The 123,790-nt window shown below is 39.2% G+C and overlaps 3 protein-coding genes across 11 annotated transcripts; 2 read left to right on the forward strand and 1 right to left on the reverse strand.

Moving 5' to 3' along the window:
* The first annotated feature begins 16,753 nt into the window (after positions 1 to 16,753).
* Positions 16,754 to 39,532, forward strand: TOM1L1 (target of myb1 like 1 membrane trafficking protein). 3 transcript variants are annotated; one of them, XM_053994659.1, is made up of 15 exons: positions 16,754 to 16,830; positions 16,913 to 16,997; positions 19,184 to 19,262; positions 24,906 to 25,055; positions 25,322 to 25,441; positions 26,954 to 27,061; positions 27,650 to 27,766; positions 30,670 to 30,803; positions 33,208 to 33,268; positions 34,727 to 34,841; positions 35,576 to 35,672; positions 36,133 to 36,211; positions 37,045 to 37,132; positions 37,409 to 37,481; positions 38,401 to 39,532. In XM_053994659.1, exons 1-15 carry the CDS (start codon positions 16,773 to 16,775, stop codon positions 38,459 to 38,461), a joined length of 1,425 nt encoding a protein of 474 aa, XP_053850634.1. In that variant the 5' UTR covers positions 16,754 to 16,772; the 3' UTR covers positions 38,462 to 39,532. The 3 variants fall into 3 exon arrangements, with proteins under 3 accessions (XP_053850634.1, XP_053850636.1, XP_053850637.1); XM_053994661.1 differs by having other exon boundaries at positions 34,730 to 34,841; XM_053994662.1 differs by lacking the exon at positions 37,409 to 37,481.
* Positions 39,533 to 40,464: 932 nt separating this feature from the next.
* On the reverse strand, positions 40,465 to 44,202 carry LOC128816979 (cytochrome c oxidase assembly protein COX11, mitochondrial). Its single transcript, XM_053995032.1, has 4 exons — positions 43,911 to 44,202; positions 43,689 to 43,844; positions 42,451 to 42,576; positions 40,465 to 41,958 (listed from the first exon to the last, which is right to left on the reverse strand). Exons 1-4 carry the CDS (start codon positions 44,145 to 44,147, stop codon positions 41,776 to 41,778), a joined length of 702 nt encoding a protein of 233 aa, XP_053851007.1. The 5' UTR covers positions 44,148 to 44,202; the 3' UTR covers positions 40,465 to 41,775.
* A 145-nt stretch (positions 44,203 to 44,347) lies between these two features.
* On the forward strand, positions 44,348 to 111,629 carry STXBP4 (syntaxin binding protein 4). Of its 7 annotated transcripts, XM_053994777.1 has the most exons (24): positions 44,348 to 44,419; positions 44,763 to 44,858; positions 45,881 to 45,931; positions 53,171 to 53,244; positions 53,421 to 53,516; positions 54,511 to 54,580; positions 55,395 to 55,469; positions 57,447 to 57,532; positions 58,153 to 58,285; positions 58,843 to 58,975; positions 61,035 to 61,141; positions 61,516 to 61,699; positions 62,689 to 62,767; positions 65,278 to 65,360; positions 65,855 to 65,951; positions 67,272 to 67,384; positions 68,047 to 68,133; positions 69,215 to 69,280; positions 74,969 to 75,145; positions 77,378 to 77,494; positions 78,023 to 78,072; positions 79,201 to 79,331; positions 95,852 to 95,909; positions 108,685 to 111,629. In XM_053994777.1, the coding sequence occupies exons 3-24, from the start codon at positions 45,894 to 45,896 to the stop codon at positions 108,794 to 108,796; spliced, it is 2,166 nt and encodes a 721-aa protein (XP_053850752.1). In that variant the 5' UTR covers positions 44,348 to 44,419; positions 44,763 to 44,858; positions 45,881 to 45,893; the 3' UTR covers positions 108,797 to 111,629. The 7 variants fall into 7 exon arrangements, with proteins under 7 accessions (XP_053850752.1, XP_053850753.1, XP_053850751.1 ...); XM_053994778.1 differs by lacking the exon at positions 44,763 to 44,858 and having other exon boundaries at positions 44,358 to 44,419; XM_053994776.1 differs by lacking the exons at positions 44,348 to 44,419; positions 44,763 to 44,858; positions 45,881 to 45,931 and adding an exon at positions 49,654 to 49,721.
* The last annotated feature ends 12,161 nt before the right edge of the window (positions 111,630 to 123,790 follow it).

Genomic DNA, 123,790 nt, shown 5'->3' on the forward strand with positions numbered 1-123,790 from the left:
AGGCAACATGGGGCCAGAAACCGCGGGGGGGAACAACGCGGGGGAAACACGGGATTACAGAACTTGACTTATTTTAACATAAATTAAAAACCCTAATCTAAACCCAAACTCCGGGATGCAACACTCGAGGACGGAAGCCCCAGTTCTGCTGTGAAGCACAACTGACCACCTCCTCCTCTGCGTCGCCGAAGGGAGCAGCGACGGTGTGCGCGACCCCTTGGGCCCCCACCCAGAGCTGATCACCTAATAAAGGCCTTTTCAAAGGAGCTGGTCTCCTGGCCCTTAATTTACATCACCTTAGTGGAACCTTCCTCTTCCTGGACTGGCTGCCAGGCGAAGCCTCCCCAGGGACAGGGCTAACAGCACATGTACAGTCTTTACAGGAATTTTTCACCTCATATGTAGCATATGTTGAGGCATAAATAAAAATCAGATTGGTCCCTCTCACAAGGCAATCTGAATTAGATTTTGGAGTAAGTAAAAGGGTCAGCCTGAGCATCTGTAGCCCCATCAATAATGGAGCTTCTGTTGTAATATGAAAGTAATTCAGCACATCCTGTTTAAAGTGGATAATTTAACACAGCAGTTTTGACTTTTCTAAGACTGAAGACTGAATTCTCAATAAGTAATTTTAATTTTTTTCTGAAAATTGAGATGGAGTAAGTTTTCAGCTTACCTGACATACAACCAGGTTTTGTGCCAAAACCTTGAAATAGAATCACTTCACTCCTGCACTATTTAGAACATGTAGTAGTTTAATTTGTTTTACCAAGTGCAGCTATAAATTGTTTGCTGTAACTGATAAGCAGAGCAGCAAGAAATACACTGCATCTTTGTAGCTTCCAAGTGTGTTTACTACTATAAAAACCAGCTTGATGCAGGCTTAAACCCAAGCTGCTGATGCAGAGTGTTAGCAGGAAAGCCCTCAGAGGAAGCATGTGCACAGAGGAAAAGCAGAGTTGATTGAAACAATCAATCTGAAATTAAATATGATATTTCTGGTCTTTGTTACAAAACCAGGAGATACGTCTGATATTCTTTTCCTGCTGCCCAGCTGCTTGGATATATCCTTTCTTCTGTGCAATCATCCAGAAATTCTTCAGGAGGGCTTTGTTTGTGTTTGTGGGATGTAAGTTTGTCACTGTTGAGGCAGGGACAGGAATGAAACGACTCCATGTTCAGAAGGCAAAGAATGAACCGTTTATTCAAAGTACATCTCTCCTTTATAGAGAACATCGTTAAGACTAATTTCATTGGTCTTAAAGTAAAAACATTTCACCTGCTTGGTACACTTGGACTTAGTGTGGCAGAACATATCTATAAACAATATGAACAGAAAACAAGATAACAGATGGTTTACATTCCTCCTGGAATTTTTCCCAGGCTTAGCCTGGCAGAAATCTTTCTCCTTTTCTCTCTGACTGAACTGAGAATATCCACAAAGGTTAAATAAAAAATCCATGTGTGTTTCAAAAACACTTAGAATAAATTTAAAGTATGAAAGAGTTTAATCTTTCATCACCTTTCTGTATTAACTCTGTTGCTAAATTCTTCTTGTTGCTCTAGAAAAGCTGGATTTGCCCTGTCAGTACTTAAGCAGAACTAAAAGCAGGAGTAAGACAGAAGCAATATTAATTTTCTTATGCCAGTGGGAAAACAAGCATCCCCCTATGGTCCATCTCTAGGCTAGAGGTGGAAGAGCTCCTACTTATTTTTATGCCGTTTAAGTGTGTGACTATGAGTGGATTTTTGCCAGTCTGGTATCTTAAGTCAGTGCCTGCTTCCTCTTTCAGCTCCTGTTCTATTTTTTAGGGATCCTGATACCATTTTCCTCACTTTAGGATTTTTCAGTACTGCACTAAGTTCCACAACTAGCATCTCACAGTTTGTTTCTTCAGTCTGCATAGGGAGGTGGAAGTCAGAAACAGAAGATTATTTGCTGTGCCACAGGGAAAACGTGGTGGAGTGAATGCAGTCTCCAGCTCCTTTTCTTCCTAGGATTCTCTCTCCATCCTCCTGCCCCCACACTCTGGAACCATGTAGCAAATTAAACAAACAAACAAACAAACAAAAACAAAAAAAAAACCAAAAAAAAAAAAAACACAAAAAAAAAAAAAGAAAAAAACAACAAAAAAAAAAAAAAAAAAAACACCAAAAAACCACAAAAAAAAAAAACCCAAAAAAAAAAAAAAAACCACAAAAAAAAAAAACAAAAAAAAAACCACAGGAAACCAACACAAAGCAAACATTCCAAAGGAAATACGCAGTGATTGAAGTCTGAAAGAACCTGATCTGGACAGTAATTCCCTGTCAGGTGAGCAAATCCAGTTGCCCTTAGCAAGTAAGGGGTAATGTACTGCACATGTTGCTTTGAGCAACACTAACCACTATAAAAAACCTGGAAACCAGGTCCAGTCCCACAGATGTTTCCTGGTTTTTGGCTATTTTAGCTGTTTCTTCACCAAATTAGCTCTCTGGATTCAAGAGAATGATGCTGGGATGGGTACTTCCATGGTGCATCAGAGCACTGACCTACTCCTTGACCACACCCACAGACAGGCAGAGCTCTGTCTGAAGATGCCAATTCAAGTCCCAAAAGCTGCATCTGAGCCTGGTTTGGCAGAAGTGCCCAGCACAGACTGGAAGTGCAGCATGGAGCTCTGCAATTCCACAGCCCAGCTGGCCCTGGATTTGGACAGAGCTCCACGTGAACTCTTTTGAGACTCCTTGCTTTCCAACAGTTGGTTTTGGTTCTGAACTGAAGCCTTTTCATGTCTCTCGTGGAACAGGATCAATTTCAGAGTCACAGAATGGTTGGAATCGGAAGGGACCCCTGGAGAGCCTCTAATCCAACCCCCTGCTAAGGCATGTTCACCTAGAGCAGGAAAAAATTAACCATTGCTTTCAATTCCAGCATTTTCCTATTCATAAATACAAGATTTTCTAGATGGAAATTTGTTTTGAAATAAAAATAAATTCTCTGATTTCAAGCTGTTGCATCCCGGAGTTTGGGTTTAGATTAGGGTTTTTAATTTATGTTAAAATAAGTTCTGTAATCCCGCGTTTCCCCCGCGTTGTTCCCCCCCCCGCCCCATGGTTTCTGGCCCCCTGTTGCCGGCTCTTACCCCTGTGCCGCTCCTGTAACCACCCTGCCATCCGGCCCCGGGAAACCCCGTGCTGGCCACACGATCCCGCTCAGCCCGCGGCTCGGTGCCCGCCCCTGCGGGGTTCTCTGGTTGGTCGCGGTTGCTGGCGTCACCGCCACGGCAGCCGCCCCTATTGGGCGGCCGGCCGTGGATCCTCTCGCCCCGCCCCTCCATAAAGCCCTATCCCGCCGACAGTCAGACGCCATTTTCTCCCATGCGAGTGCCGGGAGCGGTCGCGTCTTTCCATCGAACCACGCCACGTGACCAGCCTTGATGAATAGTGAGACACAAGAGATGTAAAACTCGATGCCGTTCCATCAAAAGCCAACCTATTTCCTAGTTACAATACCTTATAAATGTTTTTCAACCTATTAACTTTTACCACACAATACTACTATTACTTCTAACACCAATCACCTATATTTTCCCCCACATGGTCCTACTAATAATACATCTTTCACAGTTCTAGCTCTCTAAAATATCCAATCTTCTTACAAAATCATATTTTAAAACTTATGAAAACTTATTTCTATTTCAATCTCTGTCTTAACAATGTCATCTCTATTCCATAACCTTCCTAAGTCAATGCACCTTGTCTCAGTGTTTACATATAAATATACAAGACTACGTAAACTTTCTATCAAGTTTTAAAAATTCTTTAGAAATCCATTTCTCACATCATTTTTTTGTATTTAGGAGGCTCTTGTTCAACATTCAAGTATGGTATTAAACTTCTGAGATTAATCTTGTTAGTTCTTTAGCATGGTAGAGAAAGAGAGAGAGATGTGGTTGGTTGTCCATGTTTTTGTATTTTACATCAGAAATGATCCTTCATTTTCCTGTCCTCATCTGAAGTCTGTCCCATCCTTTTGGCAGCCCTGGGCGTATACCTGGACAACCACAACTCTTCCAGTTCCACATGGAGCTGCTTCAAAAACTGATTATTTTCCTCAGTGTGTGATATCACAGTCATTTGAGTACTCAAATTTCATGGCCAGTGGGAACCCTTAGGAATAAAATTTCCTGGCAGTGGCCTGGCCTGGGAATGCTCCATCCTGGGTCCCTTCCAGCACCACAGCAGGTGAGGGATGGCATGAGTGAAGCTGCTGTTCCTTCCCAGCTGAAGGGTATCAGCTCTGACAGCATTTGCTGATGGCCACTGAACCATAAACCATATTCTAAAAGTACTTACACTTTACTCACTGCCAAGGCAATTCATGAGCAGTTTGTGAGGAAAAAGAAATTGAAAAGAGAGCAGGGCTAAAGAGGACATGTGAAATTTTGGAGGGGGGAAGAAAGTACTAGGCAATGCTAACTCATCAAAATAGGCTTTGAAAAAGGTAATAAAGGAGATGAAACAGTAAGAGAGGCATCACAGTGAAAATCACTACAGCACCATCCATGTCTGTCTGGTGCACACTTTTCACTCTCTGATTTGAAAGCAATTTTTGACATTTGGGCTCCATCAGAACACTTCTTGCCAAGAGATCACTGTATAGTTTCACAAGTATTATTGAGGACTCACACAGTGCCTGTGAAGTAGATCAGTGAAGTTATTTCATTTTTTCAGATGAGTAAATTGCATCATAGAAGTGAGTGTTTTTTTTTTTTCTATTTTTCCCTGAGACCACAGCAAGTCAGCTTTAAAGAAAGATCCCAAGAGTCCTGGCTTCTGCATCCTGCTTTTATAACCTGCACTGCACTATCTCTGACTTAACAGAGTCCTGATAAGTAATTCTGGGGCATTAAATAGCATTTCTGATTAGAATTTGGATGTGTCTATATTTGGAGGTAGTCCCGGTGCATTAAAATAGGAAGAGGAGGTGCTGCACAACAAGATTGTATTTGCTAATGTTTTGCCAATCGGCCAAAATACTCCTCAGCAGTCAGGGACTGCCGTTCTTACCTTGATGTCAGGAATGTAGAGAAATATTTGGAACATCATTGGTAATGCTGAAAGGTTAGAGAGTTTTCCATATTACCAAGCTCATGGATATCCCACAATTTCATGTGATGATGCCTCATCCTGAGGAAAAACTAATTCCTGAGGATAGTCCAAAGACTCCTCAATCCTCTAAGCGGGATCTTGTGACTATCTGAAATGTAACTCCTAAGTGGTGCAGCAGTGCTTCACCCAGCTATAGAAATGTGTATTGACTAGAAAAAATACATTTTACATTAGATAAAGCACACATTAAGCAAAACATTTTTATCTGGGAATGTAGAGGGTATACTGAATGAGTGACTATTTATGGAGGTTTGTTGGATGATGCTCCTAATCAAAATTAAACCCCTAATAAGTTTCTTTTTAAAAAGGAAACGGGCTAAGCACTAAGATTTTCTGGATAAAAATATAAAAACATTCTGTGGAATGTATGTTTACAACCAGTCATGAGAAATATAGAAAGAACTGAAAAAAATTACAGGGTAATAAACATTGACTCAGCTGATAGCTAAATATTAACCATCCTCACAAGGACAAGGACAATTACAAAGGCCTTGTCAAACTGAGTTGTCCGAACTTACTGACTAAATCAAGAAGTTAAACATCCTTGGGCACCGGCAAAGGTCATTACTGTTTCCTCAAAGGGTTTGTCTCTTTCACTTTGCAATTGAGCTGGGGTTTTAAATACAGTCTTAAAAAGGTCTTGGTCTCTGTTGAACAGAAAGGCTTTGAAAGGAATTTCTTCACACAGGTGTGCAGGTATTGGTTACTTGCAGCAGCTTCACATTGGTGTATGTGAGAGCTTCACCAGCCATACAATGCTTAAAGATCAGAGTTGTAATTAGCTATGCTCTACTGGGCTTGCCTTTAGGCCTCAGAAATAAAAGGATTAGAAGAAGAGCAGTGGAAAGATTCCTTTTATTTGGTCTTCCATGGAGCAGTCTCAGCACCACCAGCATGCTGTGTGCTGCATCTGTGCCATGGCACCTCTCACCATTGCACTGCTATTTCGGGTTGTTGCAGTAGAATTAGCTTCCTTTATTATATCCGTATTCATTTGCCACAGGAGTTACTTAAAAAACTAGAACTGATGTAAAACACTAAGGAACCAGCGATCACCTTGCTGGTGCAAGCAAACACATCTGTATTCAAAAGTCTGCTGACAATATTGCACATTTTCTGCAACTGATTTGACAAATGGGAACAATGAGGGTCTAACTGCAGCTCAAGTGCCCCGTTCACAAGAGGATGGTGCATTGTTAACCAAATCAAAGCTAAGACTAAGCAGCACTTGAAGCTTAATACCATTGAAGTGAGTCCAGTTAAAAGCAAGCAATTTCCAGGTATCGACCTTGATCTGTGGGTGTTGCATTATCAGCTGCAGCTGAAAGGGATTTGGTTCAGCTGAGGGGTGTGCACAGACTCACAGTAAAGAAATTATAAGTAACAAGGCACTGCATGAGATGCTCTGTCTGCCTTGCTCTCAGTCCCTGTTCCCCACAAAGTCAGAAAATTGATGGTAAATGTACAACATGTTATCGTTCATGGGTGGTTAGAGAATTCCAATTTGAAAGGGCTGAGGTTATTCTTGCCTAGCAGACTAAATGCTAACTATATTCCAGTCCATTTGTGTATAGCAATGGAAAACATGATTTATCTAGGATGTCAGGAATGACATTGCCTTTCATTAGCCATAAATAATGTTATGAGTCTCTGCTCTACCATTAGGTAGGTTCATGTACTATCAATTTCTGTGCGATTATAACATGCAGAATTAGTAAGGTGGAAATTCCTCAAAACCTTGCTAGGAGAAACCTGTTAAGAGCTTATAGGGGGTATTTATTTTATGTTTTAAAAATTCAATAGACTCCAGTTAATCTGCCCTCTGGTAATCCACAGAATAGTGATTGAGCCAGACACTTAGCTGGTGTAATGTACTGAAGCTCTTCTGAAAGCAGCAGTCAGGCTGCTCCTCTAAGATATAAGAGGCTTAAGCTCAATTCTCTAATTTACAACAGGTCTCCTGTGTAACTTTTGCCAAATTCCTTCTATCTAGATAAAAATAGGGGTTTACAGGTAGTGAACATAGTTCAAATCCCAACAATGCTCAGACTTCCTACACGATGCTTAAGAGAGAAAGGCTCAATGGATGGAGCGCAGAATTAAAAACACAGTGGCTACATACTAAGGAGGCACCCTCAGCACCCTCACATAATTTCTATGTGCTTTTGGAAGCTGATTCTATGAAAAAAGGCATAAATCTTCATATTTCCAGTGAGAATCCTCTGTCGCTGTTTACAGTAACAGGAGAGCACCAGTTTCTTACTGCTCCTGAAGGCAAGTGGAAATTAGGGGCCAAGCAATTCAGTTCAGTCACAACAAAAGGCTTTGTGGGCAGGCATGGAAGCAAAATTTTCCAGTCTCTGGTCAAGCCACAGCTGTGAGCACATCAGTTCTCTGGAACTAGGCATCAGAAGGATTTTGGAGAAATTAAGAACTCCAACATTGAATCTTCCTATCGTTGCTTCAGAACTTCAGTGTGGGATTGAAAGGTAAGTGCGTTAAGGAGTGCAAAGCATTCATTATTGTAACAGTGGGGAACATCTAAGCAGCTAAAATTGATAGGTGCTATCATTTATAATTGCTGAGAACTTGAGCACCAGAGTGCGTTACAAGTGAGTGCAGTGGGAAGGTTTGAGGTCTTCAGGGGTAATGGTCTGGTCTCTGATCCATACAGGTACAGCTGTCTGGGGGGTAATTGTGTGCCAGTCTGGAAAGGTCTGCCCTGCAGACAAGACTGCAGAACAAGCACTTCCACAGCAGTGATGCAAAGCCTGGGTATAAGTGCTCTGTAAGCAACTGGTCAAAAAAGCAATGATGTCAGTGCCTTCTGCTAGCTTTGATGTTTCAGTTCATTACAGAAGAAGTCTTTATTATGGACATAGTTCCAGGAATAAGTGAATGGAAAACACTTTAGGAGACTATTCTGCCAGAAGAAAGGTTGGAGAAGTGGGCCTGGCAAAAATTCTAGAGGCCAAAAGTAACTGAGAAACAAGGTGAAGAAATATTAAATCAAATAAGGAATGTATGGTGGGCCTTCTGTGAGATCAGAGAAATGTTTTGGGGCAAATTCAGCAGAATACAAGAGGACAAGTACATGAGGAAGGTGAGTGTGTGAACATGCATGCAGTGCATCAGGAAACAAGTTTCATGCTTCTCTCCTGCAGGATGCTGCCTTGTCAAATGACATCTCACCATGAGCTAAAAAGTTATTTGCTTCCTGTTACACTTGATAGCATTTTCTTCATTCTCATCTTCTCCCCTTCTTCCCATTTTACCCATGACAGGTATTAATATCCACTTTCACTATTCAGGAGCATTTTCTGACACAAAATCTCAATTTGAGAGAAGTGTGGCAATTTATAGTTGAGTTACTTATTGCTGGATCTCAAAAGCTCCTTAAAGCAGGGCTGCCAGAGACAGTGATTTGTCAAGTGTGTCAGTGGGAGCCCAGGGCTGTCCTTAATGATGAGAACAGCCTGCACCAAACCATGGATAGCTCCTGCCTTTGGGCTTTGTATGGAACCTAACATGCAGGGAGAGCACCAGCCATCTTTCCTTATCTACTGGATGTGTAAATCCCTACCAAAATTCAGCAGTGGTGCTTAGAAAGCATTAGTGCAAAGCCAAGGTATGTCTTACTCTTAAGCTGAGAGGCCAAAAGTACAGTTCAACTCTGCATTTCTTTTTGAGCAGAGTTATGTGTACCATTCAGGAGTCTTTCTGCTCACAAGATCAGAAGTCGGGAATGCATATAAATGAGTGTTGTTGCAAGGAAAAAATGAGTGTACTGAATTAATAGAAAAGATGGAAGAACTGCCTCTTTTCAGGAGTGACCACAGTAGAAACAGCAGCAGACTTGGTGTGATGGTCTAGTATGGGAAGAGCTCTGACATACTGATCATGGTAGAAAGAGCAAATCATCAAATAATTTTGATACTGTTCTGCATTAAATATTTCAGTAAAAAAAAAAACTCCACTGCTGACAATATTTCATCATTACCCAGAGATAGCTGTGGTGAAATATGAAGTACAGACAAGCAGAAGTTTCCAGTTTGTCTACAGGACTTGTGCTGTCTCTTAGAGTGAGTATGCACAGTGCATCCCAAACCATCCTCTGCTTTTGGAAATAGCAGTGGGATTCCTGCAGCGCATGAACTGTGCCTTTTAGACATAATGATAAGTGTTTCACACAACATTAAATTACTTGTAGCTGCATGGTCTTGCAAATTCCACAGCTTCAACTCCCTGGGTAAAATGTACTGCACTGTTTGCCAAAAGCATCAGTGCGGAGGTGCAGCCAAAGCAGGGAGTGTATTCTGAGGTTTACAGCTGTTCTGAATAGAGATTCAGGGATTTTGACCTTAAGTTTCAGAGCAGCAACCAGCACTAATTCCACCCTGATACAGAAGATGTACCTTCTGCAATTTCTCTCCTTACTGAATCTAACTTCAGTGAGCTCAGGCTCCATGACAGGCCACCATCCAAGAGTTTCTATAAAACTGCAGAGCAAAGGAACTCCCCAAGAAAGGTGTGTGTTCCTCTGCTGCACAGCCTGGAGGCTCAGGATGGCTCAGAGGTGACAGTGCCACAAACCTCCATTTAGGCCACATGTGTTAATCTGTGCATCCTGGCCATGCCCAGGTGTGGTGCAAATTAAAGAAATCTGAATCCTTTGTACTCAGAATGTTCAGTCCAACCACAAGCAGACTTTGTTTCTATGTCCAGATTAAGAGCCCAGGTGAACATTTGCCTCCCTTAGAAACAGGGAAAGATGTTTCACTGAGTTACAGCATTAAAATCTGCATTTATTTGTTTATTCTATTAACTGGCAGATATATGGCTGATTCTTTCCATTAAACAAGTTGCAAAATGTTCTCTATATACTGCACTCCAATAATAGGAAAATCACTGCCTTTCAAGTGGGGTCTTTTGGCAGGTCCCCATAACTGTCACCACTAGTGGAAAGAGGTTTTGGGTTTGGTTTTTCACTTCCTATCTGTGATGTAATTAATGTGTAATAAAACCTGCAGCTGATGGGAAATTTTTCCAACAAAACACCCCTGATGAGCAAATACTGACTTGTCAAAATCAAAACTGTCCAAAATTCTAGTTCTGAAATTATCAACATATCTGGTTCTGCATGCCCATAATGAAACCTAATGATTTTTTTGTCTTTGAATAGTTTTTGGATATACTTGGATGAGAAGCATAGTTTAAACTGTTGTTTTGTTAAAGAAAAAACAAAAACATTAAGGAAATCTCAACACTTTCTTGTTTTTATGTGGAACTTGCACATGACAAAAACCCAAAATGGATCTCTGAAGAGGATGGAGCCATAAATTGCATATGTATGTTAGTTTAAAGAACAGAACAAAACAAAAAATAAAACAAAAAGCAAACAAACCCTGTAACTTTTTCTTCTCAAGCAGAAACCCACCCCAGCAGAGAGAACCTGCATCCAAATTACCTCACTGTCTGCTGAAAGCCTCTTTTCTCAGTTCACCTGATACTCTCCATGTCACCCCGATGGATGAGACTCACTGAGACCGTAGATAAAGACTCGCATGGAATAGAATAATTGATGGAGAGCTCAGAATCATGGCACTAGTTTCTTCTTGTTTTCCTTAAAATCCTGACCTTGGCATCTTTTCAGGCCCTGCCTGTGTTTGCTGTAATGCATTTATTTTATTCAAACTTGTTTCAAAACTGCTTAGTCGGGCAATTGAAGTTATTAATAAAGTTATGACATTTGTTATCCCTTAAAAGAGATGAAAATTAGTGGTTTTCTTTATGAGAGATGCTTAGTGTAACAATAATTTCTGAGTAATCAACTAGTTCTATTGTTTACCTTGGCATCACACAATTTTTTCTTAAATTAGCAACCTAAAAAAATGGTTGTTTTTATTTATAGAGGAAAGAGGAGAAAAATGGCCCTAGCAAAAGCTAAAAACCAAACTAAGAACTCATGTTTATAAGATTTTTTAAAAAACAGATCCAAACCGGTTGCAATTTTTATTTTTATGTTGAGAAGTCCCCTTGCAGTGCAGAAAAGTAACTGGTATTCAGAACACTGCTCACTGAAAAGCAGTGAAACCTCCACCACACTTTTTAATCATTCCTGAGTTTTTCTAGCAAGCACATGCCTTTTAATTTGCTACAACCAACCTGAAGCATCTGTCAAATTTTTTTCCCCCATGAACTAATAATGCTGTAATTAAAATCCAGCAGAGAACTCAGCTGAGACTCCTGGTTAATTAGGACAGGAAGGGCCGTGTGAGCAGTGTGGCACTTCATGGCTTCGATTGGAACCAGGGCTCTGTGGGTGATGAGTTTCTGCCAGTCCATGAAGCTTTTGGATGTTTGTTCCAGCAGCCAGCACAACTATTTGTGGGCAATCAAATATTGCTGAAATTATTTAATTTGGATTGCAATGCCCCAAAATTATTTTCTGTATGTGTATTTTAAAAAAATCTGTGTTTAGTTATTGTTTCTCTCTAAGTACTAAGAAAAGGAGAAGCAGCAGTGCTGAACTAAGCTCTTCCTGAGAGATGTTTTACACTTCAGGTGGCAGTGGGAGTGTCACGAAGAGAAAAATGAACTCCTTGGTAAATGCCATACCTGCTGCTAATGGGCAGTGATTGAGGATGTGAGTTTCTTCCAGGATTGATTTCCACGCTGATAACTGCAAAGGTGCCCAACTAATCAAGATTGTTCCTGGTACTGAAAATATTAGCTTGATTCAGGTTTGATGCTTGTTGATTCCTGTAGCTCAAGTTCTTATACCACACATTTGAGATGTAAGGATTTGGAGATTGGCTGATTTGTTTTGTTTTGGAACAACAGACAAAATTATTTCTAGTTTTATTGCATTTCAGCACTTAGAGATGAAAACATCAATCTTGAAGACCTCATTTATCAAGTAGTTTTTTTAATTTTAAAAAGTGCACAAATTAAGTTTTTTCATGCTTGCTTCTTGAAGGCAGAGAATTTTATATTGCACCTCAGAGTGAGATATAAGATATTTTTATCATGAACTTAAATGATTTGAAAACAAAACTAAACTAAACTTGTAGCACATAGCAAAGTGTACTATGTGTAACCTCAGTGTCCTGCTATGCACCAGTACCATGTAACTCAAAAAGCATTCCTGATTTAATTGGGCAAGTGTGTTTTACAACTGTCCAAATTCCTGAAGGACCTCCCACAAAATAAACTTCTTCAGGTAGCATCTAATGCAAAGAGATGTTTGGTTAATTCTTGCATTCTTTATTGTTAGCTTAAATAAGAACCACTTGTTTGCCACTTTCCTTTGATGATAGAAAAGTTCCCAACTTCTTATATGTTAGTTTGCAAAAAATCTGAATTATCAAGTTCATACCTAATTTTCAATTTTGAGCTTGTTTTTATGCAGCATTATATATATAGATATATACACACACATATATATAGCAGTTGCATCCTATTAATGAGAAAACTATCTACAATTGCTGTAATTTAAGATTAAGGGAGTCTTTCTTTCTTTGTGAGTTTTCCTGTGATAGTCAAGCTGAGGATTCTACCTTCCAGTGGATAAGATATATTTAATATTTACCCTACTACACAAAAGTTAAGTCAAGAGTCACCATATTCTGCAGTATAATAATAATTTCATAATTTCTTTATAAATCTAGAATCCGTTAGAGGAAAATACACCTCTGGAAAGAAGCTCAGAGAACTGGATGATGCATCTTTGTCTCTGAGAAGGTGAACTTCAGAAAAGGCTTAGGTAAGTTTCCTGAATATACAACAGAATATTTATCTCCAGCTTTGAGCCAGGGAAAAAGAGAATTATTTCCTGAAAGGGAGGAGAGGAAAGTTTTTGGATTAACACCACATGGTGAGGGTAAAATCCCTAGAGGGAGGTAATGTATTATATCTTGAAAAAAAAAAAGAAAAAACCAAAAAAATCCAAAACCAACTGAACAACAACAAAAAACCCATAAAAAAAAACAAACAAACAAAAAAAAAAAAAAAAAAAAAAAAAAAAAAAAACACAATCCCAAATAAACGCAACCCCGCAACAACAAACAAATAAAACCAGAAAAATAAATCCCTGAATAGATGTAAAATACTTATTTTCTGCAAGATTCTAGCCTCAACCTGATGTAAAACAAGGTAGACATGATTTTAGTTTTGAATTAGCTGAGACTCCTGTAGTGTATTATTAAAAAAAAAAAAAAATCATTGGAAATTCTCTGTGGTTTAGGAGTGGGAGAAATACGGATTTGTCTAACTTCACCTGAAAGTCCCAGGGCAGTGATCAGGGCAGTGAGAGCTGCTTAGGGCATGTGATCCAGGAAATGCAGCAGAGTCATGTGTGAGAAAACCTCTCTCACCCACAAAAATGCCACCTCCCTGACCCTCTCCTACCTTTTAATTGTTTGATATTGCACTTACTGAGGGGTTTTTTTGCAATTATTTCAAATTGCAAGAGCGCATTGCAATGCTAACGAGCTGTATCTGAATCTCAGTAAAAGAGGAAAACCAATATGGCTGAGAGGGAATTTTCCGAAGCCACCCTTCACTTCAAGTAGCTACTGCATGAAAAATTAGGAGATTCCTTGACCAAGCTTGCCCTCTGCAGGCCTCTCCTTCTCTCTGGCACTGCCAGATTTGTTCCTTTTCTACACAGGCAAATTAAATCTGCTGCTGACATAACAGCATTTGGACATTCCTTTTTTTTTTTTTTTTTTAATAAAATAGTAATTACTTAAATAGATATTTGGGGGCATCTCTGTATTCTTAGTGCAACTGGGTCCCAAACATTAATTTAATTTGCCCAAATAGCTCCTGATTAGGTTTGCTGTTATCTGAAGCAGTGAGCTAATGGAGATGATGCAGAAGGGATTTGATTTAACCCTCGAGCTGTTTGTTCAAGTAAAGCTCCCAGCACAGGCCATAACCAGCATCTGGTCTAATGAGCCACAGTGAGAATCCCACCGACTGCATCTCTTATACTGCATAACAAGGAAGAGTCATACTGAAATAGGCTTCTGGTGAAGGCAGTGAGAGTAAATACAGCCCTTGGGAGATGGAGGAGAGAATACTTTGCAGCTCCTCACTTAATGTCTGATGAATAAGGACCTTTTTAAGAATCTCTCATTTTTAAACTAAACCAGAAAATCATTGCAATGGCTTTTAATTTTCATATAACAAATAAAAGCAGGTACAGGTCAATACCATAGATCAGTTTATGAGTGACAGCTGTTTAAGTATTTCACTCAATGTCCTCTGTACATGTATGTGATTCTTTGAAAATAGGACTGAAACCTAAATAAGGTAAAGATGTGATTTTTAAAATAATTAATGAGATATAACTCTGAAATGTAAATCCAGCAAAACTAAATTTATAAAGAATATCTGCATAGCTATAGCAATTTGGGATTTTTTTTTATTTGTAATTGACATAACATCATCAAAATCTCTGGTACAAATGAAATCACATTGACAATCCTGCTTATGTTGGTATAATACATGTTAGCTGAGCTGAGGCAGACAGAAGCTATGCTACTCAACGCTTTTGTTTCAAAACATTTTGCAAAGAGAAGCTATTTAACCTCTTCCTTCTTTCTTTTTATAACACTCTCTATGAGCTTGCAAGAAGCAGAAGATATGCATTAATAGTAATAACTAAATGTAATAGTATCTCTTCAATAGTAGCAAAATTATAAGAAGTGCACTGGGGCTCTCCAGGGACTCTGACTACTGACTCATGAATTCTGAGGATTCCAGCCCTGAGAAGGCTGAAGAGCCAGAGAGGTTTTGTTTCAAGCAGAATCTGAAGCCCACTAGGAGTTCACAGATCTATACCAAAAGCTGATTTCAATGAGTAACTTTATATCAGTAAATTCCAATGAAAAAAATTGCTTTACTGGAATTTTTTCCCCTGATTAGCTCAATAAAATATGCTCTTTGAAACAAGATCTGACTCGTGTTGCAGGTTTAACAAGGGCTAATTTAAACAGGCCCTCATTACAGTTCCAGTGTTAAAGAGCAAATGAATGAAACACCTAAGTTTAGAGGATATCTTCCAAAATTCTGCGAATAAAAATAAATAAACAGACTCCTGTTTTGACAGTTGGTGTCTGGCTTTTAGCCAAATAACAGGATAACAGAAGTGTGGAAAATTGAGATGTGTTCATTAGAACAGTCTCAAATGGAGCCTCACTGGGCTGCCTGATGGATTCCACCCATTTACTACAGACTGAGTAAGAAAAAAATTCCTACATTCACGGTACAAGAGCAATTTGCCTAAGAGTTCTTTGATAACTTGTTTTTCATATAAATACTTGCAAGTACACCAAAAAATGTGTTTTCTCCTGCATTCACGTTAACACCATCCAGTAGATGGGGCCACAGAGTTGCACAAACCACAAAAGAAAGTAAGATTAGTTCCTCCTAAGAAAAACTCTCGTAGTGCAAATAGAGCTTTGTTAATCCATTAAATTCTAATGTCAGGCAAATAATTTATTTGCTTGCGTCGTGTCTTGACTGTATGACTCATTAAGCTCTACTCAAAGGCTAGTTAATATGATTCCGTGTATGTTTGATACTGAAATAATTACAACTCTCAGCCAACAAAAATTACAGCTGAGATCTTAATTTTCATTCATGGTTCGTTCCCAGGTATTGTATACAGGTGTGAGATAGGCTTGTGATGGAGCGACACAATGGAAGTCATTAACAGTAATTGTAGCAAGAAAGTCCCACATGTGGGAAGGTGTGTGTTGCAGGAGGAACGTGTTAGTGGTTCCTGCAGAACACAAAGAGGATGACTTTATGAATGTAACTTGGATGCACCGTTGGGAATTTTTCCCGTTTCTCTGAGAACTTTGCTTGTATTCTTTTTAAATGTGCGGATCAGAAAAGAACGTGGGGGTTTGAAAGCACCTGTAGGGAGGTTGCAGGGGCAGCCCCGGGGGCTGCGTAGCGGTGGGTGCAGAGGTTTAAATTGTGTCTGCACATGGGGTGCAGTGTGGTACCAGCAGCAGAAAGGGCTCCGAGTGTGTTCCTGAGCTTCACCTCACGAAACGCCAAGTTCCTCGTGGAGTCAGTTGTGAAATCCCATCTGGGAGACGGCTGAGCCACCGCTGCTTATGAGCGGGGGGCTCGCAGGTTAAACACTGACCACGGGGCAGGAAAATGAGCCCGTGGCTGTGTCACCCGGGAAGGTCAGGGGGTGCTTTAGGTCCGGGCCGGGGTGAGGGGCGCGGAGTTGGCACCGGCGTCGCCCGAGGGCAGGGCGACATCGAGCAGCCGGCGTAGGGCGCTGATGTGAAGCGACCCGAAAGATAGCTTCGGTTCCCGAGGAAAAGCTTTGCCTGACGGGTGTTGGGGAGAGCCCTATGTCAGGGGATGCCCGGCTAGGAGCCCCATCCCAGGGAAGGCCCGGATGGGGCCCGACCCCCGGGGCGGGGCGGTGCCGGGATCAGGTTCGAGGGGCCGCGGCAACACCTGGAGCCGGCCCCGCCCGAGCGCAGGAAGGCAGCGCCCGGCGGGGCGGGAGGGAGCGGCCGGATCCGGCGGCGGGGCCGGGGCTGCCGCCCCGCAGAGCCCGCGGGACGCTGCCGGCAGCGGCCATGGCTTTCGGGAAGGCTCCGAGGGACCCGTTCGGCACCGCCGTGGGCAGCCTGGTCGGTGAGTAGCCTCGAGCGGTGCCCCCGCGCCGCCCCCTCTGTCTTCGCCGGGCGCTGACCCTCGGCTCCCCTTGGCCTTTCAGAGCGGGCGACGCTCGGGTCGCTGCAGACGGAGGAGTGGGGACAGTTCATGCACATCTGCGACGTGATCAACGCCACGGAGGAGGGGTGAGCGAGCGGGCCGGGGGGCTGCGGGGCTCGGAGGTGGCACCGGCGTCGCTCGAGGGCAGGGCGACATCGAGCAGCCGGCGTAGACGCTGATGTGAAGTGACCCGAAACGAAATAGCGCAGGGAGCAGATAGCTTCGGTTCCCAAGCAAAAGTTTTGCCTGTCGCGGGGCCATCGGGGCTTTTACGGATTAGGCTCGGAGTTTCTTCCCCATAGACACACGCCAGAGAAACTGGTGACAAAGATTTCTTATCTGAGTCTGACGTGTTTTGTACAACCCGTATTGCTCGTCAGGCTGAAGGGATATCCCTGTGCTCTACAAACCCACCTGGAAAAAGGTTTTGAGCACTTGGGTGCCTACAACAGTATTTAAAACTCTTGGGTTTTTGCCTTCGAGCTCCCCACCGTGCAGTGTCTCTGCCAGGCTGTGCCACAGCCGGGGTGAAGCGCGGGCTGGGATCCTGTGCAGTGGGGTCCATCCCATCCAGGTGTGCTCCCAGGACTGAGCTGGTCTCTTGCACCGGACAGCCACATCCAGGCTTGCTCAGCCACATGCTGCTCTGAACTTCCTTGTTTCCACCTGTTAGAGGGGAAAAAAGGAAACTTGTTCTCATGTAAGATCTGCTTCAGCATTGCATTGCGAGAACTCATTCTAGCTGTGGCATGTTTTAACTAGGTAAAGAGTTTTCTCCAGAACAATGAGGTATGGCTTACTTTCTGCGCAGGTGTCTTTTTTTCTGTATCAACTTTTCTTTCCTCTCCTTGTTTTGGATTCCATGCTCTCACCCGTGGTTCTTAGTGCTTGGAATGTTAGTAATAATGACTTCCTTCTGGTTATTGCCATAAGCAACAGCATGCTTTGACCCTCAGTGTTAGTTTGTATGTAAAGTTTCCATGCAACCGAGCCTTTTTTTAATAAACTGTTTCCTTTTGTGCACAACTTAGGCTTGCAGAGGAGCTCATTGTAACTTCCTCCTAGGCAGCTACTACTAGTCACAGTCTGTAACAGGATAGTAGGAGCAGCAGAACTGCTGCATCTAATTAGGAAAATGGTTATTTTAATGCAATATCCAGCCCCTGACCAGAGCATTTCCAGATGCTTCAGTGAGGGAAGCAAGCAGGAGTGGGACTGTAGTACAGCTCTCTGCAAGGGAAACTTCTCCACTCCTGTGCCTCCATCTGTCACTTGATGCTCTACTGATGTGCCTGGGTATGACATATGATTAAGAAAAATAGAGACATGTCTCCTATTTTTTTTCTTTTTTTCTCATGAAGTATAGCACCTCAAACAAAGAGATGTAGTAATGGTAAACACCCACTTAATTTCATTGACTTTGAAATGTTTTTAACAATTTTTTTTTGTTTGTTTGTTTTTTTTTTTGTTTAGTGAAACATTATATTTGGGCCTATTGCTCCATCTTAGATTCTAGAGAGATCCTAAGGAGACGTTAGGATATCTTGTTTATGTTGATCATGAGTGTTGGGCTGGCCTAATAATTGTACACTATAGGTAGTCTGTATTAATGAGGCAAAACTGCTTCCCACATGTGATAACCTCGATACCATCTTCCACCCTTTTCCTCCTACACAGATAGTTAAAAGATATGGGGTGTATATATAGAAATGAAAATGGCTGGGTTCGAAATGCCCCTATCTCTGGGCTGGAGTGGGTTGTCCATGCATCCATGGTAGTTACTCAGATGAGTTAAGTGCATCCTGCAATTATAAGATTGGAAGTTACCCATGACACCCCTACTCCTGACAGCACTCCCAGGAGAATATTTTCTAATTGCATCATACAGGAAAATTGCCAGTCAACTCCTGCTACATCTGGCAATTGATATTTCCTTTCATGGCAATAAAAGCCAGATAAGTAATTCTATTCTACAACAGTGGAAAATATCATTTTGGAGCAGACTTTGCAGAGGAGAGTAACTTCATCTCTCTGCACAAGTCTCTGGAGTAATGCACAGTCTGGAGTAACAAACCTGATTCACTGCTTTGTTGCTCTAATTCAGTGCTGAAGAGATTTTGCTGAAATCAATTGGGCAATTGCTCGGTTTTATGTGGGTGTAAACATGGGTGGATTTGGTCTTGTATCTCAGGCTGATATTTTTGGTTCTTGGATGAAGTTATGAACTAGAAAATTTCACTAGTAACTTTTCCTGTTTCATTTCTTGTCACAGACCTAAAGATGCAGTTAAAGCACTGAAGAAGAAGCTTTCAAAAAACTGTAACCACAAGGAGATCAGGCTTACCTTGTCTGTAAGTACAGCTATATTTATATTAATTAGACACTAAGAAGGCAAACAGTCTAAACGATAAGGTGGCATGCAAATTATCCCTGACACAACTCTGCAGGATGTTTTCAGCCTTTGTTGTTTGTGTGTACAGCACTGCCACAGTGCAGATCAGATGGTTTGCTGGCATTCCATGGACTCCTGGATGATGCAAATTCTGGTGGCAAGGGGGGTTGGGGGGATGGGTGGGGAGGTAACCTGTTCTTTGTAAAAGTAGGATAGTTCTTATTTGCTCCAGCGACTGTCCTGTGAGAGCCCCACCTGTTTGTAAAAGACACAGTGGTTAGGATACTACATAACAGCTACATTTGACCATTCTATTACTCACCTTGTGGTGCTGATTTTAGTCAAACTAAGCACAGTGTGCAGCACTGGTGGAATGTGTGATACATGCTTGGTAAAAGGAAATGTTATCACATATAAATTATAAACTTGAAGGAAAAGGTAACCATGGTGGTTTAAGTAAGGGAGCAAAAGGCAGAATGAGCTGTGTGAAATTCAGATGTTATGGCTAAAGATTGGAGTGTCTGGGAATATCCTCACTTGACATGTGGTCTCTAGAATCTGACAGGGTTCCTGAACTGCCCCATAGTCTGGGGAGCTGTTGTGATTTCAGTCAATTTAAGATTTACTGGAGTATGTTAATGCAGGAAGTTCTAATATTGTCTTAAGTCCTGAGTTTCTGACTTGAATTACTCTTGACTACCAGTAGTGCTACTATGACAAGAGTTACATCTTTTGTATTTTAAGTTCTTGAGGATATTAGTTTTTTGTTAATTGGCTAAAAGTATTTTCTTCACCATTTCCTTTTTTGAGGTTTTAGAGGCCTATCTGCATCACTTTGAGTACTATTACTCATGGGTTTGGTATTTGTTGTGCAAAATCATAATCTATATCAAGATGTGCTGAGAAGTGATTAAAGAAGATGGGTGATGGATAGTGCCAAATTGTATGTCGCTTAGCAATTGCCCAAGTTAGAGATCACGACAAGTCAGAGATGCAGATAATTGTTAAACAAGTCAATATAGACCTTCAGCTCACTCTGTTTCCTCACTTCTTCCCTGGCTTCCTCCTCCACAGTCTCATGAGTCACATTCTTGTGTGTTCTGTGTGTTTACATAATGGGAACACTGGCTTTCCACTGTACCTGCAATCCCTGTATCAGATGTGTCTCCTGCAGCCCTTGTGCAGCGAGGTCCTGCTGTGATTATCTGACAGTGTCTGCTGATAACCCAGGGTTTAGGTTTGGGAGCTGTTCCTTGAGTATCTACAGTGCAGATATACCCAAGGTGACACTACAGCTTAGCTCTTGAGTATGTAAAAGTGGGAGAAGGATCTTGTTCCAGGTCTATCCAAGATAGAACTTTTATCACACTGACCTGGAAGCTCATTGTATTGCAGATGAAGCATGCAGGAGGTTTAGCTGGGAGTGCAATTCCTGTCCTGTACCAGCCCCTTTCTCTGTCCTCACCCATTCCCATGCACACCTGTAACTCACCTGCCAGGCAGTCACATCCTCTTTGTCCAGCTCCTGCTTTCTGTTTGCAGAGTTCTTATCCCTGTATTCCTTAATCATTTTTCCTTTTGTTTTTAAATTTAAATAAGTTCCAGCCTTTCCTCTATTTCTAGTTTTAGTTCTTGCTTAAGATCTTTTATACTTTGCCTCTGCCTCTGGCTTTTTTCCTTTTTTTTTTTTTTTTTTTTTTTTTTTTTAACCAATGTTGCCATAATTTTAGCATGTGTAAAATCTTTCCTTTAATGACCTCATTGCTGGCCATGTGTGGCTTTTACCTTTCCCACATAACTCTTCCTATGTGCTGTATCTTCTGTTTTATCTTCTTAATTGCCTTAATGTAATTTTTCCTGTTTTCCACTTTGAAATGCTTAGATGACAACAGCAATTAATTGGAAATGGAAAAAAAGAAATCATTTTCAATCCCTGAAAGTTTGGCAATCTTCATGGAAGCAGCTCAGCTGCACATGTTAGCCCTGATTCTGTTACTGGGATGTGTTAAATCTCAACAGTGCGTTCCTCCTCCTCGCTCTTGGGTGATGCTTTATTTACTTAGAGGAAGAAGGCTGAATGCCAGCTGGATAATGTGCTGGCTATGGCTTGGCTTCAGGTGCTCTGAGCTGCTGAAGTTCCTGTGAAGTCACGTGGATGGAGGTGTTTGTGTCAGGCCATGGAATTGCCTCATGCCCAGTCTTTGATAACAACGAGAGATCAGGGCTGGCACTGGAGGTTGTGCAATCAGAGTGAAGAGGATTAGAACTTTCAGGCAGGAATCCAACAGACTGTGTGTGTTACTTGACTTTTTATTGCTGGTAGACTTTAGATACATAAATTCTGTTTACGTAATGAGTACTGAGACAGCTGTTCAGTCACCTGCAAAGAGCTCCCTTGGTTTTGTAAAGCTTTGTTTGCTGCAGCGCCCAGTTCCGATCCCTGTAAGGTCTCAGGAAAATTGGGGAAATTATTTATTGAATGTGTCCCTCTGACTCCTATATTCAAAGCAGTGGGCAGAAATTTAAGATTAAATTACTGTTAAACCTCTGTATTACATTGTTTGAAAATATTTTAAAGGAAGTCATTTTCCCAGGGAAATTGGGGGTGCCTCGTCCCTGGAAATGTTCAAGTCCAGGCTAGATGGGGCTCTTAGCAACCTGATCTAGTGAATGGCAGGGAAATTTGAACCAGTTGATCTTGAAGGTCCCTTCCAACATAAGCCATTCTATAATTGCCTAGAATTAAATTTTGACAGGTATTTTCTCCTAAGAATATTTCCACTTTTCCTTTTAGTTGTGTGTAATTTTTCTGATGCAGAAAAAATCTAGCATGGCACATGTGGCCTTCAGATTTTAGTTTGTTAAATTAACATTTCACAAAGCAAAAGATCTAAAAAACAAAAGCATGAGAGAGTCCTCCAGCTCCTCAATTAAAAATTGCTACTCTATTTTTGTTATACTTTATGGTATATGCTGACAAAGAAGAAGAGGACATCAAGTGGGAACAAAAGAAATCTAAATCTTAGTGTTTGAAATGTGAAATCTGAAAAATTCAAGACTTCTGAAAATTCAGTGGTTTTGAAATGCTGAACCTTGATCAAGTGTACCTAGCCCCTGCACTGTAATTGGTGAGTGGCAGCTGAAAGAGCTGCTCAGACCAGTCTGGTTTAAGTGCTGGCCTTGGAAAGAGCATATTGCAGTTCCAAACCTCAGCTGGGCAGGCATCAGGATGTGTTCAGTGGAGTGTAATCCTGGAGATTGATTAGTGGCTTGTTCCCCTTGAGTCAGAAATGTGAAGAAGCAAGCTATTCATCTGGGTTTTCTTGCAGCCACCTTGGCTCTGAGAAGTGTCCTTCACAAGCTGCACCCATTGCTCAGCTTTATGGACCAAACCTGCTGCTTTAGACGTGCAATGAGTCCTGAAATCTGAGTGAGGTCTCTGTTGACAAGGAACATAGCTGACTTTCGCCTGTACTCACCAACTTCTCCCATTTTTTTGTTTCTGTTTCACAGTTTAGCTTCACCTCTCTGTAGATGCCTTTTATCATTTTAGTTCTGTGTTTCAGTCCTGTAACCAGAAGCCTTGGATCGCATGGTTTGCATCTTTTGCCGAGTGCAGATCTCTGGGATCAGTTATCCTGGAACACAGCAGCTCTGTCAATTCCAACACTTCTCACATCCTGTGAGAAAGTTGACAGAAAGTTTAATGGTTTGACTGAAGTTAATTTGCCAGTTTCATTATTAAAACGTGTTTCTGTTGAGTTTTCATTGTGCTGTGTGGAGCAGTGGTTGGCTTGGCCAGCTTGGATCTTTTCCTTCCAGTGGAAGTGCTTGGGACTATGGAATTCTATTTGCACGATAAATACCCATATTGAAATTCTAATGAAAGGTGTTATTAGCATGAAAGTGGCTTGTTCATGAATAGTCCAGTTAAAAATAATTGAGTCAAATTCTTCTTTTTTTCTTATACTAGCTTAGTTTTACCCTGAGTGAGTGAGTGGGCTGGGCTGGCATAATTGAGTGGAGGATCCAGACCATTAGTTCAGTACTTTCATTCAGTGGGTAAATACTCAGTCCCCTAAGTAGGGAATTAATAATAGGGAGTAGTATAACAAGTTTCTCTTGCACTGGGTTGAAAATATTTTACACAAAGCATCTTTGAAGTACTGCACAGGCAAATGACTTGGCTTATTAGCATATGTTTCATGTACTCTCTATGAAAAGTAATGTTTTGAGCCAAGATGTTTTTGTAATTATCTTTCAGTTAGCTTTTTGCACAGCAGTCTGTCAGTGTCTCTTTGTTCTACCCTGTTTTAGTTTTGGCAATATATTTTCTTCTGGTCTTCAACCTGTTCTGTAAGTTCCTGATCACACTGGCAGAAAAATCCCTGGGTTTTGGGGCAAAAAAATTAGTTACTAAAATGATTTCACTTAGTCAAATGTAGTCTGCTCTGAATAGGAAAGTATACTTAACCTACTTTTATCAAGATCATAATATCATCCCTTTAAATACATGTATCATTTTGAGAATATGTTCTGTCTGTGACATGATTCAGGGGAAGTTTTGTCTCAAAACCCATGAAATTTTGCAGCCTTTTGTTAATGTCAGCCCTTTGCTTTCACCTTTCTATCTTCCATCTTATGTTGGGAGGGAAAAGGAAGCTACAATTGAAGAGAAAGAAACAGAAGAGTGACAATCTTTCCCTGTGTGGGTCATAATCCATCTTCAGATTTGGGCCAGGCAAGAGGAGTTCTGTTCCTGATTCTGCACCTAATCTGATTGGTCTCAGTTTCCTGTCAAGCCCCAGGCAACTGGGATATAATGGCAACTTCTGACATCTCTTCTGCCAAATGAGAATTGTAATCAGCCAGCTGTAAAAGGCAGAAGTATTATGTCCTTACCATATCCTGCTGTGTTTGATAGGGCAGGCACAGTGCTTGCAGGGATCCTGCTCTAAGCATTTGAGGCGTGGTTTTGGAAGTAGACTTCCCTCATGAAGATGAATCTGAGAATTGGAACATTTCAGCTCATCTGGTTCAAATCAATGTGACCTTTGAAACGCGTTGAGAAATTGTGCTCCAAGTTGGTGAATTTGTTCTTTCCTATTTTATCATTAGTCTCCCACTTACAGGGCAGATTAGAGAACAGGCATTTAGTAATCTGATTTTCTTCTCTTGCAGAGCTCTTCAGAATCTGTCAGACCAGGGTACCTATGTGCTAGGCAGTGAACTAATTCTATTGCTGAACCTGTACAAGTAATTTTTTTAAGATATGGGCAGATTTCCTGTTGTTCAGGTACCGTGTGTTCAGTAAGTGCTGTGGCATAGAAACAACTGTGACCGTGCTTCTCTGTTAAAAGTAGTGTCACTGTGGCTGGCACAGCTTTTTTGGACTGTGTAGGTATAACAGAGCACACAGGGAGCTGCTGTTTCCCTGAAGTGACCACATCAGGCATACTAGTAAGCAATTATCTGTTCATATCCATTCCTACTCTTCCCTCTAACTCCTTGAAACAAATTAAACAAAAAGAAAAAAAGCTGTCAAGTTGTGGGTTTTCCCCCTCCTATTCTTTGTGTAATCAAAGGTTTTGTGTGTGTGCAGCTGCTTGAGATGTGTATGGAGAACTGTGGCCCAAGATTCCAGTCTTTAGTTGTGAAGAAGGATTTCTGCAAAGACAAGCTGGTGAAACTGTTGAACCCAAGATACAACCTGCCCATTGATATGCAGGAGAAAATCCTGACCTTTATTATGGTGAGTCTGGAGTAAACTGTGAGTGTTTACAGTGTCTCTGCCATGTGGTAAGTGTTTAATTGTGCAACCTGTTTAAATCCTGGGAACCTCTTCTGAAAGCAGACCCTAACTTCGGAGCTGCTGTGGTTCCTGTTGCACTGAATGGAATTACCCAAAGTGGAAGAAGGGAATGACCTTCTTTAGGACCACATGTTCTAAAAGCATTTATCTGACCCACTGACTGTACATTTCTGTGACTGTTATTGTCCCTGATATTTCAAAACCAGGTTTGGGCACGAGGTTTTCAAGGGATGGTGGATGTGAGCGAAGTAAAAGAAGTTTACTTAGAATTGCTGAAGAAAGGAGTGGAGTTTCCATCCTCTGACACCAGCAGTAGTGGATCTAAGGTGAGGATACACAAGGACACTTCAGAAATGGGATGTGTTAATTTTATGGGACACAGAAGGCATGTTTGATCTGGGTTTTTTTTTATTTAAATGCTTCAGGGCAGAATATGACCAAATTACTAAAGCACGTGAGCAGGAATCAGTTTCAGTTATATCAGCTAAGGTAACAACAAAGAAACCTGACCTATATAGTAGTTTATTTCATTTTCTAGTACAGATTCATGGATATGTTCTAAGAAATGAAGCATCTCTGTCTTGAGACTTTCAAAGATCTGTGCATGCTGTTTACTTTAAAATAAATGAGTGCTTAGTCCTCCAAACTTGTCAGCTTCTGAAAGCCTCAACAAAAATGAGTAAGATTCTCACAAAAACACATACTATTGAGAATATGAGCATCATCTATCTTTAAGATTAAATGGAGAGATGTAGAAATCTATAAGAAAATATTATTGTCCATGTATCTCTCCAGCTTTGCACAGTAAGTGTTATTTAAGCCTATGTCATAGGTAGTATTGTGTGGCATTTAGGACATTAAATATAAGTATAGTTTGAACATTGTACAGCAGCTGGAAATACAGTACATGGTTTAATGCCATTCTTTCTAGATTTCCTTTTTTTTTTTTTTATAAACGAATTTTCACAAGAGCTTTGGGCAGTGTGAAAGCCATCCATCACTGCATGGAATCTTGCAGTTATATAGTTTGATGTCTATAATCAGTGCAGACAGGAATAATTCAGATTTATCCTGAGTTTGATCTTCTGGTTGAATAGTGGAGTGTGCAAAAGCCTATGTATTTAAAGGTTGTTTGAACAAGCTGTGTGAAGAATGCTCTCAATAGATACAATTTTTTTCCCTCACGTAGTGCATTAGAGATTATTTTGTCTACCTCATGTACTTGCCAGTGAAAATCAGTGGCAAACCTTCTGTTTGTCTTAGCAGATCTGAACACAGTTTTTACCTTAGCCTCCAGGAAGTGAAGGGTTTGTAGTGTATCATGCAGGCTGGGGTTTACATTTGAATTTTTTTAGCAGTCAGTTCAGATGCAATGCAGATGAAGCTCTCTCAGACTGTTTCTACTTTTCAGTCCAGGAGACTTCTGTATTTTACCTTCTGCAGAGACCCAGACTCAGCCCTCCAGCCTTTCTGCTGCGTCCAAGTGTGATCACATTCTAAATTGTCCTTCATTGCAAAATTGCAGTGGCACTCTGGGAAGGACTCTTTGCTCGTAGTTATTCCTTGCTAGCCTGTTCTTAAGCCATTCCCACTTCATCCTGTGATGGAACTTATTTGCAAACCCTTTCTAAAAATATTTGATTTCCAAGCCTTATTTCATTACAAAATAGTGATTAGATTTATTTTTGTAAAAGGACTTATTCAATAAATTCCTTGGGAGCACTGATTATGAGGAAGCCCCTGCCCAGCTGTGTAGTCTGAGAGATGTTCCTCTCTCAGCAGGATGCCTGCTGCAATTTTGTTCAACCCAAGTTCTGGTTTTTTTTGTGTTTTCACAGATTTCACCCCGGCCTTGTGCAAAGTCATCCCCATCCTCTGCCAGTCCTGCCAAGCGTTCCCTCCTGCCTCTTCCCACAGGCCCAACGTTGTTGTTGACTCCAGAGCAGGTGCAACACTACAGGTTTAGGGGAGGCTGGGTCCACCTGAAATGTGCTGTGAATGTGTGGCTTGAGCAGCCTGGGTGCCCCTGGAGGGACCCCCAGTGCACAGGGTGTAGCTGTGGGTTCCTGCTGGGTTTGTGGAGTTAGTACTGGAGTGTGTGGATGTCTAATCACATCTTACAATGCTCTTATGCAAATTGATAAAAGCTTGTTCAGAGATAAGCAAGAAAGCCAAACTTATTTCACTTAAGGCTTGTGTGAAGGGGTTTTTATAAAAAGCAGGAAGGCAAGGACAGTTCTCTTGCATTCCTGCTTGCCCTGTATGTAACTAAAAGGAGGAACAGTAACATCAGTGAGAGGGATTAATGTAAGGAAAACAAGTAGTGCTATCAGGCTTGGATCTTAGTTTGAGTGCACATTTAAAAGCTGAACTAATTCTATTCATTTCCATGCTGTGTTACCAGAGTAAAACAATGCTAATTAATAATAATAATGCATATTATACCTAATGGGAAAGAAAGTGTGTACTAGAGGTAAAAATTAATCTGCTTGCTCTGTTCACCTACACAATATTCTCCTGTTGAATTCCAACAGATTGGGAAACTGTACAGTGAACTGGATATGGCAAAAATGAATGTGAGAGTCATGTCATCAATATTGAAAGAAAATGTTCCTGGCTCTGAAAATCCGGATGATATGAATCTTTTACAGGTACATGATGATTCATTGATAGGGCTATTGGTTTAGTTATAGTTGCTTTTTAAAGTGTTACATCTTGTCTTTTAACATATGGAATCAGATTGACAAATGGAACCCATCAACAGGTTTCTACCTCTAGTTTTGCTCAGCTTTCTTTCATCTCCTTCACCTTCCTTTTGACATCTCGATAGTCAGGAAAGGACAATACAGCTTGCAATGCAAATTTAAGCTCTAGGGAATTCCAATGGCAAAGGAATTTCATAATGGAGTGTTCTCTGTTGAGCATGTTCTGTCAAACAGCCCCGAGAACATTCCAGTTGGAGAATAGATGATGACAGAGTGTCACTCTCATATCCATCCTGGAGTTTGCAGAGATCTGTTTATTATCACTGGTCCCTTAGGGGGAGACTGGAGGCCAATGAAGAATATGAAGCATTGGCTTTTGTGTGTGACCTCAAAGATTGGGAGCTTGTTGTGCTACAGAGGAATTCATGTGCTCTTTAAGCGTAGCCTGAAGGAATTGTATTGCAATAGTCCAGTGATGCGATAGTGAACCTGTACATGCTCCTTCTCTGATATTATGTGCTTATGCTGTATTTTCCAGTTTAGAAATTAAAAGTACAGTATTACTTCAGCATTGCAATAGTGACCTATGTTAATGGAAGCTTTTCGGTTTCATGTTGTCTCTGACAACTTAAAAAGCTTTTACTACATCCTTCTGTTTCTAACCTTACCTCCAAACTGCTACGAGGAAGCATTTTTGACAGTTTTGCAGCATTAAGTGTTTTGAAGAACTGATCTAATTTTTGCAAGCCTTGAGTGTGCTCCTCCTCCCCAGTGTAGAAATTTTCCTGTGCAACGAACCCTTACTGGGTGTTGTTGAGAATACACTGGTTAATTATTCTTGACCACCTCTGTCCAGTCCATTACATGGTTGGGAAACAGAAAAAGTTTGTCTTTTATTTCCTGTCTCCTGCCATGGCACTTCTGTATGTGGGTGCACAGATTCTGCTGCCCATGGTAAACCAGTGGATTCGTACTGACACTCCCAGTAATAAAATTGTTGGCAAAAGGTTGAGGACAGGGTGTGGAGTTCCCATATGTAGGAGAGTGAATGAAAACTCATTCTTTTCACTGTTGTTCTTTCTGTTCTTTTTCCCCTGTGCACAGAGTGGTGTAAAACATCAGGCACGGCCAGCCTGTTCCTTGAACAATGCTTAATGTTCTCTTTTTGTTTGTGGCACTACCTGGAATGCTTGGATTGGACTTCTGTTGTCACAGAACAAAATCCTTTATTAAAAGAGCTGCTTGTTTAGACTTCGAGTGAGTTGGAGACATTGATTTTAGTACTTCAGATTATCTGGAGTCCCTCAATAAAAACTGTAACAAGGTGAACTTTTGATCAGTGTTTACAGTTCTTTATCTTCATTAGAGGCCAGGCTTCTCTCTTTCCTCACCCTGTTTTGGACAAGGCTTAAGATACCATATTTCACTGGAAATAATGTGCTGGCCAATAACTGTAGTTAAAGAATAGTTTAGGATCAGCCAAAAAGAGTAATGAACTTTTGTACTGGATGGTGAATAGACATAATGAACAAATAGTGGATGGATGTGCAGGCATTTGGGTCCAGATCAGCAGCTGGTAAGAATTAGCATGAATGTATTGGAATCACTGATGACTGTTATTCCAGCTGCTACTCCATCATTGTAAAACTCCAGTTTTCAGGCAAATCCATGCCTGAAATGAGTATCTCAATTTCCTTCTCTGTTGAGTATTGATACTTGCCAGTCTGCTTGTGTAATGGAGTCTTTAGAAATACACATTTTTTTAAACGCAGATCACGTAGCAAAGTCTGGAGTTGGGGAGATTTTAAATGTAATTACAGACATCAGGGTGAACACAGTTTTGTGTGATTTATCCTGGACTGTGAAGCTACAGCACTGAAAAGTACTGCCCTCTGCAATCCTGACACAGATTTAGAAAAGGGGTACAAATTTCTTTTTAAATAAATAATTGATTTATGTGAAGTATTGTATTTTTTTGAGGAAAAATCAGATCACTTAGAATATCAAAGCAATTTCTGAATAGTAGTGTGCAAGTAGAGTCATTTCACCCCTCCTTTTTTTTTTTTTTTTTTTTTTGTTTGTTTGTTTGTTTGTTTGTTTCATTAAGCAGAGCCAGCCTGCATTTGCAAATGTAGTATGAAGGAGAAAAAATGTTGGCTGAGTTAAAGTTCCTGTTGCTAAAGAATTTGTTTCTTTGAACATGCAAAATCTGCAGAGGGGAGTAATATAAACAGACTATCTTCCACTTCAGTAGGCAATAATGCAAAATTCTGCTTAATAAACTCTCATAATTCTCCTATCTGCTGATTCTCTAAGGTTTGTGTTACTTTCTCAAAAATCCATAGATTAAGTTTATACAGACTTCCTACTTAAACGAATAGTTGGAGCTTGAGTTTGTCACAGAGCACTTCTGACCTTTAGGCTAATATTGTCTTTTCTTCAAACAGACATTGAACAGGATTATGTCCACGTATCCTGCTGAGTTTAATCAGCTTCAAGCAGGATCAAATCACATTGGCTCTACATCACCCAGAGGGGTATCTGTTATTTTGCAATTTGTAATTTATGCTTTAGAGACACATATATCTTTAGAAATGAAGGCGGGTTGAGAGGTAGGGATTGTGTAGGAGTGATATGGTGGTGGGAGTTGTGACCCTGCATTGCAGAGATCAAGGGCATGGGCATTGTTCTATTTGCAATGGTTGGTACCTCAGTGGTCTCTGTAAATTAAGGAATCTTTCCTGTGATTCTACAGTGCTTGAGCATCTTATCATTCATCTCCAGAACAGACGCACTGAGAGACCACAGTTATGATTTTGAAATTTTTTTCCTTCCCTTGCCTCGGGCAGAAATTGTACAAGACCTGTCGTATGATGCAGGAGAGGATCATGGAATTGTTGGTGACAGTGGACAATGAAGATGTAATTGTTGAATTAATACAAGTAAATGAAGATCTGAATAATGTCCTCCTGGGACATGAAAGGTAAGTGCAGGGCCTCTCTCCTCACATTTGGAATCCTGCCTGAATAAATACACTTAATGGAGAGTTGGTCCCTATGCCTATTGTTGATCCTCCCCATGGAGACAGATTTTATCCTAAAATTCAGAAAAGAAATATGATTGCAAAAAGAGAAAATTATGTATTTGCTGCCTCCTAAACACCTCAGAAATGGTTCTGGAAAGTAGTTAGAAAACATTAGAGTGGTGTAAAGTGAGTTGACAGCATGGGCAGGAAATCAGATGGAGGCACACAAAAATAATTTGGAATTTGACATCCCTTTTTGGCACAGTCCAGTGAATTTGTCAACAGCTGCTGCAAATCCTTTGGTGCTGGTGCTTATCTCTGTTAAGTGTCTGTGTTTCCAGAAAAGAATACTTGTCCTTTTTCCTAAACATTTTTGACAGCTTTACTGCAGGAATTGGCCATGGAGCAGCCTTCTGCCTCATTGCATGCTTAGGAGAGTTGCTCGCTGTTCTCAGCTGGATTGAAACACACTGTTCTGCTTGTCTTACAGCAAAAAATGTTTCTTTCTTTCACACAAGAAAGCACAGCAGTACTCCTGTTGACATCCTGAGTATTTGTCTGTTATGGCACTGGTAGCATGACTGGATGCTGGCAAAACCAAAATTAGTTTTTAACTTAAAATTCTAGTGTTGTTTCCCAAAATATTACATGAGTATGCTTATGGAGAGTGTTCTGATTTAATAGGAGATACCCTTCCATCTTAAGAAGTTGATCTCTTCCATGGCTAAAAAGTGTTCAAGGAATCATTAGGCATCAAGTGCAATTGTTCTGTATTAAATTTAGCAAATTTATAGAATTTAGTCATCTTTTCTTTTTAATCCTCTTCTGAGTGCTGCACTGAAAATATCACTAATTCTTCTAAGTGTCAGGCATAAACTTTGGGCATAATCATGACAATGTTAAGTTTTCATTTACTCTTAAATCTTGTCTACTGTAGTATTGGTGGATTTTACAGCAGCTATCTTGAAAGAACTGTGTTCTCACTTCTTCCTTTAGGATGATTTTCCTTTAAATAAGCAAAAAAGGGAATTTTATTCAGCTTTTGTGTAAATCCACTGAAGTCAGATGTGGACTTACATTTTTTTGTTACAAGTGATGAATACTGGTGAGGCTGGGAACCTCAAACTGTGAACAGGAGTTTGTGGATATAATTCAACAGATTCCTCACTGAAGACATGGTGATGGAAAGAATGATAATTTGGACAGAAAAGTACTGTATTCTAATAATGTAATGCTATGGTTTGTATGGTACAGGTCTTCCTGAGTGCAGATCCATTGCACTTCAGAGTGGATAAGTTTAAAAATGTATCTGGTTAATTTCATGTTGCATAAGATTTGTCCTTTGGATTTCCCTCTGAACAATGAGGTGTGTAAAGGGCCAACTGATTTTAATGGGCTGCATCTGTTTCACACTGTGCATGTTGTTGGAGGATGAGTCTACTGCATTTTCTGTTTCTGATTATTAATGTAGAATCCAAATTAAATCCAGAGCAATCTCAACTGTGCAGCCAAAGCTCATGTGTGTAACAGTGCCTCCCTCTAGTGTCTCTGCAGCTTCTTGGTTCTTCCTGGATTTCAGATTTCTACTCTACAGTTGGAAAGGTTTTTTTATTGCTGTTTCTTCATGCATCTGTACTCTTTTTCTGGGTCTCCCTAGTAGTGACCCTGAATAGCAAATGCAGTTGGATAAACTGTCCTTACATCTGTCCATACAACTCAAGGCTCCTGGTCCTGAAACACAGGGACCTTCCACATGCTCAGTGTCACCTGTGTGGGTCTGCTCTGGACCCACAGTAGTGGGTAGTCCACTGTTATCACTCCTAGAATATACATATTTATGCAGGTAATTTTTTTTTGCTTGTTCCCATTTAAAAAAAAAAAAATATTGCAAAGGCCTGCACTAATGAGAGGGCTATGTGCCAGAACAGGTGCATGGTTTATCCTGGGAGGGCATGAGGGAATGCCCAGAGCTCTGAGGACAGAAGGCTTCCTGGAAGAAGTGTTCTGGTCAGAAGGAGTTGGATTTGGCACAGTGGATGTTCAGTTCCCTGCTTGGTGTGAGCAGAGACAAACCACTGTCAGAGAAGCCTTGGTTTTGTTTAGGAGCAAGCAGATGGCTGTCTCCAAACGTGGGGCCAGGAACAAACCAGCTGGTGTTGGCTAGGAGATACCAGCACCACAGCCCTGGAATGGGAGTCAGATTGCCCATAAAGCCTAGTGCCCCAGAGACATCACCTGGAGTGCTTGTTTTGTGCTTCTGGAGTCTTTTGAGAATCAAAAGTTGATTTTATCTGGTTTCATATTCTTCTGAAGCACAGCACAGGAATGTAAGAATGAACATTTAACTCTGCACCTTCAACAGGTTCTCACGGAACAGAGTTCGTTTCCTGGAGAACCAGAGGATACAGCGGGAGCGGGAGGAGGTAATTAAGGATGAGCTCCTGAACTGCAGGACTGCAAACATTCCTTTTGCTCTTCCTTGTGAAAAATACACTTCTGATACATGCTGAATTTTATTCTCTAGTTGAGAGGTACAGGAGACAGCAGAGTAACACTACTCTTACTGATTCTTTTAAAGTCTCACTTGCAGAATTTCATGCAAATTCATGTAACTAAAGTAGCAAATAATGTAAAATGTAAGAGGGGAGCTTGGGCATGAAAAATGAGAGAGAGATTTATTCAAATGCTGATTTATTGCCTCTCCAGCTAAGCACAATTATCTGCCATGCAAAAAATGAGAAACCATAGGTTCTTTTCATTTGTTTCCTGTTAATGATCTAGAGACTGAAATACTGCTGCACTTTGAGAATTCACTTCTTCTATTGATTTTTTTTCCTGAGTCAAAGCTTTTTCTGAATTGTGAATAATGGCTTGTAGCAAATCTTTAATGACTGTTCTTTATTGATTGATAATTATGGTTTTTAATTATATTGCCCAAAGTAGTTTTGCACATGTTTCACCTTCTTCTAAGCCATAATTGTGCAGTCATTTAGGACTCAACATGAAAATGCATTGTGAATGCTGAAATACTGCTGACAATTATTTTAAAAAGGTAGAAGATGGTCTTGTTTTCCTTGAAAAGCCACTATTACTGCATTCTGGTTATGTAGGTGGATGGTTTTGCTTGATGGATCCACTGTTGGGTTAATTAATAATCCAAATGGTGCAGTCGGTGCATTTTTATATTATTAAGCAGACTATGAGTTTAAAATGCATCATCTTTTATTTATTTATTTTTCATCTGATGTTACCAAACCTGTATGATTCAAGCATGTGGTTTTATTAAACCTTTGGCTGGCTATGTTTTTAATTCCAAGACATTCACAGGAGAAAGGAAGGGAGCTCTTTTCTATGTCCTAGGAAACATTGTTGTGGTTTTGATTTTTTTTTCTATCCAAAAAGGGACTGGAAAACAATCAATCTCCCAAGTACATATCAAATCTCATTAACAGAAGTAAGTAGCATGAAAAGAATTGTACAGGATTAATCAGAAAATAAATATCAAACCTGTATCTAAACAAGTTCAGAATGGCTTTATAGAATTGAGTCCTTTCTATTTTCTACTTCAGAACTGGTTTTCTTTATTTTTAGAAATTGATCTTTTCTGAAATGCATATTTTGTTTTATTAGCTACATTTCACACACACATTCCTGATCTTCTCTTATACTTACCAATTTTTAATATTAAGATTTTAAAAGGTTTGTATTTTGTGAAAACAGCAGTTTGTTTAAAACTATGCATGTTCCTTAAAAAACAGTGCAAGTTCTCAAGTTCTTAAAAAAAAAAAAAAGCCAAAAAAAAAAAAAAAAAAACCAAAAAAAACAAACCACCAAACCACTGGGAAAAGCCCCACATAACTTATTCTTTTTCAAATGTTAAGCAGTACAGGAAACAGCCATCTGCTCCCTCAAGTGATCTCCTTGGCCTCTCCATAGATTCTCCATCTTCTGTGTCTGCAGTGGTGCAAAGGGACCCTGCAGGGTCTCCTTCAGGAAGTAAGTGGTGAAGGAAGTTCCCTTCCACTCTGATTCCCTGAAACCCACAAGAGCTTAGTGGAGGAATCAAGAAGGTCCTTGTAAGAAAGAAAAAAAAAGATACTCCTTAACTTTAGGGATGTTCCTTAAATTTTCTTAAAAGGAGAATTGAAATGTGTCTATAGGAACAATATTGTAAGGTGGCCTGTAATTGTTTTATAATAATCTTTCTCCCCTTTTACATAGAGAGCAATAGAATATGCTCTGTTTTCTACTGCAGTGAGGCCTGTAAAACACTCTGGTAGCTGCTTGTTCTGTAGACTTGGCAGGAAGAAACAGGAGTTTTTTCAGGAGTGTTAGAAAGACTTGGCTTCAAGTACCCTGAATTACTATTTGCAGAAGCCCCTCCTTTACCTGCTTTAGGGAAGTCCATATACTAAAGCTAAAGGTGTGAATATCCCCCTGGGAATAAATCCCTAGATTTCCATTTTAATCCTTTACAAATAGTAACAAGAGTTTTAAGCAGTATCTATCATGTAGAGCTCTGCTGATGCTCTAAATATAGAGATAAATACATTGGATCTAAGACTTTTCAGAGTCATTAAACCTTTGCCTTTCATGTGATGAACAGCAATCCATTTCAGATGGCTGTATAGGCCTTCCAAACAAAAACTTTACTCTTTTAGTGTTCAAAGTACAAGTAGCTACTTTTGCATAATGTTTAAATTACCATTAATTATCACTTTGAATTTCAGATGGCCTATCTGCACACCCTGAAGATAAAACCAGGTCTCATCCATCAATTTACCCTCAGCTGGATTCAGCAACTCCTACAAAAGCTCATCAGTCCCTGTGAGTAGTCTCTTATCAAGGAATAAGAATGGATAACAGATCCTATGGGGAATGAGTGCTCTGTAATTCATCTAATGAATATAGGAATCTCTGAGGACACAGATTTACTACTTTTACATATTATTCTAGTAAAACAAGTGAAATTTCCCTCTGTGCTAGACATTGTTTGAGAGGGTTCAAAATACACTTATGCCTTCATCACTGTTTTGTCATAGATAGACATACATTTACCTGACTTTTGGCAAGGAAAGGGTGAAACATGAAACAGGTCAGGAAAAGAGTTCAAGACAGGGGAGGTGTCTTCATAATTCCTGTGCATGGGATACTGGTCCAACTGCCCATGCTGCTCTCAGTTGTGACACACAGGAAAGACAGACCAGCCAAAAAAAAAAAAAGGAACAATCAGAATAAAGAGTTTTGATAGTTTCTTACTTATATTCAATGTATTGCTCTCTCCTAGATTTGCAGCTGAAGCACAAAACAATAGTTTAAGCAGCCCAGCTGGACACACATATAGCAATGTGAACACATATAGCAATGTGAGTAATACTTACGTTCGGGATGATCATTCTTGTCTGGCAGCTGTCAAATGAGAATTTCTGGATTTACCCCAACTGCAAAGATCTCTTTTGTGGCCCTTCTCCATACCTCAGGGAATATTCTACTTGGTAACCAGGTCAACTTTCCTCTTTTCCTGCCACAGATCCTAATGTGGAAGCCTGTTTCCTTGGGTCCAGCACAATCCCAGGGGAATTTGCAGAAAGCTCTTGCTTTATTATTTGTATTTAATTTGTTGCTATGCAAAGCAAGCTGAGCTCTCCTCCTGTTGCCATGATGTTACTCTGGTGTACTTTCTATCTCAAATAAGATATTAAAAACAAACATACAAAAAGCCCCCAAAAACCTCAAAGCCTCCACAAAAACACAGCCCACGAAAACATCACTTAAACCCCAAGTACAGTGCAGGACAAATGTCATGCTGCAGAGAAACACCCACAGAAGGAGTGGAAAGAGCCTGAAGGGACTTTGAGGTAATGTTATGAAGGCAGTATGAAATAGAAAAGATGAGAAGCAGCTCCCAAACAAATACGCACAGTCCTTATTTTAAACTGCAAATAAAAGCAAATGTTTGAATCTGTGTGGTGGAACAAGTCACATGGAAGTAAATTATACACCTGTGCTATAGAACACTAAATGTTGCTTTGAAGGTTGTGTGGAGAATGAAGATTAATTGGGTTGCTAACTGTTGGCCATGGAATTTTACCTGCAGTAGCCAGAGAGTTTAAAGATAAGCCAGCAATTATGTAAGTTAGGTCAAACCAGTTCTCATAGAACAATCTGTTTATGTATTGTTTTTGCTTGATGTCCTTAGTTGACAACTCTTTTAAGCCCAGTGCCTCTGAACCCAATAAATCTGCAGGCTGGACAGACTGTGACATCAAATGGACCATCACCAGCAGGTAATAAATACTGCAAATCACCTTTTTCATGCTTCCTTTTCTTGTTAGAACTTAAGGCCTTTACATAATGGCTGTCAGTGGCTAGGAACAGCAACAAACATTGACAAAGTCATGTTGTGGGTGGATTCTATTACACATCTGTCCATTTTGGCATGTAAAGCAGCTGAATCCGTAGCAGATAATGTGCTACTTTCAAGAAGACACAAAAAACGTGCAGCAATCATGCTTTTCATTCTCATTTCAATCTGGATGTGTCTGGCTCTCTTTATTCTTCAGCTCCATCAAAGAACAAGTCACAGTCACCTCATTACTATGAGATAATGGAATTTGATCCCTTGGCTCCCACTGAGTAAGTAACTTTTAAAACAGAATTTTAAAATTCTGTGTTACCAAAGGGAAAATGGCTTTTTCTTCTGAGAGGAAAAACAGACCACTCTACTTAGGCTGAGTTAACTGACCAGCTTCATCATTGATGTAAATGACAGTGGCTGCATTTTGTATGTTTTCTTCAAATATTTCTGGCATAACCAATTAAGGAATAAACTGTAGTGTGCTCATTAACTGGCATCTGTAAAAATGGAAGAGTAATGCTCTATCAAAATTACTGAAATCTTATCCAGTGATCTAGAAAGTGAAGGAAATATAGTCAGGGTTCTGCTGGAGGAAGCTGATTGAACTTCAGCACAGGTAGTTCTGGAACAAGGTAACCAAAGGAATTCCTGCTCATAGTAATTGTGTTTTTAAAGAGTATTTTTCTACTGCATATGAAAAAAATCCTTAATTTAAACTACAAAAGGAAATGGATGCTGTGTCTCTCCAGAAGGCCAAAATAGTGAGACAGCAAACTAATACAAAACCTAACAGATGGCAGAATTCCCCTTTCTAACAGTAAATTGCAAAAAAAAAAAAAATTGAGCTATCTATTCAAAACTTATTTTTTAGGAGCTACTGTATTTTGAGGTAGGGAAATCTCAAGAAAGCTTCCATTGTTTTGTTTTGTTTTTTTTAATTAATGCAGTAATTGCACACTGGTGCACTTGCCATTTGTTTTGCAGTCCTGTTCCCAAACTTGTTTGATCAAAAGTGACAGTATCCAGAGGTTTCTCATTAAATGTACAATCAGATAGAGCAGGGTTGGCTCTTTGTTTCCATGGAAACCTGGGCATCCTGCAAGGGAAGCTACACTGTAAACTTTGGGCAGGATTTCTCTGGTGCCATTTGTCAAAATTAAATGTGATGTAGGAGTCAGCCTACTCTTCCTCTTTCAGAGCTATTTATGAAGAAATTGATGTTGTGCTGAAGACAGAAGTTAAAAAGAACACAGACTGAACATGGAGGTGGAATCCTTTCCTGAACACTCTCTAGTGCTGGTCCTGTGCACTGCTTCTTGTAACTACAAGTGAATAACAGAAGAGGTTTTGCGTTTTGACACAATAATTAGTGTTGGAGTACTAAGCTGTGTGCAAGTTGAAGAGTTACTTGGCTCCACATCTTGACGATTTGTCCTAAATGTTCAGCTGTGTTCTTCAAGGTCACTTGCATTGCTATTTTAAAGTATAGGGTGCCTGTAAAATGTGACTTCCAAATTCACCTGTGTATGAAGTGACACTTGACACCTAGTACAAGTAAAAAAAGACACATTACATTCACAGAAACTGCAGAATCCAGTTTCTTTTGGCCTCACTGCAATGTTTATCTCCTTGTTAACATCATCTTCATATTAATCTATAAGGGGGTTTTGAGATATAATTTTTTTTTCCTAAAATTGGCCTCTTAATATTGATGTCTGAAGATGTGCAGTGTTAGTTTCCTACAACCTTAATACAGACCTTCCTTTATTTTCTTCCTAAAAACCCACAGCATAGTTGGATTTTTGTCTTGGGAAGAACCTAAGCTGGGACACAAAGTGCTGTCATCAATAATTAACAGAACAGCAAGAAAACCTGCTTGTTCCTATGTTGTTGTTGTTGTTGCTTTTATTTACTCAGTAAATATTGGAGGGCGATCAATTGTTTCTTTCAATATTCCTGCCCTGCAGAGATTGTTCTGGTGAGGGAAAAATTAATCATCTACAATGCAGATGAGCAATAGTTACCCATTTACTTTAATTAAGTTGTTTAATCCTGTTAATAACTGTTTTATCTTTAATAAGTGCCTTATCTATTTTAATGCTGAATGTAAACTGTGCACTTTAACAGGTATAGTTCTCTGAATTTATAGCTGATACAAAATTTGAGAACTTAGTTCATGTTCATACCAGATAAGCTAATTTTTTTGTGAAATAACTGCATTTTAAACATTCCTTATATTAACTGTTTAAGGATAAGAAGTTCTCAGCTGCTTCTGCAATTTTTGTAGCATAAAATTCCAAATAAAAGCAAATGCTTACAGAGAAGTAAACTCTCATTGCTTCCAAGTTTTTCTCTATTTGTGTATTCCCTGGAATATAAATGTAGGTAGCATTGGAAGTATTTTAATGTGAAACTGTGCAGTTTGCTGCAGGATCATTAGAACAACTTCCTTCTATCCAAAACACAACCTTGAAGAAGTCTGGGAGTTTTGTAAGTTGAGGTGAAAAAGTGAGTTGCTTTACTCTCATTTTTCTTGCAAATTTGCAGTGGTCTGGACAGCAGCCTGTGAAAACAGCTGAAAATAGGATTGGAGGTGGATTGATTTTTAAAAAATTTTCCCCTACAGCTGGGTTGTATTGGCAGAACCCCCACAGTGAAGGGTAACAAATCAAACTGGGCTGTTGCAGTGTAATCCATAATGGGCAATTGCTGCCAGAACCTCTCCATGTTTAAAGCAGCACAATGGTCAGAGAGAGATGGAAGGGAATTGGCTAATTACCAAGGTTAGAGCCTGTGTTGTAGAGGGAATGTGCTCAGCATCTGTGCAAATTTGGGCTTTCAAACTCAAGGAGGAGAACCCACATTTTTATGGAACTGCCACTTGCCAGGGGGATACTCCTTTTCTTCTGAAGAATGTGGCCAGAATAAAGCAATGGGTGGAGAACTGCCGTAATCAGTTCAGCTTTCAGAAGGACAACAGACTAAAGACAGCTGAGGTAAGATGTTGGGTTTTTTTTCCCCTAGCCTGGATTCAAAGATTTGTCTTGATGTTACTTTGTTTTTCCCTGAAGCATACTGGAATTATAAAGCTTGCTGCTATCTTCATACGCATATATTTCACTTGTGTGAGCTCCACATGTTCTGCTGGATAAAATGCATTAGAGAGATGAAAGAATTAAAAGCTTTCAATCTTTAATATACAAAGAAGACCTGTATGTCATCTAAAATCTGTTTCACCAACACAAGTAATTACTACAATAATGGATTTTAAATGTAGCATCCATTTATTTTCAAAAAAGCAGTTTTTGAATTACTGTATGCAAATATAACTGATTCTTAAGTAACTGGAAGTTACTTCTGAAGTACCATTGCCTTTTCAGAGTCCAAGCTAACCAACATCACCCTTACTTTGTTAGATCTTCTTTGCTGGAAGGGATAGAAAGACGTGGCCCAGCAGAAGAGATACTGGCTGATACTAATTTCTGTCTGAAAATGAGCAGGTTACTTGAACTTGCTCAGCAACTTGCTCCTGGTTTGCAAGGCAGTGATGAAGTGTTATTAGACCTACTGCACAGATAATTCCCAAAAGTTACATAAACACCACTTATGTCTTCTGCTGGTAAAGAGAGTCTCCCTGGAGAGCTGCTGCACTGCTGGGCAGGCTAAGGCCAACTCAGCCTCTGAATGGGCTGGTCTTGGTTTTTGAGGAGACACCTATGCTGTTTATTCAGCTGCAATTCAAAACAGTTGTTATACCCTGCCCTCCCCTAAAAGCATGTCAGACACAAGCCAAGATTATCTCTTGTGGAGGTGCCCAGAATAGAGCCCTCTGCAAAGGCAAAGAGCACTCAACAGCAGCACAGATAATTCAAATGAGTGGGACACAACACAGAAATAAGAGAGTTTCCAAATGGAAACTATCCCACAGATCTGATGTGCTTACGCTTAAATTACTATTCTCATGATAACAGCTTTAGAGCAGTCTGCTCTTACCAAATGAACTACTGATTCAGTAATAACATGAGAGGGTGCATCACCTTCTGAATCATCATCTCCTCCTGTGCCAGGGAGGCTTACACAGAAATAACAGTCTAACTTTGTTTAGTTATGAGATTACCTTAATTTATTATCTGGGTTTACCTTTTTCTAAAGTAACTTAACATGCAAGTTATTTTCTGGAGCCAGCAATGGAATTTTAGATGCTTTATCAACTGATTTTTTCTTCTGTATTTAAATGAAGATCTTAATTTACATGTTTGTTTAAAAATTTGCCTTGTGGTATTCAGATAACATCTTACAAAAAGATGGCCTGAGAAAACCCTCTCTACTTCAGGAACAATGTGTTCCTTCCACTGTCTGATGAAGAAATACTATCCCTAAGAAATAGGGATACATTAAGTTGGTTTCCAAAAAAAAATATATACATATATTTTCATAACAGCATGTGCCCATGGAGGTTTAATAATATAATTCCATACTGCACAGTATTCCTGCAGATTTTCTTCTTCGGAAAAATGGCATCAAAACTGGCACTCAGATGTAGCAGAAGTCAGATTTTGTAGAGAAGGCCCGTTACTGATACCCAGGAAGTGGCAACTTCTGTCCTTCCTTTGCTTCAAAGAAGGTGTAAGAGAGAGTGATCAAATCAACTTTAGCCATTTTAGGGTCCTCTGCGAACTCTGGGTCAATGTAGAAAAAGACAGGCATGTCCACTTCCTCCTGAGGATTTAGCCTCTGTTCTTCAAAACAAAAACACTGCAGGTGAGAGGAAAAAAAAAATTCCACAATTAGACAACAATAGTGATGATAAATTTTATCTCTGCCAACATGAGAGAAATGTTAATGGTTTAAAATAAACTCTCATTCCCTTTACACCCCTAAAATCCTGGGAAGGATCAATAAGATGAGCAACAAGACAGCAACTGTGTTACTGGTGATATAGGAAAAAAAATATATTAGCTTTTAATGAAGTGTGTAAAGGTGTCAAGGAGCCAGACCAGCTCACATCGTTCTGCCTGCCCTGAGAGTGGTACTAAATAACACGGATTTTGGAGCCGCTCTGATGGGATGAGCAGCTTGGTGTGAGGGCAATAAGGCTAAGAATGCACTTTGTCATTTGAAATAAACAAGGTATTTTCTTAAAATGTTGGCATACAAAGAATGCTGTCCAGGATTAAAATGCAATTTATGGGTAACTGTTTTCCTTTGTGTAAAGGAAAATGCAATCTTTGCTTTGTTCACACTTACTTGTATTTTATTGAAATACTGTCCTGCTTCAAAGGGGACAACATTGTAGGTGGAGATTCCAATTATTGGCTTGTCAGTAGGATTTTTTGCTTTGTAAAATGCCAGTGCAGTCTCTCCTGGTACCACCTGTGTAACATAATTGTACAGTCATTTTCTTTGATTTTCTTTTTTTTTTTTTTTAATTCACTGCAGCCCTCTACCCCTCAAACCAAGTTCTTTAAACTTTATCTAGAATTAATTTTCTCTGTTGCTGTTTCAAATTGGTTATTTCACATGTATTTTTGATTACATGAAATTCACCCATATTCAAAATTAAAAGCTTCAATACTGTTCTATGTATTTTTAATCTTACCATTTTGCCTGAGTCTTCTATTATCCTTAGCAGTTCAACAGCACACAGAGCATTTTTAATATGCAGATTTAGATATGGTGTGCATTTAGTTTCTGAGTTTATTCTTTCAGTACTGGACTCAAACTTTTAAGAAGCATAACTCCTTATTTTGAGAACTAATTTGAAACAGAAAAGTTGTGATTTTTAAATATAAAAAAAAGTTCTTATAAGGATAGGGCAATAGGAGAAACAGTACAGATTTAGATATACTGTTATACTATATATTTTTAAGTATATATATATATATATATATATACACACACACTTTTACAGTGTATGTACCATGTGTATATATGAAGTGTATACATAAATATAGTTTCAGTAACTTTTGATAGCTGAAAGGGGTAGCAGAGGGGCTGCTACACACAATATCCTGTAAAAAGGACATTGCCATGCTGGAGCGTGTCCAGCAAAGGGCAACAAAGCTGATCAAAGTTCTAGAGAACGTGTCTGGGGTTGTTCATTCTCAAGAAGAGGAGGCTCAAGTGGAACATGACTGCTCTCTGGAACTACTGACAGGAACGTGTAGTGAGGTGGGGAGCGGGCCCTTCTGCCGTGCTTGCACTGAGAGCACCAGAGGAAAGGGCCTTGGGATGAGACAGGGGAGAGTCCCATTAGATATTAGAAACATTTTCCACTGTTGGTGTGGTCAGGCTTTGGAAAGGGCTGCCCAGGGAGGGGGTGGAGTCCCCATCCCTGGAGCAGCTCAAGAGGCGCTGGACCTGGCGCGGGTGCTGCGGTTTAGAGGTTACAGCGGCAGTGCCGGCTGCACGGTCGGACCGAGTGATCGTAAAGGCCTCTTCCAACCGTGACCACGGCTCTGCGCGGGGGGAAGGCGATGACTCACGTAGATCTCGCTCTGCTGCGGTTTGAAGTTCCACTGGATGCTGGCGTGCGTGTCGGCGTTGAACGTGACCCTGATGAGCCGGTCCCGCACGGGCTCCATGCGCTCGATCCGCTCCGCGTCGCGCCCCGCGCCCGCCGTCCCGCCGAGCCCCGTGGCCTGTCAGGGAAGGGCAGTGAGGGCCCCGCGCCCGCGGAACCGGCGCCGGCCGCGGGCCCTCCGTACCTGGCAGTAGAGGCGGTAGAGCGGCACGGCCGCGTACGACAGCCCCACCATGCCCACGGCCGCCGCCGCGATGTAGCCCACGGCCGAGCGGTTCCGGCGCCGCCACTCCTCCTCCTGCTGCCGGGTGAAGGGGTTGGAGCCCCGCACGCCGCGGGTCCCGCAGAGCCCGGGCCGGGGCAAGGCCCCGACCCGCAGCCCGCGACCACAGCGCGTCCAGCCCCGCACGCACAGCGCCATGGCCGCAGCGCGGGGGCTCTCGGGACTGGCGGCCGGGGAACGGGGCGGGGAATGGGACAGGAACGGGGCGGGACGGAGGCGGGAGAGGAGGAGGAGGAGGAGGAGGGGGTGGGGGGGAAGGCAGAGGGCGGCGGCGGGCCGAGTCGCCATCGCGTCACTGCCCGCTGCGCCCCCCTCGGAGCGCGCTGAGCGCGGGGGTCCCGGCGGAGCCGCCCGTGGCTGCCCCCTCCTCGCTCGCCAGCGGGACGGCTCGGGCGCAGGTTGTGTACAAGGTAACTGGAGCAGCCCACAGGCCGGCGGGGTTCCACGGCTCCGCCCAGCACTGAGCGGGCTGTGCTGGACGGGAGTGGTACCGAAAGGCCGGCCAGGAGCGGGGTCACCGGGAGGGGCGGTGGTCCCGCAGGTACACCGCACCAGAGGTGGCTGGTACCAGAGGGATGACCTGGGTCCCGCAGATATCTGGTTGTTCCTCTGGTCCTCCAGGACGGGCGCTGGGCTGCTCCGGGTGGTCCTTCCGGGGCCTGCAGTTTCTCCCCTTTTGTGGACACTTGGCGCCGGTTGTTTGTTTATTCCTTTTTCCCCCGGTCCTTTGCTTCTCGTTATTTTCATTTCTAGGGATCTGGTTTTGTTCAGGCAGAGGTACTGACACGCTGCAAAGGTACCGAGTGCTGTTAGTATAAACAGCAGTAACCCGAGGACGGGCAAAGTCAGGCAAGTTCACAAACAGTAGTTTTTCACACGGCTGATGCCTTGCACTGTAATAAAATTTGCTGTAGCAATACTTGAATTTACTGCTTTAGAGCTGTGCCTCTCTTCTGTGGTGGTTCCAGTAAGGTGAATCACACAAGGATTGGCAGCTCCTGGTACTTCTTCATTTTCCATGTTGAATAACAGAATGGTAAAGGCTCGGTGTGTTATTTCCCCTGTGTTCAGATGACTGGGGTTTTTTTTGTTCTTTAATGAGCAAAACCTGAAAATGTTTACTGCAGGAGCATTTGTGGTATTCCAACGTGGATTTAACATCTTTTTCACACAAGAAATACAGACACACAGGAATTAGAGTGGTTTTGTGGAGGCTGACACTGCACCTGGAGATTCTGCTGTATCTTGGCCAGGATCTGTGGTGTGACACTGGTGCCAGAAGCCCCTGTGCTGTCTTTGCCTGTGTGTTGGGAGAGTTCCTTGTCCCTATTGTTTTGGAAATAATTCCGGTTCTGGGTTGTGGCATGTGAGGGTTCAGCTGTGCACCTCACAAGGTCAGGAAGATCTGCTACTACTGATACAAACAGATATTTTTTTGCATTAATGCTTTTTAAGCAGTTTTTGAAGCGATTGTAGTTCAGTACATCCAGGGTTGTATTTCCTGTCAACCTGTTGTATGTACTAATAGAAATACAATGTGAATTTCTGGGGGCTTTGGCTACATTAGTGGTATGTAAGCCTATTTTGTGTGTTTTGGCCTGTTCTACGTACTTCATGTGAGAAGATCAGAGACACTAAATACCAGAGATTAAGTTAAAAAAACATGAGAAAACAAGACATACAAAACACCTTTCCCTTTCCAAATAACTTTAAATGGAAAAAAAAGGAGATTGTCTTTGCCTTCAGCAGTTACGTTGCATCATCCTAGAGTTGTAATCTGTTTTTTTTCCTATTTTAGAAGATTTTGATCCTGGGTAGGAGCCTGTTCTTCATGTGTTAGAACTCTTCATTTTCAACTTCTGTTTTAATAGTGCTTCTCAGAAGATGTCCAGTACGGATCCCCTCACAAATACAGAGAAGGAGTAAGTACTTTTTTTTCCCTAGATACAGAAATACAATTAATGGATTAGAATATTAAAATTTTTGCAGTTTCATTGGTAGGATCTTGTCTTGATGAAGACTTAAAGAAAAATGACTCTGATATTGAAAGTCTGCAGTAATGTTGTAGGAAAGCTGACACCCACACCAGTGAATTTACACTTTAAGGGAGGAATTGTCCCTTAAGCTTTTCATTAATTTAATCAGCACTTGGTTAGGACTAGTTTTGTAGAGATAAAACCCTGCATAGAGATTTCTTAATTTAATGCTTCTGAACTATGAAAGCATACTTGTATATAGTAGATCACTTCTTTGTGTATCTGGGGTACCTGTAGTAACATAAGACTGGAGGTTTTGTATTACAGTGTATTACTTTTTCAGAATACTCTGTCTGTATACCTTTAATATTTTATATGTAGTACTTAGGAACCATCATATATTTATCAATGTCACAGGATGTAAAAAAAAATACACTGATTCTATAAAACATAATCTTATGCACTTCAGAGTTCGATCAGATTCTAAGTGTCAGACATGGATTCAGTCATGATTGAAAAGCGTAACTCCAGACCCTTTCCAAACTGCCAAATAACCATGCTAATGCTGTCATCAAAGCCAGAATTGAAACCAGGCACAGGCAGCTCTTGCTGGACTTACCATGTTTGTTGTACTTGTGCAATAGAATCCAGCAAAGAGTATTCAGAACAATAATAAAAAATTTAACACAGATTTAGAATCATGCCACATCATAAATAACTTGATTGTTTAGAAAAGAAAAACCACAAAACATTAAAAAAGCTAACTTGCTTTTTACTGGGACCTGAAGAAGCCAAAACTCTGCTTGTCTGATGGAAATTCAGGGTATGTGATCACAAAGATACATCTTTCACCTGTGGCTTGCTAGAATCATGTGAAAGATGAGTTGTTTACATGAGTAGTTCCTAGCTCACTGTATTCCAAAGGTGGTTTTTCACATTAGAGATGAACAGGAAAGGCACCTAAAACTGCACTTCTTCTGCATGCTGATAGCAGGCTGTCATTTTCTGTACTTTTATTTCTTGTAGGAGATGATACTTCCAAGAATGTGCTTGTTTATATGTTAACTGAGGTGTACCTGAACTTTAAATCATACCTTTCTTCTCTGTGCAGGGGGTTAGCCTCAAACCATTCATACTTCTCCACAATTACAATGTTGCCCAAGTTTTTTTTTAGGTTTAACAGTTGCTGTGTAATGGCCTACATTTTCTTTTAACCTTTATAGCCTAACCAGCAGAATGTATTTTGAATAATGAGTGGGTTTGGATGGATCACACTGAGCACTCATCCATGCTGTGTGGTGCAGCGTCCCTTTGCCTATGGTCCTTAAAAACTGAACTTGGGGTTAGTGAAGCTGAAAGGCTACAGTTGCATAATGGATTTGCATAGGATTTTTGTAAAAGACCTTTGGTTTATTTGTAACAAAAAAGATCTTGTGAATCGAACTTCCAAAGATTCTGCAGATCTTTTTGTCATCTGCTAAATTATCATGTAATCCATTTCAGTTGCTAAAGCATTGCAAAACTTCCCTTGGGAAAGGCAAGTTGTAATTACAAATGTTGCCAGAATTAAATAGTTTTCCAGCTGTTTGGAAATTAATCTTACTTTAACAACAAATGACAACTCTTGAAAATTTAGTCTTACTTATTTATACTAAATTTCATGGAATTTTGAGTTACAATTTTCCTAGATCTTTCTGGAAGTAAAATGTAATTTGTGTTCCTCTGAGCGTGTTCTTGAAAGGCAGAGCACTTGCAAGAGAAACAATAATGATGTTATTCATTAAAAGCAGCACAGCAACAGAATTTGAAGGTAAAGAGGGATAGAAGCCTTGGGGATGATTTCAGGAAGCTGAACAAAGCTTTGAAGAACGGGTGGAGGAGCAATCTTCCGAACAAGTCATGTATTACTGATAAAAACTCTAGTAAAATGAGAGCAATAAGGCTAATACTACTTTATATCTGCTTAAATTGTCCAGAAGTTTGTCATGTCTGGTTTAATAAAAATAACTTTTTGCTTTTTAACAGGGAAATTGCAGAGCCTTGAGCCATGTGTTAATTGGGGGATTTCAATAGCAGAAAATGTGGTTGGTCTGAGTGATGTATTTTGACAAATGCTCCTGATACTGATACCACAAATTGAACTCCAGTGGTGTTAAGTACAGAGGTTGTTTTGTAGTAGAAAATCTATTGGTACTTTATCTTCTGTAACCTTGCCTAGAGCAAATCTAATTGATATGAGGCTTAAAATATCAATGGCTTTTCTGTAATGCTGGTAACAGCAAAGTGAGCTGACTGAGGAAAAGCTACAAAGGGGCAAATTTTCATCTCTGAATGGACATGGTCACTGTGCCAGTGGGGCTTTTCACTATTTGGGAACTAGGAAGGCTGCTTTATGTTCCCATTTCCATCTCTGATCTGCTCCTTAATCTGCGGTGGGTCACTCTGCCCCTTCTGTGTGTGCATTGCAGGCTTTCAGGACTGACCAGTCTCTATGAACACTGTTCACACATCTCTCAGCAAAGGGATCCTTTCCCCAGAAGGATTATCTGCTAATGAAACCACAGTCACTGCAGCTTAAAAAAAAAAAAAAAAAAAGGTGCCTGAGATAAGCTTTTGCATTCCTGGCATAGCAGAGCCCTCCTGCTGCACCTCCAGACCTGACAGATGCTGTCTGATCACAGGGCTGCTCCTGGTTAGAGAGGATTCACCTTTCTACTTAAAGCCCTCAGTTTACACAGGGTAGTAGGCTTTCATTTCAAGCTGCAGTCTTGTTAGGATCTTTTGAGAGAGGGGGAGTAGTAGGGGTTCTTCTGAGGCAAGCCTGGAAGGAAACATTCATTAACTAAACTGGTGTCAATGCTTAGAATTTCTGAAAATGTGCATCTCTCTGCAAGACCAAGTGTCCTATCACAAGATCTGACCTCTGGGAACAGGGGTGATACATTTGACTTCTTAAACTACATTATTGCCAGTGTAATGACTTAAGTTTGGCAGTTTAATTTCCTTTCACAGAAAAGTACATGCCAGCTTCCATTTCTAGAGAAAATATATAACCCAAGTTCTGTGTTGACTTTTGACTACTGTATCTTGAAAGTCTAAAAATCAAGTTCTGGCAGAAGTCAGTACTGTGATTGAGAATGAAAAGTAATAGCATAATGGCATTCGTTTCATTAATACTCCCAGTCTGCTTTGTTGGCTTTCCCTTTTCTGTGGCTCTGCATAATGCAGTCTGCTAGGAAGATTGCTTTAGAAAGGTCATGAGTTACCGCTTTTGACCTTGTTTGCAGGGAGCATGTAAATAAATTAATAGAAAAAAAAGGAGGAAATAAGTTGCTTTTAATCACCACATTTGCCTTTGGCTGCTGATCTAGATTGCTTAATCACAGTGTAGTAAATTTTCTCCTTTGCATTTGTCAGTCTTTAAAATGACTCTAAATGGTCATTTCAAAGAGAGAAAAAGTAAGCATTACCTCTCTAGGTGAATTAGTGCATGTGACGCAGAGGCTTTCAGAGGAGATTAAGTAGGCAGAACGCTCAGCTGGAGCTCTGTGTTTGGGTTTTTTAGTTGTTAGCAGAAATCATCCTGCTCATAACGTTTATCCGGCTGAACTGGAAACTTCAGTGTGTTTTTGGTTACGTTGTCCTTGTTTTTCCTGCTATGCTGAAGGATGTCCTTGCTTTCTCCAGGGGCTGAAGATGAACCAGAGCGTTTTGATGGTCTCTCTCTCTTATACTGGTATGCTGAACCATTCAGTTCTGAGGGCATTGCTCTAGTCTGTAATTGGGCAAAGTACAGGAAAGATAATTTAAAAGCTGATAATTTTCAGCTTCTTTTCATCAACAGCCAGAGTTTATAATTTAGATTTTTATATGTCAAGTGATATGTGTTTTGTGAGCAAAGTGTATTATTCTCCTGTTGATAAACATAGGTAAATGTTTTGTTTGTGCACATAAATGACTAAGAACTACTTAGGAATAGAGATCAGAAGAATATCTAGAGCTCTATGTTCTGATAAATACACAGTACTTTTAGTAAGTACGTACTTACTTTTAGTAAGTACTAAGAGAAATAAAACCCAAAGCTGTTGAACTTCATTGTGTATGCTGCTAAAAAGTAATAGAAGCAGGTTCATTTTAATTTCCCTTACTGGAGCATCTACACAAAATGTTGCACACTTAGTCTGTTAGCATTCCAGGACTTCAGCTAGAGTGTTGAGTTTAGTATTTTTTAGTCTAAGAAGGTTATAGTGTACATTTTGGTGAGTTTTGCTTGTTTATTTCATCTCTTGCATCACATCTCTACGTGCTAAAACCTTCCTTACAGGTACTTTTGCCTGACCTCAAAAAATGAGTAGCGACATCTGATTATTTAATTTGCATCTTTTTCTGCAAAAAAATTGAATTATTTTTTGTTACTACTTCCAACTGGTTTAGAAGCCTATTTCTTTATGTATGCTGTTGAGCACATTTCTAAAGCTCTGGGAGAAATATTCTAACATTTCACAAATATTAAAATTGATGACGTAAAATAAATGTTGGATGGGTAATGAATCCAAGTCATTTTACAATGAAATTGTTAAAGCTCTGTTTATTTTATTAGAATTATGACAAGTAGCTTGCTTGAAGATCTGTGTTACATGGGGAAAAAAAAAACCTAACACTGAAAGTCAACTAGATGTGATATGCTAAACAAATTTGTGGCATTTGAAAATCTTTGTCTTTACTTTTATGTAATAAAGTAATTTTAAACTGCATGTATGGAGGGTTTTAGTCTTTAGAGCATAAACAGACCTGAGTACCTTGTAAAAGTTGTCTGTCCAAAGTGTCAGTTCTTTCTAATTGTAGGTAGCAGCATCACAATTCCAGTGTTTCAGAGACCCATTACTCCTCTCCACTGACCGTTATTAGCTGTGTGTTCTGTGTCCTCTTTGTCAGAATCCATTTTACTTTCATTAGGATGTCTCTTTTGAAAGTATTGCCAGTTACTTCTGCAAATGTAGATCCTTTCCTATTAATTGTCCTGTTCTTAAATTTGATCATATTTCATTATTATTTAATATGGTAGTATATAAAGAGTTTCTAAAATTTCTGGCAAACTCTAAACTTCAGTCTAAAGTCTGACATTTGATCTTTTCAGACTTTGCCAAAGTAAAACCTCTGTGTCAATTTGAGCGAGGTTGAAGTAACTTTTGTTCTCTCTTTTTAATTTTAACAAAAAAACTGCTGTGTGAAAACTGCTGAGAGGGAATGGCAGAGAAAAACCGATAGCAGTAGCAGCAAAAGGCAAGAGAGAAAAGAATGGAATATTTGCCTAATTTAGACAAATTACTAAAAGATTAGTGTACCCTGTTTAAGATTTCAGAGAAGGAGACAAGTCAGGACAAAGCATGACTGGGATGCTGTCCTTCAGCCTCCAAACAAATGTGTGGGATAATTGCAGTGACAGTACTGGGTAATAATGCAAAATATTCTGTTCTTGTCATGGAGTAGGACGTTGTCCAAAGGGTATTCTTAAAGAAATATTGGGCTTGGGGATTTGTTCTTCCTTTCAGGCTGTGATTAAGTAAAAGGAGTTTGGTTCACTTTTAGCCTTACAAAGAGTACCTTATGTTCTGCCATATCATGGCATGGTCATGTGCAGTCAAACACACACCAAATACACTGGGTTTCGTTATTTCTTTTTAGCCTGTGAAACAAATACTTCAAGAAATACTACAGTGAAAATTATACAGTGCTTGAAGCATAGGTTTACTTTTTGTTTCTAAAGGTTATTAGAATTATTAGGTCTCTTCTTGTGACCAGCCTTTCTAAAGCAAAGGCTAATTTTGCAAATACTTTGAAATATGAAGTTTTGGGAAATTGTTGCTTTTCAGAGCTAGTGCTTTTCCTTTGATAAAGAAATCTCATCCAGTTTTCTTCTAGAAAACCAAAAGAACTGCAGGTGTCCTTTAGAAGCTGGATCTCTTGGCTACTGTTAGAATTTTAAGAACATTTGGACCTTCTGGATTTCTCTCTGCCTTCTGGCACAACACCTTTTAATGATGTACTCTGGTTTTTGCAGATGTACCCAGTTTCAGGCATAGAGTTCAGGCTGTGTGCTGGATTAGGTTGTGTGGAAGGATTTGGGTCACTGTGTCCTCCACTTTGATCTTCTTTCCCACCCTGATAATGAATTCTTGTTGTTCCATTTCACTAGGCCCCTCTAGAAAATACAACTCTCTATCTAATGTAGAACAATATGTAGGTGAAAGCAGAAAAACCTCAGTGGTGCTTCTGCTCTTTTCTAGAAGAGATCTGCTGAGTCTTCTCCAAAAATGTTGCAGTGAAAGGACAGAGGAGCTATAATACAACTAACAGGTTTTTTACCCATAATTCATCTACATGAAAATAAAACCTGGTAAAGGGTAATCTGTATTTATTTCCTTTCTTAATACTCTGTCTTCTCAGAGCAGTGTGCTGGTTATGAGTCTGATGAAACTGTAAATTTAGGTTTCAAAACTCTTAATTTTACTTTGTATTCTTTTTTAATTCTGTTGCGTGATCAACTTCAAACTATTTCTCTGCCTTTAGACAATTCCAAGTGCCATCCTGGTGTATTCGCTTGGGGTGGGAAGGTACACAGAGGATCAGGCAAAAGAGTTTGGAAAGAAGCCTTTTTTACAATAGAAAAAGAAATCAATGTTGAGTGAAGAAATTAGGAGATTTGGAAAAAGATTGTCCATAAATATAAAATAATATATTTTAGATATCTTAGGAAATAATTTTATGCACTGGCTTAGCTGTGCTTTTGTTCAGATATTCATTACCTAATGTAAACTGATTTTACAGTATGTTTTTCTTGCCTAAATGTTAAGGTGGACCAGCTTGTGGAATTTTGTTTATATTTAATCACTATCCTTTTATTACACAAAATGGGATTCACAGTTCAGCCTGAAGTGCTTTGGGGGAAAAGGAAGTAAATTCTGCATATTTATTGTACCTTTTCATCTGATATTTGTGATGAATAGATTGATTTTTGGCTGGGGAGATGGTGGCTCAGAGATATCAAACAATATGAAGTTGTCAGTGGAGAAGGTTGGTTTGGGTTTGTATTTGAGTTGAAAACACAGTCACTGTAATTTCTTTTCTGTTAACATAGCTCTGCCTACATTTCTATAACTTAATTACTTTTATTTTGTTCCTTAGGACCATTATGGGCCCTCATGGAATTAATCGAGCTGTTCACCGTATCTCTTTCTCCGATTGCCAGAACGGATTAGGTAACTAAGATTGCACATTCGGTTATTCTGAGTAAATCAAACGTAAAAACACCTTTGCCAGCTCATACCTGGCATCGGGAAAGCTTATTTGGCTTTCATGGATTTGACTGAAATGCATTTAGCACAGTAGGTGGAGTAACCAATTTTTCCCTTTTGTCTTTTTGTTTGTTGTTCAGGAGTTAAAATTATTGGAGGTTATCGGGCACAAACAGCAGAAGATTATGGGATTTTCATAAAGAGAATTCTACCTGGGGGGGTGGCTGCTGTAGATAGTAAGTAATTTTAACTTTTTTGGCTACAAACACACTGCGTATAAAAAGCTGTCAAAAGAAATCTTTCTTTTACTTTGTGAGTAAGGATCTTTAAAATAGTATGGTTTAGTTAGGTTCTATGAGGTTTTAGCTTACTTTAAGATAGATAAATGAAACTTGGACCCTTTATGGAAAAAGATTTTAATACACTCAGGTCTTGAAAATGTGTTCAAATCTAGATATGGCTGGTGAAGGCAATTGTCAATCTTTCTGGCAATTGGCAGCTCTGTTGAGTGAGTGTTGAGATGCTGAATCACTTTTAATTTATAAGGTATGAGAGTGGAATTTCCTGTATAAACCTAGTATTTTTAGTTAGTTCTGATAATTTTTATTACTATTTTTTGATAGTGGTGTGCTGGTGGTTAAGATCTGTGGGGAGAAAAGAAATTACTCTCAGTAGAGTTTACAATAATTAAGCTACAGACTTCCATCCTAGATCTCTGTATGGGTTTTTTTGAGATTCCATCTTGTCTTGTGCAAAATGATCATTTTAAATAATCTGATTCAACTTCCTAAACTTGAAATTTTCAGAAGGTTAAAAAATAGAATTGGTTCTAAAAAATCTTTTTGCTTACTTTATTGATATCTAAAACATTAATATATCTACACATGGTAACTTACAATAATGCTAAGAGCAAGAGTCAAATAAAATCAGTTCCACAATTGTAAAATATAAATTCTAGTCTCAAAAATATTTATGTTGTGTGTAAATAATACAAATAACTAAATGGCAGTTATTTTTGGTGGCTATTCTGCTGTTAAAGACTGATTTATAGGTTCTAGTCTTATCTGAATTATCTATCTTACTTAGGATCATGTGCCAAGAGTCATAAAGTTGTTTAATGCATTAAGCCACATAAAATTGAAAGGAAAAGTTCTGGGGTAATACCTGGTTTAATACAATACATTCACCATTTTCTTGTTGATTCATCACTCATGTTGGTTTCATTTAAAGGCCGTTTGCTCACTGGGGACCTAATTCTGGATGTCAATGGAGAAAACCTGGTTGGAGTAACAAATGAAAGGTATGTTGGTACTGATTCCTGAATGTTTATTAGAGCTTGGAATGTTATGCATGGACTATTAGGACACTATCAGTGACTGATTGAAAGAGCACAGCCCCCCTGAGATCCTCGGAGCTCAACTTGCAAGTAATTTATCCCATAAATCTAATTCAGCAAAACTGTTGTAGAAAAGTGAAGGACTTTATATGCTTCCATAACAGCAGAATCAGCTGGTTTCTTAATGGCCCAGATTACAGAATGTGTATGAAAACAGCAGTAGAAGCTGTTAATGCAACTATCTGCTGGTTCAGTACTGATGAATGTAAATGGATGGTAGCAGCAGTCATGTAATGGTACAATGAAGGGGAAAGAAAGAGCTGAAGATGGTTTCTGTAGCTGGATCTATAGAGATCAGTGCAGCTTTCAGTGCTGGAGATGGAGATTGAAAATGCAAAGGAAAATTGCCGTTTGTATTGCTGAGGGAGATTCTGAGCCAGGCACACCTGAGCAGTAGCTTTTGTTGGGGTGGGCTGTTAATCCTGAAGGAGGCTCAGGAAGGCAGCAGGATGGCCCAAGGAGGGATGGGGACAGAAGGGAAGGAAGAGAGAGGTCAGTCCCAGTTTATTGCTGTCAGCAGATGCACCACAGCCTGTCTTTTGCTCTGTTCCCTGGTGCTCACTTTAAGTTTTGCTACTGCCAAGCTCTTTTCTCTGTATCAGGCCATGAAAATTATTAACTACCTTAGCAGTTTGTTGATTTTCCTGCTCTTTTAGCACTGCTCACTTCTTGCCAGCACCCTGGTATATTTATTTGGCCATTTTCTGTCCCCTTCTAGAGCTGTTGACATCCTGAGAACAGCCTCAGCCTCTAATCACATGTCTCTGCTTGTTGCTAGAGATGAAGAAGCAAAGTAAGAGAAAATTTCTTTTAACCTCAAAACTAATAAAAGTCCAGTGCTGTATCTCAGGGTGGGTGGGTGGGCTTGCATGTATTTTTATTTCAGATTAGTTTTAATTGCAGAATTGCACCACATGTCACATTTTTCTGCGTGGTATTTGATACCAGTTCATTCAGAGATCACTTCCATCAATCACTTCAAGTAGCAAGCTCAGGCCAACTTCAGTTTAAAGAGGAGGATTGTAATGTTATGTTTACAGCTAATATAATTAAAAATTATCTGCTGTGATAGTTTTTGAAATACTCCTCACATTTTAAAATAATGAAAAATGAGGACTCTGTTACAGCTACCACAAAACTATAAGATTTAAACTGGTCTTGCCTTCTGACAAAAGGCAGATTCAGTTGCTTTTTTCCCTTCAGAGGGTTGCTTTTCAATCTCTAATGAGCTTTGAATAGTTTGGATAAGTATGTTAAACTGTTCACTGCAACAGGTAGTCCAAAATATTTTAATTTTAAGAACATTTATGTTAAATATTGCTTTAACCTGACTGATGAAAGTTAAGCATATAAACCAATATTGGCAGAGAATCATCAGCAATGTGACAATCCAGGTCTGTATCCCCTTTTGACTTAAATCTCAGGAGAAAACAGCTGTTATGCAACTATATTTGATAATCATTGCAAGAGTATCTGCTTTTATTTGCCTTTCCTGGGATGTTCCACTTCCAGAGTAATCTCCCCATAAAGGATTTTTCTCTAAATTCCTTTAGCCTTTTGTCCAAATTAAGCTTCCTCTTTCTGTTCTTTGATTTTTTTGTATTCAGCAGACATCTAAATCACTCTGTAGCCTCTGATCTCTCCTTTTTTTCAGACTGCCTAGATATATGAGAGGTCCACTCTTAATCTGCTTTTATCTAAAGCATACTGGCCTAGTTCCTGTAAACTCCTTGAATGATTAAAATCCATCAGTCCTTTAACCACTCTGGGGGGTTGGTGCAGTGGCCTGGGCAGAATTTGCTAGTCCATGTAGTCCCTCACCAGCCACCTTATGACTTTACATTCTATGCTTAAAGATTTATTTGATTTATATTCAGCTGTGTTTATGTGTGTACCCTGGGGCCAGCATTAGTACAATAAATGTTGTTCTGTTTTTAAAAATAATGCACTCAGCATTTTTGAACAACCTTCAGAAGTCAAACTGGAATTACCTGGGAGTTACTCTCCTTGCAATCAGTTAATTTCTTTTCTCTCTGACTAATTGTGTAATATTAATTTGGTGATGTTTCTGGCTTACATCACTCTAGATTATTTATATCTTTTAAATCAGTTATCAGCAGGGTAAACGGAGCTCAGATTATAAACTTTTTTTCTTAAATTAGGCTGGATTCAATATCAGGTGAATCAGGTGTTCTTGTATGCTCTTCAATGCCTGTCACACAAGATGTACATCTTCGCCAGTCTGTTGCAATATGATTGGTGTCTGCAAGGAATTTCTGCTTTTAGCTTTTAGTAGTTAATAAGTATTTCTTCTATCCTCTTGTTTTTAAGGAGTCACATCTTTGTCAGTCTCTTCTGGGTTCTTGTTCAGTATAACTGAACTAAAAGCATTCTTTAAAAACATGAGTATGCTATAGGTGTATAATCTGATTCCCTCTAATATAAATAAATTTTTCTGGAGCTTGGTAGTACCACTGTCTTACTATCTGTAGTTGATTGTATTGCAAGTTTTTAAAGTTTCATAATTCAGGGTAAAGAGAGGTAAAAATAAAGCTTTTGTACCAGCAGTCCATTTTGTCCTTAGTCTGTTGTTTTCCCATCTTTATCCTGTGATATTTTTTTTTTGCCTTTTCTGACCATTTGACAGGGCTTTCCTCTTTCAGTGAAGGTTGAGCTTCCTTCTCTGAGGAGGAGCAGCTGTTCAGTACAAGCAGTGCATGTTTCACTGGGCCCATTCAAACTGACAAAGAAAATCCTTTTTTTGGCACAGGAAAGAATTTCATGACCTAATGGATAAGTATGGCTCTCACAGTGAAACAACCTCTGCAAGAACTTCTCCAACACATCACTTACCTGGTGAGAGATCACTTCCCAGCCTGAAACAATCCCAGGAGACAAAAATCAGCCTTGAGGGGAGAAGAAACTTGTACTTAAAATTCCTTATTTAAGGGAGGTATATGGGAGGAAGTGGCTGAAAGTCAGACAAAACACACATGTACCTTGAGGAATTTGTGTCAGTTTTCCTAGCTCTTTAAATAAGTATACTGGTATCAACTTTCAATTTTAATTAATTATTTATGTGGAAAGTTTTTGGTATTTCTAGCTGAAACATGACACAAAATGCTAATAAAAATTTGATCTAGAGCACTATAAATTCTAATCTTTCTGAAACTGCTGCCTAATTAAGATGCCTTTATATAGCATGGAGGATTAGTCTGTTTTGTATTGTGCACCCAATTTGAAAAAAATCATCACTTGTTATTTTTTAAAAAATTATTCCTGGAACTCTGGGTGGCTCTCAGTTCTTAACTGTGCAGGCATTTTTTTGGTTGTCTGATTGCTTCGTTTGTTTCTTCGTTTACTAATATTAAAATAGTCCTACTGAGCTTCCTTACCTGAGCTGAAATTTTGTGCTTTTTCCCAAATGTGGTATTTATTTATTTATTTATTTATATTATTATTTCTTTTTTTTGAAGCAAAATCTAGAGACAGCCTTTCTTCTGGGTCATCCTCCAGGTCACAGAGTCCTCAGTTGCATCTGAAGGATAACATCACCAGCAGCAGCAGCAGAAATAATTATGTCTCACCACCATCCCCAAAGCTTCCAAAGTAATCTCCAAAACTGACTGTGCCTCTGTTGTGGGAGCTGCAGGAAATGCAGTATTTGGCTGGTCAGGAAAATTTGGGTTGAGCACTAAGTGTTAAAGTTTGGCTTTAATTTTTAGCTTCTAGACCTGTAGCTCATAATACCATTGACATTGCAGACTAATAAGTTTTTTTTCTATTATTGTTTATGTCGTATAAGAAGATTAATCAGGTTAATTTTTTTTGTGTCTCCTAATGAATTAATGTTCCTGGTTTATGTGTACCTAGATACCTAGATATTCCCATAAGCCTTGGGCTATAGTATATATCTCTATATAGTAAAGAGGAGTTTTTAGCCTTGTAAAATAGAGTATAAATTCTTCTTGTAATTGTCAGAAGTGCCTGAGGTTGCTGATTTTGTTGTAAATACTGTAATATTTGAACACTGAGATTAAATGTCCAATATTTCTATTTGTTACTGTAATACATATTTGCAAAACCTGTAAGATAAATAAGTTATTACTTCAGTCTTATCTAGTTCTGTGAAATAATTCTGGTTTTCTTTCTCTTTGTATCTCTAGTGACAGTGCATTTCAGATTATCTCTGTTTGCAAAGGAACAGGCCTAGGTTTGAATATTGTGGGAGGAATTAACAGAAATGAAGGGCCTTTGGTATATATTCAAGAAATTATCCCTGGTGGTGATTGCCATAAGGTAAAGGCCTTCCTTCCTCTTCAGACACCTGTATTTTTGCCTTAATTGCTTTGGTATGCTACATCTGCAATCATATTTTAAATACAAAATGTGTTTGTGTCCCTCCTTGCCTTCTCTTTTAACAGAATTATCTCGCTGCACTGTAACAGAGTTACATGGCAATGAAAATTTATTCATAAGTTCATTTGAGGTAAATGAGGATCTTATTCCTCAGTTTATGTATGAGAAGGTACAAAACCAACCTCTATAAGAGATTGCATGATGGAAGGTAAATCAGGAAGGATGGGACAGAGCTACAGATTGCACCTCTTTGTATTTTCTTGGACATTGAAAAAATCATATTTCCCTGAGACTTAATTTAGATGGATCCTTGCAGCTGGAAATCATTGTGTAGGCAAATTAGAAAAAAATATTCTGAAAGTGCAGACTAATAAAATGTTTGAACTGGTGTTGATTACTGTTTTAATTTGTGACAAATGCAGTATGTAAATCCAGGGGATTTGTCAGTGTAAAAAGCAAATAAATAATGTAATTGCCTGGTTCAGGTACACAGAACTGTTTATCCAAGTGTCTCCTCTGGCATCCTGAGTAATTATGGTTATTTGGAAGTGTAGATAACCAGCCTTTGCCTCTGGCCCAGCAAGAGGGGATGAGCTGAATTCACGAGCAGTGGGTTTTGTCCCCAAGGTTTATAACTATTTGTTGCTGAATTTTTGTATACTAAGTTTAATCCTAAAATGCAATCTGGAAGATAAAAATGCAGGGTTTCTCAAAGACCTCTTTCAGTAGATAAATGGTAATCATTCCTCTTTTATCCTGTTTTTTTGTGCCTTCTAAAACATTTTTCTTACTGTGAACATATAATTTAAAGCCTATCACATATAATCAATAAGCTGAGGCTAAGACATCAATTTCCATTAGGCTATAATATTAGCAATAATAGAGGTAATTTCCTAGTACTGGTTATCCTGTTTGGGAAGGTGAAACAGGAAGCATATTTTAAACGTCTGCCACGTGAGGGCACCGTTGGATATCTTAGAACAAGCTGGATGAAAGCAAAATGAAAGATCTACAGCTTTATTCTTTAACCAAAACCAAATCACTAAGTGACAAAAAAAAAAAAGGTAGTAAAGTACTGGCATAGGTTTGAAGCAATACTGCTAAAATTATGTTATGTGGTTGTTAAGTAGGTAAAATTATACTGGTTTTCAGAAGGTATTTTACTTATTTCCTATGTATCATCTGTACACGGTTTTTTTTTTTACATAGATTGATTTTGTGTTTGATTTCTTAGGAGCTGAAGAGCAGAGACATGTTCTGTGTTACATGATGTATATTACGACATATGTCATATACTCTGTAACCGTAGGTGAATTGCATGAATTTCCAGCTGAATTGTTGAGGGCTCTGTTAAAATGCCAGTAAAGAAAGCTCTGTCTTAGTGAGAAATGTAGCCTAGCATGTTTAAAGTCTTGTCTTGGAGTCTCTGGGACAGAAATGTGAGATGTTCTTGTGCTGGTAGAGAGTTTGCAATTAATTCAATAGAAGCACAAAACTGACAATATTATTTCTGTCATGGTTTTGACTGGTGAGTACTAATAGACCAGTCTGGTTTTCTCATTAGCATGGCCAGTGAGTGTCTGAAGAGTTCCATGTATTGCCATGAACATTTGCTTTGAAATACAAATTAATCCAGCTCAGAGCTGGGAGCTTCCTAAAGTCAGATGGGTCGGTGCTGGAAAAAGCTGTTGTTTCTTTCCTTGGATTTTTTGTAATAGAAATGTTTAGCTGGGTCCAAAGTTCTTCTTTATACAATTTCTGAGGTCTGTTTTCTCTAATGAGTTTTTATAATGACTGCTTTCATGTTGAGGGATGATTGTTTAATCTGCTTATTTCTGGAGGATTGTCAAGCACAAGCAGAATGCAGAACTGTTCTTGATATTTTTTGTCCTAATAGAACCAGGGGAATTTGTCCAAGTGCTGTGACTATACAGTTCTTTCTGTAGTGTTAGCAATTAATATAACGTTTGTGGATTTGGTTTTATATTTGTTATTTTAGGATGGCCGATTGAAACCTGGGGATCAGCTTGTATCCATCAACAAAGAGTCCATGATTGGAGTCTCCTATGAAGAGGCAAAAAGTATAATCAACAAAACAAAGATGAGGTATCTGTTACTGTCAAACAGCCAACCATCCAAAATGGTTTAATAGATCATAATTATGATCAGATTAATGTAAAATATGGTTCTGTGTGCTTAGCGGAACTGAGGGATACTAATTTTTTAAAATACTCAGTTGTAATATTATTTCGTAGAAAATATTCAAGTGCACCTTTTAGACCTGCAAAATTATGATGCTTTAATGTTTAAAAAAATTACAGTATTTGTCTGTATAATGATGGGTAACAGAACATCCTTTTAGAAAAATAATTAAATAAATCCACACATGGTGTTTGGAAACGTGTAATTTTTGCAGAAGTATACTCTTATGAATAATACAAGTATACAACATGTTAAAACTTTTAAAACTCTTATTTTAGGTTTGAAAATTTTTGGGAGATAGCTTTTATTAGGCAGAAAAGCATACCCAGTCGTCCACAGAATCTGCAGTATCCTTTCAGCCTCTTAACATCTACTGTAGCACATGGAGAGCAACAGGCTGCAACACTTGGTCCTCTTCCCTCTCCTAGTGGGAGACTGGTTTCAACATTGCCTCCAGATGCTGTGAGTCTATTTATTACTCCTCTTACAACAAACTGAGCAAATGGTTGTTTTTCTCCTAATTGTAATTGAGTTTCCATTTTATTAAGAAAATGACTGACTGTTTTCCTGCACAATATTGTCTTTGGAATATCAAAACTTTTGGAAAAACCATGTTGTAAAACAGAAGAGTAAACCACACTGATGAGAGGAATTAGTTGACTTGGGGTAAGAAAACAAATAAATATTAACTGTGTTCTTAGATACCAAGTTCTCCTTTACTGTTTCTCTGAAGTTTTGGAATTAGATATAAATAGTTGTGTATTTCAGAGATAAAACACTCCCTGCTTACTACATATGTGTGAATATAGTACAATCTCACACTTGCTCTATGGTGATGAGATTTTTGCTTAAAAAAAGTCCCAGGAGTATGTGGGGTTTTTCCCCATTCTTTTGGCTAAGCAGGAATTGTTTTAAGTCATAGAGCTCACCATTACTGTAAAGAAAAAATGTTGACCATGAGAAAGAAGATTTTAAAACTAATGTTTCAATTTTTGAAAGCACATTTTCAGTTTATCATGTTTTTAAAGCTAAATAAAGTATTACCTTAGAAGAAGGAAGAATAAAATGTTTTCAAATACGAGGTCAAAACAGGTGATTCTTAAATCTTCTTATATTCGTACTTAAAATTCTTGCCCATTTTCCTTTCCTACTAGGGATATAAACATTGAAGTGAGTTGCCTAGAGAGACTGTGCTATCTTAATCTGTGAAGATTTTCAAAACCCAAGGTTTTGATGAGGTCCCAATCGGATTTTTTCCAATGCCTTTCCTTCTCACCAGCACCCCCTCCATGCCTTTCTTTTTTTCTCCTGGGGTTGTTTTGATCTCCCCAGCCCTGTTTTTTTTCCCCCGGTCTTCCTTCCTGTCCCTTTTTTCATTAACTTGTATTTCTGGTTTGGCTTGTGATCTGCTTTAGAAATGGTATTTCATGCCTTTTCATTTCCTCTCGTAGATGGAAACTGGAGTCAAGATGGAAGAGCAATCTCCAATTACTGCTCTAGACAGCAATCCTGCTGATGTGTCTGCCACGGGTAAGTGCTGATTTAATTCCCTGCCACCCTTTTCCTTGTTCTTTCAATAACAGTCAAACAGAACATAGTGCATAGTGAGACTCAGTAGTCTTTAAAAAAAAGGGAATATTGCACTGTTTTTATACATCTAAATAAAGCTCTGAGATCAATGGATTTTTAGTAGCTTCTGTCAAATATAACTTACATTGTCTCTAACAAACAGCTGAAACCAAACAAAAATGAGTGATCACAACATTTGCTATACAGCAGTCATGATAATAGGCTCAGTAGAAACCAGATAATGAAGACTCACATATAGATCAAGATTAGGTTGCCATAGAAACTGTGCTTTCTTGATTTGATGAAATTCTGGGCATGTATGCTGCTTGCATAGTTTTTTTGCTTAAATCAGGGCAGCATATTGAAAGGATAGAATTAACATGCACCCCTCTTAACAGCTTTTCAGTTAACAAATACTATATATCACGTATATTTGTGTTTTAGAGTCATGACATTCAAACAAGGACAAGAGTCACTTCGATCACATCTCGAAATACCTATTTTGAAAACAACATTTAAGGACAAACAGGGTTTGTGAAATGTGGTCAGAATCAAATCTGAGCTGAACAATTGTAATTCCTGTAGGAAACAAATATGTTATATTTAGAAACAGTGAAAATGCAAGAGTGACACAATAATGGGAATCCCCACTGGCACACTGATAGAACTGACACTGTTCAGTATTTTCTCTGTGCAGACCTGAATATTCTTTTTCTTCGGGCAGCAGCAATTAAGCAGAAGCTGAACTTCTCAATTTCATGTCTAATATACTGAGGATGAGGAGAGGAAGAACAAATACACAGGATCTGATTCATTCCAGATGTCTCTCCACTGATGTTATTTAAATTGTACCTGCATTTATTATACTCCATATTAGATATTCAGATTTAAAATGAAACAGTTACCATATTGTAAATCTGACCAATTCGTTGCCTTCCTTGAAGGGTGAATTGATCAAATCTACGCTGTTGAAACTGACAAAGTTTTAGTATTGAATATACCTGGAGATTGATGATCACACAGTTTTTACATATTGGCCATGAAAAACACTACAACTGAATCAAAGGAACAAGACAAAAGTCTTATTTTTTAATATATTCAGAATATAAGACTCTTGGTTAATATAACTCAGTACACAGGAGCTGCTTTTTTTGAAGACACCAAGAAGGACACAGTCTCTGAACACATCTGAGGAATGTAGGGAGTAGAGCAGAAAGCACAAATACTTGCAGCTCCAGTTTGTACTGCTTCTTGTCATGTTTCCTTTTTTTCTTATTTAACAGCACATCTTTTATCAAACCTGCCGCTTCTTTCATGCTGCCCTTTTTCAAGGATAAACTTTCAAAGATAACCTTGAAAAATTAAAGCATCTCTTAGATGAGATACTCTTTTTTTTTTAACACTTTATGAAAAAATCAGCATAGTTTTGAGAAGTTTTTACACAAACTCACACACTTTTTCATTCTGAGGTTTTTCATTCTGAGCTGAAGGGAAATGGAGCCAATTCCACCAAGGTTCTAGCCCACTGTCTTCAGACTTTAATATAACATGTGAGAGGTGTTAATGTCAGAGATTTTCAAGATGTTTTGATTTATGCTTTTGGCATGTAAAGAGAATGTAAATTACTTTGAGCTTGGAAACAGATATGCTGTGAAACTAAAAAAATTCTAAAAAAAAAAGAATTCTCTGTGATTCCTTCTGTTCCTTTAGAGAGAATCTCAAATTGCAAGATCTTTGTCAAACACTGGTTTTGATTTCAGTACCTTTTTAATTCATTAATAAAATGATTGACACCTACGTTATAGTGATAAATAAAGAATGCAAACAGTGAATTGTTTTTATTTGCATACATCTAAAATCCAAAGTGATAGTTCAAAAAACCCATGTAAACTTGTGTTTCTGACTATAAGGGTGATGGCCTAATGGACAGGAGTTTTCGGAGAAGAGTTCCTTCCCAGGAGAAAATACTGAGCAGCCTGCAGAGTCAGCCTAAGCTCCCTCCCATATTTGGGAACAGGTCATTCCCTCTCTTTCCCCAGTGTTTTCTAGATCACTCCATGTGCCAGTGGCAACTGTCAGTTACACTAAGGGTGTGTCTTGGAGTTCTCTCTTAGAATTCACAAGTGTGTTTCCCCTGCTGTTTCCTGAGTATCTGTGTATCTCTGAGAGAAGAGAAAATACCACAAGGAGAAGCCATATGCTTGATGGATCACTCAAAGCTATTCCTGGTTATTTTCTGTTAATTTGTCACTTTTTTATGCAAAAAAGATAGTGGAAGTGATTGATGCCCATAATTTTTGTTGATTACAATTGTATCCTTTAAAAAAAAAGTCAGTCTAAGGATTAACATGTATTTTTGGCAAGTCGGTATTTAGCTGGCATCTACTTGATGAGCAGAGTTTCAGATCAATTTTTTTCAAAGCAAAAGTTAGCACTACGTCATGATTACTTTATTTTTTTTTATTTCTTAGTTATTACCCCCAGCCAGAATGATGATTATGAGGCCCAAGGAAAGAACTTGAGTATTCATCTCAAAACAGAAAAGCTGGAGAGGGTAAATACTTAAAAATCTTCTGAGTCCTCCTTTCTCCCCCTTCATGATGCAGGTAATACATCTGGACAGTATTTCTAGGCTGACAAACTTTTCAAGTATAAATGACACACAGAATTTTCTGATTGGGTAGTTCTTTCATGTTGCAGGCCAATATTTCAGTTTATGTATTGGGCAAATCACTGTTTTTGTTAATCTAATTACTGATTAACTCTTCTGGGAATCAGAACATCCCTCAGGATTTTTAAAGCAGTTATTAAGGACAAAGGGGTTTGCTTATTACACTCATCTGTATTCAAGGTTAAATAATATCTGAACATCTCTCAATTAGAAGGAAAAGTCACTGAGTGGCTCCGGAATAAAAGTGTTGTCAGTGAGAGTGTAGCAGGATACAAAGGCTCTTTGAAGTGTAGCTCTTTAATTACTCTCCCATGTCCCTGCAGTCATTATCCTTAGTCCTTTCTTTTTTCACTCCAAAATAAGTTTTTTCCTTCCAGGCACTGAATTATCTTGGGATTCAGCTCACAGATGAACAGCAGCAAGCCCTAAGGCAGCAACTTCATAAAGATTCTAAAGGAACAGTGTCTTTTGGAGGTAATAATTTGTTAATTACCATAGAAAATAATGAAAAGTAGGAATTCAGAAATTATAGTTAATAACTATTAATATATTTCTTGTCAGTATTGGGTTGCTGCTGCAAATAAAGTGATAATTTGAGGCAAGAACTTTATTTTTCTACATAAAAATAAGCTTGAAGTTCTACTTGAAATTAAGTAGTGGGATTGCAAATCACAAATTTATTTTTTCTTATAAGGGCAGCCTTGGGAAAGTTTTATTTTATGCTCACAAAAATCTTTAATTTTTTCTTCTGACAATAGGGAACTGTAATTTTTCCAGAAATTGCTTGGGAGAGTTTTGATGGTTAAAGAAGCTTCTTGAAGCAAATAAACGGATGGATCACTTAATTTTAGTATGTGGGAAGCAAGAAGATTTCAACTATTGCATATAGAAACAGGTTTGCAGGGAGACCATCACAATTCTTCCAGCTAAACCTAATTCTGATGAGAATGACTTGCTTTTTGTGGTTGTAACAATTTTGGTTGATGACACGGATAATTTAGAAATATTTTTCAGAAACTGTGAGACATGATCGTTCTGATGTTAAAACTGATGGAAATTTTACTTTTCCTAAAGTCTATGAAAAACACTGGTATGTGAAAAATAGTATTTTGTACTTAAACATCCAAAAAGATCTTCAGCGAGGAAGATACTGGATCTTCTATCAGATTTTATGTGGAGTAAACTGACCTTTATATTTCCACCTTTCTTTCATAGTGTAGCAGATTTTTTTAAATCCAAAATGTCTTGGTAATCCAAGCCATGTTGATTGTGCATTAGAGACTGTTTGTATTTAAAACTTTCAATTTGGTCAACATCAATTTTACCAAGCCTCTATCAGGGGTTTAAAGGGCCTGAAAAGGAAACCATGAGCTCTGAGCTAGCAGGAATTTTTTCCTTTTTACTTTCTCCTCTGGTAAGGTCAATCCATTGGGGAGGGCAGGTGTGTATACCTGTTGTGCAGATTTATTTCATTTTTCACAGACACCTGCCAAATGCAGAACATCTCAGGTACTTTGAAGGTGAACTTCACACCACCTGTGTTTTCTTTTCTCCTTCACAATTTGATTTGAGGATATTTCATTCCCCGATGTGTTTGGGCATTTTTATTCTTACCAGTTTTACCAGAACTTTCTCTTTGGAGAGCTCTCTCTGATTTTCTTTTTTTCCTTTAGAAAAATGCTTTATCAGAGTGGCTGTTCATGTTGATACTGGCAGTTGTGTTGCATCAATGAACTCTTACTAAACTGAACTTCCAGGCTACCGCAGCAAAATCTGAACTGTTTTTTCCCCTAGATTTCATCGAAGTTTCAAGGAACCTGTTGTCTGTGCAATCAAATGCAACTGGTGATGGCCACAAATCTGAAACCTTTGGGATCAGTGAAGTTGCCAGCTTACAGGACTCACAGGTAAAATATGTGCCTGGTCAGTGTTTTAACAGTTGGGAGGAGATTATCAGAGAGTTTATTGTATGTAAAATAACTCCAGATTTTGGGCAGATGTTTAAAACAGCTCTGCAGCATGGGGTTCTTTAAGCTAACCTAGTTCCTGTGAAGCTTTTTTAAGCAGCCTAATTTGTAGAAAGCAATTAATGTAATTAAATTGTGGTTTGTTGTAAGCCTGGACAACATTGATTTACTGAGGTTTCTTAATAGAATTTGGATTGCTACAACCTGTGTGAGTGAGAAACAATTACTGGGCCCAGTGATTTGAACTACTGCTACAGTGAAAATCATTTTATTCTAGAGGTGACTTTTAAAAAGAGCATTTTTAGTATATGAACACTAAAATAAAATGCCTTATTATTTAAAATATTAAAATAGAGATGTATTCTTGATACTTTTAAAAGCACTTTATTAATCCATTTTAAAAGGGAAAGTAATTGTTCATTTGGAAGATAAGTTGCTTAAAATTTTATTAAACATTTGTAGCATTTTCAGATCTATAAATCATCCTAAAATTAAGATTTTTTTCTCATTTTATTAACAAGAACTTTTAATAGAAGATGTTAAAAATTATGGAAAACACACTTAGCAATCCATTCCAAACTTATATATTTGTATACACACAGTTTGTAACCTGTGATTCCTTGGAGGATGATGTGGGAAAACTTAAGAAAGAAAGAAATGAAGCTTTAAAAGAAATGAGCAAATTAAAGGTAACACTTATTTTTTATTTGCTTTAAAATTATTCAAGAGTCTAGAGGATTTTTTTTTGTGTGTGTATAGAAATTTACTGATTTTTTTAATTTCATGTGCAGTTTTTCATAGATAAATAAAATTGCAGTGCAAACAGTCCTAATCGTGTTTAAAGATTGCTTACAATATATTTGTGGAGATAGTGAATTTTAGCCATTATTCTGAATGCTAACACATTTTATAATCTGGTCTGTAGAGAAATGAGACTAAGCAGACATTTCACAGAAGTGAATTTGGAGAAATTACTGATTTGCATGGCAATTTTATTTAAAAATGGGTGATGCTAGTAACTGCAAGTCTGAGCGTGTGCTGATACTTCTGAAAGGAATCAGAACCGAGGATAAATTAATCTGTGTGCAAAATTAATACATATTTTCCCAGACATTATGAAATTCCCAAGTCCTAAAGCAATAAATATTATTTCTTAATTACCCCAGGTTGCTGCCACATTCCCATGGTCCTGGTTTTCTTTTTTAACAAACCATAAGATAGGAAGTTTGTTTTCAGCATACATAACTCTGGTTCTTGAACAGGAGTACTGAGTTTGGGATAAAGACAATTTTAAAAATTGCCCCTTGGTCCAAAAAATGTCTTTCTGTAAATTACAGAAGAATTGGGTTGAAATGGCCAGAAATCAGTTCTCTGTTCTGTGCACAATGATTCTTCTCCTGGGAGCTTTGTACTGAAATGAGAGAGTCCCATTTACATTGAACACAATGAATACTGGCCAGATGTCCCTAAATTGCTGATATGGAAAACTGACAATGATCAATCTATAATTAATTGCCTTATTTCGGTACACACTTCTACACATATCCCAGAAGTGTTCAATAAATAATTCTAAAATACTCAAGAAACTTAAACAGGATTGGTGAACTCACAGAAAAGTTAGGTTTTAGAGATGGTTTTATCGCAGGTTTTATAAAAGCTGTTGATAGAAGTTAAGTATTGTTATCTGTAGTTTTGAAAGAGCTAATTGCTTTAGGACCAAAACTGTTTTTCTTTCAAACTTATTTATTACTCTTTTTTTTTTTTTAATAGGAAGAATTGTCTGAATCTGTGAACTTACAGAAGCAGTTAGCAAAGCAGCTACAAGTAGTCAAGCAAGTATGTTGAAGTCTCTAAAAATTTAAAAATTTTAATTTTTTTTTGTGGAAGGGAAAAATGAGCACTTCTTTTTCTCTTAGTGCTCATATAGACTATGCTTTCACACTGATTTCAACACAAAGGTGGTTTTTGTGTTACTACAGAGCTTTTGATTAAAGGTGGAAAATTGATTCTTCAGTTTTTAGAGCAGTAATCTATTTCTCTGCTATTGAATTGAGATAGGAACCTGAGACCAGCTGAATCAATGAATTGGGATAATAATGTAGTAGAACCTTTCTAGTCTTAAGTGTTTTTGAAGAGATTTTGCTATTCTTAGGCAACAGTTGCCTAATTTACAGTCCTAACATTAACTACTTTATATGTCAACCAAGTGTGAAAAAATTATCAGGAAAAAAAGTTGTAGTCGGGATTTTCTGAGGAAAGTCTTGTTTCTGCCTGCAAATCTATCTATAATTATGAGCCAATAAATCAGAGTATTTGACTTCCTTGTGTCTCTTAAAGGAAATTCCCGATTAAATATAAGTCTCATCACATTTATAACCTGGATTCAAAACCAAGGAACTTTCCTGTTCCCTCTTCCTCCTGAACACCCTGTCAGCTTTTCCTTCTAATGAGCTGGCTTTTTTCCTTCCCTCCTGCACTACTGCACCTATTCTTTGCAGGTTTCTCATGTCAGATGTCATGTAAAAATGCAAGATAAAGTTTAAAAATCTCCTCTATTAAGATTAGTTTTATATTTTGCTCATAAGATTCATTGAACACCTTCATTATCACCTTTTATTCCTTGAATATACAAGAGCTTGCTTGGAAGCTTTTTCCATTAGTGTTGTGTTGTTTCCTCCTGTACAGTGTAGGAAATAAATTGGGTTACCTTCTGGATAAAATGTAACTGGAAGATTGTTCCAGTAATGCACTTGAAGTTCCCATTCTCTAATGGGTTGACTGTGTTGTTCCAGACCAGAACACTTGTTCAGTGTATTAGTCCAGACTAAAGCTGTTAGAGAGCACAATCGCCAGTACAAACCTTCTTTTCCTGGGAAGGCAGCCTTGGACAGGGCTGGTTTAAGATGTTTTAAGTGGCAGCAGTGCCCATTTGCCACCACTCGAGGTCCTCCCACTTTTATTTTTCTCAGGTTCTGTTGTGTGGTGGTAAAATACAGTTTTGCCCTGCAAACCTCCTAGGGATAAATACTGATTTCCTTGTAGGCATTGAAAGGGTTCCATGTAATGAAGTGAAAGAGAAATACTAAATTATATATAATTACAGCATCGTGTGATCTATTTTAGGAGATAAAAGTGGGCTTTTAATGGACATTTTCTTCTGTTTATCCTTGGTGCATGTTCAAGTGTTTTAAATATATTACTATATATATATATTTCTGTTGTTTAAAACCAATATTGGCACTGAGATTCATGGTGATAAGTTTCTTAAAAATAGGCTACTTTTAGTACAAGTTGCCATTTAACTGTGCATTCCTGCTTGAGCTGGTTAGTGAAAGGAGTTAATGAGTGCATTATTGAACCCTAATGGCCTGATTAAAAGTAACAAACAACCAATGTAAAAAACAAACAAAAAAAAAAAAAAACCAAAAAAAAACCAATTTAAGTCTGTGCTTAAGGTCTTCTGACTTCAGCGTAATTTAAACATTTTTTTTAAATGACTGCTTTCCTGAAAAAACAAGGTTTTAAATGAGGATTTAGGTTACCAATCATATATTGAAGTATATTTCGTGGTATTTCTCTTTTCTACTAATTGTGAATAGCAGAGATTACAGATTAATTAAGATAGGGGTACAAATATTCTGGTTAATGAACATGCTTTGTTAGTACCAACTCATTAAACAGTGCTTGACTCAGTAACGAACAGCATGAATAAACTCTTAAGATTAGAAATGCTGTTAAACTTGCAGTGAGGTAGTAATTATTTTCTGATACTGGAATTAGACAATTAAAATTCATTAATTGATCTGTTTTTGCTTTGAAGTTGTGATATAGCACTATATCTTTGGGGCTTCCTTGAAATCATATGTTAGCTGAAATTGGCACAAAACACATAAAGGAACTTCTGAGTACCTGAAGTCTTGCCAAGAGCATGAATGTGAAATCTGTAATGATGTCTTCTGTCTTCCTGGAGGAGTTGGACTGGATCCTGTGCTGCCTGAGAGTCCTGGGGTGTTTCAGCCTGAATGATCCCTTCTGTACTACAGCTTTCTCTGGGCAGTTTCTGTCTGCTGGAGCACTCAGCTAAACATAGGAAGTGGGAGAGGTTGTGAAGATAAGACACTGTTTGTAGTATCCCAAACTCCTGGACTTGGTTCATAGGGCTGATATTTGCTACTCTGTGGTTGTTTTCTCTAAGGGGAAAATCAGGACTTTGAATGACTGCTATTTTGGAAGCAGTATCTAATCTATTTCACCCTGCCTAAAAGAATTGTTTAGTTTATTTCTTTAGTTTTGGTTTGTTTTTTTTTTTTTTAATATATAGTAAAGATATTCAAAGTTCTTTTAAAGGATTATTTCAATATACAATTTTTGTAGAATTAATCAACAAGCAGGATTGATTTGTAACTACAATTTTCACATGGTTTAAAAGAATATCTTAGTTCTGGTGTTTGTGGTGGCTGGAATAAAACTTGGATAAAACCTTCTGACACTCAAATTTATCCAAGGAAGAAATAGAACCTGCCTTAGGAAGAAACCTGTACCTTGAAATTGCTTTTTCGAGGATTCAGCTTCTCTCCTCCAGCTGTTAGTTCCTTATTGGTTGTAGTGGCTTCATACCAGATCAGGACAATGGGTCCCATGAGGTGTTTATATAAGTGAAATATTAGGAGCTGCAGATCCCCTAGTTGTTGTGTCTTAGAATCCTACATTGGTTTGGCTTGGAAAGGACCTTAAAGCTCATCTCATCCCACCCCCCTGCCATGGAGAGAGACACCCTCCACTATCCCAGGTTGCTCCAAGCCCTGTCCAGCCTGGCCTTGGACAATTTTTTCATACATTTGAGTAGGACAAAAGCTCATGTTGCTGAAGTGGGTATTACCCATCAATTCTTCACTGATGGGGCCCTCTTACCTGCCAGGTGAGAGAACCCACTGTCCCTACAGTGCCAATTCCAGTAACTGGAGAATGAGAACCTGATGGAATCATACCCCTTTGTGCCCCTCTGCTCCAGCAAACCGCTCTGGTGTGTCAGACAATTTTACTAATTCAGTTGTAGTGTGTGTAATTGTTTCATTGTAATGTAGGAAGCCATTGTTCCTTAATTATTCCTTTAGGTCTTTCACTGTTGAAATCTGGTCATACTTAGTCTACTATTACAGAGAAATTAATATTCAACAACCGGGGTTCTGAAAAAACAATGGAGGAGTAAAGACAATTCTGGATTATAAGAGATTAAACCTTTATCTCAAGGATGTCTTCTTTCAAAATCAAGACCTCCCTTTTCATAATAGCAATTTTCTCTTCACTTTTCTCATGTCAGTTTATTTAAATAATTCCTAAGTGTGGGTTTTTAGGATGCCACCCTTTCTCAAGGCCTCTGTGTTCATTTATATTAGTCAAACTTAACGTCAGAGCATCTTTTCACTTTTGTCTCCAAGAGTCTTTTTCCCACCTCCAGCCTATTTCCCAAGGATGCCTTTGCTACTGAAGGCTCCCAACTCATCCTGTGTAGCAGCAGTGGCCAGCTCTTGCTGTTGACTCATTTTATTTCTTACAGTGGCAAGAAAATCAAGAAAATGCCCTCCCCAGAGGCAGTAATTTGACCTCTACTTCTGTAGGTTGATAACTTCTTAGAAGTCCCTGTGTTCCCTGAATTGTTTCTAGGAAAAAGAAGTGCCAGGAGCAGCTTGCAGGAGGGGTGATTGCTGTGCTTTCAGGGAGTGTGGGCAGTAATGACCCTCATGCTGCTTTTAGTGCTGTAAACACACAACTCTGACACCAACGTGAGGAAAAACACACACAGAGCAATAAGCTTGGGATGAGTCTGTGTTTCCAGGTGCAGGTGGTCCTTGTGTTGTTCACCTAATGCTTCCAAAGGAAAAAAGAAGAAAGATTTTCTTGCTGTCAAATTAAAGGTCACTTAAATGGATCTCTTAGTGCTTGTGCCCTGTAACAGAAACCTCTAAATTATACAACACCAATGTCACCTGTGTTCACTAATGGTGTTGCTGTTCTACATGTGTGGTTACTTCCACTGCCCTATTTTCTGGGAAACCAGGATGTCCCTGGCCACCATCCAAACTGGTATTATATTGCAAAAATGAGGAAGGTGATTTACTGGTTATATGTCACTGAGATTAGCTGATTTATGGCTCAGAATATATTGTTTATTAAGACTAACAGTGTAGAGGTTAAAAGTCATATGAAGCTGAGATTGGTAGAGCATTTTACAGAAAGAACATTATCACAAAATACAGGAAAACCTGACTTGAAGGATACTGATTGTACAGGACAAATGCTTCTATGTTAGGAAAGAATTAAGTCTGCATTTTTAAGTTTAATTGACCTCTCTAGATATTTCTATTATGACACCTTTTATATGCCATTTCTTCCACAAAACAGGAAATCTGGTCATCTAGGTGTTTTAGAAACTGCAATTTCAAACCTAGCTTCTAGAAGGTTATTTCCTCCATGGTAAAAAGTTATTGTGTGTTTCTCCTCTATGGGAGGAGAAACACCCACCTGTTTTCCCTCTAGTTCTGTTCCCAACCAGGATATAATTATAAGATGTAATAGGTAGACCAGGAATAGAATATTCACCTAAGTATCCTTAACTGAGCAACTTCTACAAAAAGTGTCTAGCTCTGTGAATTTGTGTATTCAAATCTGATAACTTTAATTCTTCAGAAAACTGATATTAAGTGACTTTTCCTACAGATTAATAGCTGAGGGAAAAGATGGTTCAGTGATTTGGGTGCCAGTGAGCCTGCACGTTTTGTGTGAGCAGTTTGTTTTATTCCTAGATGAGTGTAAACTTATTAGTTGTACAGACCTTTAATTTGGCTTTCTAATTTATTAATCAGTTAACTTCAATTAATATTCAGTCCTAAAATGAACTGAGCAATATCTTTCTTGAAAGGAGATTTTGCAACATTTAGGGATTAAGTTAGCTGAATTAAAAGCTAGCAGTTTCTGATTTTCTGGTTTCTGTACATTATTTATATATAAGTTTTATCTAACACTCTTCTGTGATAATCCAGGCTATTAGGAACATAATAGGACCAGGAATGAGGCAGAAAAATAAATTTTATTAAAAAGCACTGATTCTGAAAAGAGTGTGGACTGAATGACTTCCATTAAAAGTCCATCTACATGATGTGTGAGCTGTGACTAGAATGTGAATTCAGGCAATTAAATTGAAATTAAGTAACATTTCATTAAGGTACTTTTTTGGTGTGGAAGCAATGGGACTGATCAACAGCATCTGGTGCATTTCAAGAAAACTCTTCATTCAAGTAGATTTTCAGTAATTATAGAACTTGTTATTTAATTTATTAGGAAAAATATGTCTCTGTACATACCTGGTTTCCATTTGCACATCATAATGTTAGAAATTAGCAATTGAGCCCTCTAACCATGAACACTAACGGTTAACCCTGATGCCAACTGCAGTACTTGTGAGCTAATGCTCCTTTTTTTGGTAGCTGGAGTTGTAACTTCTCCACTGAATTATATAATCTGCAGGAAGCCAAGGCAGCTGTGGAGGAGACAAGAGCCCTGCGCAGCAGAATTCACCTTGCAGAGGCTGCACAGAGGCAGGCCCGGGGAATGGAGATGGACTATGAAGAGGTGATTCGCCTGTTAGAGGCTGAAATTGGAGAGCTGAAGGCTCAGCTTACTGAGCATTCTGGCCATAATAAAGTAAGCAAAGCCTGTCAGAGTTACCATGGTTTCCTTGCTGTTGTCATGTATCTGGTTTTCATTTTCTTTTCATCTGCTTTTCTAAAGTAGGTCACTGTTTGTCTTTTATTATTCAATAACTGGGATGATGTGGATTGAAGAGGGTAATGTGAAGTGTACAAGGCTTCCTTTATCCAAACATCTTTGGGCTGGAAAACCAGGAACTCCTAGCATATGTGGGTTATAGGTCAGAATGGCACATCTCAAGCTTTAAGCATGGAATAGTTTCTGGGCTGCAGATACATTGTCTTTAAAGACTACACCTTGCATATATTTGTATGCTTTTGCACTCATGTGAAAAAGCCTTCAGGTTTATGTTTCTGTTAGGCAAATAACCACATAAAGTCCAGTCCTGTTCCAAAGTAAATTTAGATTTAATCAAGGTTTTTAATTTTTTAAATCAATTTGAATGCTACTAATCCTGAAAAAAAAATTAATTAATTGAGCCTTATATTTTAAGTCTACTTCATCTCCAGTGAGGCATTTCAGAACAGGCTAAGAAATAAAGTATTTGATGCACTTCAGATATTTTTTTTTCATGACTCCTAACCTGTGTTTTAGACACAGTTTGAACAAGTGCAGGCAGGTTGGCATTTGTGAGGTTACCTTGTTTTTCTCATGAAAAATTACTGTGCATATGACCTGGTGAAGAAAACCTACTGGAATGTTGCCTTGTTTCATCCTGAGAATTAATTTAATATTTCAAGATATTAGAAGGTAAAGTCAAGCTCTGGGGCAAGCAAGCTTGCAGAGAACAGCTTAGGAAGTCCCCGTGGCTCCCAGGAGGAATTCCAATCATCTGATTGTGAGTGATGAGGTGAATCACACCCTGGATGTTCTTTCTGAACATCTGGGTGAGATGCTCCATCTTTTATGGCAGGCGTTCTTGCATCTCTGTTTGTTTTCTAGGACTTCTATAAATAGCCAAATTTTAAGAAATTCATAGAGTGTGGGTTGCTTTCTTGGAGATTTGTTACAGAGATTCTAGCTTGAGTTCCTGAAATTCTGACTGAGTACTACAATATCTGTGTGGAGATTTGTATTTCTGTATTTCTTATCCAAAAGAAGCAGTATCAAGTAGGTGCCAACTCCATTTTATAGCCTTTTGTCCCATCCTGCTGTAAAAGGGGAGTCAGTTACAGGAACCAAGTTTCAGGCAGGGTCACACCTGTGGTTTTTTTTTTTTAATGCCTGAGTAAATCTCCCCCTAAAACACACTCAGTAAACAGAATATAACATATGTTGAGGCATAAATAAAAATCGGATTGGTCCCTCTCACTTTTTTAGTGTGAAAGAGTGAGTTCTTTCACCAGCTTCTTCTCCAGAGTGGACAGTGAAATTGCCAAAAAAAAGGTGTTTGAATCAACAGATTCTTTGACTTTCAGGGGGATGATGATTCTGCTGCTTTGTACAGTGTATACAAACAAATTATTTGCTTCCAGTAAAGTTAGTAAGTGGGTTTTGGTGATTTTTTTGGTAAGGGTTTTAGAGTAGGTTGTGGGCTTTCAGAATGATCACCTGCAGTGTGATGAAAGTTTATTTTTAACTAGAGTGCTTTTTCTGTATTTTGGAGAGATCTTTCTCGATCTTGTGTCCAGCAGACAGCTGTGCTCAACAGACATGCCCAGGTACATGTGAGGACTTTACTCATGGTCCTGTCATAGGAACATTGCCAGGAACTCTAATGAACCCCAGAGCCTCCAGAGCTAGAACTAACAGAGCTCACATCTTCTGTCCTGAAGGAGGGAGGGATGCATAACACTGATCAATAGGTTATACAAGTGCATGCAGAGACATCCTAGGGGGTAATTTCCTCCAAGATGTGCCATAATTACTGTGTTGGCCAGCGGATGTGTGGATGCAAACTAGGGGACTGAGTTTGTTCTGCCTGTTTATGCACCGTGCTGAGATAGTGTCACCATAAGGTTGATATTTTTGATCCATTCATCAGTCAGTTCAAACTCTCTTAATTTTCAGCCCTACCCCTGTTGTTATCTTCGAATTTTAATTACCTTTCTATCAGTTGCCAAAATCTGCTGCAGTTTGGAGCTGATTTGCCAGCTGCTCAGGCATTCCAGTTTTATGTTTTACAGAAATGTAGAAAAGAGTGTGTTAAACACTCCAGACACTATGTCTCTGTGTGATCCATGGAGGAAAATTATGAGACTAAAAACCTTAAAATACTTTTCCCAGGAGAACATTCACGACTTGAGAAAGAGGGTTACAGTGCTTGACTGCCAGCTGCGGAAATCAGAGTCAGCCAGGAAGACCTTTGAGGTGGCCACTGAAAAATTGCTACAATTTGTAGAGGTAACTTTGCCTTTCATTTCTAACAGTATCATATTTGGAAAAGGTTTGTGTTGATGTTTGTCAGGAATGAGCATAGTAAAATGGCTATAAACCAGTTTGCAGAGATCTTTTCATTCCTAGAAATATAGATGATGTGTAAGTGTGCAGATCCATCCAGAGGTTTACATAATCTTTGAGTTTTGCTATACTGGACAAATTAAAATGATCAGATAATTTTTTCCACCTAAACTCTATCAATTTCTGTGAAACTCTTCAGAAGAAAAAGGCAGAAATCTAATAGTTGATAATTCTTTGGAATGTGATGAAACAACAACAAAAAAATGATGTTGTTATATTTACTTTGTTTAAAGGGGTTATAACATTTTGGTTTTCATTTTTGCACTTCTAGCTGGGAGACACTAGACTCTTTATAGACTCTTGAATTGCAAATCAAGTCCCCCACCCCCAAATAGAACATCAAACTATAAGGTATTAACTTTTTGACTGTGTTAATTTATAAACTGTTAACTTCTTGACTATGACCAACAGGTTGTGCATGAAATACTTTCAGATAACTCTACTTCCTCAACAATTTTAAGGTAATGAAATGGCAATATTAGTAGTGAAGAACTGTACTATTGTTTCCAAGTCTCAAAAAACTGCCTTGTAGCTGTTTTTTTCTATACTTTTGCTGTATAGTTGTGTGTGTCATTTTATTGAAGGAGAGGGAATGGCATGAATTATAAATTAGGCTTTCAGGATGCAGCTTCATTAAAAACCTCTGAATTAAATTAAAACAGTTAGTAATTACATAGCTATGATTGTCTGGATGTTTCCATAAATTAATTATAATGTACTAATGATTAGTTAAAATGCGAGGAGCCTTAACAGTGGGTTATTATTTTTAAATTTTTTTCTTTAGATTTTCCTAGGTGATTTTGCCTCACAATGAATACAGTAGCATATAAATAAATTGATTAAATGTATATCCATTTACATTTTGTTACTTTTCTTGTTTTAAAAGCTTCTGGGAATATTCAAGAAGATTTAAGCAGCCTTTGGTCCCTCAGAAAATTGGCATGATTGTGCCTATATATCACAGATAGCATTTCATTAATATTTATGTAACAGTAAAATAGTTCAGTCTCTTTCCTGCAGTTTTTTTTCAATAGAGCTCTCAAGAAAATCAAATGTATTTAATTGAAGTGAACTGGAATTTTATTTCAAAAAACCTAGGCAAGCTCAGACCAACTAGGATATCGTAGATAATCAGTGAGATGCAGTTCCCATTGGCACTGCACACAGCAACGATGTTGCCTGTTTTATGAAGTGCATAGAATTTATTTTAGTGAATGGATTAATTATCAAATGCTAAGCCAAGGTGACAAACTGATTCAGACAGCAGAGAAGATAAGAGTTGGGTCCCATGAAGCAGTGTCCCTTCTTAAATGTTGCTATGAAAATTCCATTCAGGTTCCTTTCCTGTCACCCTCTGAGTCCTTGACACTGCATTTTGAGTTCTGAATGTTATTTGAATTGAACTTTCCAAATACCTTCATTGTTCAGCCAGGACTGCTGCTGGGGCAAACTCACTGATTTGAGAGTGTGAATCTTTTTTGTTCATACAGTGAGAACAAAACCACTTTAGAAAAACAAGTTTACCTTATTAAAAGGAGCAGTTTCCTTTATCATATTACAAATAAACACTTATTTTTTTATTATCTTAGTGACAGGAGAACACTGTCCACTAAAGCACTTCTGGCTCGGCTGGGAAGGGTCGGACCTACTGTCACAGCAGCTCTTGCAGCAGAAGCCAGGGACCTTGCCAAGTCTATCCGGGCCATTTTGGAAGTAGATTGTGAGTGAGTGTGTCCATCTCTGTGTGCTTTGAAATCTGGTATCAGTTCATCAGCCAAGAAGATGGATAATTTCATTTAAAATTGAATGTGAACTGGCTGAATAAATCATTCCTAGCATGGAAGGACAAAGCAGGTTCAGTGTCAGCTCAGGCTGCATCTTCATCAAACTATAATTAGAATATAAAGTTATTCCAGAGTACAGTTCTTCACAGGAAAACTTAAAGCACAAAATTAATACCAAAATGAGGAATAGGAAGATTATCAGAAACATGTAAAACAGAATTTCATTACTTTAATGGTCTGGTTTTCATACTAGAATATTTACAAAATGTTAATCTGCTGCATTTACATAAACATGTACCAAAGTGTTGTAATGAAGATGTTATTGCTCTAGGGAATGAATGTAGGCAGCAGTTCCATTTGGAAATATCTGTGTGTGTCCTCAGGTCATGAACAGAAATCTGTCCCCATTGGTGAAAATGATGGTAGTTTATGAGAGTGACTGTAATAAACTGCATCAGTTGAAAATCTAAGGAACAGGTTTGAATTATCATATAATTCCTGGTTCAGATCATTGAAATGATTGTGTATTTTGATGGTATTTGCCTATAGTTGAGCAGGCATGTCAGTTCTAATCCATTTTTGATTTACAAAAATGGAACAGAAATGGTACATCACAGGAGGTTTGGGAAAGATCATTAATTATGGTTATCCATAATTTTTGTATGAAATATTTTAATAGCTTTGACTGTTCAGGAATTAATTTAGAAAGAGACTGAAAGAGTTAAGAAAATAAGATATGAAAAATAGTTTTTTGATGTTATTTATGAAACATTCATTTATTACTCATTCTATAGCAAAGAAAGCAAAATAGGAAGATAAAATTTGTTCAAAAGGGTCCAGAATATTAGAGTTAGAGTTACTGGTGGAGTGAAAAGAATAACCAGTGACCAGGAGAGGAGAGAATTGGTTTTCCACCAATGACAATAATAGTTCTGTCACACTGAATTGGTCTTATTATGCTACACAGGAAATTGTGCAAAGAAAACTTTTGGTTCTAAATGCAGCTGAATTCTAACATGTGGTTATGTCAAACATAATAGGTAGAATACATGTTAGAAAGCTCTGGAGCCACAGCAGGGATCCATTTTATGAACCTGAGAATAAAAAATAGGTCTGCAGAGAAGGATTTAAAGATTGAACGTCATCTTTCTGAGTTCATTCTGATTTGGAGAGCATTACAGATAGATTTGGGCTCTGACAAGCTTGGGTATGAGATTAAAGCTTTAAACCTCACTGGTTTTTTTCTCCCTCTCCCTCCAAAAAAAAGTAGTTAAGGCAAAGGAACTATGTAATAGCATTCTGTCTAGTGTTCTCTGACAGCTTCCCTCTAAAACTTCACGTGATCTGATGTTTTCTTGCAGGTAGACTGTCATAGAAAGGGGGCTCTTGTGTATGTGGCATTTCATAAATATCATCCATCACAAAGAAAAAGTATAATAAAAAGACTGAAGGGTTTCCTTTTTCCAGGAAGGTGTCCACAGCATAATAATTTGTTATTGAATTCTTAGAGAACTGGAGTTAATATTTTTGAGGTTGCTCAGTGGATCAGAATGTCTGGCTGGGATACCTTTGTGATACATTTTACCTTCTAAATAGAAGTTCTCTTTCATTATTTGCTTCATTCTTGTAAATATGAAGTAAAGGAGCCCCAGCCAAAATTCCTCTTTGATTCATTTACAATACATGTGAAACAAAGTCTGGGTGCCAAGAAAAGGTTGTAGAGTGTTTTTCCAACAGAAAACTGCTTCCTTTGTAAAAAAATCTTCCTTGACAACCAGGTCAAAATGACATATTTATAAGTTATCCACACAAACTATCCCCTTCCTCTGTAATAGCCTGACATTTTGCCTGAGGGAAGAGGCTTGAAGAAGTTCAGTGTATTCCTGAAAATCTTAAAGAACATGTTGCCTTGTGATACTGCTGCAGATCAGCTTTCAGCTCTGCAGGCTGAGTGACAGCTCTGTGAAGGCACTTTGGTAATTCTTCAAGCGAAGACTCTGGAAAAAAAATAACAACTCGTTTTCCAGGGCTTACTGCTTCAGGATCCTCCAGATCCCAAAATGCAAATAATGAAGTAATAAACAGAATAATCAAGCTCATCCCTTGAATGAGCCATTCCTCATCTTCTTTAAAGACTGTAAGCTCTTTTTAGAAACCAAGCCTTGAGAGGCTGTTCTGCTTTACAGAATGTGAGCATCTCCTGAACACTTGAAATTACTTCCATCATACAGTGGATAATAATGCCTCAGTGAAGAACTGCAGCATTTAAAAGTAGTTGCTGCCTGCACTTAGTAGACCATATGGTGCAAATCACGCTAAAAAGAATAGAGATAGCATTTTCTTCTTTTCTATTACAAATTTAGAAAAGGAATACACGGGGTACTGGTAATGACCAAAATCTGATTAACCCTGGAACATACTTATCTCCTCATCAAAGAGCAGGCAATCAGCATTCCGAAATGGGCACTCGTATAACACAGCTTTCAAGTATTTTGGCTGCCCATTTCCTCCCTCTCCCTCTGACACTTCTGTCCAAAAATACAATCTTGCTGTAATTGACACAATCCCAACCATCCACATCCAGGAAGTGCTCTGAAGCCAGGTTCTCCACTCACTGGGAACTCAAGCACTGAATTTTGAGCTATTTTATCCCATCATGTTCCTGTAATGCGCTCTCAGCCTGGGCTCTGACACACAGCAATCACGCTGAAGTTCCACTCAAATGATCTCCAAATTAATACAGATTCCAAAACTCCTACTTAATTTACTGGTGTTGATCTTGCCAGTCACTATGCATTTGATTTTGAAGATCCTACAGGAAGATGTTTAGTTGCCTGGATCTTATATTCATTTTCCTTGAACGCTGACTAGATAAAAGAAGGTAATAGAAAGTCCCGCTGCTCAGCATCCATTAGTGCTTGTTCTCTTGATGGTTAAATTGCTTTTGATTTTTGGGCAATGCCTTACATCTTTGACATGAAAAGCTGAAATATTGGATCTATCCATTTCTTCAGTTTAGGGAATTTTCAGCTATATTGTGTTCAAATGCCAAAACCATTCCATAGTCAGGAAAGTGTCAGTTATCCTTTCCTGTTCTTTTCACAGTGTGGGTGGAACTAAGCTATAGAGTAACAAGGCTTCACATATAACTAAGCTATAGCAAGGCTTCATAAATAACAATTTTGCTATTTTGAAAAGGGCCAGTATTGTTAAATATTCATATTTCTTTTGTGTATTGCAGGCCTGGTGTGTTTATTACTACAGAATAAATGCTATTTATTTCTACATTTATTATACATTATTTATTTATACATTTTTGCTATTTTGTTCTTGAATCTTGTATTTTATGAACACAGCAGTGCTGTAACTTTGTGCAGGTAATTGGCTGCAGTTCATCAGCCAGAACATCAGCTGTTCCCCCTCCCCTTTTTACCTTTTGCCTGTACATCAAAATCCGGCTGTAACTTTGGCATGGACAGGCATGTCCTGGTTAACTTCTGTTAGTTTGGCTTCTGATATTAAAGATGCTGTATCTTCTTGTACTTTTAGTATTAGGTAATTTTTATTATTTCCTGCAAGGTCCAGTTTGTGGGAGGAGTGTGCATTGAGGGAATACCTCTGACATTCTTTCAGCTGATGAACTAGAACTGTACCTTTCCTTCCTCACTGGAAGAGCTGCCTGGGAAGGAGCAGCATAACGATAACTAAAGAGATAACTCTGTGTGTTCATTGTTCTGGCAAGGCCATAAATATTTCAGTGAATTACTGAAATCAGAAATAGAAGAGACCTGATGAATTATACAGAGTATATCCTGAACACAGCTGTACAGCTCCCTTTTTAATAGTTTTTGCTAGCAAAAGAATTAATATCACTGCTGTGTGCTTTAAAGGTAAAAAGCTTGTGTTTGTCAGCTAAACATTAGCTGAGACAGTACTTCCACTAGAAAATATCAATTTGGTGACATTAATATGCATTATTCCTTTGAAACTTTTAACAACAACAAAGGAAGTGAGTTTTTCCAAAAGAGAATTTATCAACTGTTTCATTCAAAGGAAAATGTCACAGTTTTGCTAATCCCTGAAGGTTGATTTTTTTTCCCCTCTAAACAAAAATAATTAATGGGAAGATAGTTTCATTTTTGTCAAAAATAATAATATTAGATTATTCAATGAACTTTTTGCTGTTGAATCTTGAGTTGACATTAAAAGGAAAATATATAAATCTCAGAATTACATTATTTTAATTTTTACAATAAATATCAGATATATACAAGATGAGAAGAGGATCTGTTTCACATTGTATTACAGACCTTGTTAAATTTTTGCCTTATTTTGAAAATGGGAATGTTTCATTAAAAATTTTCTGCAACTCTTTAGATACATTGCAAATCAGATCACAGTAAGAAACCCAAAGGTGAACAACTTATGTACTTTCATAAAAATTAAAATTCAGATTTGCATAACAAGAAAATGGCTTCTGTAATCCTCAGAAAAAAAAAATCCAATCATATTTAATATCATTTTATGAGGATGCAGTCAAGAATGTGAAAGCTTTTTTCTGCAGATGTTTACTTGCAGCAAGACTTTTAATTTTCAGGAAATCATTTAAATGTCTGATTTTGCCTGCCTGGTAAAAAAAAAAATTGAAGAGTTGTAATTCTGACTGTGTTCATAGAACTGTAATTTCAAAAAGAAAATCTGTCCAAGAATTTGAATATGTTCCATTGCAACAGAAAATAAATGTTCCAATTAAGAAATGTAATACTGAAAATAATTCTGATATAAATGAAATTGAGTGTGCATTAAAATTAATCAGAAAAGGAAGCACTAGACCTCTGAGACAAGTCCATTCTCTCTCCAGTCTGTAAATCTGATACAAACTGCTTTATTGACATGTTCCCTACACCTTGATTAAAATTATTACCCCAGTTTTAAAAAGGAATTTGAGTCATGAAGCAGCTGACTTGTTCATTCATAGGTAAGCACAACAAAAAAATCAAAGATTTAACAAAAGTTTTCTGAATTTAATATTTACATTTTTTTCTGAATAAGAGTCTTATTGATAGGAAATCCTGAAAGCAGCTTTTTTTTTCCTCCTGGACAGTATCCTACAATTACTAGAATTCGGTATTACACTGGAGATTCTATTTCCCAGCAGCCTTTGGTAACTGCCAGGTTTATTAATGACTTGTAAAAATTCTTTGCTTCTGGTTTATCATTACTGTGTGTGATGTTTATGCAGTGACTTTTCATTGAACAGAAATGCCTGGACTATGAAACGGTGTCAGGGAGCACCTTTGCACTGTCTGACCTGGAAATCTTTATTAGGAAAGGAATGGCTGATGAGGAAGCACAGACAGCCATAGGCTCCCTTTGAGTTTTCTGAGAACGTTTTACTGAGTTGGGTTTCTTGCCTTCTTTATCATAAATGCTGCAGTTCAGTACTGTAGGTCTGATGCAAAGGGTCAGTGCTGTGTGCTGGATCCACAATAATTTTGTCATGCATAGTTATCCACATATTTTTAGGTGATTTAGACTTACAGCTGTGGTTTCCAGGCTGTACTTGGTCATCAGCCACTGAGCAGCAAAAGTCTCATGACTGATTTACAGCTTGTGTGCAGAACCTGGACTCTTTTATATTCTTTTCAATTGCAAGATTTATTATGATAATCTGGGAGAGGTTTTGATGTTGGGTGGTGATCCCTGACTCAAAAAAAAAAAAAAAAAAAGTGAGGCTGCTAAGCTGTAAGCATGATCACTGATTAAATAGTTATATTTAAGTGCTTATCTGTACTTAAAAGCAGTGCCTATAATGTTACAGAAGTAAGTTATGCCCGTGCAGCCAAATCAAGACTAATAAAAAAATATAATAGAAAAAACAATAAAGAATAACCAAAAAGAAAAAAAAAAAAGAAAACAAGACCAAAAAAAACCCCTTTTGCTGTTTCACCTTTGGCTGTGGTTTTATTGTTTTGTTTGGTTTTAGTGTTAATGTTGGGGTGTGAATACAGGTGCTGTCTGACAAGCCTTAAAAACATTCCCTAAACTCTTGTTTCTCTAGCCAGGATTGCCCTGGGTTTACAAGAAATACTTTGTAGGAGACAAGAAAGGAGTTTTTCAGTGCATAATATAATTGAAATGTATGACATCCATGAACACAAGACATAAAAACGCCTTGCAAATGATGAGCAGAACAAATGTGTGCATATAATGTGAATTACACAAAAGTGTAGAAAAGTAGCACTTGGTAGTTTGCCAGCAAGGCATCAGAAAATATTTATCTGGGGAGGACCTGCAGCAATTAGACTGTGTATCCATGTGCCTCCAGCAACACAAATTATTATTAGCTCAAGCAAACATGTATTTGTCTAGCATATCCCACTGCTTCTGTGGGTCAGCTGTTGCTATCCTTAATTATCTTTGCCACTAGATAACTTTTCCTTTGGCTTAAATCCTCCTCACTCTAGTTAAAGCCTGTTACTACTTGTCTTGACCACACTACTTCCTCTAGTGGCAGCATTTAAAATATTTGAAGACCGTGTAGCATCTCCACCCTGTTTGCTGTTCCCCCAAATGAATGACACCAGTTTGCTGATTTTTTCTCTACACCACATCTCTCCTGGCCACTTCCTTACCTTTGTATTTCTCTGACTTCTCTCCAATTCATCAAAGTTGTATTGAGTTCTGTACTTGAGAGCTTCCTGCAGGAGACAAAAATGGAATAACCTTTTTTGCTTCAATATGAACTCACACCAGGTGCCAAATGGTGCTTCCTTTCCCCAGTAGCTCCATGTTACCATTCCTGTGAAGTTTGGACTTTCTTCTACTCCCAGAGCCAAAGTCATCTGGGTGTGCCCACTTCCATCTGGGCAGCTGATTATCCACACCTTGAATACAACACTTTGTTGTTATCTTTATTCAGCTGCACCCTCTTTATTTCAGACATTTGATGCAGTTAGTCAAGCCCTTACAAAATTCTAATCTTGTTTTTCAATGACATTTCAAAGAAAGGTGCTTTTACCAATGGGTTTTAAATCCTGAATTATCCCCAAACTCCCCTTCCTTGGACTAAGCCCACGTTTTGTTGAGTGTGAGTGAGGAATGACGTTCTTTTCACCTAACTGGCCTTTCTTGGGGGTGTTGTTACAGGGCCCAGGCACTAGACCCTGCTTATTTAATTTGGTGTCCAAGAATCAGAACATTACAGTAATTATGGACAAGCAGAGAAGCCAGAAAAGCTGGCACTAATAAGGACAGAATAATTTTAGACCCTGATCAAATCAGAAAATACATTTAAATATCAGTTATGAACAAGTTGCATGCTGATTTATTGGTGATTAATATTCTTGTTAATCCCCATGTTTCACAGTAAGGAAAAACACAATTCAGTGTCTAAAGATGTATTTCAAGACAGTTCTTTAATGTGACCTAGATTTCAGAACTCTGTTGTTGCTGCTAGAAAAGCAAATTATTCTCTCTCCATTCACTTACCTTTAATGAGAAAAGATGAGTCAGCTTTTGAATAGGCATTGCCTGTCCTGACTTCCAAATCAAAACATTTTAATAATGAAAAACAAGTGATATAATAATATCTTAAAATACAGATGACCTAACAAGATTAGTGCAGTCTCATTAGGATAATTTCCAGCATTTTTAATCTCTGAAAAATAAAAACTTCATTAAAAGTCTATGGACTTGTTTCATTCAGACTGTGACCCCTCTATGAAAAAATTAGTTGACTTTGTGCCTCTTCTCATACAAGTTGTATTTGCTCTTGGTAACTATGGAAACTGAAGCCAAAACTCTCCAGATTCAGCAATTTTACTGGATGATAAATACTTCCTAAACTGCCTCTCTATTAATTTCTGTTGACATAATGCTTAGAATTTTGATATATTAATCCTTCATTATAGCATGGTGTTTTGACATAGGGGAGGAAATAAACTTTGAAATTCTGTGGCACGGAGATGCAAATTGTTCTCAAGCTGCAGAAAATACCCAGGGGAGGCAGGAATTCTCTCAGCCCCAGATCAGTGTCTGAAAGCCAGAAAATAGCCTGGTGAGACAGGAATTTATCCTTGAAGAGTCAGTCCCAGATCCAAGTGTGACATCCTTCTTTTTGGACTGGCAGGGACAGCTCAGATTCAGCCAGCTGGCTGTGGGGAGAGGTGGATACCCCTGTGTCTCCCTGTGGGTCTGGGTGTCAGCGAGCACCTGTGTCATCATTGAAGGTGACCAAAACCAAAGTGACCATTGCAGTGGAGCTGATCCAAAGCACTGTGTGTGCTTTTGGCAGGCAGTGCTGAGTTCATTTTCTTTGAGCATCCTGAGCGATCTGGATTCATGCTGACAAGGGGAAGGGGGATGAGCAGCATTCCCTTTGTTGGGAATCAGTGTGTGCTGAAGCTGTCAGGGCTCATCTTGTCTCAGAGGGCTTGTAGGCTTTGCTGTCAGCTCCTGCAGTTGTCACATTTTTTCACTTCTCCTCAGTAGGTAGGAGTGAGAAGCTGAGGGCCAGCAGAGTTCCTCAGACATATACAGCACACAAGTGTGTTCATTTAAATGGAGAGAAGCACAAGGAAAGTTGATTGCCAAGAATGAGAGAGGAAGCTTTTTTAAAAGTGCGTTTTAAGGAGAATGTGCTAGAGGAAAATGTAATTACTTGGTGCTTGTAAAGGAGACCTAAAGGAGGTACAAAATGTATGTATGGCTCACACTAGATGTGTTACCTCATGGCATGAGGCATATGGATCATTAACTTGGAGTTGAGGGAGAGTTTTGCCTTGCATTAGTGATTGCTGTGGGTATTGTGTTTGGTAACAGAAATTTCCTTTCACTGTAAATTTTACCTTTACACTTCAGGTAAAGTTCAGTATGCTAAATGGAGGCACTTCATGATTTTTTTTACCCCCCTCTTCAGATTTATAACAAAAAAGGAAATCTATCTTAGATTTTATGAACTTTTAACATTATTTATAAAATATTTCAAATTATTTCTAAAATCCCTTCTTTTACCTATTTGTAGCTACAGACTTTTTTATATCATGCTAAAAGGATGTCTTGAGTTGATGTATTCTTACAATTCTTGCTTCAAAAGGAAAATATATTGCTTTGGTCAGTCCTTGCTGTGAGATGAGCTGAGCAGAGAGTGGTTCTGTCTCTCAATTGTAGGTGGTTCATGCCAGCTCCTTCTGCAGTTTAATTTCATCATCAGTGCAAAAAAAGTGAGATATTACTTAGCAAGAAAGGCATGTCATGTAATACTATTGCTTTATAAATCTCAGACAATTTCTGCTCAATTCTAATTTTAGGCAGTCATTTTAATTTGTTACCAATGAATGCTTTCTAATTAAACTTGCATTTAACGATCACATGCGTCAGTGAGCAATGGGAGCTGACAGTGATGGAAGTGGGTGGGTAGCACAATAGATGCTGACAAGAGCAGTTGATCCAGTAAGGAAAGGAGATGGGTGAATTCCGGAACAGAGGACTCAAGGGAGCAAGAGGGAAACTGGGGAAAAAGAAATTGTTTCTTTGGACATACAGTGAGGTATTCCAGGCTATTCCTAATTACATGGTCCTGGTGGTGAATGCCCTGTGTGCAGAGCCTTGAATTTCTGGAATAAGAATGGGTTATTCCAGGTTCTTTTTAATCTGAAAGAGGCTTGTACCAATTCAGAACAAGAATGTTCCCCAGAGAGTATTTCCATGAATTTAACTTTTTTTAGCCTATGTGGCATTGGTGTAAAATTCCCCAGTGAAGGACTGTTTCTCTAATTTAAGAATTAATTATGTGTTCCCTGTGTTCTCTTCAGCAGTTGAAGAGTCATAGGTATAAACAAAATTAATTTCAATTTAAATTATGCAAATATTCCTCAAAAATTACTTTGTAACTTGCACTGTGTTCAGTCAGCATGGAAGCAATAATGCATTCTTGACTCATCCCAAATGGACAGCATCATGTTAACAATCAGTAGTGGGAAACTGCAAAAAAAAGCTTGCAATTCATTCATAGAAAGGAATATTTTTTTAAAAAACTTGGAAGGGGCTGAGAAAAATGTAATGGGGAACAAATGGTTTACCATTTTTCAACCTTAGCAGGGAGCACTACCAAGCCCTGTGATCCTCGGGTTCATTTCTCTCACTGTGTCACTAATTGAGACTCTTTAACACCAAAATAAAACAAAACATCTTTAACTTGGCAAGCAAAACAGATGGGAGCCACTGGAGGATATGGAACACTGGTATGATTTCTTTTTCTTTGCAGCCTTTTCTGTGAAAGAGGTGGATTTCTGCTTTCTGCAGTTTTCTGATTTTTCTGTATCACCTCCACCTTATTAACAGATTCTTGACCACAGCAAGCCAAATAATTTGGAGTGGTTGATCATTGCATCCTTTTGTATTTTCACTGGACAGCCAGTAGCATTTTAGAAAGAAGCAGTGTAGGTGAAAAGTACAAAAATCAGTGTCAGATAATCAGTATGTTAAATGCATTTTTTAAAGCAAATAGTAAGAGCCAGTAGATTATGCAAAATCCAGTGTTTGGTCAGAAGAAGCTGGTCTGAAATCCCTCCCAGCATCCACTATCCCTCACTTTTGAAGTTTTATGTTCTCCTGAGCTAATGCATTAACAAATGTATTGCACCCATGACTGAAATGTGATAATACTGAGGGGACAAGCAGCTTCATGGTATCTTGGCCTCCTCAAAATCCCTTTTTGAACATCTGAGTATCAAATGTGTGATGTGAAAAGACTTTGGAAGCTAGCTGATTAGAAGCATATTGAAGTAAGCTTGGGTTTTTTGATCCAAGTTGCTAAAGAATTACTTTTTTTTCCAAGAGGTGATTATTTTGTATTATTTTGACTACTAATAATCTCCTGCACAGATTTAAATCAGCATTGGTTCCTCTGTTTGCTTCTTATCTTGTTAACAGTCCAAATTGCTTGGAACCTACAGCAGTTTTGTGAAAGTAGATAATTAGTCTTTCTCTGAAAAGTATGTACTTTGTTGTTTTTTTTTTTTCCTGTTGCATTTCCAGTATTAAGCTTCTGAAAAGGTACAGTTATAAAAGTAATTCTTTATCCTTCTTAAAGACACAGCAGGAACCTCATTGCTCAGGTGACTCTAGCTCTCACTCATTTCTGAAGAACTTCACATTTAGTAGAGTTTGTTCTGACTTTGGATTTCCTTCATTGTTAGGTAGGACAGGAAAGTATATGTACTAATGTCTGACCACATGTGCTGTTTGAGGTCATTCTTATTTCCTTACATTTTAGTCAGTTGACTGGTCATTGTTCATAAATTGCAATTGCATTTGTATTCAAACTGTTTCTAATTAACTGTACCAAGCTTTTCACAGAGAAGTATTAGAATAGAAGAAAGACATTTATAACAGTTTGTCATTTCAGAATTACCAAAAAGATCTAAAAGTTGTACATATAATCCTTCAGTGTGAAACACAAGCTATTTAACAACTCATTCTCAATTTTATGTTGTAATTGTTTTAATCCAAGATTAATGAGTTTGCCCACATAGATGGGTCAATATGTTATAATTAATAGACAGTGGAAAAACACAAGTTCATCCTTCACCATGCCCTGAATGTCCACAGTAAGACAAATACTGTTCCTGAAGTCTGGTTTCTAGGAACAGACTGAAGGGAGACAAGCCAATCTGCCAACCATAGTGCAAATCAGCAGAAGTTTCAGTTGCTACTATTTCCCAGATGTCTCCTCTAGAAGACTACTGAGTCATCTTTGTTTTATTAAGTGACCAACAACAAAAGAAAAGAACAAATTCTTTAAAATGGAATTTGATACGTGAAAAAAAAAGGAATGGAATGTCCCCTCAGCAGAGTATTATTTATGAAAGGAAACATATTTGGTTTTGAGAAGAGCACTTGAAATGATCTAAAGTGACACACAAGCAAATGCCAGAAGTGCATATTCACTTCTGAAAGCTGTTTTCTGGAACCTGAGTGTTTATAATTTAATTCACAAAAAGCAGGAATATTATTTATAAGAAACAGCTTATATTATTGATAGCCTCAAAATATAAAAGTTCATTTTGTGCCTGCAGCCTTCTGAACACTCTGGACAAACGAGAGTGGATATTTGTCTGTAGATTTTTGCTTTAGTTGTGTCAAATTACATATGTCGTAGAGGAGTCCCTCTGCTAGTCTCACACCATGATACCTCTGGTGTCATCTCTGGGATATTCCCATATTCCAGTAGCACTCAGGAGTCCAAAACCAGGCCACTTAGAACCAACAAATCAGACCTTCAGCTCCATCCTCCTTGCATTGCTTAAATAGCTCAGAAGAGAAGAGCAAAAGGCATTAGGGATCTTAATTTACACCTTTTCCTTAATTATTGAAGCCACTGGAGGAAGGTTTAAATGTTGATAAGAGCTGAATTTGATGGCTGTTGAAAAGAGATAACCACATTTATCAAGTGACAGAGAAGACTGGTTTTAATGTCCTTTAGTAAATCTTCTATATCAGAAACCCTTTTAACAGGTAATTCCTGTTTCTTAAAAAACCCCATCATTTTTGAGTCTCTGATACTAAATACAAATAAATTATCAGAAGATAAATAAAGGGTATGAGCTGGCCCATACTCTAGTATGTAAAAAAGATATGTACAACTGGAAAAGTCATAAAAGGATATGTAACAAAGACATCCTTGTTTCTGTTGTTGATCAAAGAATGGTTCATTGTGATGCAGAATATGTGTACAATGTGGCTTTAGCATTGCAGATAGGTACTACATCCCTTAAAATTTATATTAATTCCAAATACTGACTGTTTACCCATAGCAGGAAGGGAATACAGCCAGAGACCCTTTTAATGGTGGATGACAAAGGTGTGAACAATGCTGGAAATTAGTTTGTGTTTCACAGAAGATCACTTAGGGTGAGATTAGCACCCCTGGGAGGCAGTTGTCCCTAAGCACTCCTTCCAGATTCATCAGTGCTGTTTGGTGCCTGCTGTAATGGAAGGAGAGTTTTAAACTCTGGCCCCAGTGCCAAAAGAAAGCACTTATGGACATACTTACCTTGAAGCATCTAAACAGGGCAAATCTAGATAGAATCCTAGTGCACAGTGCATGTTTTTTAGCGATTCTTACTATAGGCTCTAAATCCTTCATTTCCTTTGAGTAATTTTGTCAAAAATTAAGCAAAATAGAGCATTTATGGACTGCAGTATTTTGATGTCAGGATTGCAGTTTTGAGTCAGCTGAATGTTCTGCTGTCGTATCTGCTTTAGTACTTTCATCTGCTGATCTCTACGTATCTTTTGCTTTAATAATTTTTGCTAGATTATTTAGGGGGGAAAAAAAAATCACCCAACTACATTAGTGCAGTTTCTAGGTTTGATAACTGCCCAGGAAAATGAGGCTTTGCCACTAATACCTGTATTTCCCTCTTTTTCCTTTAGAGACATGAAGGATCATGCCATGTGCAGTGTTCCTGAGGGAGAGCACACACATTCTCTCTTGGGAGCTGCAGGCAAAGTCCTCCGTGTCTGTCACTTCCTACAGGTTTATAATTCGGGCTGATGCTCATCTCATTTTTTTTCTGGGACCCACAGTGTCAGTGCTGGTGCAGTTTTTGTGCTGCTAAGCCAGGGAGGTGATAAAGATCGATGAGCTCCACACTTATCAGGGATCAGGAAGGTTCTGTTTGCCCGAGGGCTTCATTTCCTCTCAGCTTTGTGTAACTGCAGAGCAGTGGTGGTCCCAGCAGGCAGCTCAGGGAAGGAGGAGCAGTCCCCAGGGACCCTGCCCGGCTGGGGCACAAACAACAGCGAATGGTTCCTTGGTTGTGTTTGTCACAGAGAATTACAGACATTTCTTTGGCATGAACCCTAATTAAATGCACACACTCAGAACAAAATGCTGGTAGGTTATTGTGTATTTTGACTAAAGTGCTCTCTCTCAGGAGGCTGCTCTTCCTTTTGCATGCACAATTACTTTTGCAGTTTTACCTTTTCTTTACCTTGCAGAAGGTAAATAGTCACAAGTATTTGAATAGCAAGAAGCCCTCTATTTTCTGCTGAAATGAACTAGTTTTTAAATACTGTAAATCTGTGATTTCTTAAGATGATCTATGCAGACAACTGAAGCCAAATATATTATTTATGAAGATTCATCAAGGAGACTGTAGCAGTTCACACTAGAAATTATAAATATGCAGGAAATCTGAGATTGCTGGAGTTTATGTAGGCTAAATCCTGTATATTTCAGACTGTTTTTCTGACTTTTTCAGTTCATTTACCTCCCGTTTACTCCAGGTGAGAGCTTAGCAGCCTTTCAAAGCAAGGGCTGGGACAAACAACAGATTTGACCCTAGAGGGTGTGAAAAAATAAAACAGGAGGAAGTAGATCAACTTATGAATGATTCATGGCGACAGTGAGCTTGGAGGAAGTGGAGATAATGTCTGGGGAAATACAATGCAAAACATGAAAGCTTCCTAGCTACCAGGGGAAATACAAGAAATAGAAGTACAAATCTGAAAGGGAAGGAAAGCAATAAAGAGAACAGCACTAAAAACCTAGTGGAGAGCTAGTAAAAAAATTGGAAAACAAAAGCATTAAAAAACCTGTAGATGTAGGTGGAATGTGGAAGCATATAAAGAATGGATAGGATACACAATCTAATGTATACAAAGTCAAAAAGGCAAATAAAGCGCTGGAGATATTTCCAGAGTTTCATTTCTAGGTGACAAATGTATTCAGTGTAGTTGAAAAGCAAAGTCTTCAGTGAGCAAGGGAAGAATACAGAGTATCAGTTATTGCTACCTATGTACAGTTCTTCATTTAGAAGAGGAAAAAAAAGGCCATAATTTTAATCAAATTACCAGTGGAAAAAAGTGCAATTTTCAGTGATAAATGAAACAGTTGATGTAGGGGATCCACAGAGCAGATGCTGGGCTTTCACTCGTAATTGAGCAAATCCCTTGTCATTTATTTGGACATGCATGTTTCATGCAGGAAAAAGGAAAGGCCAGGGCAGATGGAGGGATGAATCCCATTGCCATTTAAATAATCAGAAAATACCCATGCTGAATTAAGGTCCCATCTTTCATGGGAGACGAAGGAAGAACCAGTGTCCATGTCTAGCATATTTATAGCTTAAAACATCCTTTTCTTCCTCCCTTCATAATGGAGTCAGAGCCTGAGAGCTGCTGTGCAGCAGCTACTTTGTGTTTAAAGGGAAGTAGCTGTGGATTATTCTCTTTGAAAGGTAGTGGGTAGTGTGTTTTGAGGAACAGATTGTATAGATCTGTTCTAAACTGAAAATGGGAAGAAGCCTGAGATAAGTGTCTAATGGGGGTAAAACTGATAGGAAAAAAGATCAGTCCAATGAGTTTTTTCTTTTTCAAGCTGTACTGACCGATCACGGTGCTGTTCTAGTTCCCAGTTCTCAAGTTCCCTTCCTGAGTTCTGGAGATTTGGTTCCTTGTTGCTCCTCGCTGGGTGCCTACAGGTATAATTCCTTCCCAGGAGGTTTGTACCAGCTCCAGTGTGCCCAGTCCTGATTCAGTGGCTGTCATGAACTCTGTTAATACTGGAGAACTGAAGTTACCCCTCTCCAGACTTTTAAGAAGAACCACACTATGGACAAAGGTGTGACAACAGAAGAAAATCAGCCTTTTAAAAAAGAAATTTAAAAAAATAAACATGTGCACTTAGGGCAGTCCTTGGGAGGAGGCAGCTTTCAAAGCTCAGATGGTGCGTGCAGTCCAGCACATTTTCCAAATAAAAGTTTTAAACCAAAACCAGGCTCACAGATGGTTCTAATGAGCTGGTCTTTGAGATACACTGGGACTTGAACAAAAATAGTTTAACTCCTAAGACACTAACATTTCGGATGAGTTTCAGGCAAAACACTTCCAGAAGAATTTTTCTTGCATATTTAAATTTAATATATATTTCTACTCTCAAAAGACCCACAGTTTTCCAGGGCCTTGCAATTGCCATTATGTACTTTACTGTACAGTGTCACAAAAGCAGGAGCATTTTTACACAGGGACTGATGCTTCTTTCTCCAGCACGTTTCAAACCCTACAAAGAGTTAGTTTTGAACAAATAGTTATTAAAAAGGTAAAGAATTTCTAGGACAATTTAATTTTTAAAAGAATATAGAATAGTACCCTACTAGAAGTATTTCTCATCATTCTAGTAATAGAAGTGTCATCAAATTATACTTACCAAAAATTATTATCTGGTAATAAATGTATAATCAAATCATCAAAGCTAGTAGCTTTGTGGAACAGCAAGTATTTGTTAAATTGTATTGTTTCTATTATTAATCTGTTACAAAAGTAGGAATTGATTTATAATCTTTTTATGACATTGTTTGAAATGACAGCATTGTAACTTACACTATCTCAAAACTATGTTCTCTGTGTCACTTGAGTTTTCAGAGACTTCTTATTTATCTCCTCTTAGGTCTGCCTTATGGATGGGAAGAAGCTTATACAGCTGATGGAATCAAATATTTTATCAAGTGAGTAATTCTGGGAAAAAAGGGTCAGAGTTGAAATAGAAGCACATCAAACTAAACACATTTTCAGTCCTAGAATTAATAGAAAAATTTATTGCATATTGCACTGAATGCTCTTGTTTTTTCTAGAATGTAGTGAACATTAATTTATATAATAGGGTTTTTTTAATTATTCCTCTGAAAGATTGAAGGAAATGGTGAAAAATATAATTCACTTCCCATTCCTTATATATAATGATCTAGTTAATAGTAATATTCTAGCTGCTGAAATTTCCACAGTGTCTAATTCTTATAGGTGCCAGAAACACAGTTTTGCAGGTGGAATTCTGCAGTCTCTTAAAAGAGAGAAAGGGCAGCAAATAAATTACTTTTATCCCAAACTCTTCCAAAAGTCACGTAAATAACACTGAAGTTGATGCATTAACTGGCCAAGAAAAGCAGGGGTTTTTTTTCCTTTTTTTTCAAGCACACTGCTCAGTTGTCCTTGCCTCACCCCACGCTGCCTCGAGCGAGATGTATTAAAGCAGACATGTTTTTTTCTGCAGAGGTTTCCAAACACACTGTATATGATCCTGCATTCCAGCTCTAATCAAAGGGTGCCTTTTATTTTCAGACAAATGTAGGTTACTACATGAGATTTATAAAAAAAAAAAAAAAATTGTAGAAAAATAGCTTAGGAAATGAAAGTGAATTAAAAGCCAGTTTCATAGCAATGGAAATAAATACAAGAGCAACTGTTAAAATAGAGCACTGTTCCCTTGGGCTCTCTGTTCATGCAGGGAGCCATGATAGGACAGTTGGGAAGTTAAGGTGGATGCTGCACTCTTTTCTGGGTAATACTATGGGTTTGGACCTGTGTGACTGTGAACTGAGCTTGAAGATTGTATTATCAATAATAGCAAATAAAATTTAGAATCAGAACAGAAGAAATTACACATTCTTGAAGCATCCCCCACGGGGTATTTTTGGGTTTGTTCCTGTGTTTCTCATAGTTGTGTATCTCAGTGGCTCAGCAGAAAGCTGAATTTGCTGGATACGTGCAGACATTTCTTTCTGAGCTCTGCACTTGGATGCTGAACCATTGCAGATGTGACAAGCAGGTCCTTATTAGCAACAGTAGAATCTCAGCTATTCTAGGTGGTGCAAGCCTAATTTGTAGAAAGCATCAGAAGAAAGCATCTTATCCCCAGTTGCTGAAAGTACAGATTGGAATTCAGGAGTTCACATGAAAAAGCTTTTTCAGGACTTTTTGTAGATCTCACTGTTAGTGACTCTCTTTCATTTGCTTCTGGTGACAGTGCCTGGGTTTTCCATTGTCCTCAAAAAATCTGCCTGTCAGTCTTTGTGAGGAGGGAAGGCAAGGAAAATTTATCCATTTAATGGCAGAGAAGGGAAATCACCCTTTATGACCACTGGCTAAAATCTTCTTCTGAGTGGAGTCACCACACTGAAGTGGTGTTAGAGTTCTTAATGCAGCTCATTAGAATGGAATTAACTGAGCATTTCAATAACACATCATGGTAATTAATATTATTTTTAACTATTTCCTTGTTTTGCTTTCATCACTGTTTCCAAATGCCTTTGCAGAGTGTAAGCCAGGCTGTTTGCATGCCTGGCAATCCATACCTCTTACTACACTGTGTAATGTATATGAAATCAGCTGTCAACTGTTTGGAGCAAGGAGCACGGCTTGCACAGTACCTTGTTTCTAACACCAAATGGTGGAGATTTCAGGGTGAAAACCAGCACTGAAAATATCCTTTTTCTAGAAGGAATGTAGCTTGAGGGGCCATCCTACCAGCTGATCCTTTCCTGTAGGATTTAATCTTAATTGTTTAAATGGGGATTATCAGAATAGTTGATACTTCACACCCCTGGTACTAATGCTGTAACCTTCTTGTTCTCTTTGGCTGTGAATGTCAATCCTTTTATTCTACTTTAGAATCCTTTCATTCATTTTTAGCCCAGCAAAAGCCATGAGGGGCTTAAGAGTATTTCAACACTAGCCCACTTCCCTGTATACAAATATACAAACAAATATTATTTTAATTAGCAGTTGCCTTCAGTTCCAACGTGCTTTATTGGGCCGTCAAGTAGCTGAGTCCATAAATCTATACATTATAAATCTAATGCAGTAAACACCCAGAAAGGAATCTGAATAGCACATAAGCTTGAGACAGCTTGCTGTGAAATTTCCATAAATATCTCTGAAGGGGTGTAGCAATATGAGGTGCATGAGAAATCAGAGTTTAAAAGAAGCAAACCAGCTGGCTTGTGTTACACACTAAAGTGAAACCCACTTATGTGAATAATTGACATGAATAAAACATTTGCATGGGGCTGAGCAGCTCCCTGTACTTACCAGAGAAAGCTGAATCTTGTCCATGAATCTTGACTTCAGGAAAACTTTAGAAATCACCACTTTTATCCAGCAAATCATTTCAGCCTCAGTAAATTATTTTCAATCAGCCAGATTGCCAGGACTAGTCAGTGCTGCAAGTGTGAGAAACCACCCTTTAGACTGCTAAAACTGACCTGAGCCTGGGCTGGGCATTAAGCTCATTTCTACAGCTTTACCATGGAATAGCAAACTGGAATGGAAGCTTCTCTGAGTTACAGCTCAGGGTGCACTAGGGAAAAAGCAAGTTCAAGTGTCTTACTAAAATAAAATAACAGTTATCAGAAGGACAAAAAAATCCAACAGTAGATAGGGATCAGCTTCATTTCAAATGTAACTTCCCTCCTGCCAGGCAGTAAAGGTGGAATTTGGGCCCAGATATGTTTTAAGATAACTTGTACTTTAAAATAACAGAGAGGACAAACACTGTTGTATTCTTATGTAGCAATACCAGCAGTCATTCACACATGGCACCAGATTCATGCTTTGTTTCAAGAGAAACAAAGCCCTGGTGCCTGTTTCCTCACCAATTTACATTTAGAATCTCAATCCTTTTTTTACTGGCTGGGTATCCCATTCCAACATTTAGTTGGTCTCACAGTGAGGAATATTTTGTAAACCTAGACAAAATTTCCCCTGAAGCAACTTGTGCTCATTGCTTCTTGACTGTGCCCAGCATCTGTGAGAAGAGTGGGCTGAACAAACCCAATTCCTTCAACATTTCTTCATGTGCCAAGTTCTCCAACCTTCTCATCATCTTGGTGACCCTCTCTGGGTCCTCCCCCATTTTTCTATTCTCTGTCTTGAACTTGGAGGATCAGTGCATTGAAGAGACCCCACATAATAAGGTAAAAAGGTTCGTTAATTATTTTTACTATGACATGATTGATGAAGGTATTATTTAACTTACTGATTTTCTAATAGACATTTCTGTCCCAAACAGACATTGTAAGTCCCAGAAACACAAAGGGGCTGATGAGCCCTCATAAAGTATGACCTACACCCAGATGAGTGTGAGAGCACTTACAGTCAGCTGGGAGGCATTAGGATGGAAAAAGTTTTGTAAAGAGGGGAAAGGCCATGTTATTCACTTTTAAAGTTTTCTTGTGGCTGGTTTTGCCCAGGCTTAGTTCAGGTGTTAAATGAGTTTACAAAGTGTTCTAACCAGCCACCACTAGAACAAAATCTCACTTTTGCTGTATGCTCCAGCACTAAAATCCAGTAGTGCAAACAGTGTCTATTCATTCTGCCACTGAACTGATTTTGTGAATTAGGAATTTCTGGGTTTGATTTTCAAATAGGAGAAAGAGTCTGTGCAGAACTGCCCTCCCAGGGAGGCACCGTATCTGCTAATTAATGGTTTCATCCTGATAGTTTAAAATCACACAAGAACAGCATAAAACCCCATAGCTGGGACACACTAATTTTTCCCCAGAAAACCCATTCTAGTTAATCTCTTCCATCCTCCCACTGTGTTCACCTTTAACATATGGCAGCTCTGTATCATAAGGCTGGCACCTAAAATTAGGCAGGCCCTTGCTATGCTCCCTCCTACTCCCACCCACTGCTTGCATATGTATGTAGTTTGTAAGGACCAGCTGTGAATTTTGCCCCTGTAAACATTGTTTCTCTAGCATTTTTGTAGGACTATATTTCAAATATTCTACATTATCAGCTATTTTCCTCAAGAATGCTTATCTTAAATTTTCACAAAAGACAAGTATTTTAAATCAAATATTTTAAAACTTTTGGGATCTTTCCCCTTAGATGTATTAGGGCCTGCAATGTTTTCTATCTTTCAACAAAAAGGAAACAGAAATGCATTGTTTAGTGTTATCTTTCAGCAATTTATCTAAAAATCAGAAGTTTCCCATGGAAGCATTGTGTACTTCAGATGCTCCATTGGAAGGTGGAGAATTTGCTCCAGGTTAAGTAGAACCCTAAAGTCAATACTTAGAAAATACAGATTAATAAAAGCCACACATGATGTGTTCCAGTGGATTTTTAAATCATGCCTAACAAATCAGTTTTCTACTTGGAAAGCAGATATCTTGTACTTAGATACTATAAAATTTTATTTTGTTTGGTCTTGCTTGGGCAAGAGACACCATTCACTTTACTGAAAACTGGGCATTCATAGAAACTTTATCATTTTAGCTGAGCTAAGAATAGCAGAGCATGTGTGATAGATGAAGAACTTCTATAGTATAAACATTGATGTAGTACAGCAGTAGAGTTAAAGGTATCATCATGAAAGGAAATAAATCACAATTGATTTTACTTAGTGCATGGTAACTTGAAAATATAAATTTGTTCCTTTTCTAAGTGTTCTCTGCACATTTCTGCTGCTTTATAAATGAAGAATGCGAGCCCCAACACACTGAGGTGTGTTCAGCTCTTTCCTGAATACTCTGATGTATTACAATATCCTGCTTATCTGCACGTTATCTCTAGCAAGGGTTGTGGCCCTTGCTAGAAGAAATCAGTTAAGTTCAAATCATAGCAGACCTTATGTAGAAGTAAATTTCTGTATGTTCCACTTAGTTTTCAGTCAGTTCAGAGCAGCAAACTAAGAAAACCCATGATCTGCCATACTGATTTCAGCATGGAATTGAAATTCCCCTGGACTGAATCCAGTGCCAGCTCTGTTCCCAGCTCCTTGTAAAGCAGTAGGCAAGTTACTTGCATCAAAATTAGCAGTTATCAAGTCATCATTGTAGGTGTCCCCATCTTAACTCTGATGTTTTGTGGGTAGGGATGGGTAATTTGAGGCATGCAGTGCTGGTTCCACCAAGTTCAAAGAAAGCTGCAGTTATTTTGCATCTCTTAAAATTTGGACTTTTCCTATTTTACATTTAATTTTAAAAAAGAGGTTGTTTTTGAAAATACTTCCTTTTACTGGTCATCCTCTAATTCTCCTGAATGAAAATAAAGAATAGTTATACAGTCACAAGAAGTGGCAAATATTTAAATAGAACTGGCTGACACTAAGTGCTATCTGCTATTACTGCAGTTTAAAGTACAAGGATCCAGAGCTGTCTCCATCCATCAGCTCAGCATCAGTTCACACACCTTCTGAAGAAGCCATGTGAATCTGGGTAGTCCTGACATGTTTCTCTTGGATTTTTGGAATTCAGTTTCTCTGATTCTCACTGAAATCATTTTGCATGACTATAAGGAAAATAATCTCAGATGTAGAAGTATGAAACTTGGCATTGGATTTTATGATAACATGAGCTTGTAGTACAAGAATGTTAAAACCTTAAGCTGCTTTTGGTTGGGCAATCTTTTTTTCCTGTGAGGTTGTTTGTTTTTTAATATCAAGAACCAAAATGGAGAAACATTCTTTAAGCTTCCACAGATACTGCACACTCTGTCCAGCTTCTGGCCTTTCACAGAAGGCATCTGTTAAAATTTCTTCTGTGAGAAAACAGAAGAAGGTGAAATTATTTTGCTCCCTGGGTTTTGGGAGGGCCGTCAGAAGCAGATCAAAGCACACAGCAAGGTTTTTTAGGATGTGCTTCATCTGGAGCAAAATCACTGCTCCAGGTTCATGTCAGTTTAATGCAGGAGTCTAAACAAAAGCCTTGAACGTGCTCTGATGCATTTGCAAATACACAGCACGAGAATTTTTATGCAGCTCACTTGGAGACAGGACTGTGAGTAACTGCACTCATTGAACCAGCACTTCCCGAGGAACAGCACTTGGCTGATACTGGGGGAGATAGATTTCAGGTAGTACTTTCAAGCTGAGAAGTGCCTGTGCTGTCACTCAAACCTTAGTTCTGATTCAGCCTTGGCTCAGATCCTGCTGTTATTACTGATTTTATTTTAGTTCGGGCAATTTGTTTATTCTTGACAATTTTTAATGATGCAGCACACACTATTTGGCTGGATAAATCTTCTTCCTAGTGATTACTGCCCTCTGAAATGGCTCATAGATTTTTCTGAGTAGACAAAGGCTTAATTGGTTTAATCAAGAAATAAATAGCAAGACTGTCTTCTGGGGTTTCACTTTATATCCCTCAATCTTTAATTAATACTCAAGCAAAATCTGCAATCCCGGAGGGAAATACAAGAAACATTTATGTTGCCTCAGGACACAGCTCCATGAGGTGACAAGTGCTCTTGATCTTATTACACCAGTAAAATTAAGGTCACTGACATTTTCCAGGACCTCCCAGCATCTCCTGGGGTACTATTAGAGGTTGTATGTTCCTTTTGAAATGTCTTGTAAGAAGGTACAGGCTTAAATGAATTTTATCAAAAAAGGAAAAAGAAAAAATGAATGTTTCCATTCAAATGATCCTATCTTGATAAATGCAGTGCAAAAACTCTTCTCAAGCTGCCTTTAGGATTCGTGTATGGTAACTGTCATCCTTAGATGCTCTCAGGATTGATTGATTGATTGACTGAATGATAGATAATACTTGCATCAATGTCACTCAGTTGTTTTATTTTGCTCTAATTGCTTACCCGCTAAATTAAAATGCTTTAGGTACAGCTCAGAATAAGTTATTGCTGGCAGATCCTCCCAGCATTTGCTCTTCAAAATAGCAAGAGTTTTCCAGTGCTTGACAGCATTTAGTATCTGCTTTCCAACCACTGGCCTTTCCAAAGGGGATTCCAGCCACGACAGACACCTTGGCTGGCTCTGCAGGTGTGTGCTGCCTCCAAGAGCTGAAGAAACAAAATATGAATACCAAGTTTAAATTCATAAGGGACAGCAGTAAAGTGTTAAAAGCACTGGCTCTGGAAAACTGAGAAATAGTTCAAGTTAGGAGTGCATTCCTAAAATGTCTGAGGTGCAGAACCAGCAGGTCCATATTATATTTAATAGAATAATAGAGTGATTTAGAAGCAGGTAGAGATTTGAGGGCAACAGAATTGATCCACCTCCAGCATTTTGGCCATCCTGCCTACCAAATACTGCAGTATTTATCTAAACTCCACAGGCATGTGAGGGAGCCTGGCTGTAACTAAAGGCCAGCTATTGCCATGATCCCATGGACTGCCTTCTGGAGCAGCAGCTCCCTGGAACTCCTGCTGCATTGTGACCTGCTTTAAGAAGGAAGGGTGATTCTCCTTCCCTGCCAGGATGTGAAGGTCCTCAAGATGCTGCTGCAAGCTGAGACAGCTCCACTATTGTGCAGGATCTGTGTTTGATTGTATATCTTCTAATTACACAACATTTCCAAATGTGCCCAAGGAATTCTGATCATGGCTTAAGAGAGTTGCTTTAGAGAAGCATGAGAATAAGAGCTGAGAGCCTTCTCTGAGGTATGAAATTTGGGACAGTGGGTTTGAAAGGGATAAAGGATCCTTGCAAAGCAAAGGGCTGTCCCAAGTACAAGGGGAGCAGGAACAGAAAGGCCTGAAAACAAAAGCCAAAGGCAGTAATTCCAGCAAATCTTGTGAATCTGTGTGGAGTCCAGCACAGAGTGACACAGAGCCTGGGCTAGAGCAAGCAGGGAGGATGGCAGAGCCTCTGCATGAAGGATTAAGTTTCAGGATCTTCATTCAGAGGCATTGTTCTTTATTTTCCTGTACTTCCGGCCCTCATTAGCCTCCAAGCCAGCAGTGCCCAGGGCCTGTATGCCAGTGGGTTAGGAGGGGATGAGGAGTTGGTGTTCCCTGCCCTCTGGCAGATGGCACACACTCCTCTCACAGCAACTCCAGCCCTTCCCACTGGGAGATGCATGCAATGCACCAAAGCACAGTGTGGAATATATTTCTAGGTAGTGTAAGGCATATCCCCTTCAAACCGATTGCATCTACATCTAGCAGTGCTGTTTGCTGCATTTTTAAATGATTATTGCAATAGCAACAGTGAAAGCACCAAAGGGTGAAGTTCTTGGGGGTGTGCAGTGCCTCAGGCTCTCAGCAGCACTGGGGGCCACCAGGCCTTTGCAGAGGTTTTGTGCAGAGATCAGGAACAGCTTCATCAAGCATCAGTATTCTTCAGCTGAGCACTCTTGTATGTTAAAGGGCTAGTGAAGATTGGGAAATCAAAAAGCAAAGGCAGATTAAGTGTTTAGTGAAATTACTACTATGGATTACATGGATTTAGTTTATGGGGTATGCTCATTAAGGAGGAAAGCATGGGGTTTGTGTTGTTTTACAGGAGCAGAGTTTCACTTTCATCTTCCATGCTGCTCAGTTTGGTAGAGAAGAACAGGGCTCATCTGAGGCCAAAATTTGGCATTTTAAGTTCAGATACAGCTAAATCCTTTTTGGCCCCTAATGAGTAATGGTCCCTGTTCATTGGGAGGGTTTGACTGAGTAATTGCTTCAGGTGGCTTCTCCTCGCCTGAACTGATCTCAAACAAATGCATCTTGTACAAGGTGACTCCTTTTAAAGCTCAGGAACCCTGGTGCAGTTGAAACATTGAGCCAGGTGTTGTGGGTGTCATCTGCTGTCAAAATGGGGAAAAAAAACAACTTCAAATAATGCATGTGAGGTTTGTAGGGCAACATCCTGCACTGAGACCCACAGCACTCATGGTGTCTGCAAGACTTCACAGTTCTCTGTTAGGCTCCAGATTTTGGCCCTGGCTGGATAGCACAATTTAAGGTGAAAAATACATCTTCATAATGCTTAAAATGTAAAAAAAATGTGCAGATATTTTTTCCATTAGCTTTTCTCTGAATTTTTGAGTTATTCTTTTCTTAAAAGATTGTCTGAGGCTGTAGTTTTAAAAGAAATAATTTTCCATGTGAAGAAGGAAGAGCCATAAGGAGAGTAATTATAATGGCGTTTGAAATAATCCACTACTATTTCTTTGCCAAAACATCCCTCTGTTCTCATGTTTTGTTTTCCCAAGCTCTGAAATTTGTCCTGCAGTTTGCTAATGTTAAAAAGGCAGACTAATCTACTGACATATTTTCAGATCAAATGTTTCTGTTTTCTAGCAATAAATTTGGCTGCCCTCCGATAGCAGTGATTTGTTTGAAAACCTAAAAATCTTTAAATGTTGCTAATTGCTCTGAAAATGTTAAATTAGACTTTTGAACAGGAACATTTGCAAATGAAGAATGTTGTACATTTAAACTTTGTAATGCTGGCTTTCCAAATATTCCTTTAATATTCAAATCAGTTGCATCAGTTAAGCAAAACCTAGAGGCAGATTTGGATTCCCTCTCACTTTTATTGCTGGCCCTAACACACAAATCAGAGAGGATGTATTTCTAATACAAGAATGTTCTCCAAACCAGTAAATCTGGGATTATCTCTTCGGACTGATTATGTCAAAGCTCTTTAGTCACAGCACTTTTGCAGAGCTAAAAATAAACAGCAGCAGGGTTTATACATTTATTCTCTACCTAAATAATCTGCACGTATTGTATGTGTCTGTCTACAATGTGAGACATGGTATCTGGACGTAATGTTTATTTATAAGAGCTCTTTTCCTAGGAAGGATTTTGGCAAAGGGTTTAAACCAAACTGTCTTAAGAGAATCACCCGTGGGATAAAGTCTAGAGCAAGTTGAAAGGAGCTGGGTTCAAACCAGAAGTGTTTGCAGCAGCAGCTTAACAACAGAGCAAAACTTGGACCCATGTGTCTTGAAAATGAATGAAAACTGGTTCTTTTCTTTCTTACCAGTGATGAAACAGTCTTATGCCATCAAATACAGAGAAAGGTAACCTAGATTTCAGTGCCACAGTTTTGCACTGTTAAAGATCTGGAGAATTTTGTGCATTTAATTTGTGTGAGAGCAAAATGAAGTTCTTACAGCAGTAGCAGGAAGTTGGGCATGCTGTCATTTGTCTCCTGCCCTGGAGAATGTAGGAGAAAAATCTTCTGAAGAAGAAACACTTTACAAAGAATTTTTAATTGGATATGTCAAAGACCTGTGGATGCCTTTCCATGTAATTCTCTACTCCTGTGCAGTCTCCCCCATTTCACAGGGTTGATGCTGCATGCTCAGAAGAAAATGGAGCCAAGGCTTCAGGTACACAGCAGGTCAGGGCATGCTACACAAGGAAGTAAAGGGAAAAAGAAAAATACTCTAAAATAATTTTGTTCTTATTTAAATTCAAAAATGGTTTGATAAAAGTCAGCATTATAAACACTTAAAATAGTGCTGGAGGCAATAAGTCTTGCATTGGCAGAGGTGGAATGGATGGAATCCAGTTCATTCAGCTCCCGTAATTCTCCAGGTATTGGAAGAAGTTCTGTGTGTTATACCAATAAATCACATGCTGGGACTTCAATTTGGAGCACATCTCCAATACTAAGACCTTTTGACTGAGTATCTTAATTGGGAAACAAGGCATTTCCAGACATTATAGCAAACATTGCAGAAATATGCAGCAAAGGTATTTTTTGAGTATATTTACAAATGTAAATATATTCATAATATAAATATGAATGCATACATTTCCCTGTGTTGTGGAATAATGGGAACAGTGTTCTTGATTGCACAGATTTTATTGCCAAGTCTCTCATAAAACATTGTAAAACAATTCTTTTCATGTTCATGTTGGCTGTCACCTGACTTTCTAAAGGTAAACATTGGAAATGTTTGGCAAGTTGCTCTTATTCCTAGTAAAAAAAGTACATTTGCTTTCTTAGAATGAAAGAATTGCTGTCCTTGAGAGTGGTCATTGTCTGCTGCAGTGTATTTTCTGTAGGAACATATTTTTCATTTTTCCTTTTGTTTTAACTCCTGTGAAACCAATCCTAAAACCCCAGTAATGCACATTTTTGTAATAAAAGAAGGAATGGAGCCTATCCAGTCCTGCTCCCACCAAAAGAGCACTTCTGAATTGGTTTTACACATAACTTGAGCTTTGGGGTTTGATTTTTTTTTTTTTTTTAATGTTTGAGAACAGAGGGTATGGCCTTTATATTCCACTTTGTCTTCCTTGTGTGGTCCTTGCTCAGGCGTTGCCTCAGTTGAAGTAGTGCCTGAATTCACAGGTTACCTGTTCAGAGCAGGGATTTACATTAGGATTAAATTTACCTTTTGGTGAACAGTATCATCCTCATCACAGCCAGCTGATTCTAAGTTCAGTGCACTCAGCTGAGAGGTGTGAATAGTATGATCATGGTGATGAGAACAGTGATCTCAAACCCATCACTCAGTGTAGTGGAACATTGACTCGAATTCCTACTTCAATATATCTGTTCCTGTAATCAGTTATTCAAGGGAGTGTTCTCACACAGAGAAAGACAAAACCTGTTCTCACTTGAAAAGGTAAATCCAGAGTAGTTCCTTCAAATTTAATTAAACCAATGCACCTGGAAAGTGGGTACAGACCTGGGCTTTAGGGACACTGTTAGGACATGTAAGAAGAGCCATTTGTCCTTCATGGCATTTATTATACCTACAATATTTTTCAGTTTGTTCTTGTAGTGAGCTTATATTACAAAATTAATCTTTGCACTGACTTTACTATAGAAGCTGTGAATTTATTAGCAAGATTTTTTTTCCAAGTGAAAAGAAGCTATTTCCTTTCCCAAGAACAAATTATTCCAGAAGGGAGAAGAGGCAGTGTGTTGCCCACACACAGTATGGCTCACATGCACACACCACTCACAAGGTGTGCAGTGTTCTCAGCACAGACTCCAAACCTGTCCATGTGTCTGTCCTTACTGAGCCCTGCTTGGGCTCTTTCCGTTCACACAGAAGCTTTCCAGAGACTATAAAGCAGCTTAGCCTGCATGTCAAGTGTAGGGTTTAAACCTTAAAAATCAGCACTGATGCCCTTTTATTGTGTGTGTAAAGGCTGTGGGAGCACATCCAGAATTTGGGCTAGAGGACATATAAAAAATATAATTTCTTTTATTATTCTTTCTGCAAGAAGAGGAATTAGTTAATGATGCTAGAATAATAATCATGGAGTTGTTTGGGTAGAAATGACCTTAAATACCCCCTCATTCCAACCCCCTGCCATGGACAGGGGCACCTTCCACTATCCCAGATTGCTCCAAGCCCCATCCAGCCTGGCCCTGGACACTTCAGGGTTCATGTTCTAAAGAGCTGAGTGTGTTTCTGCAATGTGATTCTCATTTGCTTAACTTCCTCTTGACCACCCTGCCTCCCTCAGGCTGTAACCAGTGAGATGGCCATGTTAATATCCTGCTGTGTTAATTGTCTGCAGCTCCAATAATTAACAAGAAATGTCACCAATCTGTGTCAGGAGTCTCATACAAAGGCATTCTCTTTATTGGATTGGGAAATGGAACCTTCAGTCCAGGTTCTGGCTGTCTGAAGACTCCACATTTTGTTTTTAAAAATCTTGCAGTTAGCAAGAAAAAGACAATTCTGTGTTTGAAGGTGTCATAAAGTTTGTTACAACTCCACCTGCAGTTCCTTGTTTTGGGATGGGTAAGCCTCTTTTGGTTTGCTGATAGCATTTCTTGTTGGTTTTTAGCCACGTGACACAGACAACGTCCTGGATCCATCCCGTCACGAGCGCTCTGAGCTTGCTTTGCTCCGAGGAGGAGGAGGATGGGATCAGAGACCTTCCCGGGCCCAAGAGCTGAGGACAGCTGTGGACAGAGAGCAGTTTGTCTGGTTTTAGTCCCTTAGTGAGCAGATGCACAGGTTTTTATCTACTTACTTTCTAGTGTGATGTAGTAGTACCTGGTGACATTTCTCCCCATCAAGCTGGAGGAAGTTCTGCTGGTTTTGAGATGGGTTTGTTGATGTGTGCTACAAAGGATGCAGGGGCCATAGGAGTCCTTAATCTGCTGCATTTTGGTGTGCCCAGGATCAGTCTTACCTTAGGGCCCAGTCCCATCTTTTCATTATTTCCCCACAGACCCGTAATTTCCCTGACCTGAAGCTGAATTTTCCAGGTCAGCTGAAATTTTCACACCTCTGAGCAACATGAGATTTAAGATGGGACCACTGGTTGCAGATTCCAGCTGATGGTTGACTGAGAGATGCAAAGTGAGGTGGAGGTTTTGAACCAATGCTAGTGAGAATAATGGAAATGACTTAACTGAAAACTCTTATTTCTATGGGAGAAATCTTCAAATAAGTTTTGCTACTAGAAATTTAGTGATTTATTACAAATATTGGAGCCCTGATGACTTTTTAAACAATACTAAGATTGGTTGTTGAGCTTTAGAAAATGTGTCTTTGATAAGTTGTCAAATAAAAAGAAAGTTTTCGTAGAGGACATCATACTCTGACAACAATATGAGGCAATATGAAAATTATTCTAGTTTTGTACTCTGTTAAACCAATACAGACACACATCAAATACTTCAGTGGAAGCTGTGAAGTTTCAAGTACAATGAAACCTGTGAAACCACCTCCAGGATCAGCAGAAATCAGTCACCTCCTCAGAACTGGTCTTTTAAGTAGAACAAAATCATTTTGTACACATCAGTGATGTTTTAAAGAGGATAAAGAAAATGATGGGGGGTGCTAGTGCAAGTTAATGGAAAGGTTTCTGTGTACCTCAATAGCACAGGATATTTTAAATCTCATTATTCACAGCACAATGTCTGATGTCAGCTTTGTCAAATGTATGATTCTGTGCTACATTTTTCTGGAGGCTCTTTATATGTGTGTTGTGTATATAATGGTGGGTGTTACTAATGAATGAGACAGACCTGAACCTGCAGAAACACTGATGAATATGCCAAAGGAAATCTCTTATTTCTGCTTCAGTCCAGGAGAGAGAAGGGGATTGTGGCAGTGTGAGGAAGGCACAGGCTGCAGTCACATTTTTTGAGGTCTGTCTTCAGCAGGTGTGGCATTGGAGTTAAGAATCCTTGTCTTCTGAGAAATGAATATCAAAATCAGACTCACTCGCGGTTCTGGTGCCTTGACCACACTCTCTGTCCTCAGCAGTGCAGAGCTGTGCCAGGTCAGGCTCACTGGAACAGTTGATCCTTTTGAACCAAAATAATTCACCTTTTTTTGAAATCCAAGTCAGGCCTCTGAATAGCAGCCCAGTAATCTCCTGCACTTGGCCAGAGAGCTGGAGAGCACATCACCAAATGTTCTTCCTGAAGCTCACAAAAGAGGCCTTTACAGGCTTTGCAGGAAGTAGATGTCAGGGTATATTGAATAAGCAAATAGGAAAAATTTGTTTTGTACTTTCAACTTGGTCAGACCCAAATTATCTGTGAATCTACACAGATGGTGTGGATTAGGGGGAAAAAAGCTTGCTCAGCAGACCCACAGTAACTTACATTTCTAAGAAAACTTCCCCTAGCAATAACACATGAATGGTTTAGCCATATTTGCTCCAGTGGCTCCTGCATGCTCCACAGCCTTCTTTGTGCTCCCGGAAAGCTCAGGCCAAAGGGACAGAGCATGTGCTTCAGTGTCAGGCTTGGACACTCCAGAAGCATTTTTATTTAAATCCCTTTTCTCAGAACGGCACAGACTCATGACCTACAGAAGACATGTCATTTGAATTCCTTGTGGTATTTGCTGTAGCCATAGTAGTCATTTGGATGCTTTGTGACAGCACTTTCTGTTCATACTTCAGTGATATCCAGCCTGCGCAGATTTGAAATATTCCAACTCCCCAGTTCTGCTCAGGAGAGTTTTCAGATTCCAGCTCCCCAGTTCTGCTCAGGAGAGGTTTGAGCCACCATTTGCAGCCTCGATTCGCTCTGCTCGTGGCTGTGTCAGCCAGCTGGGTGCTCCAAAGGGGAGCAGCTATTTAGGGATGGGGACTGTGGCTCAGGCAGGCTCTGCATGAGCAGGGGCTGCATGGAGAGCAGCTCAGAGCTGTCCTTCTGTTGGATCAGCTGCAGGAGCACAGCTCTGCACATGCTGCCCTTCCCGGGCGTGCAGCCTGCTGTGCACGGGGACAATCTGCCTGCTCCTCTCACTGCCACCTCCCACAGACCCCAGTGTGGCACAAACCTGGAGCCTCTTCCCCTCTCTCTCTCTTATAAACTTGCCTAGTAATTAAAGATGTTAGAAATAGATTTTTGCATCTCTTCAGCTGCTCCAGTGAGCATTTCCCTCCTCAGATAATCCACCAGTTCACATTCTCTGGGGTTGAGAATACATTTTCTTACCTACAATCTCCAAATGTTCCAATCTATTTTTGTACACTGGCATACTTGTTTCCTAGGTTATTTCTCTTGATCTCCCCTCATCTCTTCCTTTACATGAAATCGTTTTGTGAAAATTATTTTGCTTAAGCTGAACTGTGTTTATTGAGAAAATGGTTCTAGCATAACTTGGAACAGAATTTGTAAAGAGCAGTTGTCAACATAATGCAACACTGTAAACGGCAAATTTTCATTTTTTTCCTGAATTTAAAAAATTAAGTGGAAAAGATACTAAAGTGTATGTGATAGCCTTTAAATTAATAAAACTACACCTTTATATTGTAATGAATCTCTCCCACATAACATTCTCCATCTGTTGAAATGCCTCTTGTAAGAGGCTGCTTTAGGAATGGTTTGGTTCATTTATTTAAGTCTCTTTCTGACACTCAGGAGGTGCCTGGTGCCACTGAGGTAAGGAAAGGAAAATCCTTTAAGAAAAATATTTGTGGTTGTGGAACAGGCTGGGCTATGCAGGGCTGACTGTGGGCAAGACTCTCCAGGAGCTCAGGAAATGCTGCTCTGGCTTGGCTTGCAAAATGTTTCGTTTTCTGGGAACTGATGGGATTCTTAACCCTCAGGTCAAGACACACAGGACTCCAAAAAAGCTCCAAAATTCAGTGGCCTTTTTGCAAGTGCTGCTCTGAGTGACTTTGGTGTGGCTCTATTTAAAGTCAGCAGCAGAAATTTAAGTCGGCTCAGGAGCCTTTGTTCAGTTCTGTGCTCCTGGTCCTTGTGTGCTACCAACACTCCCCACTCCAAAGACCCTGCAGGGAGTGAGCGCAGTCACACCAGTTCAGACTGGCACCTGTCAGCCCAGGCACTGGGGCCAGCTTTGCAGAGATGTTTAGCAGCTTAAACATGTTCGTGGAGTTAATGGGAATTAGGCACCTAACCTACTTAGATGCTGCTATAAATGCTGCTAGGCATGTTTAGGTACCTAAATACCTTAGTAAATCTTTCCCCTGGCTGCTTGCAGTGATAGTGCACCAAAAATCAAATACCAGTGACTAAAGTCTCACCTTTGTCCTCTGTAACCAGCTTTGCCTTTCCCTGGGGATTGTTTTCATGTACCACTAAAAATACGAGCCAGCTCACAGGTTGTACCATCCAGGCTCTGCTCATATTTTCTGGTGGCTTGATTATTTATTGCTTATTCTAGATTTTTTTTTCCACCAACAGTAGCTGATGTTGGCATGGATTTAATAGGTTGGTATTTTCACAACACTCATCTAAGACAAGTTATTTTATTACAAGATAATACAGCTGTTATTTTAGTTATTTTATTACAAGATAATATGCTGTTTACAGCAGTGCTCGAGACTCCAGAGAATTTAGTCCAGCATTTTTCCACAGCACACATAAGCTGTGTTCCTCCTTCACCTTAAGAAGGATGTTGATAGAGACATTGAACTGCAGCTACATGATCCTTATTATTCACTGAGGGCTCCAGCAAGGGAGGTTGCTGAAATGATCCCTCATCCTGATGAGGAGGAATGCAATTTTTCCAGCCAGTCACTATGGGGAATTTTGGTTTTATTGTTAGGCTTCTTGGCTAAAAGCAAACCATGAAAAATCAGTAGTTTTGTTGCTGTTTCACATAAGTCACTATTTCACCCTGACCCCCAAAAGCTACACTCTGATCAGAAATGTCTTCATCTCCTCTCAAGTACCCTGCCTGTCAGCTACCCACAGGCAGTATTTCCCTGTGGTCCAATTATTATTATCATCAAGGACTATCCTTGCTCTTGTATGTGAATTCATTTAAAAATGGAAAAAGAAATTAAATTATGTTTCTTGCCTGAAATGGAAATGTAACAATAACAGCACTTATATGGGAAAGAGAAAGCATCCAAAGAAAGCAAAGCATTGGGGTTCCTGCTGATGTTTTCATTTTCACTCCAAAGGCTGGTAATTTATCCTTGTTCCTTTCCAACCCCACTGTTCCTGAGAACAGCAGGAGCATGGAGTTCTCCAGGGACAGGGGAGATCTCAGGCCCTGGCTGAGCTGCACATTTTAATCTCCAGACTGAGCCACTGGGGACCCATCGTTAGGGGCAGTAATTAGTCACTGTGGGGCTTACGTGTTCCAAGCTAAAGACAGCTGCTCATCACTGATGGCATGGTATGAGCAGGAGCAGAAAGGCCCAGTTAAAACCTGCCTGGCACTCTCTGACCATATTACACTGTCAATTAAATGCAGAACTGTTGTATATAATAATAATACAGAGGATCAGGAAATAGGCCCTAACTGTTGAAGTATGGCTGTCTTGTTACTTGGCTAATTGAAAGATGCAGCCAAAGGGAATTTTGGTACTAACTGAAGATGTGTAAATGCAATTATCTCTTACTCCTTCCTCTGCTCAGCTTTGCGCATGCAGTCCAGTCCCTTGAGCCTAAACTCTCCTATGCTTAACCCATTCTGGCTGCAGGTGCTGAAGCAGCACAGTCCTGCAGGCTCTGCTGTTTTCAATAACTACTTAGAGTCCTGCAGAGAATAATACAAAAGCCAAAAATGAAATCAATAGTAAATGTTCACTAACAGGAAAACTCCTGTGGCTGGCTGAGGATAACAGAAAAATGTTTTACTGCTGTGCTCAGAGGGTTGTTTGGTACAAAACCCTGAAGTCTGTTTCAGACCAGGTTTGTTATTGTTGCTTGTCCCAATGTTTTGGATACACTATTTAACCCGCTTAGAGGAAACTGGAGGAAAAGGCCTTGGTAATTTCACCACATTCATAAAAATGCAGGTTCTCATTTATAAGAAAACTCAGTAGTCATCCTGACTGACGTTTTGAACACCACGAGTGGCTGCTCCCAGGGAGCCGTTCTGGGCCAGAGACATGCCTGGAGCATGGGGAGGATTAGCAATTCAGCTTCTGATGTGGCTGAGGGAAATTACAGCTCTCCAGGTAAGAGAAGGATTGAGTTCCTTTTTTTGCTGTAGCCAGAAGGGAAGGGGCTCTGGGGCTAGAGCCAAGGGCTCTGGGGCTGGAGTGAGGACAGGGGCACCCTGCCAGGGGATCACCACCTCCCTGAGCTCAGGAGCTAGATCCTAGGGAGTGTCACCAGGGGAGTTCTTCCCTGGCAGGGCTGACAACTTTTAGCTCATTGTACTGGAAAGCCCTCAGTCTAAAAACCAGCGTGCTCTGCAAAGGCACCAACAAGCTGCAGCTGCAGGCAGGGAGGTGAACAAGCAGAGATGTGCAGAGCAGGCTGTAATTCCTGGCCAAAGCCATGGCCACCTTCCTCTGTGCCCACTGCACCCAGAAATTGTTCTTGGATCCATCCACCTACAGCTCTCCTGCCCTACCCGGTTCTGATCTGATCCCGCCCCTGGAGCAGAGCAGTGCTCAGCTCACTCCCTGTCACTACTGCGTTTCCAAGGGAAGGACTGCAGCTCTAATAGCTCCCAAGTGGGTAAATTGAGTTTGCAGTAATCCCAAATACCTGAGATAAGAAGCACAGCTCTGCCATGGAGGCTGAGGGCTTTAGAAGCAGGGAGGCACAGGGACTCAGATGGATGTACGTGCCTCATGTCGTGTCTCTGCCAGGGCTGGAGCCTAATTGGATTTCACAAATGTGACTTCTGTGCCTCTTGATCACAAAACCAAATTAAACCTCAAGAAGTTCTGAAAAAATCCATACCCAAAAGTTTGCCTAAAAAAAAAAAAAAAGAAAAAAGTCTCATTCCAGCTCCTCCTCTGCCTCAGCAGAGGAACAAAATGAAAACTTCAGAACTATTGCTTTAAAACAAATAAGAGAAGCAAAGCACACCCAGCAGATCTGAATTCCTGGGTGCACTGAATAAAATCAGTCATGTGATAATGATGAGATTTTCTAGAACACCTTTTAGGCATGCAATTTCTGCATTAAATCTATTCAGATGTCCCTAGAACATCTGCTTCTTCTGTAAAATGGGAGTAACTGCCACTTTTTACAGTGCACTGACAGCTACAGATAAAAGCCTGGTAATTGCTAGCAGGAACTACTGCCTAACCAGAGATTTTCTTCAAAGTTAACTTGCCTAGATTTTAAGACTATTGCACACGACAGCCCTGTGCCGGTTCACACAACTTTGGGAGGCGGAGCACGTGTTAAAATTGTAGGTAACAGTGGGATTCAAACAGATTCCAGCCTCCCTTGAAGGCAGATCAGACGCGGCTGATGCTTGGAGCCGCGGCAGCAGAGGGAGCAGAGCAAATCCCCAGATTTTCTGTTAATGTGACCTAAAATCGGTGGGAGCTGCTTTAGCACGTGGGTGCCATGGGCTGCTCTCCTTCCCTTCAGGGAGACACCGGAACACCTGCTTAAACCCTGGGCAGCCCCGAAAGGGAGGAGCCATTTATAGGCACTGCCCGGGAAGATCCACAGCTCCGCAGCAACACGGTCCTGGCTGCTTTTCATCTCCTCCCTCTCTGCCTATGTTTATTCATGAGTCAGGGTGCAGGGAAGATGAAAAGGCTGCTGGCAGACTTCTCCCCGGAGCCTCCACTTGGAATGGTACCACATTTCCAGGGAAGCCTCACTTGTGCTCCCAGCAAGATTGATCCTCGTGGGAATGCCGTCATTCCTCTGCATCTCTCAAGGCAGACAAACATCATCTTCAGCGTCCATACACTGAGGCACAGGAAGTCAGGAAACCTCATCTGCTTTGCTGAGATCCAGAGTTGAAGTGAGATTCTACTGCTCTTGAAAAACCCAGTGCCTTGATGGATTAGCCCAGTGCCAGGGTGCCCTCTGGTCTTTACAGCAGCCTCTTGAACAGCTGTAAAACAGCACCTAAAAACCAGGGGACTGCTGGCACACAGGGCTCAAGCAGAGCCAGCTCTGCTACAGAAAACCCAGCTGAGATCTTTCTTTGTAAAAGAGAATAGCAGCTAGTGGAACACAAAAGATAAATCCATGCCTGAATGAAAGGAAAGTGACATTAGGGAAGACTTCTGAGCTCAGAATAGCTCCTGCCATCCTCTGTCACAGCCTCACTCTGTGAGCCAGGAAGAGGCTACCAGGGTGCTCAGTTCTTGTAGACAAAGTCCTCTGCCTGGAGAACCTGCAAATTGGAATAAAAATCAGTCTGATTTTTGTAATTTTGAGGGGAAGTGTTAAAAATATTTAAAAGGAATCACATCTCCTGTTAACTAATATAAAACTGGAAAGCCTAATGGGTTTTCCAGTTGATTTCAAACTCCCATCAGTGCTGTTGATGCTGCTGCTGTATCACAAAGGGGTCTCTGCTGACAAGTTTGTTCTCTAAACAAAGCAAAACCACAGCATTTTATGTCTACAACCACAGTGTGTGTTAGTTACAGGATCCTCTGCCATAAACTCATGCATGTTTTACTTTTTATTCAAATTTACAAGCACAATCAGACGACAGCAAATCCTATGTTTATAATAAAGCCAGTGTTCCCTTTGCAGAAAAGCCAGTTGTATGGACCACCACAGACACTTTTCTGACCCTTATGCCAGAAATATGACATTTCCACAGATTTCTTTGAATTTCAAACCCAGTCGCTGTGGCAGGGAGCTGTAGCAGCTGCATTTCAACAGTGAGAGTGAATTGTTGTAGTAGAGATTACTAAAGAGCAACTAATCTTAGCATAACAAAACATTTGACTGACTTCCAAAGGACGTGCAACTCTTAAGTAAATCAGTCTCGCCTACTCACAACACAGACCAATCAAGGTATTTTCTTGCAGGACAGCATCTCACAGTGTCCCTGTCCCAAGGTGGACCCCCACTAGCCACATCCATCGCCTGCTCCGAGGGGCTGAGGGTGGCTCAGCTCTCAACAACCACCAGCACCTGTCAGGATCAAAACCCCCAAATCCAACTAGGGTCTAAGCAGTTTGGCTTTCCTATGAGGAGCAATTGTAAGAGGGTTTGTGCAGAAACCTGCAGTGACTGAGGTCAACACTGACACTTATCGAGCAGACACTGCCGAGCAGCCTCCAAACAGCTCAGTGAAGGGGCTTGAGAGATGGAGGATCTTCATCCAAAAAGAATGTTACTGTGAGGTTCTGAGAAATCTAATGTACTGCTGTAAGACTTATTACTGGAAACAAGTACCTGGCTGCTGTGTGCAAGAGGTTTGCAACCTTACAGTGTCATAACAGACCTTGTTACCTTATATATCTAAGAAATCCCACAGTCAACTCTGGCAAATACTCAAGTGGCATACAGGTGTTACCCTCTTAATATCCCCCTACCTGATCCTACAGGAAACAGGGACAAAGAGAGAGAGACAACGCTGATGAAAATTCAGTGACTTTTCCAAGGTCATGCAGCAAGTGGTGGCAGGGGTTGGAAAGCCAAGGTCACCAGCCTGGTGCTTCCACCCCTGCACTGAACTGTCTCAGTAACTGAAGGCTCCAGATCAAGTGTAAAGGTTTAAATTACAAGAAAATTTTATTCTTCAAAATCAGTAGTAAAAAAAAAAAAAAAAAAAAGGTTTATAACTTTTTTATCTCCTGCTCAAGAAAATAAAAATAATAATATAACCTCTTGCAGAAAGGACAGGTTTTCCAGGAAAGAATTTACACAACAGAATTTTGACAAGTCAGTTAGATAATGACCAAGATAAAATAATGATGCTGGATATCTGAGCAAAGCATCAGAGAAATGTTCCCAAAATCTTGTCTAAAAGTCTGCAGCAGCTGACGTTTTGTTTCTGTTGCATGGAAGCTTCTGCCATGGAGGCATTGCCCTGCCTGACAGCTCCAGGATAAAGAGGAAGAAGTACCCCAAGGAGAAAAACAGTCCCCAAGTTGTACAAGCACAAATGCAGAGTATTGTGAGGGGCTGATTATGATGAATGGAGCCAGCGGATGGGACTCTGTATCCATGCCAGCTGAGGATGTGACTCATGGCACCACTATAATACAAACTTGCCTGCAAAGAACACACGAGTGAAATCTGCATTTGTACTGTGTATGCACAACAAGCTTGAGACACCACTTCTCCCGGCGTTCCCAGTGCATCCTTCAGGATGAGATACTGGTGTGGAACAGGAGAGACCCCACAGTCCCCCTGCTCTGCCTCCCCTTGTCCCAGCTGGTAGTACTCAGGGATATCGCACCCTGGCAGCGGCAGCACATCCCAGGCTGAGGGAGGGATCATGCCATGTCATGCCAGGAGGGCACCAAAGCAGGGAGGGAACATGGCTGGGTACAACTGCAAGAGCTCAGCTTATAGTAATTCAAAATGTTTGCTTCACTCAGGAACAAGCCCCTGGCACAGGCAGTGCCATCGGTCTCTAAGAACAGAGTGATGGCACAGGAGGAAGAGGTGGCTGTAAATGGGATAGCCATGAAACAGCTGCAGACCACCTCACCTGCATCTCTTCTGGGAAGGAAGAACACAGCACTAGAATATCTGAAAGTTCCTAGAAGGAATCACAGCCCTCGTAAAGATATCAGGCAGAGCTCTGCTGGCAGCCTGGAATTCACATCAGCAAATGTTTGCGCTTGGAGAGAAGACTGCAACTTGCTGCCTAAGAAAAAAAGGGGAAAAGGCAAAAATGCAGCCTCTCCAAAGTCAGAGAAGTGCCATTTGCTTCAGAGCTGGGGAGCTCAGTGCCGCTGGGGCGAATGCAAAGCCCTCTGTGGGATTCAGACCACGCTGCTCCCCCGGCCAAGGGAACGAGGGTGGAGACGCCCTCCCAGTACTCCTCTGTCTGAGTGGTGATGGATGTGAGTGAATCAGTGGGGAAAGAGAGCTGCGTTCACGGCTGCTCTGCAGTCAGAGGTCTTTAAGAGATAGATAGATATAGGACTTTAAACAAATATTATACCGAATTCGTAATGATTTTTAGGAGGCACAAATAATGCTCTCATTACAAGAATCTTCTCTCTGCATTGTTTAAATATCCCCTGGCTCAGTGATGGTGGGAAAAAAAGTCAGAAAGCTGATTTGGTTCAACACTTCGAAAAACACTTTGAAAAAAATAGTGATAGCCAAGCACTTGCTCTCCTTTGGGGTCACAAACCAGATGAAATCTCACTGCTCTGGTAATTTTTCGCAGGTGTTATTGTGTGGCTTGAGATTCCAATAAAATGGAAAGATGATCAAATTGGAATCCCATTTGTATGTACCTTTTGTAAGATTAGCAATTTCACAGTATATTAATTTCTTTCCTAGATTAGTTTAAATGTGTAACAGTACTTGATTTAACAGAGCTGCATGGGCAGACAGTATTTCAACACTGTGAACATCTGTTCCGAGTTACCAAAATTCCAGCTCAAAAACAAATATTTCCCCCATAAATCAACCCAAACATTATTCTGAGTGTTGTAACAGATGCAAAATGATTCTGGCTCCCTCTGCCCTGTGGTTTGGCTCTTTCCTTAAACTTGATGTGAATATATTTATTTAAACACTTCAAGAAATACACATTTGAAATGGCTATTTAAGCTTCCTTGGAGTATGTCTGATGTTGGTTCAACGTTTATGGTCAGTTGACACACTGCCTCATTAACTACAGATTCTATTAATTAGTGTAAGCTCTGGTTACAACTTTGCAGATAAACCTGTTCTGGAGCAGCACTTAAAGTCCCATTCAAGTGTTCTGAACACTTCAGCCCAACAGCACAGTACTGATGAGCCTAAGCTTGTGAGAGGGACAGAGTTTATTCTGGGGTTTATATTCATTCTGTTCTGGCCTGTTTCATTGGGCTCTGTGCCCCCATTGTTACTGCTGCTGGTCATCTGTCATGAGCTAAATGAATCAGAAGAGGTATTGATTTTTCTGGCATAAAGAAATGAGATTTGTTTACTAAACATGAAATTTGGAAAGAGGCTTTACAAGAGGGTTCCCAGTGAATGGTCTGAGTATATGAATAAAAATATTTACTTAGGCAGAAGCAGCAATTCTATACTTTGAGGTGTTTAATTGTATTAAGCTTCGTATGAGCAACAGGGATACAAGTTTGGTTTTTTTTAGTAGTTTATATGTCTGTATGGCTCAGCCAGACAAAGAGAAAACTGAATTGTGGTACCATAAATAGCTACAAACTCCTGTATAGAGAAAAATCCTTTTGGTTCATCCCTCCTTGCACAAAATATATATAATAAATAACAGTATATAAATAATATATATTATGTAAATATATATAAATAAATATATTAAAATAATATATAAATACCCTTTGGGGGCAGAAACAAGGTCATGCTTTGAGGATAACACTCTGGAGTTGTTAATCATTTTCTGTCTTAAATGCTTGAAGAAAAACAGTGTGTGTGCACTAAATGTAACCCTGCCTTTAGTGCTAGTTGGGAAATGGGAATCCCAGGCCAGTTCTCTCCCACAAACAATGGGAACACTGGGCCACAGGGAGACAGGAGGATAGCAAAGGGATCACTGCAGTACCCAGGGGTCTGCATCAGTCAGTGGGAACCACACAGGGGGTTCAGCCATAAAAACCTGCATTATTCCCTTGAAGGGATGCCAAAGTTGTTATGAAGTCCACATTTTCCAAAGGCAATTTGTTAATAAGGCATAACAGTAGAAATACTAGGGAGCTGCAGATATGTAAACCTGCACAAAAATGTGCACTTTGTTCAACATTTCTATTTGTAAAGAGATTGGAACCCATTCTATATGCAGTAGGCTACATCCTTCTATCACATTATACATTAGCTTTATACATTGTTAATTAGACCTAATTTAGGCCTCAAAAAATCTCATTAAAATTCTGATTAGTGCTGTTGGCAAGCAGCCATCTAAAAAGCCTCTATTTCTTTCTTTGATAAGTTTGAAGCTGCTATAACAAACAGGAAAAATAAGATCACAGCCTTCTTTCTCATGCCAGTCAGCATAATGTATTCTCCAGGTCAAAGTCATTTAAGGGAAAATACAGGAGGAGGACATCTTTATCTCCCTGAATGGATGCTGTCAGGTAGCTATAGAAAATTATATGTTTATGCCCTTTGGCAGTTAAAAAAAACAACCAAACAAAAAACCCCAAACCTAAGAAACTTGTTATGAAAAAGCTAGTTTTAAGCCTCCAAAACTAACTTACTCTGCAAGCCAATTAAATAAAGGGGTTTTTTTAAGGCTTTAAAAATTAATGGGAATAAAAATATTACAAAGCTGGTTTAATATTAAAACAGTCCTGTCTGATGTTTTTTTGCATAACTTTCTGCCTGACGCTTTCCATACAGCTTGTAGTCTAAATGCCTGGCCAGGAAAATGTACAGACAAGGATATCTTCAGTCCAAATACAGTCAATTATGCACCCATATTGCTGCAGATCAGAGCAGAAAACTTTAAAAGAAATCATGGCATTAAAAAAAAAGTCAAAGGCAGAACAAAGCAACAAACAATAGCAGGTCTGCTCTGCTTCCTTGTGCCTGTGTATGTTGAGGGGTTGTTAAGATACAGCTGCCAACTGTCATTGTATTCATCTCAATTAACTTAAACGTTTCACTTTAATGCAGAAAAACTTTACAGATCTGAGTGCTGCATGAAATGGCAAACACGAGGTGTCTCTTTCAGTGTACATTGTCTCTGTGCACATCTGTCCTCACAGGAGACCCAAGCAATGAGCCTGGGCTTGCAGGGGAGCCACCAGGACTCTGCAGAGCTGCTTACTCCAGCAGAGGAGAGGCAGGAGGGCTCTGGTCTGTCCCTGTCCCTCAGAGCACAGTCTGCAGTGTGCAGCTGCTCTGTCCTGCATCACCCTGGATGCTGGTAGGACAAAGCCAACACATGATTATGGGAAGATACCACCTTTTCCTTCTGAAAAACACCCAGCCATGCCACTGAAATCCAGCCTTGGGATACTCTCTATCAGTAAAGCTGCTTCTGAGTTGGAATAGACATTTTTTTAAAAGTCCAACTTACTCTATTTTTGCAAGCCTTTTTAAACTGTAATCTTTAGAGGCCTAATCGGACTTTCTGTATCAAATAAAGTAGGGAGATAAACACACACAGAATCCAGGGTGCATTTGCCTCTTAAGACAGTGTTCAGTCTCTGTGTTGCATTGATATTTGCATAAGCAGGTTTTCAAAAACCTGGGAAGCCTGGTAGGCTGATATTTAACATATTCTGATATGATATGGCAACTAGTTACCAGCTGAAATTCCTGATGAGAGATTTAAATAGAACAAAATGTGCCGTAAGAGAGGTGGTAATTTAGCAGAACGCCCTGTCTGGGTGTACCTGGTGTACCCAGGAAGGGCACTATGGGCTGGCAGCAGTGTCAGGAATCTGCTCAGGTACTGCATGGAACTGAGAGGGGGAGAGCATTAAAAAAGAGGAGGAAAAGAACACCTCCAGTCGCAGAAACAACATTTAATTAATCTAAACCTGCAGGACAAACTGCATACAGTTAATAATGTGCATTTCTGCACTACTTGCTGCTGTTACAGTAATTCTTTCCTTAAAAGACATAGCATGACTTTAATGCCTTTATGTTTAGAAGCCTACAGACATAAATCATCTGTAGGAATTTTCCCAGTCTTCCCCAGAAGGTCAGGCTTTCCTGACAAAGATAAGAAAGATTTATCACATTTCTGGGTTCTTAATAATTTAAACCTATACGATTAAGAACTGGTCTGTGCTTTCTGCATTTTGTTTTTTCAAGAGGGAAACCTGGGAGCAAGGTGGGTGTCACAGAACTAATCACAGAAAGAAATCCCAAGCTTAGGGCAGCCTAGCAAGCCTGAAGCCCAAGGCAGCAATCACTTCAGTGACTTTGAGACAGCTCGTTGGAGAGCACGGTTTGCAGTATCAAGCTGTACAGATCCCGAGCTGATAAGCCTATGCATGTGGAATTCTTCAGGCAAAATTCTGCCTGACCTTCCCCTGCACCATGCCTCCGGCAAGCTCTCTGAAAGCAGCCATTTGAAGTCAGAGAAATCTGGGTCATTGAATTCAATAGAAACTCTGATTAAGGAGGGGATGATGCTCAGCTCCTGTACCTTTCACTCCTCCCTTCTGCTGCAGCTCTGCCTGGGGATGGGCTGTTTTATTCTGTGCTCGTGGGTGCTCTTCTGTCTCCAGTAAAACCAATGCCAAATTCCAATATCAAACAGCCTGAGCATGTAAGAACAGCTATTTCTAAACTATCTTTTTGCAGCACACAAGCCAAGAGTGAAAAAGGAAGAGGAATGGAGTGCAGAGGAATAAACGGAAGGATCAAGTTGTTTTTCCCATTGGCACCAGCTGGGAGTTGTCCTTATTGAAGGGAAGGTCTGACTGAAAAACAGGCCAGCTACTCCCTTATCTCTCGTCTCAATCCAGTTCTGTCATCTGGCTGCTTACACCTACTGGGTCTGAATAATTTGCCAAAGGCACCAAAGGCACGAGGTGCCTGGAATGGCCTTGAGAGTCTGGTTAATGCTTCACAGGGGGAAGGTTGCTTTAAAAAGCAGAACAGAGTATTTGTTCCAAAACTGTAGTCATCACTGAGAGCCACACTTACTGAGTTCAAACCAGGTCAGCTGCC

Source organism: Vidua macroura, chromosome 19, assembly GCF_024509145.1.
Source record: "Vidua macroura isolate BioBank_ID:100142 chromosome 19, ASM2450914v1, whole genome shotgun sequence".
Taxonomy (NCBI): Eukaryota; Metazoa; Chordata; class Aves; order Passeriformes; family Viduidae; genus Vidua; species Vidua macroura.

What these genes read in the sequence shown, in the direction of transcription:
- TOM1L1 (XM_053994659.1), top strand. Translation starts at nt 16,773, where the DNA reads ATGGCTTTCGGGAAGGCTCCGAGGGACCCGTTCGGCACCGCCGTGGGC. An exon ending in TGCAGGGTCTCCTTCAGGAA is followed by an intron (nt 34,842 to 35,575) that starts GTAAGTGGTGAA and finishes TTTGAATTTCAG; the next exon opens with ATGGCCTATCTGCACACCCT. An exon ending in ATGTGAACACATATAGCAAT is followed by an intron (nt 36,212 to 37,044) that starts GTGAGTAATACT and finishes TGATGTCCTTAG; the next exon opens with TTGACAACTCTTTTAAGCCC.
- LOC128816979 (XM_053995032.1), bottom strand. Translation starts at nt 44,147, where the DNA reads ATGGCGCTGTGCGTGCGGGGCTGGACGCGCTGTGGTCGCGGGCTGCGG. An exon ending in TCTACCGCCTCTACTGCCAG is followed by an intron (nt 43,845 to 43,910) that starts GTACGGAGGGCC and finishes CTTCCCTGACAG; the next exon opens with GCCACGGGGCTCGGCGGGAC. An exon ending in AGTATTTCAATAAAATACAA is followed by an intron (nt 41,959 to 42,450) that starts GTAAGTGTGAAC and finishes TCTCACCTGCAG; the next exon opens with TGTTTTTGTTTTGAAGAACA.
- STXBP4 (XM_053994776.1), top strand. Translation starts at nt 49,654, where the DNA reads ATGTCCTTGCTTTCTCCAGGGGCTGAAGATGAACCAGAGCGTTTTGAT. An exon ending in ATCAACAAAACAAAGATGAG is followed by an intron (nt 61,142 to 61,515) that starts GTATCTGTTACT and finishes CTCTTATTTTAG; the next exon opens with GTTTGAAAATTTTTGGGAGA. An exon ending in AGCATTCTGGCCATAATAAA is followed by an intron (nt 75,146 to 77,377) that starts GTAAGCAAAGCC and finishes TACTTTTCCCAG; the next exon opens with GAGAACATTCACGACTTGAG.